This window comes from Pagrus major, chromosome 12, assembly GCF_040436345.1.
Source record: "Pagrus major chromosome 12, Pma_NU_1.0".
In the NCBI taxonomy this organism is placed as follows: Eukaryota; Metazoa; Chordata; class Actinopteri; order Spariformes; family Sparidae; genus Pagrus; species Pagrus major.
This window is the reverse complement of record NC_133226.1, coordinates 14,261,572-14,405,750: the sequence shown is the minus strand read 5'-3', so window position 1 is coordinate 14,405,750 and position 144,179 is coordinate 14,261,572. Positions and strand designations below refer to the sequence as shown.

The window sequence follows — 144,179 nt, the reverse complement described above, 5'->3', positions numbered from 1 at the left end:
TCCTGGCGAAGAGCGGGGTGAAAAATGAGGTGAAACTCAGCTAAATGGGTGAAATCATTGATACTACAGTGACAGGCTCTTGAGGCTTTCCATTTCTTTTTCTGCTTCTATTGTCACGCACTGATTCGTTTACAGGAACAGACAATCGTAGTGATTTCTGTCACTGAATGCCTCTGCCGCCAATTCTATTTGCACAAGACCTCCAAGCTCAATTGGCTGGAAAGCTGCAAACAAGGGCAGATTAGTGTCAATGGTGACAGGAGACACCATATAAAGTAGAGCCACAAACGCTGACCGACAGCACTGACATTTGGCCCTGTGTGTCAGGGCCTTCATGCAAAGATTGAGATGGAGCCACGTATAAACAAGTAATTTTAAATTTCAGAAGAAATTCATGACTGCATCAAATTTAAAAATCCTTAAATTTGCCTGAATTTAAAAGTAGCAACTGCTCTCCAATTCATGGCAATTCATTAAAATAGCACAGAGCATCAGAAAACGTATGACTCGTTCTCTAGTCCTGCTTGGACTAGAATAAAAATCAATCAATTTTTGAGACAACAGGAATGCATCAGGGTAGGCACGTTATTTTCATTGAATAAGACTGAATGTCCTCTCGTGGGCCAGCGAGTTGGGTGTGTTGATGTTTAACTGGCAAAATACTCAAGAAGACAAACATGAAAATGTAGATCTCACACTGAAGTATTGTGTGATAAATTTGCTGCACAGCACCTTTTTCGAGGTTGGGTGTGTGGATTAGTTTAAACATCAAAAGATGATTCATTTTCCATGGCTGATATCAATCAAACATGAAGGTGTATCTCCAGCTAAATGAATCTAAATCCCTGTCCATCAAAAACACATCACATACCTTAATTTCCTACTTCCATAACTGATTTTGCAACAACACAATCTTTGGCACCCAACCTAATTATCTGACTGAATAAACTCATCAGAAATGTTTTGAAATGCAACATTAAACACAGAGATGAGGAAAACTACTTGGTAAATATGTACTTTTTCCAGAGTGAAGGAGTTGCTAGAGACGCCGGTCGACTGGACAGACTGGTGAGGAGAGCTGGCTAAGTAGTGGGCACAGAGCTGGACTCTCTGGTGACAGTGGCAGAAAGAAGGACCCTGGACATACTGCTGTCCATACTGGACAACACCCACCACCCTCTGCACAACACCTTCACCGGGCAGAGGAGTGTGTTCAGTGGCAGACTGCTGTCCCAGTCCAGCTCCACCAACAGACTCAAAAACTCTTTCGTCCCCCTGGCCATCAGACTGTACAACAGCTCTCAGTAAAGGCAGGGAGGACAATAGATAATAGACAATGGACAATTTCTACCTCTATTTGCACATCCATTTGCACTGTTTTACTTCCATTTGCACTCCACTCCATTTGCACTGTTTACTGTTTGCACTGTATACTGTAGCTACTGTTAATTTTAATTTTATATATTATATATGTGTGATGTATGTTTTGTATGCTACTAGACACTTGAATTTCCCTTGGGATAAATAAAGTATCTATCTATCTATCTATCTATCTAGATGACATCATTGTGCTAAACTGAAAAGGCTGAAATGACTTTTCTGAGTAATAGCTTTCAGGGATTTTGGCCACCACAGAACTTGCTGTGGCAGTAATGCTATAGCCTTTCCATCAAAACCCATTATAAATTAGTAAAGGTCCTTGTTGCTCCTTTATGTAAAAAACAGTAACAATAAAAAACCATTGGGAATGCTTGTTCAAGAGACCTGTGATTTTATGACTACTGGATGGACCACTTACATTTTGTCTACTTTTCTTTTGTGTGTGTGCTTGTGATACATATGTTTTAATTAGAGTAGAATACAAAAAGCAATAATGTATATAACTACAAAGCAAGGAATTTCTGTATGTAGGTCATATCTCGAGAACCGTTCATCCGATTTACTTCACACTTGGCAAGTGTGTTGCAAGGAGGCGTCAAGTAGTAAACCTAGTATTGATTTTAGAGCAATTTGGACTCATGACACGAACAATAAACAGCAAACAATAAACAGAGAACACTTCTTTGTGTTCTCAGTTTTCTTGTTGGCGGCATGGTTTCAGTGCTCTGGCTTCATGGCTCTGCAGACTGAAGCTGGGCTTGAACGAGATCTCTCTCATGTGATCTCATGGCGAAACAGATGTAAACGAAATGGACTTTAGCGTGGTGCAACAACTTGCTGTGGTGACGCGTTGCAGTCAAACAAAGACAAAACGATTCTGAATGAGTGGGGAGACAGTCAACACAGGCTTTTTATTCTTCTGCAGGAAATGAAAGTGAGATTTTAAGTTTTTTTTATCAACAGTGGTATGCTAGCTAACGTTAGCCTCAAGTGCTAGAATGTTTATCATTGCTTGGCAGCACTGTCAGCTGCTCTGGGATGCCTCTCTCATTGGTTCTGCTGGTCCATACAGATGTGATCAAGCATGTTTGATATTACTGGGGACGATAAGTCAGAGCAGTTCAGAGGCTTTAGACTGGATCTATGAAACCCTCCCATAACTTGACATTACTGTGCCGAACATTCGTACCGATCAAGGACCCAGACCAGATTTCTCCTCTGAGAAATCACAAATAAATCACAGACGAATCAATCAGCCCCTTTTGACCAGCATGTTTTGAACGGGCGCTGCACTAGTGTTTTTTCATGCAACACTGCACAGCACCTGTCAGCAGGTGAAAGCATAGCTGGCTGAAATAAACAACTGCCTGGTTTGCAATGCAGACTCTGTAAAAACAACAAACAAGTAATGCAATAATCACCTACCCACAAACATTTTAAGAGGTGAAGTCAACCACACCACAACACAGCCACAGCAGCTGGTCAAAACACACATGCACGCACACACACACACACACACACACACACACACACACACACACACAGGAACGCTCAGCACTCACAATCACGCTTTCAGATTTGGCCACCCAGCACTCATCTAGCTAATAAAGGTTTTGGTTCACAGCCCAGAGAGGGGCTGGGTTTGAGGGGCTGTACAGAGTAAACAGAGCTTTAAAAACAATAACAAGTCACTTGTGAAAGATTCTGAGTTTGCAGCGGCTCTGTGGACCAATAAACTTTGTATTAGCAGGTGACTTTACTAGGACCTTAGGGGAAATGTGTGGAGGTGTTCGCTTGTGGAATACAACAGGGATCAAGCGGTCTGGTGTCATCAACCCAGGGCGAACGACAAACACATTTGCACACACAGGTGAATGCACAGTCATTGACACGCAGGTTTACACTCATCATTTTTATTTTTATTGATTTTTACCCCAAAAAAATGCACTGTAATTTTGACCTGGATTTTATCTTCTGATGACTTAAATGTTGTGTTTCTGTTCAGTCTGTGAATCTTCAGTTATGAAAAATGGCATTTGCCACAACGTAATGCAATCTCATCCAGCAACACGATACGTGTAGATTAGTTTGTAATGTAAACAGTTTGTTTCTGTGGAGGGAAAAAAATGGTAGTGGTGATATTCAAGTTTGAAAATCATGTCTGATAGTTTTATAAATCACACAGCAGTGTTCTGACATCTGGTGAGCTGTACAATTATTCAATGCATCAGTAAGACACCTCTTTCTGGATCGTATTTGAGCAACGACAATACAACCGCTTAAGGTTATTCAACAGTAAAAACAGAAAAAAAGAAAATTCATATATTATTTTTTTATAATCCCACCTGAATTTTTGTATTATTGAAATAACACATTTACACATTTTGGGTAAATCTCATTTAAAGCCAATCTCTTCATGTTTTGGTTGAGCAATGACAGACACGCTTCCTGCATAGTTAAATTGAGGTTTACAGTGAACAATCTAGACGTGGATGGTGCCGTTTTACTACAGCCATTGCACTGCACAATCAGTGATTTTGTGATTTTGATATTTTAAATAAAAGCTGTTAACCATGACTTTTTAAAATAAAAATTTGAATAATGAGTCCTCCATCTGCTGTACTGTACATAGCAAGTCCATCAAAGAGTATAACTTGCATAGGAACACAACCCATCAAGCCTAATTGTAAACTACTGATGTTGAAGTTTGTTGTCCACTGAATCCTTTAGTGATGAGTTACCAGGTTCAAATTTCTTGTCGCTGTAATTTTACTGGAGAGAAGTTTAGAAATACTGCATGTGGCCTCACCTTTGCTTATCATTTTTCAATCTATGGTGTTAATAAAAAAATGCTTCCACACATTGCTTGGTGGATGACTGGTCTCATGATCATCTGTTTAGCACAGGTTATGTTGCTTGTTTTCTCCTCTGCATTAATGAAGAAGACAATAGCATTAGAGCCAGAATGATATATTGGTTGGCCAATACTGTTGGCCGATATTGGCATAACACAGAAATAGCGATATCGGCATTATGCTGTGATTTAAACTATTAAATTTTGAGTGAAGTTTAGTGTTTCAGTTCACTGATGTCATTTTAGACAACTAAGTTTATTGTTAAACTGTAAAATATCCTGCCTAGATTACATATTTTATAAGTGTTGATAACCACAATAGAGGGATCACTGCAAATAATGTGTTTATATTGGCTGATATATCAATCTATGAATGTTTTACTCCCTACTGTCGGCATTAGCCCCAAAGAATTGCACATCAGTCGGGCTCTTAATAGCATAGTTCACCTAGAGAAAACAGGGAGCGCAATAAATGATAATAAAAGTACATTTTCCAAGCACTCCCAGATGGAGTACCTCTGCCTGTTGCTCAAACGCGGTGACTTTTAGAATTTCATATTATCTTAACCGATCAAATATTTTTTCCCACGTTTGAACGGTATTATAAATAAAAAATGATAGCTCTAATACACACACACACACACACACACACACACACACACTAACATACTCTTGAACACACAGAGCCATGTTCTGTTCCACTGAAGCTCAGGTCACCCCGCCTTACCACTGTCTCCGCAGACCGGGGGGGAGAGATGAAATAATGTTCACACTGACAAAGAAAAAACACACTCTCCTTCCAAAGAATGAGCAGGGAAAACAGGCGAGCGGCGCAGCTAGTGAGGTGGAAAAGTATTCCTCACAAAGAATCAGCACAAAAGGCCAGGCACACTAGAGACTGTGAGATGTGGCCACAAAACCCTGGCTCTGAAAACCACACAAAAAACAATAACTGCGACCTTTGGAGGCTAGAAAAAAAAAAAATCAGCTCCAAATGTGTTTTAATGCAAAGTAGTAAAATTAGAATGTCTGACTAGAAATATCTGCTGTCTTTTGCCTAATCCAAGAGAGCAGTGCCAATATTAATACACCTCTTAGGACACGGAGGCAATGTTATTTCATCTGGATATTGAGTATCTGTGTGTTTGCGTGTGAGCAAAATTACATCTAGGAATGGCCAAAATGACCCCGAAAAGCCAAGTTTAAAAACCGCACACACAATGGAATCTGTACTATGTTTGTTTTGTTTTGTTTAATTTCAGACCCCCAGTATGAGGGCTGACAGGACGGCGAAACGGGAGCTGAACGAGGGCCAGACACAGCCAGGAATGAGACCAAAAAGTACTCACTCACACCTTCCTAAGCCACTGCCGAGGTGCACTTTATCTGTCATATTTGCAGCCATCTTGAAACCATCTCTCAGCAGAGCTTTTCCACAACAGAACATTGAACCGAGGCCGGGTCTACACTAATGAAGGTCGTTTCAGGGTCTCCTTGTGGTACCTTGTACTGTAGAAGTGATAACATTTACACAAGAGACTGTTTTTGAAGAGCCATTAATCAACTAGTTAGCATTACACAACCAAAGAAACTGCTATATCATTTGAATTCTTTTAATAAATTGAATAAAATGTTAAAATTTGTTGCAAAAGTTGCGTCATATGGTGTTAAAAATGTGTAAACAATTAAAACACAAGTATGAAGTACACATGGAGAAAAGAGGGCTCAGCTCAGTTATGTCCAATGCAATGTCATGAACAACCTCAGAAGAGATTTTTCACGGCAAGTCATAGCAGGAGAAAGCATGTGGAATTGATGATAACATTAAAAATAGGCTGCATTCCATTTATGTGAGCTAGTTTTCAAGGTCCTGGTATTATGTATGCGGGCATACTGGAACACTTAATGGGACTAAGAAATCGTTAACACAATGTTTCACCTGTGCTCCTGATATGACAAAGCAAAAGGTCTACTGATCGTTAGTTTGTGGGTTACAACTTATAACTAGTGGACAGAAGCCATGGGTTTGGATATGTGTGGCTTCTCTCTAATGTATTCATTGCTACTTCATTCTCCATCTTCTGATATAAAACTGCAATCCATTTGTACTCACAAATCAGAAAAAAATGACTTCAGACACTGAAAAGTGAAAACTGCCATACATCAGTTTGCTGCAGGAGTCCATGTTTGGCCAAGCAGATTCACTGGGACGCATTTGGATTACAAGTCTGGAATACTAAATCAGAAGGAAAGGACTTCCAACAAATCTATTCACTGTTTTATGGGGTGCTGCTGTCGGCATTTCTAGAAATTAAGATGTTCATGTATTTTCGCCACTACCGATCCAGAAAGTAGATCTCTCTCATGAGCCTCTCATCTGTGCGATATGCGAAAGCAGCTTTCTCAGCCTGCACACAGACATACAGCCAGGAACCACAACACATATCCCACACAGAAACTGAGAAACCCCCATTTAGTTTCTATCACTATGAAATCTGCAGATTAATGGGAGAAATTACCAGTGGGGAGCACAGCCATGGAGAGGGTTAAACAAAGGGAGATGCCTGTTTTTAATTCAGACATATTTTACTTAAGGAAACTCTGACTGCAATGTTGCTTGGCCTTCAAGGGACTAGAATACAGTTTTAGGATGATAATTGGAATAAATTCTACCTGTAATCATGAGAAATGCTTTCAATAATCATACTGGATCCAGGCACACAACATTTTAATGAACCGCTCTTCAATGATTTTAGCATCTAACCCTTCAAGTATGGATATTTGGTTATAATCTGGATTTTGTTGAACTCATGTGGAGACATATTTACAAAACAATACTTGTTTTTTGGCCTTTATTCTTTCAGTTCTTGAAGTGATTCAGCTTGTAAATGTGCATCTGTTTTGGTCCTCGAGGGTAACGAGCTAATGCAAACAACTTTGATATAATTTCAGGAAATAACCCCAAAAGTTCTCAGGGTTTCTTCAGGGACAGAGCTATACAAACAATGCTGATTTTGATTTTATTTGACGATATGAGCCGTGGTTACTGATGGGAGAGCAGAAATCATCTGTGCTTCTCCACATCCAAACAGACAGGCAGGTAATTTTAGACCCTGGGAGAACAAATTGGCCTGTTTCACCCACTCAAGTCAATCAAGAGAGTGAGGGGGTAGGGAAAGCGAGACAGACAGACAGAGAGAGGGCAAAACATTGAACAAGACAAAAGGAAGAGGATAACAGAGATAGAAAGATGACTGTCTTAAAGAGAAAATCATAGAAAATGGATAAATCCTGGACAAATGGTGAAGGAAACAAATAAAAAGAAGGGGATAAGACAGAGAATAGGAAATCTGTTTCCCCATCCTCCCACTGGTGGTCCATGTTCCCACTGTTCCCTCTCTTGATTTAATTGCCCGGGTAGGAGTGAGATCAGAGCAGCAGTTCGGCACTAAGCTTCCATCAGACTTGAGAAACAACAACAAATAAGAAATTAAAGAGATGAGAGAGCAAGAAAAAAAAACAGACGAGAGAGGACAAGAAGTAGAAACCAGTGAGGCATGATGAAAAGGCACATAAAAGCACACATTTAGAAAACAAAGAGGAAGACTGAGTGCAAAAAAAATGTGAGAGGAAGAAAAGGGAGGGACAGAGGAAAAGCAGAAACACGGAGAGCTGGTGGTCCATTTCCTTGTTTTCGGCTATATTTAATTACCCAAGTAGGAGTAAGTTCAGTAGATCAGTAGATCAGCAGTAGGAGTAGCAGGCCTTCATCAAAGCAGCAGTCACTGCTTATTAGAATATTATTACAGAACAGCAGCAGCCAGCCAGTGGGCTGATTACTGACTGGGTCCAATGGGAGGCCTCATTTGACTGGAATGTACGGAGGTTGAAATGGAGAACAGGGATAAACACAGAAATACCATTTATAGACCAGACGTTTTGATATTCTTATATAAAAACTTTGTGTCCACAGGAGGGAGGCATTCTTTTTCATTATCCTGTACAGTGGGTTTTTAATGCCTTTCATTGATCTCTTGAACTTGATCTTTCGCCTCCAGAGATTTTGTGAAAAATGTATTTAAACAAAAAAAATAATCCAGCAGCAACAATCTGTAAACCATCTTCCCAGTTATTAAAGATATAATATGTAACATTTCTGCATGAAATCTATATAAACGGCTCAATCTGTGTTGTATATTTTGTTGAGTTGTGCACTTATATTATCCAAAATGTTTAAAAATTATTTTTTTAAATCTGTAATTCTTTATAAGGTAACATTTCATTGCATTTTCATTTGGCCACCTGTCACTATAACTTTTGGGAGTTGTAGAGAGGACGTCTGCAAATGAGACTAATCATAATATGAATACAACTTAATAATATACCTCGTCCATGAATATTTTCACCTGAGTTATGTAGATAAATTTTCACTGGCAGTGGAGGTTGTTATACAGTTAAGACAACAACTCCCATTATCCAACGTGAACTATGTCTTCTGTTTTGTTTTTTACTCAGAGACCCCTCAGTGGCAGAAATTACATACTGTGCGTTTAAACTTATTGATGATAATCCCACCACATCTCATACCTAAACAACAGGATAGGGTGATTGTCAGTGTCTCCCAAAACAACATGATTGTTGCAGCGCAACAGCTACACATGTACTGGACCTTCGGCGTACATTCGCAGTTTGGTCAGGTTTTGGCAAGTACATTATTTGGATAAGGTTATGCAAGAAAAATACTTGGTTAGGTCTGGTAAAAAACATCAAGGCTTGGGATGTAATCCCCAGGTTACTTCTGTAAATTCCATAAGAAACATACCTACGTTTCCCAAGTAACCAACATTACATCACTACTTTAATAAGTCAAAATAAGTCACAGTTGGTTTCACACTGGGCACAAAAAGCAGCCTGCTGAATTAAAATCTTCTCTTTGTTTGACCCATCCAATGTCCCCGACCCCCTCTCTATATGGAGTTGTTGCTCTTAATAATACTTCTCCTGACTTCCCCTTTACTTCTGTAATAATTGACCAGCTGCTAGAGATCACCGCCAAAAAACAAATTTTTGTTTGTTAGGTCGTAATGACCTGCTTAATAGTTTTTCTGAGGAGGGCAGGATCAATAATCCTTAAGACAATTAGGCGGTTAATCAAAGGAATATTGTGTTGTTTGTGATGTAGCTGATAGGTGATTTCACATCAGATTTTATAACTTTAGAAGAAATTTATGACAGATTCAAATACTTAGAAGAAATATCACAAAATATAAATGTTGCAAAAACAACTGCAAGAAGTCACAGTTTTTACAATGACCAAATTTGTATGCAATTCATTCATTATGGAAGTTGTTCAAGTTAGGATGACTGCGTGGAAGGTCACAAGCTGGGACGGAGTAAATGTAACTTTATGAGCAATGTGGTAAATATGCATCTTTCTGATTAATTTACATTCATCAAATGTTTTGAAACCATTGCCAAAAGTATTGCATTGCTGAGAAGACAATTTCAAGTCTATTTTATTTACATAGCCCAAAATCTAAAATCACATTGCCTTAGGAGGTTTAACAGTCTGTACAGAGTATGACACCCTTGGTTCTTAGCCCCTTGATTCGAGTAAGGAAAAGATCCCCATATTTGAACACACCTGTGTTAAAATCCTGCTTTGTCAGTTGCAATAATCTAAATGTGTACAAGGGCAATAAAAGAAAAATGTCCAAACTCAAAGTCAAATATCTTTAAACTTTAGTGAGACATTGGAGCCTGAAGAGTAGGGAGAGCAAAATACTGACTCGATCTAGGAATACCAATTCTAGGATGAAACCCAAGTAGAACAGCATGCTGGGTAATTAGCATTACCTAAAGGAGTTCAGATCACATCTCCTCCTCCAATCAAGACAGACAGTGATCTCAGGTTGATTGGTTGGTTGACTGGGTGAAATTAGGCAAAACGATGCCTTTTATTTATCCTCAGATTTGATACAGCTGGTTGATACGGACTCACGCACACAAACACAAGGTAGCACGCAAGCCTCTCCAACACACACCAACACATCAACGTCCCTCCAAACTTACGCACACACAGAAACATACACACACCTAGTGTGGTCCAACCAACGACCACCATGACTGAATGAGACACAAACACACAAACCACAAGTATCCAGTCGTTCCTGACTAAGAAAATATTCATGTTTGATTTGGTGGATTGCATAACATGAATAAACAAGTAAATTCACTTCTACATATTGATACTGTACACATGTATTAATGCTTTAGTTTTTGTAAAAATGTAATGAGAATGTTGCTGACAAAGGCTACTTTAAGCGTCAACTTTCTTTTAAATCTACAGAATGCTTCATAAAACTTGGACCAAACCAGAATATTATAACCACTACATATGACAAATTGCAAAGAGATTTAAAAATATCCCTTTAAACCAACAGCAGCTTTTTCATGATTCTGTTTTTGTTCACTTTTTTTGTTCTGGTCTTCAGATACTTGAGTCAAACAACTGTCTGAAGTTGGATAGCTGCGATTTGGTATGTTTGCACTAATATAACTTGGATCACAAGTTCCCATCACTGCCAAAAACCACAACTGTGTCAGCCAGGGTGGTGTTGAAGAATCATGTCTGGGATTTCTGAAGTCCTGGGTTTAATCTCTGCAAATAATACAATGAAGCACACATTACAAAATGACTTAAATGCATAGCTTCTAATAAAATGTCTCATTAAATCTATCACCCCCCTTTTTTTCTTTCTTTATTCATTTCATACAGAAACGAAGAGCATCAACATCTACCCAATACAAGGAGACAGAGTAAGTACGTGTGTGTGTACAGCATGTATGTGTGTAAAGTACAGGCATAGAGTGAGTCAAGGTTGGCCTAATTGGAGGTTGTTTGTATGTCTGGGAGAATGTGTAAATGATGGAGGTAAGAAGAAAATTAAGGCAGGGGAGGGAGCAGGTGGCCTCCTTCATCTGGACCACAGCTGTACACAGCATGACTCACACACTCCTACCTTGACCAGAAGACACACACATGCGCGCGCGCGCACACACACACACACACACACACGAACACACTAAGTATATGCGTTCGTTTGTTCAACCACACATTTGTGACAACACTAAAATGCCTTGGGTACCTAAAAGCAGACTACAAGGACCTTCATGTTACCCACTGATGCATGCCTTGATGTTGCAGACAACATGTTAAATTAATAATTTAATTACAAAAATAAATATTTTTTTGTAAGTTTTTATATTTTGCTACATAATTTCTCATTATAAAAACAACAACAACAACAACAGCAACAGTCGGGTGAATCATGGCTGGAGTGAGGGTTTCTGGGAGCTTTCAGGATTACAGGATTTCTGGGTGGGAGGCTCCCTGCTGTCGGGATATTCAGGGATTCATGTGCATTTTTTGGGGGCTTCAGCTTATCACTCGGATTGTTGGGGCTGGAGGGGGTGGTGTAGCGTTCCGGATGGTTGGAGGTGTTTTCAATGGTGGTCTCAGATGTTTTTGACCCTACAATATGTAGTTTTATTCATGAATTTTTTATAAGAGAGTGTTTCCTCAGTTCTTGGCGTTCCTGTTTTATATTGCTTGCTTGGGTGTTTGTGTTACTTAAAGCTATATGATGACTGCTATTAAAAAAAAAGACATGTATAGCAACCTGGCCAAAAAATATCACAATTACAATTAAATAGGGCACAAAATTGGCACTTGTAAAGTGTCAACTGCGGGGTAAATATTGGGCTTGGCGGGAAAGTAAATTAAGGTCACCATCCAGGTCACTATAGATATATAGTGAATAATATAGAATGTAAGAATATAGAATATAATAATATAGAATATAATATAAGAATATATAAGTCAATATAGAATCACAGCATAGGGCAAGGTTTACATTGCTGTGTTGTTTTGTGTGTCCTGACTGGGACAAATATGAGCCTCACTGTCCACCTTACCTATTGAGACATCAGTAAATCCAATCAAAACAGCTTACTACTATTAGAAGCTTTCTACACAATGCCTGTCTATGTTTTTGCCATAAAAAACATCTGCGTTTGATGTTATTAGAAATGTGGCGAAGCATTCCCGGTGCAAAGCCACCAAAAATAAAACATGAAGACATGAGTCACAGAGGTCGGCGTTTTTGAAAGAGGTGGTGTCTGAACAACGCAGGCGACCAGAGATTCTGGCTTAAATATGAAGCTTAAAACCACAGTATGTATGAGCAAGGATCACAGTGAGTGAGGGTTTAAGGACATGTGTGACAAGTCTTGTCTGATGATGAAGTCTAGGAACAGTATGATGTAAAGTGCAATAATGTGATTCATTGATTGTGTTTTTTATTGAAAAAAAGTTTCAAAAGTTGTATATTTGATGTTATCTATTCATAATTGTCTCTTTAAAGTGATGCTTAAGATGACTAGTTATACTTGAGGTTCTTATCTTTAATCAAATTTAGGATGCAGTTTTATGGCCAGTAAAAAATATTTTTAGCGGGTTAATTTTCCCAGTTAACCCTAATTTTGGACCCTGCCACTAGCGTTGAGTTCTTAATTGGCATAAGGTCCTCATCTGCCATGCCTATAGTTGTAACTCACGTTGCAGTACACATCACCATGTTCACTCCAGAAAGTCAAACAGTGCACTTAAGCAAGTTGATCATTAATCTCAACAGTAGTTGGGAAAACAGTCAAAACACACCACAAATATTTGCACAGTGTATAAAATACTTGATTCAGGTCAATTCTGAAAGTAAAAACGGCTTCCATTTTTCTGCATGGGTCATTTTGTTTTATTCACTTTTACAGTCAGGCTTTGCAGGCTGCTGGCAGCTCTGTTTTCTCCTCATTCTGGGGTTCACCTATGGGCTACAGGTTATTTTGCTGTGTGTGTGTGTGTGTGTGTGTGTGTGTGTGTGTGTGTGTGTGTGTCTGTGTATATGTATGTGTGAAGGGGACAGGAGGGTGCTTGCCCTTCAGGGCGTAGTTAAGGTCCTTTGGAGCTCGAGCTTTTTTTCCCTCTCATTTCACTTTGATTCCTGGAACACTTAACTTTGCACATGCATAAGCACACACACGTGCAGACACGCACGCATGCACACACACACACGCACACACGCACACACACACACACTTAACTAGACATGGTGGCTTAACCAACAAGTTGGGCAACAGCTCAAACACTGCATTCAATTAAACTGGCAAGTGATAAACTCACTTTGTTCCCCGTCTCCCTCTAAATCACTGGGAACTACGTGAATGCTTTGATTTGACTCAAAATTGCAGCATGACTAAATCAAGAAGGCATACATGTATAAAATTCTTAATTTCATGGTGAAATTATTCATGTGCCAAAGTGCCAATGGTCAGCTGTTGCAGGAGCAGTGTAGGCTGTGACACGGTTATTAGGAGGTTATTAGAGGAACTGTAAAACCCTCAGCACCTAATTTCTGCCATTTGCACGAAAAAACTTACTCCTTATTGGAGTTGCAACCCAGGATTATCTTAATACCAAGATATGATACTCAAATTCTTACTCCACGTGACTTGCACGCCCGAGGAGATCATTATCTTTGATGTCCATTGCAGATACACATCCATAAAAGTCCAGAAATCCACAATCTAGTAATAGTTGTCTGTACATCAATGGGAACTTTCAAACAGGAGCTGCTATAAGCTAATTCAGCATACTTTTGACGGTGACAATTTGACGAAATATAAATGAATATAGACTAAAAATAGTGAGCTGAAGTCAAAGTCTGCAACTAACTCACTGCCTCCTTGGCAAAATTATACTTCCTATTAAATCCCCCAAAACTGTGGAAAATTAGGCCATGAGTATACCCAAATAGAAGTAACACAAAGAATAATAACCAGAGTGACAAATGGCATTAGCATTAGTTTCTTTATGTTGCAATGTTAATATTGTTTTGGACATGACAAGAGGGAAGAGCAGTGTCAGACTTTCAAAACCCCTGAGTCAGGATATTGGTTGGGGTAAAGATTAGGGTAATTCCTTGATATTAGTCAGTAAGATGTAAGTCAATGCAATAACTTCAATAGCTTGCTAAACTAACATGTGTGTTGAATTTTTGGAGTAAAATAGGGCAGTGCACTCCAGACCTCCACTGAAGATTCCTTTCCTTGTCCTTGTAGACATTTTGTCTACTTTTTTACAGTCTTACTTTTCGACATTCTTCATGGCTTGTTGAGATTCCATGTCTTGGATTGTGGTTTCCCCTTTTCCATGATGGTTATTTGACTGAACCTTGGCATTGCTCATAATCAGAATTCTTAACATGCCCCTTTCATGGTTGGAGCATTGGAGAATGATTGTATTTTCCATTGTTACTGCGAGCCAATGAATGCTTTTTTTTAACTTGGTGTCCATTTTTCTGAGTAAGGGCATGATTTTCATCACTCATTCAATTTAAATTACTTAATTTTAATTTGCACTAATAGAGACCCCATTAGTCATCTTATTGAAAACGTGATAACATAGATCTCGAGAGAAACTTGATAACCTTATTTACAAACATCACACTGATTGGCCCGATAGATATGCTATAATCAAAAGGCAAAACGTGGTCATACATGCTGGGCCGCTGATCTGATGAAACTTACAGGGATGCTGCATCTTGTAAGTCATTGGCCACAGGATGAAAAGCACAACATGTTTACTTGCTTAACCAGGAAATTTGTAAAACAAACAGAACAGATAAAAACTGTAGGGCAACATATATGAACAAAAGAGCATGCGTATAAGAGCATAATATAGACTTGGCAGCCAAACACTTGATCCAGGCCTGGATATAGTCAAGTTACAAACTGTGACATTAAGTAACACATACAGGCCAGAACAGAAACAGCACCATAAGGAATGTAAAGATGAGGAACAATGAGCCACCCTTCTCTAAATGTCACTCACATTAGTCTTGGATAAAAGGTAACGCCACAAATACAATTAGTATGTTTTCCTCCTTTTAAGGGAAAAAGCAAGTGTTCCTAATTGCTACTACATAACAGATTCAACGTTTAGCCATGGAGAAGAGACCCTAACTCTGAAGAGCTATGTGTTTGTTTTGGGACAGCAATCTCAAGAAAATTCACTAGAATCTATCGAGCTGGAAAAACTGCATCAATCAGCAAACTCTGCAGAACACTTTTATTGAAGAGATGCCTCTTAAATATGCCAAACCCCATAAGAATTACTGAAACCAGGTATTCAAAAATATAAAATTAAAGTGGCAACAGACAAACTTCCCCCCTTCTAGATTTCCAAGTGGTATTATTGTTGGCACTTTTGTTGCAAAGACAACATTTTCCTCAGACTCACAAATAATAGTAAAATATTCAATTATTTAGTCTTCAATGATGTGAAAACAGACAAAAATGGTGCCAGGCTGCCAACCCGACTGGATGCCCAATTAACCTCCCTTTACCCGCACAAGATTTTGTGCCAGATTGCAGACAGAATTGCAGCAAGAAAGCGAGGTTTATAGGGAACTGATCTGCCGATGGCTTCATTATTTTATAGTCATTACATTGTGCAATCACCATTTACTGTACTTCAAAATAATATATTAAAGCAAAAGACTTGTCTACTGCCAGTGCTAAGTCTGGATGCACAGGTGCAGTACCAGAGGCTTTTTGCTGTCTGCAGAGTTTTATCCAGTACTATGACAGGATTTATGGGGTCCAACATGAAGAGTGTGAATGTGTGTGTGAGCAAACAGCAGCAGAAGTAGATAATCAGGCTTGAATTCACCCTGTAACCCGACTCCAGTACTAATATCTAAACATTTAAATGCTGGTTCCCGGCAAATCTTGCTGAAACCAACATTGTGCAAAGAAAAACAAAAACAGACTTAACTTGAAAGTAGTGAAGAAATAATTTGTTTGTGTTTTACTTAATCTCAAGGCTGAATCCTGCACAGACCTTTCTTTTGTTAATGGAAGTCACTGTAATCATTATCATTTTAAAGTATAAACATGATTACATCTCCAACATTTTAATCACGGCAAATGACACGGAGAGACAGACTTCATTCAGGGCTTGGTATCAGGTTGTGTATTAGCAGCAGTCACCTCCTTTCTGCCATTATTCACTTCTCAGAATAGTAAAGGTAATCTGCCTGAAATCAGTGTTACAGACAGTTTTATCAATATTGATATAATCTCAAACTAAACACCAATGCTGGAATGGAAAGTTTTCCCCTTTCAGCCTCCTTCTATCCTTTTGCTTCTTCAAAATAACACTGATCGAGTACTACATCATGTGTCTTTTCTATAGTGGGAGGACTACAGTATTCATTTGTTTAGTTTTTCAGTTTTCATCATTGTTTCTGCCACCTGCCTTTTCCTTGTCACCTCTTTTTCCACCACACCATCTCTTTTTCCCCACTTCCTCCTCAGTTATGTCACTCCTTTCTCTCCACATGTCCCACTCCTACTTCCCTCTCTAATTTTTGTCTTTTACCACATTTCCATCTTCCCTCTCCGCCTCCCTTCCAATATCTCTCCCACGCATCCTTTCCTCCATCACTCCCACAGACCCATCAGTGCTTTTCTGAGTCCAGGCTTGTATATCCATTAGTCAGTGTTATCTTCATGTCAACAGTTCCTCTCAAATATTTACAATAGTCCCCGGTGGGAAGACATCGAGCCAGGGGTGGGATGATTCACCCTTTTGTTAATACAATCACCCCAAAGTAACTGCGTACCACTCAGAAACACATGAATGTGAGTAATGGGCACAAAGTGTCCCAAAACATGTTTGGTACACTGAAGCACTTGACCTTTCAGAACAGGTTTTATAATGTAAATCGCAGACGGAAGAGATCAAGATGGAAAGTAGCAGAAAAGTGATCAGCACCTGTGTGTGCATGTCTATGATTGAACTTACAGTGGATGTATTTCAACTATGGTTAATAATAAATGCTCAGTCTGACATTTTCTCATAATCATCATCATTAAAATCCATAAAATACTGATGGGCAAAAACTTTTCAACTTAAAATCTTTACAGTAGGTATTACAGACAAACTGCACTGTATATTTACTGACAAATAACTTCAATGTGACAAGCAGATCCAACAGTAATCTGGGATTTTATAAGTCAAAAAAGCATGGGAGTCACCATTATGCTCATTTTGCCTTGAATGCTTGCAGTCTTTGTATTGTATGCAACTTTATAAATCATAAAATATACATATATCTAAACATATAAATATATATTGAATTTTGGTACTTGGACTTATCCAGCATTCAACATCAAATCACAGAAAAGTTTAAGAAAAAGAAATTGCGTAACATTTAACGAATTCAGAGAATCATTCATCATCCGGACAGATCTTTGGAAGACTGAGTGACATCACTATTCTCTTTTAGGGCAAGATTGATGACTGCATTTACCCTCAATTTAACCACAAGTGAGGCAGTAGCAGTAGCTGACGCAAGAACACAAAACTAAACATACACTTTGAAACATATACCAGCAGTGGCAGTAGGCCACCCCAGGTTAACCACAGATACGTTGCACGTGTACACGCCCCAACACTTCCATTCAGGGACACCCGCTGAAACGTTTACAAAAGGCGCGAAAATAACACAACATTTCAAATGTACATACAAAAGGTACACGTGTCACCCAAGCAAATGTCAGCTTGTGCTTACACATGTATACACACAGAGGCAAACACATACACATAAAAGCAATGAAAATATATATTCAGAGTGAGTCACCAGTAAACTCTGATAGATAAACAGAGCTGTTGGAGGCAGCGAGGTTTATTTTACATTTCTTTCCCTCTTCTTCTCCTTGTGGTGTCTCTTTTGGCCCATCTTTAACTGTGACCTCCTGCTGTATTTGTTTTAGAGTTGGGACTTTGTAGGGCTGTTCAGGGAAACACACGCACACGGATGGACACACACATCCATTCACACAACATAGACATTGCTTAATGGGAAGAGGAAATGTAGTAACACAGTCTGACTCTTTATCGTCAGATATCAGATATTAAATCAGAGGTCAACTGGTGCTTGAACTTGATGGACTTGTTTTCTCAGAAATGGTAAATTCTGTCAGTCTGTTAAGCAAATACAACCATGTGATCAGAGGTGGGGAAAAACTATTAAAGAATTACAAAAACAAAATTATCCTTTTTTAAATGATCTTTTAAACTCTTCTGTAGGAATAAGATTGTATTCACCAACTAATTAAGAATCCAATATGGATACACGTATAGATATAGGTTTGCAGCAAACAAGAAATGGTAAAGAAGGAAAAATGTAATTACATCCAGACAGATGAATGTTAAAAGTCATTTTGTTATGTTACTGTCATCATGAAGTCATAGGTTCAGTTTTGATGAGGATGATGATGATGCACCTTCCTGGGTAGTCTTTCAACCCAAGCTGCACTGGTAGTTAACCTTATACTTCCATAGACTACAGAATAATCAAGGAACACCCACACATTAGCGTGCACCCACCTACACACACACACACACGCACATTCTGCCGGCCTGGTGATGAGCTGGCATGCATAGCAATCCACGTGCAGGCCGGGTTGTGAGGGGTAATGTTTCAAAACACACCGCCAATGCTACTCAGGAACAAAGACAGTACTCTTAGACACAGACACACACAGACACACACACACACACACACACACACAGATGCTTATCCACATCTGCACTGGAAAGAGGTGAAAAAACCTTCAAATTCCAGGTGTGTGAAAAAATTGGAATAAACATCCTGAACTAATGTGAGTAGATCATGGAAAATTATTTGGCAGCAAATATCATCAGTCTTGATTATTGGTTATTAGACTTCATTGATTGTCCTAATTGTTACAAATGGCTAAATGCATTTTGTAAACAAAAAGTTTTGAAATATTTACACATGCATGTGAAACAGTGTACAGTATAACAAAGACCTCATCTTATATTTCACTACTAATTTAGATCAGAAATTGTGTTGGCATGGAGGTTTTATAATCAATGTAGTTTGACTCAGTCAGACTTGATACTCTACAGTATGATCACATACAGTCGAACATCATGTTCCTGTTTGTTACGCAAGTTCAGAACCTGTCTGAAAATATCTTGTTTTTGGAGAGACAGACTAGACTCACCTGCCAAAATCAAAGTAGTAACTAGGGCTGGGACAAAATGTCAATATGGGATTATACCATATTTCTTTCTCACATGATACAATTATCAATACACTGGTACCAATGAATATGAATATTTTTGTATTAAATGGTGCTGCACTACAGTTTCTCTTGCCAATTTCACCCACTAGTATCACTACTTCATGACTCCGTGTGGTGAGGTTCATCAAATTAGTGGTCCGTCTTCAGCTTTTTACAAGATTAATGACACAAACAAAATCAATAAAGACTGCCTGATACGCAAGAATTGTCAGATGATAGTAAAGTGACGTACAGGGGCAACACAACGAACACACAAGCCACCCAAAATCGTCATCATCCTGATCTCGTCGTGGAGGTGGGTAAATTGGGAAGCTAAGCAATTGTTTCATCTTAGTTTTTTTCAAATTCTGTGAAACTGACACCACAATGCAGTGAATAAATACATGATTCCTACTTTTGTCTTTATAGGGGATTTTTTTCTTCTTCACTTACACAGATATTGTGATTTATTGTTAGATTGTCTTACAATATATACATTTCTGCAGAATCACTGTATTGTGATACTACTATCGGGCAGCGTATCATGAATCCTATCGTAAGTTACTCTGTTATTCCCACTCCTTGTAGAAACACATATTGATTCTGTTTTGGGGTGGATTTTTCTCTTAGTACTCATAACCCTCGGCTTGAGTGTTGTGACTTTTGGAGTTTAGCTCTAAATGTCTATCTGCCTTCCCTGTGACAGAATATATCTGTCTACATACTGTTTTACTCACTTTCCATGTGTTTCTTTAATTTGTTATAAATGTGCATTGTGGGTGGTTTTGCATGCAGACGATGTTGAATGCAAGCGTGACCACTTCCGCATCTGGTTTCAAACATTCAATAGCTGTTTTTGTAAAATCTGATTTCTGTGCTTGAAAAGAAAGTGTAACTGTTCAAGAATTATCTTAAGACCAACAAGAACTGATTGTGGTCTCTGGGTTCAGTTTATCATCAAGAAAGACACTGAGGAGAATTCCATGACTAAGTGCAGATTTTATCAGGCACTCAGACAAACCACACTCAAAATCAGAGACAAATGCACACCCATTGTGCTAAAACAATATCCCATCTCTAAGGATCAACTCGAAAGGCTGGAAAAAATAAGAACAGAATTTTCAGGCTGAAAGCTTTAGATTTTCTCACCATACAAAAACAGAAATATTAAGGTTCTAATTGATTTGATTATTATTAATTATTGACGATGATACCGATGACGTTGTAGCAGCTAACGTTGATGCTCCATCTTAAGCAAGCTTCTTTTGTGTGAGGGGTTAAATTGAACACTGCTTTGTATTGAAGTCCTCTCAGAGTTCAGCATGGTGTACATGGTGTTCTTTGTTCTCAATCACTAACCAAAACAAGCTTTCTTCTAACCAGACACACTATCTTACACACTTATTCTTTGAATATGCTGTACTGAATCAATGTTATACTTAAATTGTGCAAAGAAATAAAGGACAGAGCTTGTTTATTCTATTATACTTCATCTTAACTCTCCACAGCTCATTTTCAGCCTGACCTCTGTGCTTTCCCTGCAACAGCTGAGGAACATCTCATGCACATGCACACACACACACACACACACACACACGCCCACACGCACACACACACACACACACACACACACACACACACACACACACAATTATAAACCCACTCACACACTTTAAAAACACACTTTGGTAGATCATGCTGTCTTTCTAACATTTCTCATTCTGGTGTGTTCTCCTGGCAGACTGAGGTGTGTTGCTGCAGTGTGTGGGCCTGGCTGCACAAACACGTCACAGTTTCACAAATAAACCTCTAAATTAAAGTTTTATTACCATCCCAAGAGGTGACTCATCGTGCTGTCACACTAACGAGGGGTTCCCCTACTTCTATTCCATTTTTTCCCCCTCTCTGTTTATTTCTCTGTACTGGTGTGTCTCTCTTTAAGCCTTCCTATCCATTAGTCATCATCTTCACCATCATTTAATCTTTCAGTACCACACAATGTACCAATGGTTTAGATATGTCAAAAAACCTGGTGTGATGCCTGTCCTCACCAGAAAACAACAGCATTGGTCATTTGATGACACACTTACTCAACCTGTGTTTACTTTTTCCTGTCAAGTGACATCCAGTGGTCGTGTAAAGAATGACTGTCCTATCAAGTAGCAAAAGCAAAAGAAACCAGGGTTTTCCCTGCATAGAGAATTATTGCTGAGACACATATTCTGCGTACAGTAAACTGCACGTGTGCGTGGCGGAATATCTTACTTTTCAATTCGGCATGTAAACAGGTCAGAGCATACACACGGCCGGCATGAGCAACGTGGCTCACACACGTCTCATGCGAGGCCACAGCTGCACCTCATCCACAGATTGGGAGTCTTGCTTATTTTTTCGAGACACATGCGCAATTCTCTTTTTCTTCCTCTCCCGAATGGAGAATCAAGTCATAATCTTTTATCATTTTATCAAAAGGCAATCTCCACAGGCCTGGCAGCAGTGCAGTGTGTATGGACAAATGCATGTGTGAGCCACAGCAGTTCAGTAAAGCAGCAGTCACGCACCGCTCACACAGGATGTGTCTCAGCCCTTACAAGGGAAGCACCTCCCTCAAATTTTGTGTTACCTCCAGCTCTAAAAAACTCTCACAGGTGTCTTTGTAGAATACTATGTGGATTTTTTCATTTGTAACTGCAGAATTATGTAGTGGGCATGGCATGGAGCTGTATCACAAGCTACAAGATTTTAAGACTGTACGTTATTGAGCTTGGCAGCTTTTTGAAGTCACTCGTGAGGATATTCATGATCATCCTGATTTACGATTATTCCAGTGATGGAAATTCACAATGATCGCGATCTGCAATTAAATCCTGTATTGTCCCATCCTTATGTGTGTTTCCTGCTCATGCAGCGGAATTAAGAATCCCTGATACAGCATTTAGCAATGACAAAAAAGTTATGAAAATGAATACGTGAAGGACAGCTACACTGAGTATAAGTGCAAACATGACAACAAAATGAGTATCAAAATGAAAACAATAAGCTTTGTTGTAAAGATTGGGGAATGATCAAAAAAAGAACAATGCAAGAGACTGACTGGCTTGTATTTGCTGCTGGGCACATTTACAAACAAGCCTGAAAACATGTGCAAGGCACAGCATCTCTCCTGCGTGATTGATGTAGAAATTAGTGTCTCGTCTGGCACCATGCAACCGCTGTTATTTTTCTCTGCATGTAATCTGTTCATTGTGCCGAAGTCTGACATATATTATTCATGTCTGCTCAGCTGGCAGGGCACTGACTGGTCTCTGTTATTAATGTCTGTTTGCAGTCAGTCTGAACTGTCATACAATATTTATTTTTACATTGTTGTTGTCTGTTACCACAATGTAGTGTGATAGTTAATAGTGGGGCATGTCACATTTAAATGATAAAGTCTGCAAACCAACTTAAAGCACAGTCAATAGATAAGCTGATGTGACGTCTTTGAAATTGCAGCCTTCATAACCTTAGTTTTTCATGGCTGCTACCGTCTAGGCATCTCTCCTCCTCAAGCAGTATCACATGTCTTCAGGGTTTCCAATAAAAGGTTACAGTTAACCCCCTTTTGCATTTTTTTGTGGCAGTAAACAAAACTTCACAGGGAGAGATGTACAAAACAGAGCCATGATGCCAAAATAAAATCTCAATCTCTACGGAGCAGAGCTCAGAGTGGCATATTTGCTGTCAGCACTTTCCAATACTCTCACTTAACACAATAAATCCCAGATGGTAATTATGTTTTTTGCTGATTAAAGTATGTGAGACATGGACCGAATGGTAACAAAAGAGACTCAGACAAATTGAAGCACTGTGCAATAAACTTACAAATGTTTCTTTGACATCATTATCTTCTCCGTGTGATTATGTTACCTATCAACACATAAATCTACACAGTATGTGTGAGAATGACTCATCAGTCAGAATGGAGGTGGCCAATCGCTCTTTGTGTCTCTTCCACAAATTCAAGAAGGTAAAACAGAACCCTGTACTGTCTCTTTTCATCACTCTGTTGTGGCATGCAATTGTCCATCCCTCACACATAGACATGAAACAACCACAACAAGTGCTTTTCAGTACTCAAAAACACCAGAATGATATGGCTAGAGTAATAATGTGATTTTAACAGAAAATTCCACTAATGCCACCATCATCATCATCAACAACAACAGCAACCCACATTATGATAATATTTCAGACATCGCCAAGACGCTTCCTCAAGCTCATCATGGCTATTAATTACTCATTGTAATTAATAGTATTGTTATTAATACTATTAATTACACCTGTCTTTTTACTGTAATGTCGTGTCAAAATGACAGCCAAGTAAAAGGGCCTTTCCTTGGGTAGCCATGTTTTCATTAAACAGCAGGAGTTGGGGCACTGGTATGTATTTAGAGCAACAAAATGAGAGGTTGTTGTTGCATGCTAGAGACTTCCCTGTTTCTAATTTTAAGTAAAACACCAATATCAGTCCAAAATATCAGCAAGCCGGCACATCAGTCTCTCCCTGGCTAACAAACAGGTTTCATCAGATACCCACTCAGACTGTGTGATCAAACACTTTATGCGAGCCACTGATCACTGAATGGGCCACCATACAGCTGGGGAACGTTCAAAGACTCTCAGGTAGGTAGGCAAGTAAGGTATGCTGGCTGCGGTTGTTTCCCTCTCATCTAAACACCCAAACAGACACACACATACACCTGTGGACGCACACACACACACAATCGGCACATTCCTTCTATGACATAGTGCTGCCCAAACAAGGGGCTCAGGTGTTTCTCCCTTTGTAGTTTCACAAACACTAAGAAAGAGACAGAAAGTGAGTGAGACAGAAAGAGAAAGGGAGGAGAGAGATATGATGTTTTTCTTTTTTCTGCCTTGGCTGTGAAATCCCATCCCTTTCATTCCCTATTTCATTGTGTCAGACGCTCTTTTGTGTGCGTGGCTGATGAGGCCCCCTTGACACTGAAGAGGTTATGCAGCTGATACCCGACTCCCATTGAAGACGCTGTTCTCTCAAACACAAACACGCACACATTGACTATCTTCCTTTCTTTCTGTTTCTTACACACTATCCTCCATCTCTCAATTTCTTCCTTTCTTCTTTGTTCCCCAAGTCTTTTAGTCACCTCTCTGCCATCCTAACACAGATATGCAGGTCAAACCACAAAAAGATACTACAGAAGAAGTGTCTGAAAACACTTACATCACCACAGAGAGGGGGAAAGGGAGGGATAGAGGAGTGGAAGTATGGAGAGAGAGATATTCGGTCTCCTCTCATCTCCAATCTGCTACCATCTGTTTGCATCATTTCTTCTCTTTACCTATGAGTGATATCGCGGTGTGGAAAGTTTTCTTGACTAGACCATACTTCTTGTCATTGCCATGTAAAGTCAAGTAAGATTTGCCAACAACTCCCCCTCATACCAATCAGAGAGAGGACACCATACTAGGTCAGATCCCGAGGGATTCAAGCTCCACTAAGGCCTTCTTTTTGGTTGTTTCTTTGGTGACTCCCACAAAAAGCCTCTGGAGTTCCCCCTTTGATAAAAGACACCTGACAGACCAAAGTGGCCACCGTGTCACAAGATAAGTCTGGTCGTGTTTTTACTTTGCTGGGCTGGGATAGTGGTGTGTGTGTGTGTGTGTGTGTGTGTGTGTGTGTGTGTGTGTGTGTGTGTGTGTGTGTGTACGTAAATACAAGCATGATTTCAACTCTTGAAACATTGAACAGCTGGGCCCGTATACCCTCTCTACCCTTCTCCTTCTCACCAACCACTGGCAAAATATGAGATGATAAATTCCTGATTCAGAAAACATTTTATTTTTATGTAGAGATCTAATTAATTTGAGATCTTTTCGAATATTATTTCTTACTCATCTGAACATCCCCCCAAAAATATTGAAATGTGAAAAAAAAAAACAACCTAGGACAGGATGTCAAAAGTTTGACGATGACTAATGCATACGTAGCGGCCATATAACTGTTAAAATATGGAGTGTTAAAGTCAATGGCAATAAGTCTGTGTATAATTAGAAGGAAACATGTTTGTTTTAACTCTGCCAAAACAAGGCACTCATGATGAGAACTTTATGTTATCTGCAATATAAATAAAGCTGTTTTGGGTTATTCAGAGCATGATGTAAAATGCATTCCTCTAAAAATGAGATTATGGGATTATTAATGTGCATAGTATTGTTTGTAAATGGCATGCCAAAGGGCTTTGATCAGAGACTAGCTTTTACAAGCTAGTCTCTGATTTGTGTACCGCCATCTCCTGCAGATGCAACTGCAAACTGATTTCATCCACATTTTGTATGACTCAGCCAGCAGTCAAACTATTGTACATCAGTCATAATTTTCACTACCTGCTGTTGGCAATGATAATCTTAAAACCTGAATTTTAGTTGATCAAATGTTTTGGCTGAACTGAAAAAAGGCGAGGATTAATAGTAAAAGTAGTTGTAGTAGTAACAATACAGCTGTAGTGGTCCTATCTGTTTGGCAGCACCTGAAGTTGCCTGGCATCCTTCAAAATCCGTATTCATCATATAGTATATGTTTTATATGTCATCCTGGTTGTCGATTGGTTATTTTACCATGTTGGTCTATTCTGGAAACAGAACATCTACGACATGTCAGTCCTGGAAGGGGAACCCCATTTCCGTTGCTCTTCCTTAAGTTTCCTTCTTGACTTCACTTCATTTGGTAGTGACAATTGAGATAGTGGTAGCAGTAATAGCACAGTGATAGTAGTAGTTAACATACAACAGAAGGCGCAGTAGTGGTGGTTGTCCTCGCTGTGATTTTAGTGATAGTAATCAAGATTTGTCTTCACAATGTAGCCTGTCCTTCCTAGAAGAGTTATAAAAGGGTTCTACCAGAGTTTCATGTGAATGAACCCTTAAAGGAGCCCCAGGGAACCTTTTCATTTTCAAGGTGCACTGTCCTCGACTGCCCTGCTGCAAATGTAAATGCATTCTGTCGCCAAGTCCATATACTAGAACTGTAGGATTAGACTTAATCCACAGCCGGCAAAAAAGGCCATAAAAGGTTTGAAAGTAAGCATTAAGTGAACCTTCTCAAAGTGTCATGTGATTGAGGTCATTTCTGGAAACAAAAAGAAGACGAGTTTACTGTGCAATATACAGTCTCTTGTTGATAGAACAGAGGCATTTTGCCATGGACTGCTGGAACAGCTCTGACAATGTATGTGTGTCTGTGTAAGCATGTGTAACTATGATACAGCATGTGATTGTGCAGAGCCTTGGCAGTCCGGAAGGACCACAGCAGCATTTACTGAGCCTATTTGTCACTTTCCATACACACACAAGAACATTCACAGAACTTTAAAACCGCTGCACTGTTAACTACTACCATCACTGTACCACAGCAACCCTATTCACCAGTCAGCAACCAACCTTCATACAAGAAATTAGTCTTAAAAAATGATCATTTTTAAATTATTATTATTATTTATCATCTATACTTGGGGTTTGCAAGAGAGAAAATAATTACAGCATCCTAATAGACAAAATGATCAGAACCAGAGAAGACCATAGCTTAGAACAGAAAGGATAACAACAAGAAGAATAACAGCATTATATGCTATTGACTACTTTGATACATTAATTGACATGTGGATTGCAAATAAGTAATATGTATTCTCTCTCAAGAGAGACACTCTCCAACGTGTGGGCAAAACAAATACATACATTGAAAGGCACAACAGTTGCACAGCAGACATATTTTCAAGGATTTCCATCCCAGTGTTTGTGTCACAGTGAGGCTACATCCGCTTCAGAAGCAGTTTGCAGTGGGATTTCCCCCTTCATTAGCATACGTTGGGTTTCCTAACCATTCAGCGTAAATACAATTTGTTTCTTTTTGCATGTCTTTTTGCCCCTGCAACTCTCGCCTACCCACAAGACAATAACAAACTGATGCTAAGTGGTCTGAGAAGATGTTTCAATAAACATCTCGTTTCTCTGTACTTTGTGATGTCTCCGCATTAATGACACACATGCACAAACATACAGATGAAGAAACACACACACACGCACACACTGAAACCACTCTAAATGACTCCTGCCTTACTTCAGAGAAAACCCCATCCCCTCACTACTGACGACTACATTAACCACCCCCTCACCTCTTTTCACCCCCTCTTCTCTCTTCCTTCCATCCCAATCTCTCAACAATTTACATCCAAAGGTTGAGAAACAGCTGGACAATAAAAGCGTCTTAAAAGGACACACTCCCACAATGTTTATGTAAGCCAGCCCTGAGCAGCATTGAAATTGAACAGTAAAGAGGCCAGTTGTGTTGCTCACTGGCCAGGTTAGTGCGTCTACATTTATCTCTGGCTGTCACAGCCAAAACGACTTCAGGACAGTCTGGAGCACACACTCTGTATGTTTGTGTGTGTCCACGGGACGATGTATCCAAGAGGCCTGGGTCTGGGGGCTTTTAAGATACCGCACAATAACACAGTTACTCCAAACAAGCCGTTAGGGCGATCAGATTAGACATTAAGGGAGGGAACACGCTAGAGATCAAGGATGAAAGAGATTCCCCTCGTTAAGAGGTCCACCATTCTTACAACAGACTGATGATACGCCATCACTCTACCTGTACATATTACAAGACCAGTGCTACTTTGGCTCTGATGCAGCCAGCTCTGTGTCTGTAATCGCACTCAATGTCTCGCCCATATCACTATCTGATTGGTCACATGTCATGATTAAAAGCTTATCAACAGTAAATAATCTGCATCGGCAAAGTAGCTAATAACTAAAGTTATCCAACACCTCCAAAAGGTATTGAGCAGAAACTAAAAAGTATAGCAGAAAAAGAAAATACTCAAGCACAGGTACCAGAGAATTGTACTTAAAGTACTTCACTGATAGAAAGATGGCCCCTTGAATAAACTTGGCTGTCTAGACACTAACATTTTTTAAATTGGTGCAACATGACCAGAGAAAACCGAGAAAATGGGCTGTGGTATTCCCTTTTGTACTGGACCAATAAACACTGGGTGATGTACTGCGAATTGGGCAGTGCTTGGTTTTGGCTAGGAGTCCGTTTTGAAATAGGAAACAGTAAAGCAGCCGGCAAGTATAAAACAATATCGTATTGCAGTGTGACAGTACGCTAAAATATGTTTCTGAAAACATTTTAAACAGATAAATAGACAATGAACAGGATTGATCAGCACTGCCTTATTTTAAAGTTTGATCTGAGTTTTTTCAGCCACTGTTTTCACAGTAGAGAAGCAATATGGTGGCAACTTCTGATTCACAATTTTTCTCTATTGTAGCTAAATAGTATGCTAAAATATGTTTGTGGAAGCATTTCAGGCGGGAAACATGCAGTGTGGTAACAGAATATTGGTTAATAGTTTATCAGCGCTGCCCAGTTTAGACAGTTTGATCGGAGTTTGGTGAGATGCACCTCAATCGATACGAGAGAGAGAAAGACCCAACTATACCCTTTGTGTCTGTAGATGCACGCTTACAAAGTACAGAACAAACATCTGAAGTTAGTACAGCAGTCATACAGATGCCAGATGACATGTTTTGGCAGACTTTTGCTAAAAAAAGTGGGGGGCTCTGGGTGCAGGCAACATGGAGAGAAGTTTGTCATTGCTCATTTGCGCATACCACTAAAATTAAAGTGATACCAAGCTGGTCGAAAATTTGCTAAGTTCCCGTTAAAGTATGGTACTTGGTTAAATTCAATCACTAGTTATTCTAAATATTGACACTGAGATTGACATTCTCACTGCAAATGTACAGTATGTCAGTTCAAATATCAGCTATCATTCTCCATAATTGGTAATAATCTGTATCAGCCCTGAAAAAAAACATATCGTCTGTCCCACACCAGCTACAAACCTCTCTAATCACAGTTTCATCGGTACGCCTTTCAACAAGGATTACTTCATGTGCACAAAACGTATTGTCTGAAACACACACACGAACACACATACAAACAAAGACACACACACACACACAGTTGTGGGTTTGGAGTTGCAGATAATTTTGAGGGCTGCGGGGTCTGAGGTTGGCGCTCATCACACGATCAAACACACTGCAGACACTCGAGCCTGTCTGTGTAGCATTCATTTAAAATGTGTTTCCTGAACTAACAGTGCTAGACACAGTGTGGTTTCCTATAGTGGTGAGTGAGGAGAAGATGAGATGTTGCTGTGGCATTCAAACAATATTTGCCAACACTTCCAGGGGATTTAAGGGGAAGTTATATCAGCCAACTCACAGGGAACACATTTTAATGTGAATTCAGATTATGTATAGAGTTGATATTCAGCGTCTTTGCTATGTCATCACTATCCACAAACAGCAGATACTGAAGGGTGACAACAGTGAACTCTTCCTTGCATTCAGCTCATTACCAACACAGCGCCTTCAGATATTGCAAGAAATATATTATCAAGTGAACTGAGATGGAAACAATTTAAATCCAACTATCCACCTGTTATGCAGCATCAGACCAAGACACATAGCAAATCACTGTCTTAGACCAGATGATCTCTGATTGAAATTTTATGACATTAGCATATAAACAGATTACCAACAATGAACTGACACAAAGTGCTCCACGGAATGGACTGAATGAAGTGTAGCAGTAAACAACAGAAACAAGTAAATTAATTTCTTCAAAAGTTAAAAGTTTTCACCCATGCTAGGCTGAATATTGAATATCTTGGCGAAAATTAAGGTGAAAAGGGCTGAATTCAGTAAACAGTCCAGGGACGAAATTATGTGAAAGTTAAGTGTGAAAAAGTAAAATTCCAGCCATGTTTAGCTAGCTACATCCCTAAAGCCACACTGAGCTAAAAAGAAACCGCCCAAACAACAAGGCCAAAAACAATTAGGCATATAAAATGTATAACACTCAAACATTATTGGTATTTGTGAAATAATAACAATCAAAAGAAAACCCTTAATCCAATACAAATTAAATTAATCGACATTGGCGACATGAGCAGCAAACAGAAGACGAGTAAAATAGTAAACACAATGTTAGCACCATCTAAAAACAGCAGTAGCTTTAAATTAGCAGAGGATAGCTTAATTTACCTGAAGTGAAGGAGGGTCATCTCAGCTAGCAAATAAACCCTTTTCTGAAGAGTAGCTTTAGTGTTTAGAAAAAACACTTCGCACCTGACGCCATAAACTGTCACACAAAGCGATAAAAACCCGGGTTAGCATCTTCGTCATGCTACATGAGCTGCTGCAGTAGCAACAGTGGCGCAGTTTCACAGCGGAGTAATTAATCAATGCGCAATGAAGAGGGCGCGCGGAGCAATGGCGGACTAAATTCACCACCTTTTGGCAACAAGGAAGGCGAGATATGTTGCAGCCAGTACAATATATCTTATCATTCATTTTATTGACATCACTGGGTTTGTTTCTCCTTTTTGCGAAAACATCAAATCAGCAAAAGAAGAGGAAAAAACCCGTGTTACATGATAAGCAACACATTTTTACAACATTAGGCTGCTGTAAGCACATATAGGGTTAGGGTTGGCCTATATTTACTCCTGTATTATACTTATCAGTGGTCTAAAAAGTACCCAAAAGTCATACTCGAGTAAAAGTAACTGTATCGTGTGAAAATATTACGTAAGTAAAGTGAAGTCATTCAAATGATCTGTGGGCTACACGAGTGAAAGCATCTGATGTTATTCTTAAAGAATCTTAAAGTATCTGATAATAAACTTACTTGAGTATCAAAAGTAATTTACTCACAGAAAATGTAGTAAGGCCTGGCTGATTATCGTATCCAAAATCCGAACCTAACCCTCCAAAATGTAGTGGAGTGGAGGAATAAAGTAGCAGAAAATGGAAATACTCAAGTAAACTACAGGTACCTCAAAATTGTACTTAAGTACAGTACTTGAGTAAATGTAGCCTACATGGCTACATGTCATAAATGGTACCACTACATTCAAGAAGTAAATAGTTTGAGGGTTAATATTTGACTTACAAAATATAAAAAAAACCTAAAATTTGAGACATCAGATTGTTATACATAGACAGTATAAAATGAATCCAGCTCCACCAACTACAACATTAAATTATTGTAGTATTGATTATAAAAATCCAGCAACATAATATAATAATATAAGACGCTGGTTTACCAACTGGGCAAATCCCCTGACCCTCAGGGGGACAAAGTGAGGGTGGACACCACTGAACCTGTCTTGGTCAATGTCTAAATTCAATGTCAAAGGGGGACATTCTGCATAATTAGTACTTTTTTGGGAAACTTTATTAAATTGCTGACAACACATCTGTACCTAAACGGCTTATTTTCATTTTGTGATATTTCATCTTGTGAATGATACAAACACTTCAACTACATATTTCCTTCTCACACATGTGCGTGCTCACTTTACCTTATCAAACATAAAATCCACAAAGTGCGTGTCATCATCAAATAGATTGCAAAGCAAAACACAATCACGTCATAAATAATTAAATACCAAATTGCATGCAAGACCCGGCAAAACATACAATGCATTTTGATGGGAGTTTTTTTCCTCAGGGAGGAAAGACTCTCCCTGTAGAGAGGAGGGATGGAGGCTTATTGTGGCTGGAACATGGTGGCTATCCCTCAGTGCTCTGTGTAAATACTGGCAGTGTGACAATAGACCAGCTTGAGCTGAGGCGGCTGTCACCTCAGCACTTATCAGACCATGGACCTTCATGCTGTCTCTACCTCACACACACACACACACACCATAAAGTCACACATAACCTTTACCTCTCCACGTGCAAATTTCACAAGAAATAAAGATCTGCTTGAGATAAATTGGATGAAAATGAAGAATTTACTTCTACTCACATTTGAGGGTAATAATTTCGTGAGATGATGCTTTAAACATGATGGTGATTTGTCATTCTGTTATCACTATCTGTACATCTCGCCTGTGCTGTGGGAGTGACAGTTCTCCTCAGATCTCCTGCAGCCTGAGAGCAGATAACAGCCTGTCTGAGTGCTACTTGTTACAGGATGAAGCCACCCTCATCGCGCACACATGCGATCCCTGTCCTCATAAATCTATCTCTGGTCTAATCTACTCCATCTCTATAGGCACCACTCCCCTCCTAAGTACCTCCAGTTCTCTCCCTGCTGATGAATAGCAATCAAGTGCAGCTTGTAGGTGAAAATGTTGCACGAACTGATATTTACATTTCATACATTATCACCACCCTCATGACGGACTCATGCGATCTCATTCTGTTGCACAGGGACACTTTGAGGTTTCAGAGGTGGCTACCTCAACCAGCGTGTGCATCTTCTCCCCCCACTTTCCCCCATCAAAGCAGAACAATTGTGTTCATCCCCACATTCATTATTGGAATAGAAGAGATGCGTGTTACAGGATGGTAAATAGAAACCACCTCCCAGCTGGCTTGAAGTTTTAGTATCTTTTTGCCAAACAATCCAAACAATGTTATACTTACGCTGTTATCTTGCACTCCTCAGCTGCATTTAATTACCTTTTGAGTGTGTTCATAATGTGGCAACAGCGAAATGGCGCTCTACAGCAGTTCCTACAGAAAACTTAGGGTTAGGGCCTTTCATTTTCTTTTTATGCCCCCACACAAGAAATAGCCATGGCCCATCTGTCCATCCAATTCCGGTGAACACGACAGGTAAGGAACACCTTGAAGGAATTTCTTCAAATCTGATTTTACACATAAAAGTGAGTTTACAGGTCTTGGGGAATACTACTGCATGTGAAAATAACATATAAAGTATTTTGTGACTCCAGAGGAAGCTGCATCTAATCTGATAAATCACCTTCAGTGATGACACTCAGTTGCTAAGTTGCATTGTGGGTACTGTATGCGCCAGGTTTTAAAAAGGAAGAAGCATGCGTAGAATAAAAAGCTAATATCTGCATCTGCTGTATTAATTTTGATAATTTGTTTTTAAACTGTGCATGTTTCTCACTGGAATAATTCATGTCAATATAATGATAACTTTGATTTTACTAAGGACTACATTTAAAACCTCTTAATACATTTCGTCTTCAATACTTAGTTTATTAGACGAGTCTGGACAGACATGGATGTAAACTGCATTAGACTGGTACGCAGAGGGATACAATGTGACGTTGTAATTTAAGTCCCTCTACAGTGGAAAAAAGTAATTTTTTCCTGGTTGATGCACCTGATATACTGGCATCTTTTAAACCTCATCTTTGCAGCATCTTGCTTTGAAAGCTCACCTATCGAAGACTGATTTAGCTCACTTTTGCTTACTAAAGCTGGGCAATATGACTTTAAAATGATATTGCAACATTTTTAGTCTATCTCACATTAAACGATACATTTCTTTATTTTTCAATAATCTCAAATGCACTTCATAAATGCTCGGACGAGGCAGTAAAATCAATATCACGATATTTTTAACCAAATACCTGAATATCAAGATTGCAACAATATTGTTGTGATGAGCATTAGTATTTTAACAAAATATACACGCAATAGGATTTTTTAATAAACAATCATCAGTAATGTGGATATTATGTTTAATTCAGTAAAGGCAAGTATCTGGTAAGTTCAGAAAAATACATCATATAGGGAATCCAGTTGCACCTTTAAGAGTGTTTCAGGGAAGGAATGACAGCCTCAGGCAAACATCTAGTGTAAATACAGGTTTATTAGGGATGAAAATGTTCCATGATAAACAAAAGGGGGGAAAAAAACATTCACAGTACATTTCATCTCCCTACACGGTGCATTGAAACACTGTACAACTTCAAACCCCCATTGTTGCTCTGCACAAAAAGCTTCTTTACAGAAAAAAGATAAGGGCACAGGGGGGCATATTGGCCATTGTAAAATTAGATTTTCCATCTTTCTTAGTATGATCAGTACCTATACAATAGGAAAAAATGGCAAGAATCTACCAATATTAAGCAGGCATCTCATTCTTATAGTCCCGAAAGACTGCGGTTGTTTGACATGTATGAATAATAACTCGTCATGAGCAGTAATGACCATCTGCAGCTCTTCACTTGCATAACATACAGTAAACTAGCCAGCAGCTAACTGAGGTCTGATAGTTAAAACACAATGAACACAAAACATGAGGCAGCATGAGACACATGAGCGCTTACTGGTTGAATTTATGTGTGTTGGGTGGAAAATGACTGGTCCGTTACAGGTGATTGGTCAGATGAAGGTCATATGGAAAGTTATTGGTCGTTTTATGGAGAGGTAGGATAGTTGTCATGGTCAACGAATCAGGTCCCAGGATGAAACAACAATAACTTACGTCTTATAGCACTGACTTAGTTATTAAAATATCAAAGGTGACCTATCACCTCATGAAGTATTGTTCCTCAAACCGTGTACCAACACTCATTACCAATTCATTTAATGTATCATGACCTTAAACACTCAGAGGAAGAAATAAAACGATGGCAGCAACCCAACCTTAGCCAAAGCAATTCAAAGTTGATGACATGACGTTCTGGTGTTTAAAGTTTTGGTTGGGTCAGCTGTGTGAAGACAGGTGTAGAGTCGGAGCTACTGCTATAATGTCAATGATCTTTCAAGAATTACTCATGTGGTTATACAACAACCACTCAAATCTATATTTGTGCCGTTTAATCTATCCAGATTGAGTGCAAAAGGGGACGGTTTGGCACAAGTTAAGGTTTATGGCAGATGCTGGGCTTTAAGAAAAGACAATATCAATTTAGAAATGCACACTTGGTAATAAAGTTGAAAAATTCATGTTTTCTGAAATGTGGCAACAAATGAATTAACTGCATCGTTGCTTTAGATTCTTTACACAAAATCAGTTTAACATCTGGCCCTACTTTACAAACAGTGAGCCTTCATTTCCCTCCAGAGCAATAATGAGGACACACATACTGGAGTGGATGAGCCACGTTCACTTACAAAAATACCCTTCTTTACCATAAAGGCCGGTGGCTAGCATCACATGTACTGTAATATCAGAACCACACAGGATGATGAGACACACCTGGTGCAAAAACATCATAAAATCCATTCAGCTATCAGAGCAACAAGAGTGTTTTTATGTAGGAGGAGTACTAGCGTTACAGGACAGCTGTGGTCCTGTACTTAAAAGCTCAGAGACATTTGGTTTATTGCATTAAAGGCTTGATAGACGAGGTTTGAATGGATTTGTATCTGTTTTTGGATCAGTGTGTGATTGCTGCACTAGAGGCAAAGGCGGAGGTCACAAGACACACTCAAGTTAAAAGAGAAAAAAAAGCAAATAGCATGACTAGATTTCAATAACAGGCTATGGCTTCTAAAATGTAATCACGTTGACATTTTCTAGGATTCTCATTATGACTGGACCCAATACAAAAATCTCTCAATTCAGTAAAAAACTGGAACTGAATGAACTTTACAAAAATGTTGCACTATTCTGCTTTTTTTCTTTTTTAACTTGTACAGAAATATAAGGTGTGACATTAGCATTTAGAGGAAATCCATCAAAGGGAACATCAATTAATCTTACTATAATAAAAGCAAACTCTGGAGAAAAAAGGGGGAGGCAACAGTCTTTACAGTTTGGGAAAAACATTAGTGCTCTCATACCTCTTCCTCTGGCGGGTTTACCTTCATATATCTCTGCTTTTGTTCCTTTTTAATTCCAATTCATCTATCGTTTTCTTTCAACTATTGACTATTTCTTAAATTGTTGTAACAGTGAGATTTAAAATATCTAACATCTTAATGCATCTATACTTCTGATTGTTGTTTTTTTACATTAATATAAGTGTCTACAATGAAGACGACACTGTCAGATGCTCTCCAAATTACAGACCACATATGCGCGTGGCTGACTTACCCTTCCTTTCACATCTAGAAATACAAGATGTGTCAAAGAGAAAACAAATCTGTGCTTAATTACATCGGGGTGGGAGCACTATTAGAAAACTACAGTATCTGCACTGCTTGGCTCTAACTGCACAAGTGTATTTTTTACAAACCATTTCTTTTATCTATAGATGTCAGGAAGGGTGTGCCAAAAAGTGATCATCTTTGCTCAATTGGCTGTGTCACAATTGGACAAAGAGGATCTTAATGCTGAAATATCTTTGATATCTTTCTCTTCATCTTCTACCTCCACGTGTGCTCTAAGTGGAGGTCTCTGCTGGCCTCAGAGCCTCAAGTCTTACTGGCTCTGGCTCTCGCGGACCTTTGCTTGCAGGGCGTCGCAGGTCTTCTTGGCGTCACCTAGCAACATAGCAGTGTTGGGCTTGTAGAAGATGGGGTTGTCGACAGCTGCGTAGCCCACACCCAGGGAACGTTTCATCACAACCACCTAGAAAGGGAGGAGATACAGTCACATTTATGCGCACATAAAACCTCTAATTGGACGATCGCAGATGACAATACTTCAGAAAAGGCTTTTTAAAGAATTTTGGAGAAATGTAAATTACAGAAAAAACTGAAAGTTAATGCTGATAGAGAAAAATAACCAGAAATAATGACAATTAGTTCAATAATGATGTATTTCACATAGGTTTGACTTGAGCAAAACTCTAAAATTAGTGTATGTAGAATCAGTATATGTTTGTGTGTGTTCTCACATGACTCATGCATGCATTATTGGATACTTATGAATGACCACTTACTGTAAAAAGCATTTATGCAATCTTTTCTTTGTGTATTTTTTATCTGTGCACCTGTATGTGTCTGTATAAGTGTGTGGTAAAGTAGAATGTCTTCTTTGATTTCCCAGGGGGGAATCTAGCGGGAGCGCTGTATAAATCCCAGATCTCGGAGCTGTGCCAGTGGGATGCTCTGAATGTCGTCATTCCACCAGCGACACAGTCCCCGCTAATGGGATCAGGATGGGACTGCACCTGGAACTCTGTGTATGCAAGCCTGAGTGCATGTGTGTGTCCATGAATGCCATTATGCATTTCTTTATGTGTGAGGAGGCCCTTCTACGGGTGTGGACTTTCAGCGATAAAAAGTGCTCCAGTTGTTGTAAAATCTTCCAGTCCTCTTTATCTTTTTGGGCTTCAGGACAACCTCATTATTACACATACATGCACCAGATGTCTCACCTGCTTAGACTTCCAGACCTCCAGCACGGGCATACCAGCAATGATAGAGTTAGGATCTTCCTGGGCGGCTGAGTTCACAGTGTCATTGGCACCGATCACCAGGGTCAGGTCCGTCTCTGATTGAACACACCACAAATTGAAAATTAGAAAACACGTCCAGGTCATTTTACCTCTTAATTTTTTTAAGGGTTTATAAGTTTCAGCCTTTGTCTCAACGACGTTGTACCTTATCCAATCTTTTGTCTATCAACTTACAGCCTATTTTGTCACACACACGTCAAGCCTGAAAACAACAGTGCCACCAATCATTTGAGTACTTCAACAACATGCCAAATCATATTTATCATTATGTTTATGCTGCTTTTGAGGATCGGAGATATGGCATAGTGGCATAGTTAAGGCTCAATAGTCGGAGACTGTGCATGACACAATTGGAGACGATGGCAGCAGTATTGTGGGGAAAGTTTTAAAAAATAGGTTTTTGAGAAAAATATGGGTGGCAGAAATTTCAACATGATGAGAGGGGACGGAACTATATGGAAAAAGTTAGCTTGACTTGAGTTTTTTTTTTTTTTTTAAAGTCTCCCTACCAGCACCTCTAAAGTTCACTATTTAACATGTAACACCTTGTTTGTATAATCTGTACAAAAATGCAAGTGTTAAAATGACAAGTTTATGCTAAGCTAACATTCTACTAGCTATAGTAATATTTAGCATACAAACATGAGAGTGAATGATCTTTTTCTTCAACTCTCTGCAAGAAAGTAAATCATTCTAACTCCTAAATTCCTCTAAAAAACAGCAGCTAAATCAAACATATTGGGTCACAATAAGTCTGGAAGAATCAGTTACCTGACTGGTACAGTGTATGCAAGGCAGAAAGGACTGGATCTTACCAGGGAAGTCATCATTAATCTCTTCCATTTCCAGGACAATATCATACGGGACACCAGCTTCAGCCAACAGCACATTGAGCTGACCAGGCATACGGCCAGCCACCGGGTGAATACCAAACCTGTGGGAACAAAATTTAATGAGTCCTTTAGAACAGTCCCTCCTCTATAGACCTGGTTATTGACCACCATTAACTATTACCTTACTTTATTAACTGAGAGAGAAAGATGTGAAAAAGGGAAAGAGGGTCAAAATAAATGGAAAACAAGACGACCTCTGGGGTCGTAACAATGGATAATTTGAACAAGTGTAGTTGATAGACGTTTATGATTATAGTCTGGCTACATAAACACTTCCTACTGCAATCGTCCACCATGTATTATCTGTCCAGTGTGTGCACGTGTGTACATAGCTCTCAAAATGAATTAGCCATGTCATGTAATCAGAGGAGAAAATTAACAGCAGCCACTGAATCCTGGTGGCTGTCTCACTCTCTCTCCATTACTTTGCCATGTGCCCGACCACCATTTATAGATTTATTTCCTATTTGTTTGGCAAGGTTGGAAGGATACAGAGTGCAGACGGCCTGTCTGTTCTGGGATCTATTAGTGACTGTGGCTGCCGATTGAAAAAGTCAGTTTCTGCCCTTCACGTGATCCTATACAGTCTACCCAGGCAGATATAAGTAGCATGAAGACAAATGACAAATAAGGAGTATGTATTTGAATAATGAAACAAAGAAAAAGAGAAAATATGAGAGAAAGACATCAGGGTGAAGGAGTTTTTTTTCTGACCACCCACTTTCCTCTAATCAAGCACAAATGCTCTAAGTAGCAGCAGCTGCAACAGCCAGGATCAAACGACTGAGGCGGGACAATTACACACAAGCTTCCGCTGTACCTTGTCCTTCCTCTCCTCTTTCACATTTCTCTTTTCTCATTCATTCCTTGCATACAAGTCACTTCCTACCCGTCCTATCCCATCTTCTTGTCATCAAAGCCAAAACTCTTTTCTGCATCTTGTATCGTTTCCTTTCCTTCCCTTCCCTCCTTAAACTACACGAACAACCATCTACTCTGTCTATATCTAGCTACATGAATGCATAACCCTATATCTATATCCATCCCTAAGTATTAATCATAACTATTGATGAATGTGTTGTACTGCTTTTTTCAACTCTCAGTCATTTTCAGAGTTCAATTAATGTAACTTAATGTAAATGAGTTTGTTTTATTGTTCCGTTACCTGACTGATTTTCCAGCCTCTTGGAGCATTTTCACCAGCTCAGCGATGGGGTACTGGGCCTTTGCAGCACAGAGTCCATAACCTGGAAGACATTTTAAAACAACAACAGGTAAGAATAGAATTTGTTTGTAAAAATGTATAAAAGAAGAAATTAATGATTGTCTGTAACTTTAATTGCGTCATCTTGTTCATGGCTGCCTTCATGTCTCTAAATAGATGCTTTTAATCCTGTATTCATTAATTCAATATGAAACATTTTGGTAACACATAAATATTAAATTATGTTACTTGGCTTTTAGTAGAAAGCTGGGACAGTATGTTTTTTTTCCTCCAAGCCTCGGACCTCTTTCATGTTTAATAATGCTGGTGTGTGGCACTTGATTTTTATCACACATCACACACAAACACATGTCAAACGGTCCAGTGGTGTTTACGAGCCTTGTCACAACAAGCAGTCAGAAACTGTCTTGTTACAACACACCAATCAAAATGACATGGTTTCAACTCAACTCAAAAAAACCAAAAAACCAAAACACTCAAAAAAACATGGTTTGAAGCTCAACGATTTAATGGTTTTCACTGTTTTTTCCCCTCTCCGTCATCACAATTCCTTCATTCCTTGTGCTTCCACTATTCTCTCTGGAGTTTCTCCTATAAGAAAAACAAGTGGACCCAGACTATGTGCAGATGGGCCAGACAAAGCCAGGAAAACACTTATGTTTATCAGGCAGAGTCTTAACCGTTTCCACAGATGTCAATCAGGCAAAGTGACTGTGACGGCTCCAATTAAGGAAAATGGCCAAAATGGAAACAAGGGGACCAACTGAGAGCCGAAGCTGGGTAACAATACCAGTCTGACTAATGACTACTCTGGTTAGAGTAAAGAATTATACATTTGGGTATTACGTGTTCTGAAACTGATGTAATTAGGAAAAGATTACCTGTATGACATTGAGACCAAGTGTGTATCTTTAATGTCCTGGTTTAGAGGCTTTCTGATGCCATGCCTGGGATATTCATAAGATGACTTTGACAAGTTCTATTTTAATGTGTTTCTACTTATTCGGCTCCTCATATTTCACTGGTTTATGTTTTCCTATGAATCTTCAAAAAATGTCTGGCATTTTATTATTGGTCTTGTCTTGGTGTGGTATTGTTTGTAGACCATTTTGAGAAAAAGGCTAAAAAGAAAAATAATAATTTTTCATTTCCGTTCATTTTTCCCACTCCTTCCAACTCAACATTTCTTTGGCCTGTTTTGCAGCTTTTGTGTAAGTCTTACAAGAGCAAGAAAAAAAATTTGACCTACATTGGATGTTACTCCATGGATTGCTTATTTTTCACTTCTTCCCAATCATGTGACCACTTTAAGTTTGCAATTCTTGTAAATTGCAGAGGTTTTCCTCTGAAGAGTTGGTTTTTGTATATAGGCACTCAGCACTGTGACTGGAATCACCAATTTGCAGGCTGGATGCCTTTAGTCTGTGTTTACCTGTACCCACGTGAGTAAAACAACTTAGTGGAACTGTGACTAGTTCACCACAGTCTGGCAAGAGGACAAAAAAGTCACTGGGCCACACAGTGACGATGATTTTAGGGCAAAGGCAGCGAGGACCTTCGTCATGGTCCAAGTGGGAGGTTCAGACGTGTATTTAAAGTCTCATACTGAAAACATGTGAAAAGAAGAAAAGCATGAAGCTGGAACAAAGGTTGGACCCCACGCTCTAACCCCGAAAAAGGAACTAGAAGCCAATTTTGAACGTAGTACTTGAATTGTCAACAAAAAGCCAGCATACCCTCATTCCATCTAATTTTCCCTTGACCTTGCATATATACGCTGCACTGTAGAATGTCTATTTACCAGGGACTGACGACCACACAGAAACCCAAGACTGTGTATGTGTGTGCGTGTGTGGCCACTCTACCATGACTTGTCAATTAGCCTAGCAAAATGGTGATGTAACATGGGTCAAGAGAAGGTTAAATAAACAGAACACAGACTTTGCTAATGCTGGAAAAAAAAAAGACTGGCAAAGTCAAAGTACCATGTTTTTCCACTCACATTCAAGACCTCTGAAGTGTGTGTAGGGCTGTGTGTGTTTTACCTGGAGTGATGATTATATTGTGGGCCTCTTTAATCATGTCGACGGTCTGATCCACGTTGACCTCTGTGTGTGTGCCCGTGATCTCCATGGGCTTTCCTGTGCCGGTGGAGGACGTGCCGTAGCCTCCCAAGATCACGTTAGCCAGGGAACGATTCATGGCCTGACAGGGTGAGAGAGAGATTTTGTATTTCCTTTTTTACCGTTGCTTTACCTTCTGCTTTCACCTCATTGTCTTGAATTGAATGAGATGAAATTTGAAAGGGATATTTCCTCAAAATTTTTGTCAGAACAGTTGCTCTGCTATGGTAAAGTTAGAGTCCCTCCTGGTGGTCAGGAGAGGAACAACCACATAAAACATCAAATGCTTCACTTCAGGATTTATTTAGAATTTGAATTCTTTAAACGGAGACTCACCACACACATAATATATGACAGGATTGCTCCAGATGACCCGATGAGAGCTCCAACGATGGTCAGCAGGTTGTTGTTGAGCAGGAAGCCCTCAGCACAGAGCGCCCAGCCTGAGTAACTGTTCAGCACGGTGATAACCACTGGCATGTCAGCGCCTCCGATGGCTGCTGTCAAGGTTACACCCTGAAAGGTTAGAAGAAGAGTTAAGAGTTAATTAAGTGGCTTAATACAGGAAGATGAAGAAGCAGAAGAAGTAGAGGCAGAAGAGGCAAGAGAAGAAGAGGAAGCAGCAGAAGAAGCAGACGAAGAACAAGAAGCAGCAGAGGAGGAAGAGGAAAGTAAAGGATAGGTAAAGAAAATTTCAAAAAGGTTATAAAGTATTAACAAATTCTCCTTCCATAACTGAAACTAGCATGCTTAGTGATGCACTTGTTGAACCTAACTTAAGAGAAAACTTCACCCAGCTTCACTCACATTTTTCACAATCAAATCAACTCGTTCTCTGTCCCTCCATCATCTGTACACTTTCTGTTTAACAAGGGCCAACTGTAGTTATCAAAGCAGCAGCAAGGTCCAGGGGTGTGTGTTGACTTTCTTTCAAAGCGCACAGGTGCACATCATCAGGTTGCACTCGTTGAAATACTGTAGTTTCATTTCTAAGATCGTGTGCGATTGAACACACACACATGCACAGTAGATGATACATTATACTGTACTCTAGAGACTGATTACAGACCAATTCATTTATAACTGAAAATGAAATGATATCCATCTCACTTCTCTAGGGATGCACTGGAAATGTTCTCTCTTGGACTGAGTCCACCTGCTGATTTTCCCAGCAACACATGGAAATGTGCAAAATGAGCGAAAAAGTTGTAACATGTCACTGTAAAAATATTTCTTCTTTTTACAGTAATTACATTAGTGTGCTCTCTGCCTGATTCACCTGATTCTAACCTGTTTTCAGAAGCTGTAAAAGTTTTTTTTTAACATCAGTAGAGAAGTGAAAAAGCAGACCCCAGTAATATAATCAGCCGTACCATGACAGCGGACAGAGCAGAGACAGATCCGAGACAGGTGATGCCTGTGAGGTAACTGGGATCCAGCATGTAGGGAATCATCCCACCAACACTGGCTGCCATAAGACTGGCGTTCAGAGCATGACGACCAGGGAGCATCAGGGGAGCACTGTTCAGAACACCTGGATGGAGAGAAGAGTTAGAGAGAGAGAAACTTCAAATAAACACTTGTATTAATTTATCATTCAGCTGTGAACTTGTCTAAGATACAAATCAAAACAGCACAAAAAGCTTCTTTAACTATTAAACGTAGCATCTATCATTTATTCAGCAGTCACTGCTTGAGATTTGTCATTAACTGAATGTCACGTTCATGCATAATTTGCCCTTGTGAAACACTTGCAGCCTATATGGAAAGTACAGTGAGGCTGCCCAGGACCGGTGCCAGCACATGAACCTGATGAACCCTTCTCCCCCCCCCCCTCTTTTCCCCCCTCACAGCAGGCAGAAGTGGGTATGAAGCATCAGACCTTCTCTTGTTGATAACTAGAGCGCTGCCAAACTGACACATCTGTCTGCAGAAATCTTAAAAACGATACGTTTAATCCCGTTTTCAAGATCCACATTCACAAAAAGATTATCTTTCTGTTTTTACTAATATTGTATTTCTTTTGTTTGATCTGTACAGAACAAAATGTAAAAGCAAGTCTTGCCGTTTGATCCTGCTTCCATTTTCAATGCTAATAATGCTTTAATGCTAATGCGAGTAAAAGTCTTAGAGTATCTAATATTTCATGTATCAAAAGTACAAATAAAAACATAAAACATATATTTACATGTACATATATACCAATTACTATGGGGCGACCGATTATCAGCCTGGCTAATGAAAACAAAATGTAGTGAAGTGGAAGTAGCAGAAAATGGAAATTCTCAAGTTAAGTACAAGTACCTCAAAACTGTACATGAGTAAGTGTACTTACATTACATTCCATAACTGATCATGTAAAATAACATCTATAAAGAGTCAAATATCAAACACACAGCGGGCTATAGAATTATAATTACATAATAATAATTATAGATTGTTGTTGCTGTTTGCAGTTTTCTACTATCTGTTTTTCTACCTGTCATCAGCTGTGTGGGGTGAATGTCCTTCATAATACCATGACAGCATTAATTCAAGTTCTGTCTGTACATCAGCATACTGGGAGGTATACTAAGCATATACGACTTTGCTTCACCTTGCAGTTTGCCATATGCCACCAAAGAGCCGCTGAAAGTGATTCCACCGATGTAGGTGCCGATGTATGCGACAATCTTGGTGAGGTTGGCCGCAGGGTCGGTGGCGAAATGGGGGTACTCGACCATGTATTCGGCCACGCAGGTGAGCACAGCAGCAAGACCCACCAAGCTGTGGAAGGCAGCCACCAGCTGGGGCAAGTCAGTGATCTGGATTTTCTTAGCAATGGCCAGGCCTAAAGAAAAGAGTTAGGAGATAACAAATAAATAAAGTGCAATGGCCCTGAAGGACCCGTACACAAATAACATGCAAATTACAAGCATGTGCACACGCACTGCTGGGAAGTAGGTCTTCTGAGGATACAGGTGCTGCTGATGAGGCCTGTTTGGGGAAATTCCATGTTTGTGAGTGTGTCTAAACTTTGTGTGTGTGCACTCCAGGAAGTTTTGCAACGTTACTGTATCTGGAAATGTGCGCCATTATCTGTGTGGGTAGTTTAGTCTGTGCTTCGGCTTTGTTACTGGAACAATTAGCATTTAAAATGATCAAACTGTCCCGCACGAGCGAGAGAAGATGAGTAATACATGATGCTGACCATTTCAACAGACCTCCTGGGTCTGGCGGGGAATTAGTCATGCTGCGTTTGATGAAAACATCACAGAGTCTCTGCGTTCTGCACACCTGCTGCTAAATCTGGCCAAGCTTGGAATACATGCACACACACACACACAAATAATGCAAAAACCATGTCTATTAATTTACACCGGCTGCAACACATTGCTGCAAGTATTTTTCACTGACTTACCGGCAGTGCCACCTACAGCCATGGCGGCGCTCATCTGTGCCAGAAGCTCAGGACTCGGCTTCAGGGCACCCAGAGTGGCAGCAACGCCCCCGGCGACTCCTATCATACCCAAAGTGTTACCCAGGCGGGCTGTTTTCTGGTTGGAAAGGCCAGCCAGGGCACCGACACAGAACAGGCCAGAGCCCAAGTACATAATCTGGTGAGAGAAAGAGACAGAACGGAAAAAATGGGGTTATGGACAAGGATTGAGGGACCACAGGATGAGAAATAAGACCAAATGATTTACTTGGAAGCTCCTCCACAACATCTGGGCAAACAAAGAATACATTTAGAGGATGATTAGCTGACTTTTATAAAGTCGTGGGCTGTTCTGCACCATTTCTGAGGGAAAGTTTTGGTAGGAAACCACAAATATAATCTTGAACTGTGTGCACTTTATAAACATCCTCACACCTGTTCAATGTTGTATCCAGCCTGCAGAGCAGCAGCGTAGCCTCCCACAAAGACTCCACTAGGAAGCAGGTAAAGGTAATTATACTCTGGAGGATCAGTGGGACGCTTGAACATGTCCAACATCTTCTTCGTCACAAGGAAACCACCTGGGTGAGACAGAAAAGTGAGTACACCTATACTGACAGTGGCACAAAGTTAGGGTTAAAAGTTTCTTTATTAGTATACAAAAAACCCTCATGATAAAAAGGTGCAAGAGAGCAGAAAAGAAAGTAAAAGGTAGAATTGTTGAGGCACCTGAAATACATGAAAAATATCTATATTTAGACGACAGGTGTTTTTTAGGCCAATAGCTAAAAACAGTTGCCAAACCCAATAACCAATGTTAGGAATTTAATAGGTCTACTTCATGTCAGTGTAAATATTTCAAGTAGAAAACCTCAAAAGTGTCAAAGCAGGACCAGACGGTGTCTCACTGCTTTACAGGAGGAGATCACATTACTGAGTGTGTGTCTCCCTTTTTCCCCTCTGGCATGATTGTAGCCACGTGCACACACGTGCACAACCATACATACGAGGGTGAATCAGAGGCTAGCACCTGTTTCTTTCCAGATCATGTAATTTTAGTCGCAGACTGTTAAAACATATAATAATAATACTAATGTGGCTAATATTATTGCAGAACAATCTGAGTCAATATATTAATATGGAAGAATGTTCTCATATTTACACAACGCCAGTATCCACTCATTTTTTTGTCTCTTTTTTTTTTTACCCTTAATGAATATGTTAACACTTTATTTTAAAGCTTGCAAAAACAGCAGCCTATCAGCAAAACTGGCAAAATCACAAAGCCTATAATAAGACGACCTACAGCCAAGCTAGCAGCTCTGTGACCAAGGACGTTATATTAAATCTGGACACAGTGTTGGAGGCAGATCCCCATTCATTCCTATGAAACAGCTCGACTTCCTGGGTATGAAAATACCCGGATCTTCCGTGTTATGTGGCCCATAGAGCGTGCGCACTGGAGACTTCTGCCGCATGAGCCGGCTAACTTCCAGTTTAGCACCTGGATAACTTGAAAGGAGATAAAATAATTTAATCATGAAGCTCTTCTAGACTTTTTAAATTTTATTGGACCGAATGACTCAAATTCTGACAGTGAAACGAGTAGTTTTGCGGTGGTTGTGACGCTCAAAAAAATTTATCCACCGTTTTACAGACACTGCTTTCACAATGTAAGCTTATGGGAAAAAGTCTTTTTGGGCCGCAGTTCACATCACGTGATGTTGTAATTACACGGTTTGTCCACTACGAAAACTGGCTTCGAAGCCTGTCGCTCTTCCTGGGGGCTCGTCTGTGACACTGATGCTAAAGTCATGACCTGTCCGACTCTGTCTCTGATTGGCTGTTACTTATTGCCTTCATTGTTTGGGTTGGATAGGTAAAGACATGAGGTGTGAGATGGGTTAGGCCTAGTCCACACGACACAGGTATTTTTGGTAAAATTCTCCGTACATAGTAAAACACCTGAAAACGAATATCACATGGCCATTTACATACATAGGGCATGGGTGTGCCGTAGTAAACAGGAATGAGATTGTATTCTCTGGTTGGTTGCTTAGCTACAGGAAATGCTGTGAATGAGGCCAAACACACCGTTGACATGTGTATGGAAGGCCAAAACGCAGAAAAAAAGTGCTGAAGCTATTCAATGTGCTACTGCTGACTAGCTGATTAGCTGTTTAGCCTACAGACTGACTAGCAATGCAACCAGCCAATGTTTGATTGGTAGCAGTTTAAACATTTTAAATGAAATGATTTGGTTGGTTACAAAAAAAGACATTTTCATTCTATAAAGACAGGAACTAATGGCTTTTTTATGCACACTTTTTTTCCCAAAGTAGAGCACAGGACGTGATTTACATGCTGAAGCAGACAAAAAAACAAAAAAAAACATGCAATAACAGAAAAATATGGAATCTGATGAGACCTGGTTGCACACTAAGATTCAGATTGTGAGAAACTGAACATATTAAGCTCAAGATATTCAACAGAGCGTGAAGACAAGGAGGAAACAAGAAGCTACGCCTAGGGACCTGTTCCTCCAAACAGACACACAAGCTGAACAATGCCAGGGTCTGCTTTATTGGAGCTAAATTTCACTATTGTGTTTTGACCCTTTCCATGGAATGAATATTTCTCTTCCCAGGGGTTTATGGGTAATGTGGTAAACCGCTTAAAAATGTGCGTGTGGAACCGAACCCATGGAGAACATCAAAAATGAAATTAAACAACCGGTAAGGAACTAGGTAGGTCTATAAAGGGCTGTGGTATTTTAGCATGCTTTCGTTTAGGGAAATCTGAAAGACTAATAGGGGGTTTGTAACGCCACAGAGCCTAGAGGGCCAAGGATTTGTGGCAGGATTCACAGTCTCGTCTTGAACTTCAAAACCTTGTGGTGTCCTACATCACTCGCACATAAAAATCAAAGAAGCTTTTGGTGCATTTTTAACAAACAGGCTGAACTGCTCCAATGTGCAAGTGAACTGTTATTTTACTTGCATCAAAGTCTCCCCTGGTGTGTAGCTGTGAGCTAATAGGAGAAATTAGAACAAATTCATGGCCCGGCGCTGGAGGAACACTCTGTTTCCCAGGACTATTACAGAGTGATGAGTATTGTAATGGCTCTGGGAACACTTTGTCATTTTAATGGGAATTATTTAGGCTAATAGCAGCAGTGAATGTGTGTGGTCTGTGGTGTGAGCAGGTGGGTTAGACAGGGCAGCTGCGAAACTTGGGCTTCGAAAGATTGTTATTGTACAATCAATGTAAAACACTTCAATCTTCAGCCTGAGTTGATATTTTATTGGCTAAAGGTTGCTGTGACTGGCAGGGATCACTGTGAGGTGTCTATGTGCAGGTGACTCACCAGCGATGTTGACCGAGGAGATGAAGGCAGCCAGCAGAGCCAGTGTCTCAGCAGTATTGTTTGGGGTATAGCCACCTCCCATCAGGGACAGACCACCCACAGCCGTCAGACCTGCACGACAGGGATATCTTAGTACCTCCACTTTCATAATTCATTATACATTGAAAACTTGACAACAGAATGCACATTTTGTAGTTGTCTTCTTTAACTCAGAATACTCAGTTTGCTTCCCAAATTGGAAAAAAGACAGAAATAGAAAGATCTGGAGATAAATAAATGAAAAAGAGGAGAGAGAAACAGAGGGAGTGTGTGTTTACCAAAAGAGGCTCAGGAAACCTTGATAACATCAGCCCTATAATGACTTACAGGCAGTAAGAGGCTGTTCACACTTGGTATCAACATGCGTCCTGAATAAGTGGACTGCTCTAAATACAGTTGGGGACATCCCCAAGACACATTGAGGATGCATTTGAGATCTGATCACTTCTCTGCCAATGTTCACAACACACCGTCTGTTTCAACTAACCATCAAACTAGTAACTGCAATATCCCCAGACTCCCTTAACAAATCGCCTGATTTTAAGAGTTGCTGAGTGATGTGGAAACTTAACCTTTTCGAAACAGCTACAACAAATTCAAAATTACTCATGGCTTCTTGTAAATTCTGCGTTAAATGCAAATCATCAAGTTATTTCTTTCCTTGTGCAATGTATCAGTTTGTCGTAACAGCACGGTACCAGCCTCTCTGCTTTTGTGTCCAAAGGATGTCTAACCTCCCAAAATTTAGCAGTTGTTTGAACTGATTTCATAATTTACATTATATTTATGTATTTGATTGACGATAAACAAATTTTAAAAAGTGTGAACTGCCAGACTTGTAATCGTATCACTCAGGACAGATGTTAATACCAGGTCTGAATTCCTTCTGACATGCAATACACAGCACCCTGGGAGCCTGCAGTCACACAATACTACCAGGTAGAAAGAGTGTGAATGCGTTTAATGCTTAAAATCAATAGTGTTGCACTGAATTTTCAAATGAGGTAAACAAGTTTGACCTTCTCTCACTAGTCCCTTCCCCCCCAACAAAGTCAGCTTTATAATCATGTGTGTCTAACAGCTCCAGGACAGCTCATAAACAAAGGAAGTTTCAGAACGCTGCCAAAAATCATTTCACAACTTCGACTATGTAAATAGAAGCTAATTTAAAATTTCCACTGTGACTAATAAGGCAAAACCAGCAGGAATCACGGGTAATTATTCTCATGAGCATATACAAAGGAAGGAATTCACTGGGATATCAAGCTTTCCAAACATTTGTAGTTTAGTTTGTAGCATGAAAACACCTGAAATTGTGTCAGGATGGCACTTATCAGCTATTTTCTTCCACTGACTATGAAGCATGCTTTGCTCTTATTACCAAGTTGACGCTTTCAAATACATTCATTGTTTATTGTCTCACCCCCAATTTTCGTTTTCTTTATTTAGTAACCAACAACCTGTTTGTAAATGCCTTTTTTGTAAAAGATAAGTAAATTTCCTGAAAAGGACAAAAGAAAAAAAGAGTCCTTTATTATTGGATGTCTCCCATACCAAGTCTGAGACTTAGATTTACCTAAACATTAATTAAATAGGTATGGATCTGACACTTTTAAATAATTGGTGTATCCTCGTTAATATGGCACACTTAATTTTTTACGAGCCACTCGATCCAAAGAAGGTATAGTTACACCATTAAGATGATCAAAGGCAAAGCCAGGCCACCACAGCTGAGAGATTAGCCAGAAAGAAAGCCAGCAGGCATCAGTGGACACACGCACACACCGACTATGACACATACATGTTTACTAGGTGGGCCAATGTCTCGTTGGTGTGTCTCTGTAACAAATATCAGCCACCAGGCTACAGGCGGACTGTGACAGTGAATCAGTGCTCTCAAGTAGATTAAAGCATTTCTATCAGACAGCAGGTATAAAGCCACTGGATGACCCACCAGTCAGAGTCACCACTGCTTGTAACAGTATAATCTGTGTCCCTCACTCAAACCCTAAATTCCAATATGATTCCCTAATGTCTGAGTGATTGTGTGACTTTACGACGCCTGGCACAACAACAACAGAATTCTGTTGGTCTCACTGTTTCCATAACCGCAGTCAGTGGCAGAAATAAAAAAAAAAGGGTAATAAAGGCCAAATATGAAGGGAAAATACCTGGACAGTGACAGCAAAGGAGAGGGCGACTGATGGAGAGAAGAAAGGAAAACCTTCAAGTGAACTTAAACGTGTATTAATTTTCTTTCTTTTTAATTTGTGGTCTCAAATTCTACTGATCTCGATGCGATTTCCTGAACTTGTGCCTTTTAGACTGATCCTGTTAAAAAATATGAAAAACTTTTTGTGTGAAATTCAAGAAGACAGAAAAGAAGGCAGAAAATTGAAAGGCACAGAGTGAGCGGATCAACAAAGATGGTGTGAAGATGGGAATGTGAAAATAGGGCCTAGGTGTTAGTAATAAAGTTTTTAAAGGAAGTAAAAACTCTCTCAGTTGTTACACTGCTGGGCTCCGCTGTGTGCAAGAATAAATGAGCAACGGACTTCCCTGACCCTCAAAGATCACCGACGGTGTGTTACTTCCTACCCCAGAGGGATCAAAGCAGTCAGAACACACACATGCACTTACCTCTCTAACCTCTTAACCCCTCTGTGTTAAGCTGCAGTCGACAATAAGGACACAATCTTCAAAGTTTTTATTTGGACTCAGACCTGCAGGACTGATGTGTGATGTGTTTGATCCTTTAGCTAGGTTTTTATTTTACGTCTCATTTTCATATTTTATTTAGATGCTCTATGAGTGCACTATGAATTTAGTGCTGTTTTGTTATATTATTGTGTTGTGTCCTTGACATGATGATGTGATATGATGGTCTAATTTGATCCCAACTGACATATATGGCAAAACAGAACATAATGCAGAAAAGATGTGCGGTGTAATCTATGATTATTAGATTCCCCATGATGTATACCGTTTCAGTAACATTTTGGAAAACAAAATTTATTGTTAAGTGTAAAATATCCTGCCTTCATTACATATCTTTATCACAAGAGTTATGATCCCTCAAATATCAATATCGCAGTTTTTTTACTCCTTAATTTTGGTATTGGCCCCAAAAATAGTGCATTGGTAGGACTGTATATAAAAAAAGGGCATTGCATTACACTGAAAGGTGTCTGTAAAATTTTGCCCCCTCCTCAGAATGATGCATTCATGTGCAATCGTTGAGAAAAAGGATGAACTTGCTCACCACAGAAGACGCACTCAACACAACTAACCTGAAATGGCGTTGGTGACAGACATGAGTGGAGAGTGCAGAGCAGGAGTGACTCCCCACACTGTGTGGTATCCAACGATGCCAGCCAGACCAAAGGTGGTGACGATCTGGGTGAAGGCGGCGTTAGGAGCGCTAAGACCCAGACCCAGCAGGGTGGCAGCGCCTGAAACAGAGAGAGAAATACAGTTACAGAAATAAACCGAGCTACTGCTACAACTAGAGAGAGCTTTAGCAATACTGTTTAAATAATCTGTATTTGAGATAATCAATAATTAGAGTAGAGTACATTTAGTACCAGTATTTGTTATTTCAATACATAGGTCTCCAACCTTTTCAGCTTATGACCTCATAACACAGAAGGTAACATCTGCTTGTAACCCCTTGGCCCAGTTTGAACATGCCAATGAATTGTGAGCAATTAAGCTGAAGAGCAGACATTAAACTAAATATTTCACTGAGAAAAGCCAGCTTTAAAAAAAAACAAAGCCTATGAAATGTGTTTTCTTCTCTTTTCTACCCTGTTTTCTTTAGTATAAATGAGTTTGGATATAGTAGATTTCCCCAAGTCTCCGTTCACTTGGTTGACTGCAAGATGTGGTAGGCACTCGGCCACCCATGTTGTCCTTATTTCCTGTTGTAGGCATAGTTAGCAGTCAAAGAGCAATTTGTCTGGTTACATTTGCAAGACTGGTGGCATGTATCAAACTTTTTTTTCCAGACAAACTGCTGGCGCAAAAAAGTTATCTATGTCAATAACAGTCAATCTAAAATTATTTAAAAAACTACATTACATGCCACGCTAATAAGCATGTAACCAGGTCAAAGCAACATCTCGCTGTGTGGTAGTGTTAAGTAGGAAACTACTGGAGCACCTAAACAATGTGTGAACCACATTAACTGCGTGTGGTGCACTCACACACAGCGCTGTGTCGCACCATGGGAACCACTCGCTCCAGCACTACTTCAAACACCCAACTCAGCGTGACTCTGTCTTTACAATGCACACTTCCTGACACTAACAGGGTGTCTGTGTGTGTGTCACTTCTCGCCTCCTGTGCACATTCCTGTGACCTGAAAAGGTGATTATTAACCTGTCCTTCACCTTATGGCAGACCTCAACCACCCTTCACACCTAATGTGGAAAATTAATGTCAATAAAGGGCACATTTCTCAGATAAAGTAGCTTCCTGGTTTCTCTACATAACCAGAAGATCTGATTTTAAATTTTAAATGGCACTTTTAGTTTTAACTTCAACAACTAACCTCCGGTGTACAAGCTAGCAGTGGTGAGTGTAGCCTTGAAGGGGGAGATCTGGGAAGCCTTCTCCTTCGCCAGTTCCTGGACAGACTTTGGTTTAGGAGGAGCTGCAACGGGCACATTGTTGGGCTGAGGAGCAGGGAAAAGGTTCTTTCCATTCTGGAGGGGACAGAGAATGGTATGATGTGAAAGGGTAGAAGGATGGAAAAAAAAAGAACAAACTCTTTAAATCAATCTTTCCTAACCATCATTCGAACTGCTGAGCTTGTGGTTATCTACACCTCACAGAGAAGAGAGGAACGGCTGCAAAAAGTGGTGGAAATGAGAGTAATTGTCAGTTAGATCAAGAATATCAAATGACACTTATTAGGAGCTGATTTGATCTCTGACTTTATTCCCTGATCTCATTGCCTGACGGTGTACAGTGACCTCTGCTGTGAAACATTAGACCATGCTGTCAAGATCAAAGTAAGTAAACTAATGATCAGAAGGTACAGTAGGTAAGATCTCTTATTTCAGCGTCATTTATGAGATGTCTGACCATTCCTGCGATCAGATATCAGTCCAATTACTATTTGTTTACTTCAACAAATGAACACAGCTTGACTGAGACTGATTACTGTAAAAATAATCACCCCAGAACATGACAGGGATCTATTACTCATGACTTAATGATGTAGCTCCACCTTATTGAATAAAAACAAAGATACTGATCTTCTCCTAGATACTAACAACTAACAACTCCCATTGCTTCCTTGCACACTCACTAATGATGCTTTGCTTCTATAATTGACAACAAAGTCTGACCAATACTACAGAACTAATATCCATATTCAGTTTTTTGATAAGAATCCCTTTAAGTTTTTTTCTTGCATTACTGTGACCAAAATCTGATCTGAGTAGAATATGTGACAGTTGAAAAATCAACTTCTGCGATGTATTTAAATTCATGCACAAGTAAAGAAATCTCAATGCAGAAAATTTGATCACAGCTCAAGGATCAAGAACACAAAAAGAAATTGATTGTTTAGGATTTCTATGCGTTTCAAGCTCGTTTATATTGTGCGTCCCAAAAATACTTGACATTTTTATTTTGGGGTAGCGTTAGAGGTTTTTGTTTATTGCAGGGGTGTTACTCCATTGGCCTACAGTAAAGATGCTCTAAATAGACAGAGTAAGACTATAGTGTGTCCTTAGGGTGACATCTAGTGACTGGGAAAGGGACCTGCAGCCACTTTGAATGTCATTCTACATGACTGCCTGGATCCTCAGCTGTACACATACTGTACAGTATATGCATGTTTGTTGGGCTGCTGGCCACCTGAGACCTCATACCTGCATCACAACAGATCCTCTCACAACGTGGTCCATGGTTCCGTAGTCAAACGCGTCCTTAACGTCGAGGTAAAAGTTCTCCTTGTCAGGGCTGATGGCCCGCACCAACTTAGTGATGTTGTTTGAGTACAGAGTGCTGGACTGTGTCGGCAAACGGCTGGGAAGGTCTGTGAAGCCAATGTGGGTCACTCCCTAAAGAAGAAAAGGCAGATAAGTTTTGTGATATTACAATAAATTGGAAAGGAAGTAACTTTTGGGTATGGTATGTATGAACAGTATGTGCACTGACCCTGTATACTGACAGCTCTCCAGGTACTGTGGTCTCAATGTTTCCTCCAGCCTCTGCAGCCAAGTCCACCACCACTGACCCGTCTTTCATGCTCTCTATCATTGGTTTGGTGATCAGGATGGGTGCCCGCCTGCCTACAATGTGACAGTGACAGACCTTTAAACTAAAACATAAACATGACAGCTGCTGTGCATGGACACACAATGTACAAAAGCTAAGAAACTAACAGAGCAATGGATCAAATCTGAAGCTGTTATAAAACATGTTCTGGTACACTCTGGTAAAGTTATTTTTAATGTTCAATATTACGTAACTTGTCCTTTTCATTTCTAAGTTTGCTGTCTACATGCCCAGAACGCATGTCTCACGTTGTGATATTCCACATATATACAGTCTGTGTGTACATTGTGCACAGGTCTGTGTTTCTGTGCATACCAGGGATAAGAGCAGTGCTGATGACAATGTCCACGTCCTGACACTGTTTGGCAAACAGCTTCATCTCCTCCTCTATGAACTCCTTTGACATTTCCTTGGCGTAGCCACCCTGGCCCTCTCCTGACTCCTTAAGGTTCACCTCCAGCGGCTCTGCGCCCAAAGATTTAAACTGCTCCAAAGCTGCAGCTCTGGCAGAGGAGGGAGAGGTGATTTCTCAGTCAGGCAGAGGGAAAATATCTCTGACAGAACATAAGAACTTTTTAATGCTTCATTAGTCTCCGTGTTTACTGGGCACTCTCTTCACACCATATTGAGTTACCGCTAATGCAAACAGAAATGAACATTTCCTACAGCTGCTGCTCCTTCATATTTAAAGCATCAGCAACAAAACAAGTCCTTTTTTCTGAACGTCTGCTCAAATAGAATCTTTCAAAGCCAGGATTCATTTCATTCACAATTCAGATGCACAGTATAATATCAAAAACAAACCTGGTATCAAATCCTCTGACAATGGCTCCCATGGCCCTGGCAGAACCAGCTGCTGCCAATCCAGCCACACCACCTCCAATGATCAAAACCTATTCACATACACATGAAACAGTGATTGAGCATGTTAAAACTGGCATACACACATTAACACTTGTGATTATACATATATACTTTTACAAAAAATAAGCGCTAACCACAGAATCACACACACTCATACTACACACCTTTGCAGGTGGCACTTTCCCAGCTGCTGTGATCTGTCCAGTGAAAAACCGACCAAAGCTGTTTGCTGCCAGCACAACTGCCTTGTACCTGGAATGGTGGAGAGGAAAATAACACAGGAAATGATACAGAAACTGAACAGTCAGTCAATTTTGATATAATACTGATGAATGATATAGAAGATTCAGAACATTATGTGAATGGAGTTCCTGGCTTAAAACATGAATGTGTAGATTGTAGTTGAAAAGATCACGAACAGCTGGAAAAATATGGAAAAGGGACAAAGGAAGGGATGAATGTCTGAGAGCTAGACTACATTGCTTTGATAATGGCTGGAAGCTAAATTGCCCTGCTGGCTTGAATTTGTATGAAGAAAAAAAGGAGTATGTTGGAGTTGGAAAATAAAAAGAGTGCAGCCCTAGCTTCCAGCATTCACAGCAAATACAAGTTGTGTTTACATTGTCAATGCTACGTTGACTTGAAGACATAGTCATGTTGACGAACAAACCTGAGAAACATCTTTTTCTAAAAATAACAGCTGATATTACTGTGTGAGAACAAAAGCAAAAGCTAGCAACCAAGTTTCCTGGCTTGCTAACTAGCTAAAGTTGGACATATTTTAAGATACAAAGTTCACCCAACTATAGCTGCATTGTTGTGTTTTCTACATTGCAAAAGGCATTTTACAAACACCCTTGTACATACCCTGCAATGTTTGCCATGGAGCTCAATGCATCAAAACCCTGGGCGATGGTGACTCGGGGCACCTGATCCATAGCCAGGACAGTTGCCTTCTTCTGGGACAGCAAGTCCATCAGCTCTGGATTCTGAGCCGGGTAGATGAAGCTGATTAAAGTGGCTGCGTCCTTCATCAAGTCCACCTCGTGGACGCCCAAATCAGGGTTGAAAACGGGAGCGCGGACCTGGAAGCAGAGAAATTGTTTTGAAAACGGTAAGGATGGGGGGGAAATCAAAATATGCAACTAAAAGCTGCACGTGTAAAGGTTGTTTTATTCATCCTGCTTTTCATTTTACTCAATTCTCATTCCTCTCCATTTGTCAACTTTTAAGACCATGTCCTAAATGGAGACATATTTGACAGTTAATTGTCATTTGGTCAGGGAACGCTAGTTCTTTCCCACTTTTTTAAAGCTACATTCATTCTCCCTCTTTTTCTTGCATTTAACAATGCAAAACACAGATCAAGTGACAAAAGCTGCCTATGTCTTCAAAAACACTGATGGCACATCATGTAAATGTCTTTGTTTTCTCTCTGCCATCCATTTGTCATTACTTCTTCTACCTTAACCAGCCTTTCAGAAAAGAAGACATTCAGTTGTTTGATTCATCCAACCACTTTATTTACCTCCACCTCCCACTGTCTGGCCTTGATGAACTATTAATCTATCTACTTCTCATTCCCCCTTCCACACTCCACTTAAATCTTACCTTGACAACCACATCAGAGGCCAAGACATCTTTAACATCTTTGATTGTTGCTCCAGCCTGGGCGTACTGCTCATCTGGGAACTTGGAAGGCTCTCCGGCTCCTGACTCCACGATGACATTGAAGCCCTGCTTGATGAGTGCCTGGACACCAGCGGGAGAAAGCGCCACACGACGTTCATTCTGGAAAATTTCTTTGGGTACACCGACTGTGAGCTGTTTGTATGGAATACCTGCAGAGGCTTAGAGAAACAATACGGGAGATAAGTGACAACTGTAAGATTAAGTCTTTATGTTCAATGTTTCACATTAGAAGGGCCACTCAACAAGCTGCTTATTTAACTCTTCCTTCACATTTCTTTCTGAAGTTATTGTATTTTACTTTACAATCATGATGTACTGTCTGTATTCCCTTTCTTTTTACTCATCAATTATGTTTTTCTTCATGTGAAATAAAATAAAAAATAATGATAACAATTGTATTCATGCCAGGCTGACGAACAGTGGTTTCTGGCCTTGTTTCAACCTATTTTATGCCAATGGCTTGTATGACCAACAGGCTATCAAACCAAAGCACTGTTGACACCATTTGGTTGTTATTTCACAAAATTATTTTTACAATATTTCACAGCATATTTTAACAAAATACAAACTATAACACATATATAAGCGAAATGTGCACAGTATGTATATGGGTTTGTGCATGTGTGTATCTTGTTCTGGTCCAAAACAATAGAAAGGATACTTAACAGTTATTTTGCTGATTGAGTGGAACATTGTAACTATTGCAGCTTTTCTCTATTTCATGATTAAGGACACAGGAGATAATGTGAGGAAATGGTTCATTATAAAAAGACCACAATAGCACAAAACCCAATACTATACTATGGCATGCAGATCTTTTCTCTGCAGCTTCAAGGAGAAATAACACTGTGTTTACCATAAATACTGTACTGTATGTTATGCAATAGCCTTTTCGGGAGAAGGACTGTAGGACAGTATCTTGTAACAACACTATGAGTCTATAGTCATGCTATTGGCTCTGTGAAGCTGTACTAAAAACAAAAAACAGCTGAGGCTGATGGGAATGTCTTTCGTTTTCCAGCTATTTGGTCCGCAACCAAAGTAATAGCCAAAAGGGACATTTCACGACACCTTGTGACAATTCACATGGTAGATATGAATAGATATCACTGGATAATTTTAAACTTTAATACTTTGATACTGCCCTTGGCACAAGAAGAAAAGTAATGAGATCACAAAAGTCATTAGGGATTTATCATTTGAGGACCATAAAATTCCGTCCAAAGTTTAATGGCAATCCATCCTATAATTATCAAGATATTACAGTCTTGACCAAAGTTTAACTAACCGACAGGCAGCAAGAAAATACTCCAATTCATTGCCAATCTCGTCTTTATTTAAAGTTAGATAGTAAGATACAGACACAACATTGATTTCAATCTAAAAGCAGAAAGCTTTCCTTTGTTGTCCATGATTGTTGCTTTGCAAAGACAAAGACAAAGACACTGACTTATTATTGTGTGTCTTTCAGTTGCTCTTAAGTGTCCAAGCAACAGGCAGGTCACATGTTGCTCCTATGGAAAATTCCACTGCAGCTCTTTCTCTCTCTATACATAAACACAAGATCACAAGGGCTGCCTTTCCTCTCACCCTGCTGTGCTGTGCTGTCCGCCAACAACTGTTGTTTTACCAAAAGCTCCACAGCCAATATACTGGCTGCCAGCTATTTGATTAAATTTAATTTTAATAAAGCAAGAGGCACCACATGCCACTGTATGTGCTGTAGGTCCCATTCTGCCAACACATTTAGCAGTCAGGTACCAATAAAGAGATTAGAGTCAGACAGCTGGGCAGTCTATCCCACGGCTATCATGTTACTGGGCAAAAAAGGTTTAGATTAAGTTCAGATTGGGCAGACACCAGCGGATAGATCCACCATATCACTAAAAAATAGTATTAAATGCAGCAGCAGCAAACAAGCATTATATCTTGTGTTTTGAGTCTAGATTCTCACAGGAGAGATTATAACATGATAACCTATAAACCTCAATACTTAGATTAAAGATTAAAGTGAGTGTGTGAGCAGAGAAAACAAGGACTTTAAGCAGTAAAAAATTGCAAACAATGCAGGAAATTAAAATATCTTTAAAATTCAGCTTTGAACACTATTATTAGAGAAAACACACAATGTCTCAACGTAATTCATTTCAATGAGGGTACTGTACTGTGTTGAAACAGAGTGGCACAAAGCATTCTCACTGTGGTAACTTTACAGAGTTGTAAAATCTTTCCTAACAGTATTATAAACCAGTGTGCAGTGTTTTTGATTCTGATAACCTTTCAGACTCCTGGATGTGTGACTCAGCTCTGCCTTCCTGGATTGTATTTTTGTCTCACCAACGCCTGAAGAAACACACCCCCAGCAACACACTCATGGTTCCCTATTTTCAGTTCAAATACCCAGTGATGGTGCTGTGTCAGCCCTTTTTGACACAGTGTGAAAAGAGACAGATAGAGGACACTTCTGTGCTCAAATGACACTGTATTGTCTTTAACTAATTTATTGTGCAGTAACTTCTTTTATACTGCACTGTTTTTTCTGTTTTCAACCTTATTTCCTATAACTCTTGGTATAATTTCTTTGTATGCAACATGGCATGTCCAGTACATCTAAATTGGTACTAACTGTGAGAATCCCAATAACAGTCTCTTCATAAAGCAGAGTCATTCTGTCCATGTCAGTCATGAATCCAGTCTTATATGAACACACTGCCTTGGCCTATACTGTACCTCTATAGGCTCCCAGAGGTCAAAGCATGACCACATCTATATGAACTATGTGTGATGTGCTCCTCTACTTGTCTGCGACCCTGTCATCTGACACTTGTGTCTCCAGAATAGACTCAACCAGCTGTTGCTGGAGCTAGCTGAACTGCACGGATGTCACCGTGAACCAGGTCAAAAGCACCCCCAATCATGAACCATGAATCCTGCACAGTCGGACATGAAGCACCTCCAACCAGCTGGTACCGGCTTTCACAGTACACACACCTTCTGGTTACTGATACAGAGACCAGGCATGAAAATGGAGAATACATCCTACATGTGACCTTGGGAATGAAAACAACTGCAGGTAGCTGCACTGACCTCTAGAATATACCTTTAAGAAGAGTTAAAGGAAAAGCTACAGCATGGGGTTAAAGGATATCCTCCGTTTGATTTGATGTATCTCTGTTTTGCCAAAATAAGGGATTATCTTCTTCATAAAAATACCAATGACTTTAAAAAGGAATAGGCATGCAAAAAAAACAAAACAAGAATGAATGAATGGGTCGCGCTCTGAAGGACAAGGGTATAAATAGCATACTTGTCTGTCCATTCTAATGCTGGTTAGTAAGACTTTGCTGAAAGCATATCCTCCATCAGTGTTGTTTAATGAGTAACTTTGCACCTGCCATACTGTACCTGATGCACAAGTACATGAGAATGCACACAGAAGCTACAGGTGGCATTGCTTTCATGTTGCCATCAGTAGTAAAAGGTCCATTTGCAGCTCCTGTTTGCATGGTTGAACATACAGTGACATCCTAAAAATAAATGAGTTGTCTAATGTGCAGTCTTAATAGTAGTTGTTCCTAAGTGGTAACTGTCAGCAAGATGGGCAATTTAAAAAGAACAACAAATCATTCCTACATATGGTAACTGTACAAGGTAGTAGCAGTTGCTAATTTCATTAGCTAATAGCTTGCCAACCAATGCGGGCACACTGTCAAAAGATCCAATGTCCAAAACCTGACACACTATCAAAATATTTATGTTTGGAACAACTTTATTTGCAGAAAGATGGCTGGACAAGATTTCAAAGTCGCTGAGACACTGGAGGAGTGCTACCATCACAGCCTTTTGTCACAGTGGACATCTTTCATTACTACTGAAACCTCTTGGTCAAACTTCATTGCAACAACATTGTGTTGCTTCTTCTGAAGGTCTGGTCCTTGCAGCCAGGTTTCCACATCTCCTTAAATATCATATTCAAGGACCTTACAATGACTTCCCAGGCCCTATTCCCTTAAAATTAAGGACCTTAACACAGTATAGTTTCAGACACGGGTCAAGATTCATTACTGTTACAACAATTAGAATATTTTGAGCACTTTCAATCACCCATGTCTATATTTATGTCTAGACACGGACATGGACCATGAAGGTCTTTTTTCAAAGACCTTCAAGGCCTTGGTTTTTCCACTCAAATTTCCACACTTTCAGGAAACCATGGGAACCCTGTTTCCAGAAACTAGAAAATCTCAGTTATCATGCATTGTCTAAATTGTAATAACATTAATATCCTGACCATTTGTAAACAGAATATTAAATTATCATTTGCACCAACTGTTGCATTCATTGTTTTCTGTATATCGTTCTATTAAGTTTACCCAAGATATCACATTATGTGTATTGTGTCTTACCTGGACTGGCACATCGTCCAAGAGCTTGATTGGTCCTGAAAAAGCGAATGCATGTCGATTTGAGAGCATTGCTGCTCTGCAGCTTCATACAGGAAACCCCGCTGAACACAGGGGCTGAGCAGCTGGCCGCCACAACACGAAGGAGGCTCGCCATGGTGCACACACACCCAACACTCACACACCAGGAGGAGCTCAATAGGACAGGCAGCACCCCTCCTGGGAAGAGACGGGAGGGGGATTATGGGTAAAGAAGGATAACAGGTGAAAGTGAGTGAGAGGGAAATATACACACATTTGAAGTCGTGCCCACAAGTTCCACAGAAATATGTCCTACCCTGCTCTTTTGTAGATCAAACACACACTTGTGACCTTGTTGAAGCTTATACAACAGGTCACAGTCATTGAGACAACACTTTCCTATATGTACCAACACATATTATGACTGTCCGAGCACCATTACGAATCTGTCCTTGATCTTTGTTGATATACAAACATTTTTTTTTCATTTTCTGCAAGGATAATTTCGGAGAGAAAGAAAAATGTCATTTAAAAATCTCTGTTAATAAAAGTGTGACCATGTCTTTAAATTGCAGCCCTCTGAGTGACTCTGAGGCAGTAAACAGAAAGAGGGGCAGCATGTTTACTTTAAAAGGGAGATAATGAACTGGGATAGACTGGGACAGCTGGGCTGGTGTAGTAGGGTTTAAACTAGAATTGACTGGCATTTAACTCCTATCTGCCGCACTGTGTGCACAGTAAGGACACTGTTTCAGTCAAAAGATCAAAACCACATTTTGTTTTGAAAGTCAAACTGGAATTAAAAGTTAAATTAAAAAATGCATTAATTTGTTAATCACCAGAAAATGTATTTATATCATTGTAAATGGACTATTCTTGGGTTTTGCACCGTAGATTTAACAATTAAGGGACTTCCTTTTACAGTCAGTATAAGTAATTGCCCAAAAGCCCAATTAAAAAGACATATCAGGGTAATAAAAAAAAGGTAAAAACGATAAACTTAACTATATAATATGAAAATAACTGTGTCCCTGTTACATCACTAAAGGACAACTGACCCATTTGGGAGACTTTACCATAGTTCAGACAAAGAATCAATAAATCTAATCAATTTCACACAATCAAAGCACAAAGCATTAACATACTGCAAGCATACCAAAACATACATTAGGTTAAGTCTGTAAGCAGTGTGTTTGAAGGAAGGTTATCAGTAATGTCTGATTTTTTTAATTTGTCAATTAATCATTTATCAGAAAATAGTACAACACTTCCATTTAAATTTCGCTAAGTCCAGTATACCATCAAAGAAAACATGGAAACAAATCAAATCTTTACATCTGAGAAACTGGAAACTAATCAACCATTATATGACTTTCGGCACTATTTGACAGACTATTGATGACCTATTTTCACTTAACAAGCTGTCTGTAGACAGACAGCGTGTTGTGTTCAGGGACTCTTCTGTCATATCAAAAAACTCAAACTACCACGTCACCAAAAAAACTGTTGAATCACACACACACTCTGTTAAGATTTTTTTCTGATATTAAAACTCAACGTTAGCTCATAAAAACCACGTTATGGATGAACAAGACATTAAACTGCAGACGTGCGTTGCTTTGTCCTGGATGTCCCAGGTTAAACCCGGGTCAGGACGGCTCTCGTAAACCTCAGAGCTAACGGCATCGTTTATGACCCAATAAGTCACCAATAAATCAACGTTTAAATCAATGGCGTGAACTGTCTCACAACTGTGTGTCATCCACAAGAAGCTGAAGCTAAATGTGTTTTTGTGAGGCCACCGCTCAGTGCACTTTCACTATGAGTCAGACCTCAGCAGTGTTAATCCAGGCGGGCAGCTCTTCTCTCTTTTTGTCTCCGCTCCCTGCAAAAACACAGCGGGGGCTCAATGCTAACATGAGCTAAGCTAGCGCGCTAGCAGGCGGCTAACGCACATCTGTTTCGTGCATGAAGGCGACGTATGACTCAAAAATACCACACACACACACGCACAGAAATGCAAACCGAAACAAATGCATGCTGAAAAGTGAGAGTGGAAAAGTTAGCGGAACATAACTCGACTGACCTTTGTAAATGGTCCGGGCTCTGTGCTGCACAGGCGAACTCTGATAACCCGGAAGATGTCCGGAACAGCGGCCGGCAGGAATATTACTGGATCATATGAGACGCATCATATCCGACTTATGACTTTTGATGTGTTGTCACTGAAGAGGCAGGACGAAACCATAAAAAGTGCACACGTCTCTGTCTCAGCAACAGTTACCTCAGCGTTTTTTCATAAATGACAGTAACATTAATGTCCATATTTTGCATTATGATCCGGTTTTATCAGCTTAATTTAGGGACAGGTTTGGTTAAAAACGTTTTGTTGGAAGCATACGCATGCTTAATTTCTTGACAGACAAAACACAAATACACACATATATAAATATAGTTATAAAGATATGAATAAATGAGCACATTTACGTGTCATCTAATATTTCACAAATGGCGTCCCCAAACTTAATTTGCAGCTCTGTATGCTGCCACTGAGGGGCGCTCTTTCACCATTTTATATTTAGCACTGCACTGGGGGTTTAAAATGTGGTCTTCTTTTCTATCTTTTACCTGTTTATTCAGGATTAATTGCAGATTTAAAAAAAAAAACTGTTTTATACATGGATTATATGTCATGTATGGCTGAATACAGTCCTGTTCTGGCGGCATGTGGCAAAAATTGGTTGGTGGGCCCCTATTAATCCTGTGATTCCTCCCTCAATGTGAGATACTACCAGGCCCCAAGTTTGTACACAAGTTGATGTCAAAATGTGCAGCATCCATCCATCCATTATCTGTAGTAGTTACAGGGAACTGGAGTCTATACCACTTCTATAGCAAAGGCCCTGAACAGGTTAAAAGGGCATTAGAAATGCAACAAAGAGGGAGACCACACAAAGGCAAACATGTTAAATAATATTTTGTTTAATCGAATTCAACCAAATCTAAAGCAAATCTAAATGAACACAATGAAACTAAAACACTGCTGGTTGGGAGCACAGGAGACAGAGAGCACAAGAGGGAGATATCCAGCCCTCTCATAGCAGGTGCAGCAATCAGAGGAAGTTACTTCAGGTGCGGCTCACTCTCCTGACGCCCCGCCACTCAGTAACAGGTAAAAACACAAGTAATCATGAACAGAGTGGGAGGAGTCATCATAATAGATCAACTTACATAACAACAAACATAACAACTAGCTACATTATTTCTTGGCGATATACCAGAGACCCATGTCCCGTGCATAAAATATAATATATATTTTGCTATATTTATTCATTCTATTCACTTTTCAGCATTGTTTTAGCCTCATAATGGTACACACAATCTCTCCATTTTGTAATAACAGCAGTACTCTATTCATTGTGGACCAAAGCATTATAGAATTTGATGCGATCGAGTGCACTATTTCATTTATTTCCTTCTTGTTAGATTATTCTACTATAATGTACCCATGATCTGTTTTGTTACTGTAGGTACCCTGAAGGTAATTATCATCTAGCAACCTTCTAGCAATGACACAGCTGTTCAAACATGTGATGCATGACTCACAATTTCACATTGTGTCATGACTTCATTGTCATCCAATTTCCTTTCATTTTACTTTCATTGCTCCTGAAAATGAGAAACTGCTAATCTGGTATGATGAACTCAGTAAATCATTATCACAGCAGAATTATATTCAGGTTTCTGAGTCAAAATACTAGTAAAGTATTAGGTCACTGTCATGGAGCTTATTCTCTTCTCTCCAGCACTGTTACACTAGGAAATGGTTGCTGATCTCTCTACAACAGCACATGTATTTGTCTTGTTCCTCCAGTGTTAATGTGCTAACAGTGCTGGTTCGGCTTCCTTGTAAATCTTTGTTAATGAAAAACTAGCAGTAAGTTACAGCCTGTGTTGGAGCAATAGTGTCTTTGTCTGTCATTTATTCTCTCGGTACCAGTGCCTCATTGACCTACATTTACATTGCATATAGTATATATACTGCGCTTTCTCCTTGTCCCATATACTGATCATCTGGTTCTCTTTATCAGGCTCAGAGAGTGGAATGCATTGTTGCTACGCCTGGATCTCATTTCAGCGTTTCACCATAAAAATAGCTCATCTAATTGGCTTTGTTTGTACATCTTTCTGTCTTCATGTCTTCTTCCTCAGTGATATTAAAAGCAACACGTGTTATTTCTAGGTCAGGTCAGAAACAGGTGGACATACATTTCTGATTGTAATGTCCCTTAAAAGTCAATAATAATATCATCTTTTGCTGTCCTAGAACCCAGAGCTTTGGTCATTTAAATGTTCAACTGGATTGATTTTCATTACTGCTATTACTAAACTCTGTAAATCTGGATGGATGAGGCTGTGGTCAGATTTATAGTTATATTTGGCCTGGTTTATGAAGCCTTGTGGTCTTTGGATTCCTGATGGGAACTGTTCATCAAAGAAGTGTGGTTGTGTTTTAACTTGTGGAGCATTTATGGGGCAGTAGTGGGAGGGATGAAATACTTTTTCCTTGGCAGAACGTGTTTAGGGTCAACTCGCCTGTGGGCACATTTGTCTCAGATTCACAACTTTGAACCAGTGTGAACTTTTCTAGTTTGCAGCGTCTGTTAGCCTGTCTGCGTTATTTATGGCTGCTGCCATTTGCCTTCAATCAAAAGCTTGAACTCCTGTTGAACAAATGGCTTTTGGCTGAAATGCTGTACCACTATCCTACCACTTCCAATCTGTCACTCAGTCAACGCTGTTTGTTTTTTTTCTATATGTGTGAAGCAGCCTGCAATAATTTGTGATCAATGTCTTAACAATGGATGGTGACAGATGTTAAAATCAAAACTGTCAAATGCAATCTGTAAGTAATTTGACATTTTACTGATCCTGGATAGGGATATTGTCTCTTCACTTGCACAGCTCTAAAGGACATTAGAGGTCAGCATCAGCAGGTAGGGATTTAGTCTCTCGACCAAAAGCACAATAGGACACCACCCTACTGACCTGATAATGTTATGTAATGAAACAATGAGTGTGTTTTTGCATGCGTCCGTGAATTCATGCACGTGGGTGCATTGGCCTCCATGTGCATATAAAACTCTGTATTAGGAGAGGACATCAAAACAGTCAGCTGTGAGACAAAGCAGCAACACACACATACACAAAGAGAGAGATAGATAGAGAGAGATAGAGAGAGAGAGAGAGAGAGTGTGTGTGTGTGTCAGAGAGAGAGAGAGAGAGAGAGAAACAAAGAGATTTTTCAGCCAGAAAATGCTTTGAAGTCACAGAAAATTCCAGGAGTTTCCTGTTAACGAGCCTGGGCTATAATGTGAACCAGGAGTGTGTGTGGAGTGTGTGTGTACAGGGAGAGGGAGGTCTCTCCAGTCAGTCTCTCTCTGCTGGTGAGAGAGGTTAACATCACTGCAGGCTTTGCTGTCCTTTTAAGATTCACGTCAGATTTGGTCCACCTGTTCTTAAGGATACAGAACCCGTCAGCCTTAAATGGGGTTTTGAATGTGGATTAAAATTATGGATGTTTCTCAGCTGGGAGTTTTTTGAGAGCTTTTAAACTCTTGAATCACTTTTGAACAGCTGCTGAATCCATATCGTCTGCTTCGGATGCAACACGGCTGCCTAAGAGTGATGAACACAAATGCAGAGGAGGATCTGTGAGCTTCTAACTTTCCACTGATCAACAAACCAACCACTCCACCGTGTCAGTGAGGATGTTTCACATCTGTAACTCACGCTGGCCTCTGCTGTTGTTTGCCACCCTGTGGAGCCTCAGCTACCCGAGTTTGCTCACCGCCTGGCCGGGCATCGGCTATAGCAAGCCCAAAGATCAGCTGGACCCTAACGTGAGGGACTGGGGAGACTATTCAGACCTCCCTCCAGGAATTGAGCAAGGGTTGGGGTTGGATGTAGACGGAGAACATGGAGGCAACAGAGGAGTCGAAGAGCCCTCATCAAGCCTGGCTCCGGAGCTGGATTTCCTGGCAGACTTTGCAGGCAAGACAATTGAGCCAATCAGCTGATGTGTCTATTTGTCTGTCTGCTTACTGACAGTAAACAACCCTTCTCCCTTCCAGGTAAAAAGCGACTGTGGGTGATAACAGCGCCATCACACAATGACCACTACCTGCGTATGATGGAGAAACAGCTGGAAGACATGGAGCAGGTACTGTGTATACAGATATATACACCATATTGATTTAGAAGATTTTATCAGATTTGTTTTATTTAATTTCACTCTCTTTCCATCTTTTCTGGTGTCTTCCTCAGAAAGGACTGAACTGCCGTCTAGCAGAAAGAGACACATTCATCATCACCATCATCCAGAACGCCATGATGGAAGGTCGAATCCAGAAAACAACTTTTCAAGGAGATGCTATAGTAGAGAGCCTTGACCCTGACACAGTTACCAAACTGCTGCACTATCTGGAGCTTACCAGCCAGGTAGGTAATATCCCGGGAAGATATAAACAAGTTGCAGCCTATTTTTATTACTTTGAATTTAAATTTTTCTAAAAATGTCAGTTTTTCCTCTGTGGGTACCTCTGCTTCACTTGTAGTTGTCTTATTACACCTGTTGTTTCAGGAGCAAGGTTTCACCACGCTGGTCATGAAGAAGAACCTTCGCGTCAGTGAGCGCTTCCCGTTTCCGGTCCGTGTTGAGGCGATTTTGGAGGTCATTGATCAGTTCCCCATGAGGAAGCTGGAGAAGATGACCAGAAAAGGATCTCAGCTGAGGTTATACTGTACCACCAAGTTCATTCAGTCCACTTTCAATTCAAAGTGGTGTTTTTCGTAGGAAGACCAATCAAAATATCAAAGAATACGAAAATAAAACTATAAACAATTAGCTGTATTCTACATTGCTATGTGTGCATAATTGGGTATAATACAGGTATAAAATTACATGTCAAGGCAAGCTATTTTTAGCCATGCTAGCAGCTAGGGCTGCAATCTAACCTGCCCATTATTTTACTCATTTAATCTAAAATAATCTTCTCAATCTCTATCTGTCTAATCTCATATTGCTTATTTAGTTCAACCAACAGTTCAAAACCCAAAGACTCTTCATTTACTGTCATAAATGACAAAGAAAAGCAGCAAATCCTTACAATTAAAAAGCTCGACCCAGAAAAAGATTTTTATTTTTGCTTGAAAAACATGAACACATCAAAATAGTCGATTAACTTTCTTTCAATTAACTAATCTATTAACCGTCTAATTGTTGGTCCGTGGGTCCGTCAGTCCACCACTCTGATCCAGACTGAAATACACCTTCTTAGCACCAGCATGTTAGCATTGTCATTGTAAGCATTGTAGCATTTAGCTCATAGCATCACTGTTGCAGCCTCACAGAGCAGCTAGTGTGGTTAAAGACCTTCTTATAACAAATTTGCCACATAGGGCTTCGTAATCCAAATCTAATTTGGAAAATATGGTCCAGTATCAGAGATTATGGGCTCCAGTCTTGCTCCGGCATCACCTTTCATTGTAGTCTTCTATAAAAGCTTGCTCTTGCACCCATGAGTTGTGCAAAACCAGGAAATCAAGTAATATTTCATGCTGCTTGATGTTCTGTATCCAGGTGTAAAACCACTAAAAAGAAGGTTGCGGTGACAAGGAAAAAGATGAAGAAGAAGATGGTGCTGAGCCCTCAGAGACGAGGGAATGTGACTTCTGTTGTGGCCTTGCAAAGAAAACCTCCCGTGGACAAAAAAGCTGCCCTGAAGAGTAAGATCCAGGATATCTTAAGTGGACGGTCGAGGTTTGTTATCCGTAAGGAGCCTGCAATTGGGTCCACAAGGGGAAGGGAGTCGAACAGTGGTGGTCGGGCCACTTCAAACGGACGTGAAAAGGTGCACACAGCTCCATCTGTGTCAAAGAACAACGAAGAAGTAAAGAAAGACAGGTGCAGTCTTCATATTATTGTAAATAACGTAGATGTGTGGAACGTTGATGTTTGATTGATTTCACTGAAAGCTTGCTTAGATTCTGTGTTCCCATCTGGCATATCATGCCTCCTCATCCCCTTACACCAGAGGAAGATGTGCTTTTTTTAGTGCTGGACCAACATCAAAGTCATTTTTTTCTATTCTGCTGCAGGGCTGACTACACTGTGGAAGAAGGAAAGAAAAGACACGGAGGGAAAAACAGTGAAGTTGGAAAAGGGGTGAATGTAAAGGAGGATACACAAGAAAAACAGAGCTCTAAGAGAAAGGGGAAAGGGAAGAAAGGGAAGAAAGGGAAAGGAAGAGGGAAGAAGTCCAACAGAGAGGCCAGTGAGAAGGATAAAACAGCCCTGAAGGCGTTTCTGGACAGTTTCAAGGGCTCAAGAAGGTTAATGGTGAGAAGTTTCTCTTTTGTCTTTGTCTTTCTTTCACAGTGGCATCCACATTACTAATGCAAAAACACTGGACTTCTAAGAAAACTCTGCACCTTATCAGTATCCTATCATCTATTAGGAGTGATGTATCTGTTTGTGTTGTACTAGTTGATTTCGACGCCCAGCAAAGATGCAACCCTGTACATGCAGCAGACAGAGGAGAACAAGAAGCAACACTGTGACCTCGCTATCAGGAAGATCACGGTTGCGACCATTGTGGGTGCTGGACGTGACGCTGTGCTCACGTTGCAACACCACCAGCTTGGTAGGAAGTGTTTGTACATTGTCTGTGTGTATGAATATTTGCATCTTAAACATTTGGTTAGGTTCCCTCCAAGGGTGGAACAGAGTAACTGGATAATCTCTTGCAGGTATTATTGATTTATTTATAGATACGCTGTCGGAATATTCTGAAGCTAAAAGAGTAACACGTTGTATTTTTTTACCGAAGCGTGACAAAAGGCAAATGTGCTGCTTCCATCTTTGCAGCATCAGCAAACATTTGCTGCACTGTAATGTACAACAGTCTGTAACTGTGTTGTGTTGAGTATACATGCTGTAGATACTTCTGTCCTCAGGCAGCAGCTGAACAGCAGCTGTTTTAATGGGAAAAAACACTAAGAGACTACAGCCATGCTCGAGGCTGTATTTAACTAAAACCACAGTGGTCATTTGAGCACGTAAGCACATTTGTTCATTAGCAGTAAACACGAACTACTGCTGTAGCTGATGGTACGGTCAAGTCATAAACTCAAAAATAATGTCCTTACAGGTTTAAAAATTGCTCAGAGGTGACTTGACTTTATATCATGTGTGTTTCAGAGTCAGAGCCTCCTCTCAGCGACCAATCAGAACATCTCTCAGACTCAGGTTTGATCTCTCTCTTGAGATCAGAGCTCAGCCTGTCGTCCTCTGACCTCTTTTCCATGACCGTCACGGACTACGACATCAAGCCCAATGTAAGACATTTGTTTTTGCTCTTACTCACGTTCACACCTGGAAACACTCCAGTTAACAGCTGCTAAGAGTGATGGGAACCATATTTACCCCAGATTTTAAGACAGTGAAGGAGTCAAATAGGCAATATTTCTGTCAGACTTTTATGACAAAGCTCACTTATTTGTCTTAAAGAATTTTACATTATTTTGTAAGAGATTTACATGTGTTTTTGTTCTCACAAGCTTTGTCAGGAACTGTTGCTGATGTGGGCTTACAATTTAAAGAGCATTTGAAATGTAATGCCATGTAATATAGGAACAGAAATACCCTTGATATGACTTGACTTGTTACCCTGTGCATTTTATTGCCTAATTAGCTTTTATCTTTCTCCCAGAGAGTCTTTGAGGCTCCTCCATCAAGTCCTGCTCTGTTCGAGTACATTGACAACTTTCCCTCAAGGCGCTCAGAAAAAGAAAAAGAAAGGAAGAGTCCTCCAGTCTGCTCCAAAAACAATCAACAGCCTGAAGCTGAGAACTCACTGCTCAGGTAGAGTAGGCTATTATAATCCAGTGCTCACTTAGTTTACTAATACTACATAGAGATAAGCAGCATCAGGAGCCTCTTCAGAAATATACATTTTTTTCTTTTTCTCACTTTGAATGTTCTTCCGACTGGTACAGTTTACGCAGTCTTCTGGAGTACATGCTCTCTGTCTTTGATGGATAGTAGTTGTAACAGTAACTTTGTGTTTTATTTCTTCATAGATATTACACAACATGTGCCTTAACACATTATGTCTGAATAAAAGGCATGAGCTTGACTGACTCATACCACAACCTTCAAACTTACTTCACTGTTTTTATTGCTGTTCAGATTCATGTCTAAGAGGAGACTGCTGCTCATCTCTGCTCCCTCTGAGGACGACTACTCCTTCCAACAGCAGCTCTCTGCTCTCAATGGACAGGAGTGTCACCTGGGTCAGTACACACTACACGCTCGTCTACTGAACAATACCACATCTGTCTGCTCTCTTTGGTGCAATATGGAAATATACCAGGCAGGTTTCCATCCTGACCTTCAGGCTTAGGAAAGTTCCAAGCCAACACTGTCACTGACTTATTTGTACTATAATATATTTTTATTCATACGATTATATTCACATCCGACACAGGTCTTTGTTACTCACATTTAGCCTGTAACCATTTTTTGGGTCTCTCCTCAGGTATTCGCCACTTTGCCATGTTAAAGCTGATTGGAGTTGGACACAAAGCATCAGGAACTGTTGAGCTATTTCCACTAAATGGTGAGTCACACTCATGTCAGGAAGTGCAGGTGCATGGGATGGTTGTAGATACAGGAACTTGGGTTTTTTTCTTTTTTTTTTTACAATTTGTGCATATCATTATAAATATATGGAAACATGTCCAAAACTTTAGAATCCTAGTTTTAACTGTGTTTGTCAGGAGTCCAACTTGTCTTTTTAAATCCCATTCTGTGTTTTGCACTTAGTTTTCCTGCTATTCTTCTTCCAGGTCGTAGTCAGAGTGAGGTCGAGCCGTTATCACGCGACATGGTCAACAACCTGAGAGAACAGCTGAAGATCAGTAAGGACTATTTCAGCATGCTTGTTGTGGGGAAAGACGGCGACGTGAAGGCGTGGTTCCCGTCACCCATGTGGTCCCTGGATAGCATCTACGACCTGGTGGACTCCATGGAGCTCCGCTTCCAGGAGGAGAAGCTGCAGAAGAGACTGGGGATCCACTGCCCTGAGGACAGGGGGAGAGGAGGCGGCGAGGGGGGGCATTATGGAGGCTATGATGATGGGGGGGCCGAGGAGACGTACTTGTATCACCAATCGGAGGAATGATGAGAAAGAAGGAGGAAGAAGGAAAATCCTTGAGATGACACAGCAGATACATGAACACATGGATTATTACGCATAAACAAAGACCTCATAAACTCTTCAGGACTCACAGGATTCAATTTATAAAATCTAAAGAGATGTTACATCTATTGGACACCACGATAATAAGCTGAATATTTTATGTTTGCAAGTAATAATAAAAGTCTAAATCAGAGCAAATGTGCACCATTCAATTGTTTGCTTTTTAGAAAAGTCTGTGCTCCGTTATTATTTGCTGATTACAATTTCGGTGAAAGAGGAAGAGAGACCACCCAAGGTTGAGCAGATTGCACTTTTTGGCAACACTTCTGTCGAGTCCTTTTCAAACACATTCAGTGTGTCAAGTACACAAACGGAAATGTTGTGATGCGGAAATTGAATTGGGGAACAAATGTCAAGGAGCTACAGTCTCCAGACACCTCAGGGTCAGTAAAACAGATAGTTGAATGATGCTGGACGCCTCAGGAAATTCTTTTATAACAGTTCTTAAAAAAAAAAAAAAAAGCATCTGCAAAGGCTTTTTATAGTTGTTGAAAAAAGAACACATAACATCTGTGTACCAAACAACTGTACTAGATCTTCTGTAGACACTTTAATTTCACTGTCCAACCAGGAAAGGCTTGGTTTTCTACAGTTGCCACGAGAACACATGAAAATGCCACAAAAATCTAATTTTATAATGAGGACGGAACAACTGAGGTCCTGCACAGTTTTTAGTCAAATTCAGTGCTTTATTTTTATTGCATATATAATTTAAGACCCCGAGAATGTTGAAACAATTTACATGATTGAAAAGATAGGCAGTTCTAGCAAAATGAACTGAAAAAGATTTCAGGTGGGATTCAATGCATTTCCCCCCAACGGCCCCAAATGTGACATTCTTTCATCATACAATTTACCTTGGTTTATTTCCCGCCAGCGGCAACCACCACAGAAACATATCTTCCTCCAACCATTTGTCATTAAACTTCCCCACTAAACATCCCTAGCTTGTTAGCTAGCTAGCAATGATAACACAAAACCAGATGCAAAAGTCTGTAGCTAGTGAACGTAACGTAAATGTCACATTAAACTTCTATTAATGACCTTTTAGGCGCAGGAATTCTTTCTTTTCCAATTCTGGATGCTGACACTGAAGCAAAGCTTGCCAAATCAGGCCACCACAGGATGAATGCTGCTGACCTTGCTTATTCCTTGCGGTTACACCCCGCCTTTCCGAAACCCCGCTGTTCCGAAAATAGACTTCCATTCTTCGTAATGGCGTGGTTTCCCATTTTTTCTAAAGACCCCGCTATTCCGAAAAGGTTATTGGGGAACCCCTGACCCTAACCCTAACCATAACCCTATTGGGAAGTAATTGGAACTTGAAAGTCGGATTCGGAACAGCGGTGTGTCGGAGTGGGAGTGTTTCGGAATGGAAGGCCGTCCCCATTCCTTGCACTGCCAAACGGTTGACATTTTTGTCTCTCTGCAAAACATCTCAATGAATGTACCGACTGCCATGAAATTTGGGACAGACATTAATGTACCGATCAGGAAGGATCTTAATGACTTTGGTGACCTCTGACTCTCTGTTAAATGACATCACCCTCGATTTTAATTTGTTAAACACTTTATGACCAAATATTCCCCAAAGAGCCACAGCTGCACTTTGGGTCAGAACTAATTAGCAAGTGTTAGCATGCTAACACTCAAAACTAAGATGATGAACATTGTAAACATTTCACCTGCTTAATATATGCACGCTGTCATTGTGAACATGCTGCTATGCCTGCATTAGCATTTCGCTTAAAGAACCGCTATGCTAAAGTAGAGCCTCACAGAGCTGCTAGCATGGCTGTAGACTGTTCTGCAGTAAATGTGCTGATTCTTTACTGAAGTGTCTGTTGTGGTTCTTTCTTGATATTGCTGTTACTTTTAGCCATGTGACACTTTTTTTCTTCACCTTCTTTTCAATCACCTTCTCATATTTGCAGTGTTTATTATGGTTGCTAAGGGTGCAAAGTCTCAACATAGTTTCTCTGTTGATCCATGTGAGTGAGCATCAATTGTTGCGCACAGGAAAGTGCAGGGAGTTTGCCAGGGATAGGCAAATCCATGAGATGAAAACACACAGATAACAGAGGCTGTGAGACTCACACTCACACAAAACACCCATACTACTAAGAGAGGAAGTAGTCTGCTTATGTCACAGACTGAACTGGCGAATACATCCCCCCACTTAAAAACACGGACTCACGCACCCAATGCTTTGTCACACTCTTTCACTATCTCTCGGGACCTTTCTCTCTCCGGCGACAACAGGAACTCACGCAGATACACTGAACAAACGCCACTTTATACACCAACCGCTCGGACATAGCAGAGGCAGCCGGGGGTGTTGTCTTCAATATGGTGAGTATTACTTAACTGGCAACTAAAACTGATGAAAATTACGCCGGAGGAATGAAAGAATGCTGCTATTGTAAATCTTTGTTATTAGTGTTTTATACTTATGAGCATAAGGCTTTGAATGGATATTGTGAGTAGTTCTTTGTAACAACACTGTCAAACATGATTGTTTTTACATAATTTATGTGAAGATTCATTCTTGTACACATGAATTTGACTAGTTATTATTTTATAATGTTTAAGACCCATGAGATTGTTATTATTTAATTCTATGATTGATATTCAAGGCATTTTATGCAACATTTCTTCACATAAATTACGTAAAAACAGGTGTTGTAACAACTGTTGCTCACAGCAAGAAGGTTCTGGGTTTGAACCTGCCAGGTGGCAGGGACTTAAAATAATACAAAATATATTTTAGAGAAGAAAAAAGAAACTGTGCCCCACACTCCGTGTCATTCTGCTCTTTGCTCCTTCTCCAGTTTCCTTTCTTTCTTTTTTAAACATTTGCATGTTCTCCCTTTGTCAGTGTGGGTTTCCTTTGGGTGCTCCTGCTTCCTTCCAGGTTAACTTGTGACTCAAAAATGTCAGTAGGGGTGAATGTGAGTGTAAATAGTGTTTATATCTGTGTCAGCCATGTGATGACCTGGTGACCCGTCCAGGGTAAACCACGTCGCCCGTCCCTGCGGATAATGAATGCATTTTTTAGCCATTCTGTGTCACATTTCTTCACATAAATTGTGTCAAAAAAGTCACCACTTTTTTTAGGTTTTTTGTCAACTAGATTGTGCAACAACGTTGCCGTCCACTTTTCATCACACTGGAAATAGAAATCATGGTTCCTCTTTACCAGCAGATCTCTTTCTTTTCTCAGTCTCATCAGGTCATTTAACTCTAGACATCAGCATTTTTATTTATATGCAGCAACAGGGAAACTAGCTAGGTAAAACCAAACCTTCAGCAGTTGATGTGTTTGTGGTCTACATAGCAATGTTCTGACTTCTCCCCATGAATTTCCACATTAAAAGTGACACTGCACTAAAACAACACTAAACTCATCTAAGTCTACCCAGAATGTGTCAGTTGCGAGTTTATTGGGTACAACTGGCTGAAACACATGCAGCTTGTACAACAACCCTGCAATAAATCCTACCTTCATGAAGGTTATAATGTTTGAAACTGTGTTAAGTGAACTTTATAGTCATTTTGGCTGTCTGAATGGCCTTAGTTTGTGGTCCTGTTCAGCTGTGTCGTGTTATTCTGAGAGCAGTTTTCAGGATTCGACAGAATTTGTAGGTTTTTACAAAATTGCAATTGCAAAAACATTTACAGAAGTAGTACTTGCAACTGTCTGGTGCAGAACATATTGGGTAATTTTTAGTTTGCTGCGGTTGAGAAACAGAAGCATGGTGGGGGAACTTTCCTCAGTTTCTTTACCCCTGATTTCATATTCAGACGCTTCGTGTTAACACGCTTCGTTATGCCCCCACTGCAAGATGCTACTGGCACGAATAAAGTGACACTCCACCCAAAACCTTACTTTTGAACATCAAATACGGAACCTCAGATGGCTTGAGAGGTAGTTGGTAAAAAGTAAAAGTTGCCAGTTGCTTTCTCAATGAAGAGAGCAGCTGGCTTAATTGCTGCTAACTTGACAAACTGGGCTAGAGTATTTACTCAACAAATGATGTTTGATGATTCAACTGGTGACGCAGTGGGTTAAAAAGTATAAAATCTTACAAACCCAATCCGCCAACATTATCCATTTCTCCACTGTCCATTTACATGCCAAGTATGCTATTTAGCTAAACTATGACCGAATAAGTTGCCTCTGGGTTACATTAATGCCCCCATAAATCTCAGAAGCTCAAACTAAAGCAGATTTAGCCATATCTTGGATGTTCGATGTATTGGGAGATGACTGGACAAGTCTGTGGATGATTAGATTGAGTTGTTTAATCTTGCTGGACTGTGGATTTTTTTGTGAAGGTCGACAGTCTAAAGGATGTGACTTTATGCACACTCTGGAGTGCTTTGTCTAAGTGCTGCTCCCCGCTCCGCTGACAGAGAGCAACAGTACGGAGTCTGCTAACATAAACAACTGACTTGCAGCACAACACAGAAGTTCCACAGAGCCCCTTTAAGGCTTCAAAAGATCATTGTTTGATCATCTTTTTCCAATATTTAACCAAAACCATAATCTTTCCCACAACTTCCTTGCAGTACCACAGAACTTTCATCTTAAACACTACAGTATAAGCCAAAAACAATTAGCAGCGTATAAACATACTTTTTTGAGTGACAGGTGTCAAAAGAAGACAAGAATCTGGAATCTCTATTCAACTTATTTGTACAGATTCAAAAGCTCACTGAGAGACCATACTATGTGTGATATCAGGCTATACAAATACGCTTGACTCGGCTTTTTCACTATCACAAACATCATACTGAGATCATTCTAGTCACACGCAGTCACATCTTTTCTGTACTGGTGACTGCATGGCTTGGTGTTTATACAATAATTAACTGGGTGTTACTGTGAGAAATACAAATTAGATCTGATATTCACTGTACTTCCCATTTAGCTTTATACATTTGTACTTTTCGTTGTACAGGTTCTTATCTCCACTTCCTGGTACAGTATAGTGCCACTGACTCCAGTTAAACCAGCCTCATTAAAATAGGTGTGGCTGCTACTTGGTCACTCCATTGTGACACAGCTGCATGATACTGGATCCTATCGGCTATTTTGGACACATTATGGATGTAACTTGGAGAAACTGATGCAGCTCTCCCAACATTTGGTGCTCACAGGACAGACTTTCAGAATCCAGATGTTTGAATGGGTTATCCACTCACGTTATAGCAAAAGCATCACTGCAGAGTTATTTCTATAGACTTGTCAGTGTAATAAAAAAAACAAATCGGCAATACAATATAAACCATTTTGTTGTCTAATTCAACCTCAAAACAGGCCTACTGTAAACTCACTTCTTCAACAAAAAACACTTCACAAAAGTACCTTTTGTTTACCTACACTGGTGAATATGCATAAAGTTTATAATTAACCTGTGTGTCTATAAAAAAAGATAAGCTAATACAAAGTCAATACAAATGTGGTCTGAGCTCTTCACATACTCGCTACCTGCAATGACTGTATGTTAGTTGATTGCTCAGTAGTAAATGTTTTCACTCCTGTACTCATGAATTTGGTTCCCAGTTCTCAACTCCGGAGGCAACATTACCCAAATAACTGCCATAGTTTCAATATAATAGAAAAGAGCTTTTCATTTGATAAATGAAGGGAACTCTGTTAGCCAGAATACGGGACTTTTGCTTGCTTATGGTGCTTTAAAAACTCTTGTGTTTCTGAATCTGAGACAGTGACTCCCCTTCGAGTTACCCTAATGCAGGAAATAGCGTACCACTGTGGTCACCGCAACTCTGAGGGGGCACACCACTTTATTGTGTCGTCTGGTGGGTGCCATTTATGTTTTCTTCCCTGCGTTTTTCGCAGCCACTGTAAAGGAGGATGAGGGGAGTGATACCTAGTTGGTCGCAATCTGCATCATCAATGCTAGATGCCACTAAATCCTCCACACAGGAACTTTAAGTGATGAAATCATTTCTGTCATATATTAGTATAACGGGAGGGTCCTGTTTTGTGCAGTCTTGTAGGTGATGAGTATTTACCTCCTGTCAAAACCAAAGACAAACACAGAAGAAAATTGATGTATTTTGTTATTTTATGATTGCGGCTAATTTGGCGTAAACACCAGCCCTGGGTGGTTCAAACATTTTGCTGTAAATAACAAACACACAGAGAACTGGCAACTTTCTGTTCCTTCGTGAACTTTTAAGTCTGTCTAGTGAAGGTTGCATCTTTTTTCATTTAATTCCTCTTTTTTCTTTTATCCAGTAGTTTCTGTTTCTGTTTTAGGACTAGAAATCATTTTATATTCCTGCATGCACATCCTTATTTTATTTTCAATTGCGTTTTTGAATTCTGGTGATTCACTCTCCTTCTGGTTGTCTTCTGTTCTTTCCAGGACAACAAAGCTGACGTGAAGGCCATGCTGGCTCGCTTCCAGGCAGGTGGGGCTAGCACTGACGAGTCTTCTTCCACACCACCGGTTGGACGCATCAAACAAACCTTGCACCCTACCCTCTCCTCTGGCCCGGCCATACAGTCAAAGAAACCTGTTTTGGAGAGCCTCTCAGGCAGTGCGATACATGTTCCTCCTAAACCAAATTTCCTGAAAAATACAGTATCGGCTAAAAGTGACACAGAGGCCCATGAACCGAACAAAACCAAGGCTATGGCCAACAGGTTTGCAAACACCCAGGAGGACACAAACACCAACAGCAAACCATTCATTGGTAATAAACTTCAAACACCCTTGAAGCCATCCATTTCACATGCTCCTAGCCCTGGACAAAAGCCATCGTTTTCACATGCTCCTGGCCATGGACAAAAGCCTCCTTTCAACAAACCCTCCCTTAGCTCCACCCTGTCAGACTCCAAACCCACCTTTCCTAAACCCTCTCCAGCAGTCACCTCCAAACCCAGCTGGGTGAAAGAAGACAGCAGCGGGGGTCCAACTGGCTCCACACCACCCAGATTACCTCCTTTACAACAAAAACCGAGCAGCAGCATTTTGAAGTTACGTCTGCAAAACGAAGATATGCCAGGAGCCAACATGGACACAGCTAACAAACCTTCACTTCCGGTGAGCTCTGCTTTTAAGCCCACCCCCAACTTCAAGAATGCTCACAATATGTTCAACATGGAGAAGGACAAGTCTGAGCAATCAGATAGTGGCGTGAAAGCAGACGAAGCCAACAGACCGCCCCTCACTGCGACAAACTCCGTCCCTCCTCCCAAACCACTAGCCAGTAAAAAGCCTAGCTTGAAGAAGCCGCCAAAGCCTTCTCCTCAGGCCAGCAGCGTGAATGGTGATGCCACTTCGGGCCCCAAACGTAACCCCCTCCCCAACATTTTAGCTTTGGGCCCTGCTCCTGCCAAGCCCAACAGACCCCCTAAAGTCAACCTGGAGAACTTTAAAAGAGGTGCTGAGGGCTCTGATGGTAAGTTGGACCTGGATTACCAGGTTTGCTTTGTACTGACGCAATAAACTAAGAAACACTAGTGATTGTGGGAAGATGCAACCAACAATCCAGTGAGTGAATATACATCAGTATTTACACAGATGAAATCCGTTGTCAGTATGGAGCGATGCATTGTAGAGTTACTTGTATTTCACGGTGTAGTCAAAGGCACCACCAAAATAATAACGGTTTACTGTAACGCTCTCAAAGATGTGGTATCACACTTATAGGGTCCCAAATAAACTCAAGCAAGCCTTCTTCATTTAGATGTGACAGCAACTGCCCAATTTTACACATGCAGGCTGTAAAGAGCTCTGTTAAAGCTTTTTTGTCAGCGTTGTGTTGTGTTTTTTTGGAGGTTCCTATATTAATATTGCTGGATTGAATCTTGTGAACAGTCACAGAGGGAGGAACGAGTTGCTTCATGAATAATGAAGTTTGGGCCCTGAAATTGAAATGACTTGAATCTAAAAAAAATTTTAATTGATTAATTAACTGAACTTCAGAAGTTACAGTACAACTGCAACACATTTGAAGTTAGAGACACTAAATCCTCTTCCAGTGATGGTGTCTATGTAATTTGTGATGACTACATTAAAGACATGTCCTCCATGTCCGCCTTTTTGTTTAAGGGAATTTGGGGGTTTTAACAACCTAAAAAGGCTGATTCAGATTATAATCTTTGCGGCAGAGTCAGGTACAGTTTTAATAAAATATTCAGAAAATCTTAGTCTTTTCTGTCTAACTCTAAGTTAGTTTAAATTCATGGCTACAGTGTAGGTTACGGACTAATCTGTGATCTTTTGAATCATTGTTCTCAGGTCTCTAGCGCAAAAGAGATATTGACTTTAACCAATGTAACTAATTAAATACAGTGGGGGAAACTCAGGTAAATGTTTATTAAAAAAATCAAAGCATACATTTTATTGCTTTTTCAGTAACCAACAAGTCGAACAAATGACTTTAATTGCTGTGATCAGATGGGAAATGGTGGGTGAGACAGAGAAGGGGCGTTTAGGGTAATTCTGGGACACACATGTGGCCCCACATACCACAGTACTTCAGCTATATTTGGCTGCATGTACGTCATTTGTTTTCAATATGCAACAGTGCCCAATAAGTATGCAACCAACAAAGCAAATCGAGCACTGCAAAATATGTCCTTCCAAATAAACAAGCAGCAACATTTGGAGATAATCAACACTATCTTTAAGCTAAACCAGGCCCTTGCTGTCAAGAGGATTAAATGACAGAGGGCAGCAAACAGTTGGCAGTCTGATAAAGAAGGGGTTCCTCTTATTCTGTTTTCTAAAGTGCATTTCCTCTCTATCACTAGCCGCGTACTTTGGGCAGACTTTGTGAAAGCCACTCAGAGGTGTGAAAAGACTTGCTCCACAAGTGTGTGTAGTTTCAGTGTGAAGGCCGCAATGTGTGCCATCCAGTTTACTTTGGTTATCTGACCAGTGCAAACAGCTTTTGTTCGTTCCAATTATTTTAAGATGCGTTTATGCTGCAGATTAATTTGCATTTGTTACATTCTGTACAAATTTAGTGCGAGTTAAACAGAACTGTATAGTCGCTCACAGCTTATGATAAGAGACCAAAGTCACAGAAACACATTTAGTTCCTCTATTTACCCCTGCCAAGTTCCCTGTCCAGTTTCCCTCTTTCCCTCCCCCTTCGCTCTTCGCTCTGACAGCTGAGTTTGTTTCACCACATGGGGAAGTAAGTTCCAGCAAACAGGGATAGTTTCGAGTGCGAAGCCTTTGGACACATACCTGAATTGATTTCCAGTCAGGGGTGAAGATTGACTGTTGGCTACATGAGCAAACACTGGAAGACAGAAGACTGAAAATAACAGCTCTGATGTTGCCGATACTTCTTTGGTTTCTGCAAACTTCTACCACAGCCTGTGGCTTTCTCAGGAGCCTGTTACCTATTCAAGCCTTGAATAGACTGCATATTTTTTCTCATTATTATGCACCATGCTTCATTTAAGGATTTAGGATTTCCTTTAATACATGATTAGGTTTTGTTTTCTCAGTGAATCACTTGTGATTGGTCTTTTAGAGGGGTAAATTGTTATGGTTAGTTGGGCTCCTGAGCAGTGGTGGAATGCAAGTACATTTACTCAAGTACTTGTACTAGGGTATTTCCATTTTGGCTACTTTATACCTCTACTCTACATCATTTCTGAGGCACATATTCTACTTTTTTTCTCCACTAGTAACTATCCTACAGAAGACGATTAGGGCCACATATGAAAAATGTATTTGAATTCTGACATCAAAGGTGCAATTTGTAAGAATTTTAGTGTGAACAACTAATATTTATGATGTTATGACATCTGTGTATTGTGTTATTGTGAGATATCTACTCAAGTTAGCATGCTAACCAGCTAGCCCAGGCCTGTCTGGTCCAAAGCTACTGTACTAATGGTGTAAACACTAACGCTAATTGTATTTGACAGGTGGCCAATTCTTACATATTGCATCTTTAATGTCAGAATGTCAACATTTTTCTAAGACTTCAGAGTTTATAGTTAAAACTTTTCACTCTTTAACACCATGTGTGTTTTTGTTTCAGGTCCTAGCACCTTTAAGAAACCCATCATCCCAACTCCTCTGGCCTCTCACCCCAGTAACCTTAGCAACCACATGCCCCCGAGTCAACCCCCTCAGCCTGCACTTCCTAGTCTGCCCCCGAGACACCCTGGAACCATGTGAGTCACAAACACACTCACTGCACAAATGATTTATACTGTATGTTTTATGGAAAACTTAAAATCCTGAATTTGCTTTTCAGGATCCCGCAAGAAGACTTCTACGATGATGTTGATGAATTCAGCAGTGCTCCTCCACCTCTACCACCATCCGCAGGTTTACTAACGATCACTTTTTGATTAAATGTGATGAGTCATCTTGCATGTTGCAAGAGTTTTTGCACCACAGGAAGAGAGAAGAGGACCATGTGATGCTGAACTTTGTACCATATTTACAAATAAGACAACACAAATAACTCTGTATATCTTAAAATGACTCTGTATATCTTGGCAGTGTATGGTCTGTTTGTTGTTTGCTAAATCTATCGATAGCTGTCTAGACAGTCTAGTTTGATACATGTACATGTTGTTCTACATAATACAGAAAAAACAAGAGATAACATTTTTGAGCAGCTCTCTGTGATGTTAGTAAAACACTACAAATAGTCCGATCTGAAGTGTGAGTCAGATCACGAACATTGCTTTTCCAAAAGGATAAAATTCTCTTGTAATGTTGATTTATTGTTTTTCTCCTTAGGTCACCCGAGTCAGAGGGCAAAGGTGAGACATGCTGAATCACTTACATTAATACAGATTTACATGTGCACATGCAGGCACATACTCAGATAAGAGCATACATGTGTGCTCATCGAGACACTAGAGGTGTTCAGTACACTCCTTTCATTCATGTCTTCTTTGGCCCAGGAGGAAAGTGACGATGATGACGGAGAGACGTACGAGGATCTTGATGAAAGATGGTGAGAGATTGTTCTTTGTTAAACTTTTACTTGTTTATCCCACTACTCACTGATTCTGTCCTGTCTTCAAGTCCAATTTAGATACCAAATTGTTTGTGTACGTTTGTGTATGTATGGACTAGTGGAGTGTTTTGCTCTATATTTATTTATATGCATGTCTAATACTGTGTCTTTACAGTGTATTCTTCAATAATTTCAAAATACAATTTAATTTTTTAATCGATTATTTGATTTAATATACAATTAATACATATATATCTGCACAGAGACTAAAGCAAGACTCTAGTATTTGTTTGAACCTCAATTCTCTGTTTACAATACTAATACTGCTCTCTGCTGGTTGTTTTGCAACACTACAAGAGGTCATTCATTCTCACTTGGATGTACTTTCAATTGATAAAAATAGAGAAGCAGAAGAACAACTGAGATCACTTTTTTTTATAAGTCCTGTATCGTGATGTGCTGCAAATTGGTTTAGGCTAAGATACTGCTATATTTACCATTATTAAAAATCTAAATAAATAAATACTCTTACTGCCCAATAGTCAAATAGTAAAAAGTGTCTGGTATACTGCCACGGAGTAAGCTGCCTCTTGTAAATGCTTTTATTTATCAATCAAATCTCTCACAACTTAGAATTTACTTTCTTAATTCAAACTTTCTGGTGCTCTTTCTCTGTCTTGCTTTCAAAAGGGAAGCGGCTGAACAAAAAGACAAAATTAAAGACGACAAGGAGGAGAAAAAACGACTGGAGGCTGAGAAGAAGGAGCAGAAGGAACGTGAGAAGAAGGAACAAGATGCCAGAAAGAAATTCAAAGTGAGTGAAGTAGACTGAAACTCTCAGCTTAACCAGCTACGACACCTCGAAGGAGTAGATTGAAATTTGGGAACACGCTTCTTCACTTTTTTGCCGAAAGGAAGATGAGACAATCAATACCACTCTTTGTTTTTTAGCTTTGTCTAAATATATAAAAAAAAATATGTAGAGCTCATTAATTAGCATGTTATAGCCTATTTGTTTGATCTTTTTTAAGATTTTGGTTTACCGGAAGTGTGTTTTTCCAGTCTTAATGCTAAGCTTAGCTAAGCTAAACTAAGCTAAACATCTCCTGGCACATGAGTAATTCTTAACTCCTTAAATTCTTAATTCCTAAATGATTCAGGAACAGGTGAATATCCCAGACTTTGTGACAACTACATGTATAACACTATTGTCAGAAGCCTCTTACATCCATTACATCGTTATATACAGCGCATTTGCACATATGAATAGACTTCATCTACATCTACATGTTTTTGTAGCTCTAGAAAAAAGTGACAAATATCTTGTTCTGTTAAAATTATGTCATAAATATTATTTTTTGTATGTGTGTGTTTTCATGTGTGTGTTAGTTGGTTGGCCCCCTGGAGACCATCCACCAAGGGAAGGCTCGTGTGGATTGCCGAGGCAGTAAGACTGACCTTGCTCTGAAGCAGGGAGACAGCCTAGACATCATCCGTGTCCAAGGCAACCCAGAGGGGAAATGGCTGGGACGGACGCAGGATGGATCCAGTAAGCTCACATCTTTAGCCCCCATTTGATTGGCTTATACTTGTCCTCCTTCACCTTGCTTACATCTGTAAATGCATGATAAGACTTAAATTACACCTTTCAACCTCATTTTTTGTTTCATTTATTAGATTTTTTCTTTGATGTTTGTTTCTAACAGTTGGTTATGTGAAGACAACTTCAGTGGAAATTGACTTCAACACACTGAAGAATCGTAAAGCTCAGCAGGCATACGACCCTGAGGTATACGATGACATCGATGTGGCCTCCTCCGATAGCAGGTACCAAAAATCTCTAATTATACAATCTGTTAGTTACCTTTCTCGGGATAGTTGGATAAACAGATTGATACCTGTTTGTTCAATAAAAACCTACAGTCAGATGCTGGTTAGCTTAGCTTAGCACAAGGAATGGAAACAAAGGGAAACAGCTAGCTTTCCTCTGTCAAAAAGGTAGGGAAAAAAAACAGCCCTGATGCTCAATAATTTACAGGTTATATCTTCTATATGTGGTGAAAACTGTTGGATTGTTTAACTCATGTCACACTTCTCCAGTCTATGACAAATTAAAGTTAACTAAATGTTTTAATGTCCATATCAAACTCTTCTCTTTCTACAGTGGGATCAAAGGACTAGGAGGTATGCTTAAAAGTTTTAAAAAATTGTAACTAATTTCATTATATTCAGTTACAATCTTGGATTCAGTCAATGTCAAGATAGTTTTACTGCGATAAAACATGTGACCAATTACATAAAGCATTTGCTTTTGTCCTGCAGTTGTATTACCTCCGCTACCAGGAGAGGGAGGAGAAATATATGATGATGTTGTTGATCCAAACCTGGAAGTCAGGTGGGAACTGATTAATTTATTTACAACATGGGTAGATGGGGAATTAAAAGTTTCAGTACAACATGCTTGAACTCTTTTAAAAAAAACAATACACATTGAATTTGAAAGTCAAATACAAGGGAAATATTCCAAAATTAAACACAAAAGAAATGCAGATCTTTTCATCCTTGGTTGGCTCTTTAGTCCCTTGGACCCTTCTCCTACGAAGCCTCGTGGCTTCATGCGGATGTTTGACCGGACCAGACGTCCTGCCAGCACTAAAGTGTAAAATACACTCAGTAGTAAGACTGACCACAGATCTACTGTCCACTGTTTTTAATCCCTAACCTTTAGCCGTCCTCGCCTCACATCAAATCAACCACGTCACGTCTTACTGAATCACACTGAGGGATGTTAATTCGCAATTTGAAATCTAAGTGTTGTTTCCTGTGGTTGCAATCAGTGCGGCTGGTTAACTGTGTTTTTTAATCTCTAATCTTTAATCTAATCCAGTCATTTGCATGTCTGTAACTGTATGGCTGTTAAGTGTTGAAAATCAAGGCATCCGCTGCTAACACTGTCAAAAGCAACAAGTATACTAATTAAAATATTGTGTTGTAATTCATGAATGTGATTATTAATTGGGCTGAATCATTGGCTTGAATAGTATTAACCTACTTTTAATTGATAATATAAGTTATGTTACATTTTAAAATAATTTTTCTTCTGTTGTGCCAGAGTGCCTCCACCCAGCCAGTTTAATGCAGACGGGAATTCAGGTACCACTTACTGTGAAAATACGACCATGTTTTGAATGGATTTTAATGAAAAAAGATACTTAATTCTGAATATTTGTCCTTCCTTGGATTTTCTTGTATCTTATCTGTCAAAAACAAGGCGAAGTGTGCTTTGAATATCCATACTGACTACTGGAAAACATTCTCTTTTATAAATGAATGTTGAAGTCTATTTTTGTGCCCCCTCTGAATGCATGTTTATGTCAGGTATCACAGTTTCAATTTCACATCACTGACTTCTCCCATGTACTACCCCAGATCATCCAGCAATTGATGAGGAAATCTACGATGATGTTGATTCTCAAAATGTGCCTCCTCTTCCTCCCCTCAGCAGGTACAATTACATCAACCTTAAAACATGATAACCTGACAATAATTCTCAACCATTCAGAAACACAATTTGCAGTGACTAAAGAACCATTAAATATTTCACACAGTTTTTGTTTCAGTTTGTGTTGGTTATGTTTTTGCTTTTTGTTGTTGTATTTTGCTCTCCAGCCTTCCAACTTTTAAAGGCAAAAACAAGACGGAAGAGATGGACCCAAAAAAACAGAAGAAGCTTGAGAAAGAGGAGAAGGAATTCAGGAAAAAGTTTAAAGTTTGTCTCTCCATTATGTCTTTTAGCATGTTTACAGCTCTATAGTGCTAAAAACCTGTTGCTCCCTTATTTAAATGAAACAATATCAAAAATATTTTTTTTCCAAATTCATTAAAATATTATGTATAAAGCTACACTTTCTTAAAATGACTTTTTTTGTGCAGTCAAGAATGTGAAATCAATATTTTTCCATATTCACATGATGTAATTTTCACTCTCTCTCAGTATGACGGGGAGATACAGACGTTGTATCAGGTGACCATTGTCCCGACACTTACTAATAAGAAGTGGAGTGGGAAAGAGCTTCCAGTCAAAGCAGGAGAAACCCTTGACGTGATTGTTAAAGCCGTGGATAACAAACTGGTCTGTCGAAACGAGGAGGGCAAGTGTGAGTGTCTGCTGCTTGATATTAAGACAATTAATCAACACGTTTTTGTATTCATTGCACCACAACATCGGACCGTCCATCCATCTAACATCTGTCCGTATTTTACAGTTGGTTATGTTTCGACCAGCCACATTGCTACGGAGTAAGTTCCACAAGCATTTACACATTTATACGCACATTCACACAGACTATAAAGAGAGATTTAACAATATGCTGTCGGTACTGATCATTTGGTTCTTGTTCACAGTGATGGTGATATCTACGATGATATTGGTGATGGTATGTTATTCCAGTTAATCTTTTGTCCTTCATGTAAATATATCATTTGTGAATATCGACATGTTGGACCTAAATCACGATTCGTAATAGAAATGATCTTTTTAATTAATGTTATATTTTCTTTCAGATTGCATCTATGACAACGATTGAGAAACATCCTGCACTGAGTACATTTTTACACTGATATTGTTCATGTTATTTATTTTGTTTACTGATGATACACAGTACATTGGGAGTTGCTTATGGTTGACCTAATATTTAGACTCAATTCTCATTTCATTTTCACTTCATTATTTATCAATCAAAATTAGAATTGCTAAATAAATTGGACATGTGGGCGATGATTTCATCAGGCTAGTTTAAATTCCATTGAACAATGTCATCTTATTAAATTTTGATTCTTCTCTTACTTGCAATATCTCGAAGTGGGAAACATTTGTTTAAACAACAGTATTTGCATATTTCTGTTTTTATGTTTTTTCTTCATTTTTTGCCTCTTTTGGACTGCCTTTAGAAACTTCAAAGCACTCTATTTACATGTAAGCTTCTACTATGTTTTGCAATTTTATAAGACTAGCTCCATGTTTGAATGAAAGTTGTAAACATTACCGGCTATTCTGTTTTTAATTAATGTCCATGATATGATACCATACATACTGTATACTCCATTGCTATGTGCTAAATTCCTCCTAAGCTAACTCTGGTGCCGCTAAAATACTGTACATACATTTATGACATAAATTCATACAATTTTGGAGTAAAAGGATGTGTTTGATCTTTTGTTCTGTTGTTAAAGTAAGAGCCTATCTGCTATAGAGAGAGTGCCCCAGTTCCATGAGTATATCTCACAATAACAACGAGCGCAGGTGTGATCAAAATCAACTAGGGATGCAAATTTTAAGCAGTTTTCCTCATTGATAATCGGCTGCTTTATCGATCAATTATCGGTTAATCATTAATGATATATGAATTACATTGGACCTTTTTCCATTAGAAAACTGTTTGAACCACTGACATGGTCTGTGTTTAATGTAAAATCAGAGATGGTTACATCAAAAGTTAAAAGAACAGATAAAGTGAAACCAAGTTACTGACTTCATTATTGATTACCACTTGACTGTTGGTTAATATATTTTTAATCGGTTAAATTCTTAACGGCAATTAATCGATTAATCATTAACATCTCTAATTTCAACTGGCTTTTCAAGTGAAGGAATGAGCAGCAAAATCATGAGCTTCTCAGTGCAATTTAAGAGCCAGAAGGGACGCAGTAACATCAACAGTAACATCTAGTGGCAACCATCAGGAACTGCAATCTTTCACCACTGGATTTGGATTTCAAGTTCCATTTTTGCAGTCAGTCAGATGAGGCTATGTCATTGTCAGGTTATTGATACAATAGGCTCCTATAGAGACTGGAATAAAACCTTAGAATAATGTTTGGTACATCCACCCAACTGTTACCAAATGAAACTTTTACTTGTACTATTCGATTGGTTGGTCAGCACTAAATTTATCAGAAAATATTTTGATAATCAATAATCTTTTGAAAATTAAAAACATTTTCCAAATACCAGGCTTTTCCATATGAATATCTTTTTGGTTTTGGATTGCTAGATGGACAAAATAACGTGAAGTTGGGAAACTGCGATGGACATTTTCTTCCTCTTTACTGTCGTTAGATGCAGCTGTGCTTGTATCCACTTGAGGTGGTGCCACAGTGCAGGTTGAAGGTGGGAAAGTATTACCAAATAAACATTACATGAATGAATTCAGGAGTGCCATTAAGTGAGGAAAATGGTAAATGCATAAGGGGCCCTGAAACATGCTCATGATTATACTTATTTATTGTGTTTGAGCTGTTTAAAGGCCAGTCAAACTTTCTAGTTTGGCATTTTAATGCCAAGTATGAACATGAATTTTGGATGGAGTATTATTGACTCTCTTGCTTAAATATTTAGCAATATTACCCATATTTGAGTAATATGATACTGGATATTGATATATATATATAGCCGGCCCAATTCTTTTATCTGGCTACACTCAGTTAATGTATACGTACCAACAGTTATGAACAATGTATACATATATACGTACATATACATTTTATGTATCTGTTTGGCTAATTGTACATTTATTTGCTAACTATGTTCAGGCTTCATTACCTTGTGAGGCTGGTGAGTCCTCTCTGAAATGTCTGTTGCTTTAGTCCATTGTTAACTGTGAACACGACAGAAAGGAATAAAAATGACAAAGAAATGATTCAGGAAACTGCGGTTGTCTGACTGTAAAATGGTGCTAACGTTTCTTTAACCAGACTAACTTTCCTCTCATATCAATAAAAAAATAAAAATACAAAAAACGACTTCCGCTCTGGACCGGAAGTCACTTCCTCGCTTCACAATGGTTCCTCCAGTCGCAGTGTCGCCGCTCATCAAGGTAATAACACATATTTATTGTCTCTAAATATAAATATTGGTAATGAATTAATTAAATTGAACGAAAGCAATTAATTATAAAATGCCAGCCTTTCTCTTGGCGAAAATGCCGCCTAGCAGTTGTTCTAGTTACGTTAGCATGTTAGCTAGCTAATGTTTGCTAGCACTGCAGTGACATTGAAAGGCTGCACAGGTGAACCATACTCTGAAAGACTGCTGTAAAATCTGAAGCATCTTCCTTACATGCCTCATTCAAAGTCGGTGTTCATCATTAGTAGATGGTGGGCTGCAATGACTCCAGTATGTCATTTTAGTCAACAGCTAAATATGATAGTTAGCGTTAAGGGTCAGAGGAAACGTGAACTTCGCCCCTGTCCCTGTCACGGCTAATGTGGCTAACGTAAGTGAGTGTGCTCGTGTCCAGCGTTATTTTGTTAAACAGTGACTACAGTCTGGGTTTGATACAGACAGAACCGTACAAAAAAATCATAAAGGTCAAAATGGTGGTTGTCTGTTAGCTAAAGTGAGCAGGCTAGTGTTTTAAAAGTGACAGACACATCAATGAAGTGGAACCTTGCTGACATGTGTTGCTGAGTTGTTTCAATAGTAAACACACTTAAATCACTTTTATTTCAGACTGCCAGGTGGTCTGCCCTCCTGCTCGGCGTCTTCTATGGCAAACAGAGGTTTGGTAAGTCTACGCATGCGCCACAGATCTGTCAGTATCCACATTTCAAGGGCTTTTAGATGTATCCACCCTAGTCAAGTTACTTTATAGTACAGCAGGCAGTAAATTATTAGATTAATGAAGACTTGATGCCATTTAGCTGCCTCTGTTTCATTCCTACTTTTCTGACTTACTAGCCATTGTTAATGTTGTAAGTAACACCTGTGCTTTTCCTACAAAAGCAAGTCAAAATGTCTCCAATGAGTCATGACAAAGGCTATTATGAAGTTGCAGTGCTGTAATGCAACTCGCACTACAGTGAGACCCTTCTTTTATATTACAGACCCTTGTTCAGGGTCAATACATTTAGCATGTAATATGGTATTTATCAAGATTAAGTTTATTTGCATGTTGAACGGTAAGGAAATGCACTGAATGTGACTGACGGGAAACGGGCAACTTCCTGGTCCCACTCTTGCTGGCATGGATGGATGGATAGAATGACACCAGTTTTTATTCGCGCATCTATAGATGGAGGCTTATTAATTAATATATTTGACCTCTGTTCTGCTACTCTGCCACACGCTTGAAAAGCCTCATATAGGTTTTCAAGTCCAATAAACATAAGCCCAATTCAGACAAATGATTTGCAACTTGATTAAACCGTTTAGAGGCCCGGTCTGATATATAAACTGTACATCAATGTATATAAGTGTACTATAAATCTTCTTATTTCTATCTGTAAGGTGGGTGCAAGATACTTTTGCAATGTTTAGTATTTGTTCTGAAATATTGACTGGTTGTTATTCTTGTCTAGATTACCTAAAGCCCATTGCTGAGGAGGAGAGGAAGGTTGAGGAAGCAGAGAAGGCAGCCAGAGAGGAGCAGGAGCGCATCTACAAACAACTGTCAGAAGGTAACACAGGACCACACACTCTTTGTCCCTGTCTCTCTAGCTACTTGTCACACAAACACTGCTTTTGTTTCTGTTTATTCTCATGAGACACCACACATTTCAGAATTATATCCACAAAGTTACTTACATGTTGTTCCTTCTTGTTCTCTGTCCTCTCTACAGCAAATTCTGACACCATCCTCAAATGAAGCATCTCCGGATCTGAGTCATTATGTTCCAAACTTAATAAACAGGAAAAATATTTTTCATGTAATCAGTGTTCTTGTGTCATTTGTGTTTTTGTTTTTTTTTAATTTTTTATTTGTGTTAAACTTAATCCTACAATCTTAAAGAACATCAAACTGATTGATATCTAATCAAGAATGTCTTTACAACAACACAAGCGATAACTGCAGAGACAGAACACACTGTAGTACACATATTTTGTGAGAACAGGTGTGTGTTGTGTATCTGTCCTTCAGTAGGAGATGAGCCTGGGGGAAGAGCATGGTTGTAATCCTGGCCTAGTTTAGCTGCAATCCCAGGATTGGGGTCAGGGACCAGTAGTAGAAAGTGCAGTGTGGACAGAAGTGTTACCTCAATACTCTTGTGTTGTATAATATTATCACCTTGATTATGAAACTCTACATTATAGCATTATGTGGTACATGCTATTGCATTATAATTGTGATTGGTAAGTGACTGCAGGAAATTTTAATACATTTCATGTTGCAATATATGACTCACTCACAAAATGTGTCTTTAATTTTAATAATTAAAGATAGTGATATGTCTTTAAAAGTAAATATACCCAAGTGGTATGAAGTTAAACATTTTACTTTGTAAGGAAGTTTCAGTAATTCACTCAGTTACCTCATAAAAATACATTTGCTTTATTTGGGTTTTCATTGTACACATGAAGAGGCAAGCTTTAACAATCTGACCATAAATTAAAATAAAAAGTCTATTTGAAAATGTTAATGGTACATCCAGAGCATATTTAAGTACATGTATTGCTTAATGTTACGTGGTCATCGCTGATTAACCCACTCATTCCCATGTGTGAAGTACTTGTACAACATTACATTGAGGCAAGCATGATAAAAACCATTCTCAATTATTTAAGGGCATAAGAAATAACTTGACGACTCATTTGCAAGTGCTTACAAATCACTAATTTCACTACTTTAAAAAATAAGCATCTATATTTCAACTATAAAAATATTTTTTATATATTTACAGACAGGAAGTAAATATGTACAAGTCATTACAAGAAGTTGTTCTTTCGGGCTGTCTCAAACAGCTTCATTGTGTGTCTGCAGAAGTTGTTATTGCAGACTAGTAGTCCATAAACTGTAACAACAGTTCTGGTTTGTGGCGTTTTCCTGTTACCCACATTCAAATTTGTGTTAGTATGTGTGTTTTATCTCACATCAAACCACTGTTTTCACTGGCCTCAGAACTATGGTCAGTTCTCGGGTGGTGCACTAGGGCTGACCCCTGCTCTTATATAGGATGGTTCCACATGATGGCAGAGGATAAATTCCCCATCAGAGATTAATGAGTGATTGTTTCTTGCAGCAGTTGAAGAGAGGTGGTTACTCCTGCTTCCGTGCTTCAAAAATATTGACATTACTATTGCGATCCAATGATTCAGTTCATAATAAAGTTAATGTTATCTGGAACCAACTAATTTTCCAAGGTAGTACGAGTTGTAATTGTATATTCATAAAATATGAGAACTTTCTCAGCTACTCTCTCAGATGTATGTACAGTGTGAAGGCATCATGAGGAAGCAACTACAGGCTTGTCTGCAGACAGCAAAGTGAAATTTCTATGCAATCGCCTTTATATTTATTTAAATTAACGTATGACTTTATAATATGCATCTTTTATAATAGCAGCCTTGAGCTATAGCAGTCATCTACCCTAGGCTCTCTGCAATCAAGGTAAACAGACTCTCAGTTGTAAATGGTAAGTGACTGGAAGGAGTAAACATGAAATTATTTTTAAAATATTGGAATATATGTACACTAGTTTAATACCCATTGTCTGCATTTACATTTTGAAACCTTAAATGAATGTTATATTAATGCATAATATACAGCATGTTTGAAAACAGAGCTCCAAACAAGATATACAGACTACAGTGACTACAGTATGTATGTAAGTTTTATCTTCTCAAAGAAACTGAACTGACAAAAAGAAATATAAAAGTTTGTCCCACAACAAAGACACACACATACCATATTTCCATCTGAACTACTATTAATCCTCAAAATATTAGGAAACTAGTCCTATATGAGGTTTAGTAAAAACCTGAGATTCAAAAATCATAAATCAATGCTCTTCTTAGTAAGGATTCTCTTCTTGTTCAGGTGTTTTCTGATCTGAACCAGTTTTTCTGAAGGAATACTACAGATCTGTGCATTTACTCATGTATCTGTCCTCCTGACCTTATTGCAATGTTTTTTTTTTTTATCTTGGCAGTGATACTGACTGTCTGTGGTGCTCAGGTAACTCTGAATTCAGTCTCTCATGAGCTGTACATGTGCACTCCCATCATGTGCACAGCTTTTCGATCTATTAGCACACAGAGCAGGTCTTGGAGCCTGAGCCTCCACCGCCTGTGTTGTTTGTAGTAGCTGAAGGACAAAGACACATCAAACAAATGAGTCAACATACTTGTAGATCATGTGGTTGATGATTCTTTCTTGAGAGTCACAAAATGGCATGCAATGGCACAAATGGCTCTAATACCTAGCAAACATTCATTGCAGCTCTTGTGTGATAAGAATCACTGTACCTTTTGCAGCTGTGGCTGCCTCTTTAGCAGCCTTCTCTTCCTCGAGGACTTTCAGTGTAGCCTCGTACTCTTCTTTTTTAGCATTCCACTCCTTCCTGTTATTTAGGATGCCATCCAGCATGGGCGTAATTTGTGGGTGGAAGCGAGAAAACTCCTGGGAAGAAAAGAGTCAAAGACAAATTACATTTAAGAAAAAGATTGCAAAGATGAAAACAGCCGTTTAGGTTCGGGGGTTTGTTCAGATTTGTTGGTGCTCCAATGAAAATAATTGAGTGGATGTACTTTATGTACAAAGGTTGATGTACGTAAACTGTCAAGAACTGAGTTCACCAGTCACAATGCATTATTAAATTAAACATTACCTTGTAGACAAACGTGCAGACAAAGTCGATGAAACCACACTGTAACTTTGGAAGATCTGCTGCCTTTTTCCTGTCCATCATGGGCTGGGGGGAGGGACAGGAAGTATTTTAGCCACTCAAAAACATCATATAAACATCCAGGAAATCAGCTGTAATGGAAATCCGATTTGTTCTACACATGCGCATAGACCACTTGCATCGTAGGGTTGCATTTTCAGACTTGCATAGAACAAATAGGATTTCCAGTACAGGCTGGGCACTGACACACTGACTCTGAAGTCATCTGCACAATCATGTTTCTGTTACTCGAAGAGAGCCCAATGACTGAGGACAACACCTGTAATGAGAGTCACTTCAACCAGTAGCTGTAGGTCGGTCAAAGCAAGTCAAATTTAACGGCTGATTGTTTTATCAGTGTCTACGCCCTTTGTTGCTGTATATATTGACAATGCTAATAACTGATCTATCGTTTCAGTGAATGCAGAACATTCCCAACAATTGTTTCACACTCTTCCACTGATCTACAGGTGGCAGTAACATGCCAAAAAACACGGTAATCGACCAGCAAAAGGCAGCAAAGTACAAGATGAAGCTCATATGACGTAGGTATGTTGGGTTTTAGTTTGTTTCTCCATGCATCTCAAATTGACTTCAATACAGCTGACACAACAGTCTGGCTCCAAAGCAAGATTCAATGAGGTAAAGACCCTTCCTTCTTTTTAAGAAGTATTAACTACAGCAGTTTGTGCACTCACAATAGGCTGCTGCTCCAGTACTGTCCTCTCCAGGTCACCCTGCTCCCAAAACTCTGCTGCTACGGACAAAGCAACCTGAAAGATGCACACACAAACACACAAAAACACAAACACACACAGTCACTTGTGGAAAAGCAGTCAACACTCAGTTAGTCACTAATTTATTACAATTGAGAGATTTTCTTCTCACCTTGCTCTGCACCTCCCAAGGCTTGGTGATAGCTGACAAGTCACATGCGGTCATCATCATAGCCCTGAAGTCAAAAAGATTTAGAAGATCAGAGAAGTGTAACAGAACAAAGAACTACATACGTGCTCGTTGTACTCACATGACGATTTCTTTTCTGGTTGTTTCTAGAGACATGAAGTCAACCCACTTCTTCTCATCCTCATAGGTGTGTGAAAGGTCCACGATCTTCTGGAACATGGTTCTCTTCCTGACAAGGCACAACAAGAATAATTATTTGACTGTTTTTCATTCTGTCTTGTTACACTGCAGAGAAAGAGCATAAACAAGTAGAGTGAGTCAACGAGAGACTGTGCTGACTTGAAATAAAGAGCCAGGTCAGTGGCGATGATGGCGATGTCCATGAGATGAATCACATGGTCGACCTGTCGCCTGTGAAGGTTCTGGTAGATGTTCAGTGACTGCGGGTGAGATGAGAGGAGAGAGATGGGCATCAGTCCATCAGAGTTAGTAACTTGAGGATTAATATGAGATTTCAGTCATTTCTCCAGTTCACCTCCTCTTTCTCACCTCGTCAGCCAAGAGGAACTTCCCAAACTCCAGATGGTGTCGCTCCAAGATGGAGGAGCCATGTAGCTTGGCCAGAGGGTTGCCAGACCTGTTGGGCGTAAATAAAATTCCTCAGATGTGAACAGAATTAACCAGGAGGTAACAACAACCATTATTTTCAAGTATAAGGCTTCTGCATTGACAAGAGTATGACTATGATACGAAAGTGTGAGCATGTTTCGACCAATTTACTACATATTGTCCCTCACATTCAAAACTCTTTCATATGGCTTTCAAGTTTGGTAACCTGTTTTCTTACAGGTATCCACGGAATAAAAGGAACCTGAAACTTGCGTGAAATCGCTAATTCACCACAGTGAACAGGTAGATCTTTTGAAAAGCGTTCACATTTAGTTTGACTTACATTCATATAAAAAAGCAATTTCATGAGGAAAAAATGTAACGCTGCGTAAAATAAAAGCAGACATTCACTGACGTGCACTGTCAAAGAAATCTCATCGCGTTGCGTTAAAAAATCAATGGAAGCTAATAGTACCTTGTTGGGTATGAAAACCAAACTCAGATATATAAAACTCAGAGATAGAAAACACTTATGAGGCGAGTACAATGCACTACATCCCACTGCAACATTAAAGGGGACATATTATGCCCATTTTCAGGTTCACAATTTTATTTTAGGTTACTACTAGAATAGGATTACATGCTTTAATGCTAAAAAACACATCAGTTTTCTAATACCATCCAGCACTGCAGCACTGTATTCCCCCCTCTGTCTGAAACGCTCTGTTTTAGCTCCTGTCTCTTTAAGGTGCCCCCTTCTGAATACCCAGTCTGCTCTGATTGGTCAGCTTGCACAGACCTGAGCTAGCACTGCTAACAACAACAGAGCATGTCCCAGATATGTGCCGAACGTGCTGCTAGGCATAAATTATGCAAATGTGTGACATGGTGACGCAGTGTGATGTCATGAAGTCATGGAATTAAAGGCGGGACAACTGACGAGGCGTTTCAGGAGCAGTGTTTTCTGTGGGAGAGAGGAGCTTCTGTTGGTGCTGACTTTGACCTTTCTAACTTTCAAGATGTTTTTTATCACTTACTTGACTTGATACAAGTTGTTGGTCCCTCTGTGATCAATATCATGGAGGAAGCCAGCAGTTATCATGGCCATGACCTCCAAATCAGTGTAGTATCGCTTCAGCATTCCCGTCTGAGCACACAGAGATGCACACAAAGTGGTCAAAACAAGGGAAAAGAAGGGGAACATAATAGTGCCACCGGAAATTTGAATAGCTTCTGTTGCAAAAAGCGTACAAAACACTATAAGAGCGAAATACCGTTAAGAGTGTAAACATGGTCTGTCCCACGTTGAAGCCGTGGCGCCAGTTGTGATAGGTGATTCTTCTGTAGCCTTTACTGACCGAGTACATGAACCGAACCAGCACCTGACAGCAGAGAACTGATTAATAGATATACACAGAGACAATAATGTAGAATATTGTTGTGTTTGTTTTGGATGTCTAGATCACCTCTTGAGGGACCTGGAACTTCTTTACCACCCCGACCTCGTAGTACATCTGGATCCCGCACCTCACCAGGTCCATCTCTGTGCAGTTAAAGTCTGAGAAGCGAAACTCGTAGATCTCAAACTTCTTAATCAGCGGAGGTAGGTCTTTTTTCTAGGAGGGCAATGAACAGAACAAAAGCAAAATAAGATTAAACAAAATACATATTCATGGAGCACGTATTCTTGGAGCTGGCAGACGGACAGTTCTGCTTGGATCTAAGAAAATCTGACAAATTGTTTGTCTTGTAGCTAAAATTTCTATACTCCCAAATATTGGAATTACTTGATATTTTCTTATTTAAAGATTAGATGCAACTAAAGGGGCTATTTTAATGTCTGGACACTAAATTACCAGAATTTCTAGGAGCTCCTCTTCTTCACACTCTCTTGGTTCACAGCCATAGACCTCTCTGGTGTTCTGGGAAAGATGAGATGAATTCACCAAATTACATGTACAAGTACTGAGGTAGTTATAGGTAGATAAACCTCCCACATAGTGAAACTTCATACATTTGAAAACAAAGTGTGAAACATGGATTCTGTGCCATTTGGGTTGCCCTGTGGTGGGCCGATGGATAGCCTAGTTTGAGTTGGAAAAATCTTTATTTCAAACAACGAGGACACAGTACTGACCAGGACATTCTGAATCTCATCATCACGACACTTGACGTGGTAGAGCACCATGTCTTGAGCGATGTCTTTCCGATTCTCCAGCTTGTTCATCTTGTCGTAAGTGTCCGTGTTCAAAACTGACCAGCCCAGGAACTGAGTCAAAGCCTGAGAAACAGGAATCAGGATGAGAAGTGAAATGCTTGGTAGACTTCTCTCAACCACGTCATACCAACATGAATTGTATCATAGCTTCTGATTTCAAAAGCCGTGGGTGTCATTGAGCATATAGTCTATATTGTAGAACATACTATACCTCCATGAGCTGCTCGTCCTGATCATCAAAAGGCTTTCCATCTTTTCTGTTGTAAAAAGTGGCCACACCGACTATCTCTTCTTTTTTGTTGACAATTGGCAGCGACAGAATATTTTTAATGGTCCACCCACTGTTGTCGAGCGGCTCAGTCTGCAGCATCAGAACAAACAAGTAGAAACATGTGATACTGTATGAACATCTCTCTTATGGATATCCCTGGGCTGGTTTTTCCTTTCAGCTGAGTTTCACTTTCTCACCTGAAACTGAAACGTCTCATCAGCAGCTGCATTCATAATGTTACAAATCTGAGGAGCAGAAATAAAAACAGAATCATTAGGGTGGAAAACGTGCAAGTCCAATAATCTGGTCCTAACTGATTCAACAGTTTGTAGAGTGAATATAGTGAAAAGAAACATACTAAACCGCTCTCTGCAACATAAGTAGGCAGGCCGCTACTCAAGGCCCAATGATCTGGAGTTGGATTGCTGTGTGACAGAAAAGTTAAAGACATGAGCACGGATTGTGTCCAAACTGGTATTCAAAAATTCAAAATTCAGACTGAGGCAAGCCGTCAAATGAAAAACATTTACTCACGGTATAACTTTGATGTCTTCTTTTCCGTGCAATATATAATCAATCACTTTGTAGAAAATTACCTCCTGGAGAGAGATCGGATTTAAAACATTTTTAGAAAGACGAGCAAGGGCAACATCAAATATGTATATATCTACTACCAAGCAGATTGTTGACAATAACATTAGATCAGTGAAATAAGGTGGCGTACCCTGCCATCAGGAGTGACAGGGCCAGAGTAAGGTGCCTGCTCTCCCATCAACACCGGCCAGATATCAAAGAACTCCTGGAAGAAGAGAGACACAAACATGTCAGCACATGGAGATAAATGCATTCAAACAAGAGATGGTGATACTGCAGGCGAAGACACAGAAAGACACAGTACCTTCTCCTTTGTCATGTCTAGTAAACCCACGGAGTAGCGGTCACAGTTAAGGTAGGCTCGGACTGTGTACAAGGCTTTGTGAAACTGTCGCTCAATGTCTGTCAGCTCTTCAAATACCTTGTTGGCAGACCACAGCAGCAGCTGGGAGACAAAACACACATACAGCAGTCATGTCAAGCATTCAGATTCTTTTTTGATCAAATATGTAGAATGAAAAGCCAAAGGTCTATCAAAACATGCAGGTTAATGTCCCTCACCTGTCCTTTACGTGTCTCACAGTTGTGCAGGTAACTCAGGTGGAAGATCTTCAAGTTCAGAGTGGCAATTTTCAGATACTTTAAAAAAAGCTAAATGGACAAACAAGAGAGGAGAAAGCAATATGAAAACATGATATGACAGTGAAGAATAATGTGCATGTTGGGAGTAGAGTCAAAACAATCTGTGTTAACAGACTAATCGACTGACTATACAAAGTAAATCAAGGCAAAGCACTCTCAAAAGTGTGCAAATCAGCTACATGACTCAAAACTTAACTTCAGATTAATGATCGGCATTATTTTTGAGAACAGACCTTCTTCATACATTAAAACTTTTTCTAAATTCTTCTGTCTCCACTCCACTTTCTCTTTTCTCTTCCCCTTGGTTTCTACTGTTATCTGTTTGTATTAGATTCTTTTCATGGCTGGGCTTTTAAAAATTAAGCAAGAGTGATCTTAGATGAATTAGACTGTTTAAAACCAGAGTTCACTTTTTCATGTCTGATAAAAGGCTATCATTCTAGCCCTGTTGAATGTTTTTATTGGGTTAATCTAAAGGTAATGACGTCATTCAGGAAGATGACAACCCTGACACATACAACTACAATGTAAAAAGACAGTAAAAGCTTTTAAAAACTGTTTATATACTATAGGGTATACTATAGAGAATGGCTTATTCCCTGTCAGTACTTATGACAGTGACATACATTGTCTGATAGTTATGTGCTGTTAATTAAGTCTTTAACCTGCTGTGGATGAAGTCCACAGCTGACCCGACCACCTCGAGCTTATTTCCATTTGAAGCTTAGTTTATTCCTAAGTGGGATCACGTTCTCATACGAGACGGATTAATGAGCTGACGTATAGTGAACACACACACTGGTCCCACTCGTATGGACCGTAATAATCTACCACTCAACTCAAAGGGAATTCCCCACAACTATAGTGAAACACTTATGTCAGATGTATCTTAGACGTAAAAGTCAAAAACTGACAAAGATTCTGTTCAGTAGTTAAAGAAACTATGATTGAATGATGATTGCTTTGTCTGTGTTTGCTTTGTGCATCAGTGCCTGTGTGGACTCACATCTTCATCCTCAGCAGTGAAATGTGGTCCTGTGGTCTTGTTCAGAGCCATGATCACAGCCACCATGTCTTTGCCGTTGAGGATGGGCGCTGCCAGAACATTTCGGGTCTGGAAGTCTGTGAGTTCATCGACGAAGGAGCTGAAGTGCTGGCTCTAAAAGACAGAAAATAGTATTTGCGAACACACCCTTGCACACAGATCAGCAATTTATATACTATAACTGAGTACATTTGAAGACATTTTTCATTTTAGTATAACAGTAATGATTTAATTTATTTACAAGAGGTCAGTGGTGTTCCTAATCTTGATATTTTCATGAAATATCGCCTCGTGGTTGTGGGCTTCTGACAACAACTGTCTTTAGAAAAATACTTGTTATCACTATACCTAATTTTGCAAGGAAACAGAATCAGACACACGTTGGAGGAATTAAGTTTTTTACATGATTTACAAAAGCAAACTGTTCCGTAATCACTGGATCAGCCAGCTGTTTTCCACTGCTTGATTATTTGCGTTTTCATCATGAAACTACAGTACTTGCACTAAAATGGGCACAATATATATTTAGTTGAATAACTTAAGTTGAAAACTTGAACTTCTCTGAACACATTTTATAGAGGTGTGTGAAGTAAACTAGTTTTGATCTGTTTTAGATTCCTGCTGACTGCTGACTAAATGCCAGAGGCGTCTAATCCACAGCTCGAGCAGAGGCTGATGGGATCTGGAAATAAATGGATTATGTCTGACAAGGAGCTTTACACCCTCACTTGGTCACGTATAGATATGTGCTATCAACTCTTCTTTTACTTGTCTACCACCACCGCAGCGTTTAGGCATTATGTCATTTCTGAAAACATACAGGTTCAGTAAATACATTAAGTATCATCCAAACTTGTTCGCTGTTGAGTTCGATATAAAAATAAGGCAAAATATTGTTTAGTTTTTAACTCCATAAACAGGAGTGAGTGACACAAACTATGCTTTAAACCTTGGCTGTCCAATACAATGCTTTTACACCAGTGTGTTAATGATAACTACCTCATAAATTAAAGCTTCATACATTAAAAAAATATGAATTTTCTTGAAATGTTGCCTCTAAGTACTTTAATTACATGTAAATTCTCCGAATTGAATGTAAAGTGTCGCATTTAATGCAAAGTTTTTTCTATCAAGTTGAGTCAATGTATAAAAAATTAAATAAAATGACTTTGTTTGATTTAATTAAATGAATGCGGACTGTAATAAACCTTATGCGTCAAAATCACAAATCCCATTGCCTCAGTGGGCTTTACAATCTGCACAGTGAATGACATCCTCTGTTCTTAGACCTTTAATTAGAATATGGAAAAACCATTTACAAAAAAAGAGATTATTCTGTCTGCTGTAATAAATCAGTTTATACACATTGACTCAACATGATACAAAGACTTTGCATTAAATGTGACACTTTATATTGAACTTGTGATAGAATTAGATGGAAAATTTACATGGAATTAAAAACACTTAAAGTCACTATTCTCAAATCAGTTAGCCTTATTGCATTTGTCAAATGTGAACTGTCAACACTTGGCAACATGCTACTTTAAGCCTTGACATACATCTGTTTCACCGGGATTACTTTAGGGGAAAAGCCAGTTATCTTTTTGATTGTCATTTGTCATTAAGTTGGTGTTAACATCCAACAACAATTTCAAAATTCCCCCAAATTGTCTGTTGGAACCAGATATACTGTATTTAAGGGGACTGACATCGGCTGAGTCATATTTAATTAATGGGTTGAGTGAAAATCTTACGTCACTCTTACTAGCTACAAAGATGTTCAGAAACAGGCTTGCTTTCTATGAGATTAACATTTAATTGTAAAGAAGATAAACATTGACTTATTCATTAAAACCACCATGTGAGGGACTGCAGCACCACCTGGTGGTGGTATCCTAAACAACACTGTGACAGGCAGCCGTACAGATGTGCTCAACATCTGCATCCAGCTATAGAGCTTCATCATTCTAAGCCTGGGATTACTCTTCATTAGTGTATGTTTCTCCTTGCTTACCTGTGTGACATCTTTCACATTGACATGCTTCTTGGTCAGGGCCACATTGCCGACGATTCCCAAGTCCAGTGGGTAGACGATCTCAGAGTCTGGTGGCACCACACAGTCGTCCAGCTCTGCCTCTGTGTTGACATTGAAGAGCCTTGTGGCGAGCTCTCCGACGCCGTTCCGCTGCCGGTACATGAACAAGCTGCAACGGTCGGCGTGGATGAGCGCACTGATCCTCTTCAGGATCTTGAAGACCACCTTTTCCATGTTGATGTTCTCCTGCATGTCTTTGATTAGTTCATACATGATTTGGCTTTCTTCAAACTTGAAAAAGAGAGATAGTTTGGTTTCAGTAAAGAAGATGAGGACCTTCATTACAAATGCAGAAATTTGCCAAAGGTTATAGTGTACATAGATGCTCTTTTTTTCCTAAATAAGAGGCAGTGAAATAATAACATTTACCTGACTGAGCTCCTGGAACTGGCTGATGTCGAGCTGTTTCTCTGGGAGTCCTGACACCTTCGATATGGAGGCAGGGTTCATCTTCTTGGCAAAGTACTGATTAGCAAATGCAGGGTTCCCTTTGAGGAACTTTTCCACGTCTTCCTTTTGCACACCCATGGTTCCTTCTTCCTCCTGTGCTCCCAAATGCTCCTGTCTTCTCCCTCTTCAGCTCAGTGATGGAGCTCCCACTCAGTCCAACACTGCTCTCTATAACGAGCTGCCCCCAACTTGTCAAAATAGAAAAAGAAAAAGAATTGGCAAAAAACAGCGACCAATTTCCCAGTTTATCCCCTGAAAAAAAAAGAAAATCTTACCCAGGTGTTACACACAAAGTGGGTAAACAGAAGTGGACACATTCAAATGTAGGTGAAAAAATAATCCCTCCTGGGATGAGTGGACTGAGTGAGGGAAAGCCCTGAGGAGAAGGCAGAGGGCTGAATCCAAACAATCCTTCTGTCATCAGCAGATAGTGCTGAAGGTTAGCAGGGATCTGCCTATGCTAAACTTGTCAGCTGATCATCTAGTTACTGATATGTGGGCCAAATGATCCAGGCTGCAACACCTGTAGAACAGCGCGTATGGTTTCTTCTACATATATTTGATATGCTTCCTTAGAAATTAAGTAATTTTATATTTATATACGTTTCTTAGTCTTAAATAAAAAGCATGCAGAGCCCCTCAAAACTAAAAATAGAACATAAATAAATCTATTCTTCAAATATCAATCACAAAATAAAAACAATATGATAAATCTAAACAATCTTGGCTCGGTTACTAGCCACTGAATACAACAATCAAGAATCTAATTATTACACTTGTTAGATGTGTAATAAAAATAGAAGGTTTTGTGTAAAGCATCAAAATGTAGTAAACTCCTGGTATTATGATACATTTCCTGTTTAATATATTAAAAAAAATACAGACATTTATGACATATAATATGCCCTGTATTTTTTAGGTCAACATGTCTTTTTCATGTTATTTGTAAGGTTGGTATGTGTTGTCTACAGAACACTGTTTCTGTGCAGGTCTACCTGTACAAGCTCTTTAAGTCCTTATTAAACAAGGCCTCCTCTGGCATAAGCCCTATTTAGTTAGGACACTAGCTGATTATCTCAGCACCCCAACTCTCCGTCTTTCTCCTCATGCAACCTTTAACACAGTCTCCCCGCAGCTCCTTTTTGAGTTTTCCACAGCAACCGCTGTCATTATCATATTTAAAAGACTGAGAGCGCTGATTGATTAAAGCCAGCTAGAGCCCAGACACTACTTTAACATTCATGAGACTGTGAGCAACAAGCACACACAGATGCAAAGTGGAAAAAGAGACAGAAAGTTAATCCTGTCATTCAGAACAGAGAGGACCTGTCTATAATAAGGTTTCATAAACACCTTAAACAAAAGGTCAAATAGATAATCTGCTTCTACTATGATAGATTACAGCAGGTCCAAAGTGTGTGTGTGTGTGTGTGTGTGTGTGTGTGTGTGTGTACAACAAAGAATGAGTGTGGTGGTGATTGTGGTTGGACAGTTTGATTAGAATATCACACACATACATATAGAAATATAGTATATAATGTTTGATACATTTAACATAAATGTATTTGTATAAATGTGTAACACAAACTATACATATAGAGTGTGCATAGAATATTACGTGCACATATGAAAAAATCATGATATGTATTCTTTTGATATAAAAGAACATTTTTACTATCTTATTATCCTATTATCTTCACATACATGCATTACATATATACTGTTAACATGTATGGCCGCAACATATAATGCTATATAAATATTCAACATATAGATGTTTTTTGTATATGTACATACATACTTACTCTTGGCATGTCATATATGTTATATATCTATATCTCCATATATCCAAGGATTTATGTCTGTAACAATCATATATTGCATTATAGGAAGCATTTATGACAGCATCGCTCTTCAGGGTCACACTATATAAATACATTCCATTTACCATTTGATATAGGGGCTTATATGTCATGTATTACATTTACGTATGGGCCTGTTGTGTTCTTTTAAATCATTAGGATTAGTTCAGGTTTAGACACAGCAGGCTAAAGTTGATCTATTTTTGCAATTGTTATTTTTACTATAGCTTAACTCAGAGGTCTAAATCTTCAACAGTTTCATATATCAATATAAAATGTCAGCCAGGCTCAGTGAGGCCTTACAAGCAGTAGTGTGCTAACATGCTCACAATCACAATGCTAACAGGCTAATAATAGGCAATGTTTACAAGGATTACCATCTTATTTTACCGTGTTAGCATGCTAACATTTGCTAGCACTATGCACAGCTGAGGTCATTTAGGTATTTGTTCATAACACAAAGTATTGGACAAATTAACATTTCAGCTGGTCATGGCACCAGAAGGAAGAGACGGAAGATCACCAACGTTATTAGAATAAATAAAAGTTGTTAAGACTGGACGATAGACAGAGAAGACATTGCCATACTTGAAAAGGACCAACTTATTAATGTTATTCAATCATTTACTGTGCACATTTTGCAATTGCAAACAAGTGCCATAATCTGAAAAAAACATTCTGAAACTATCTTCAGATATTTATCACACTGTCACTAGGATGGACCCAAGCACAGGACACAGACACCGGCATCAGATGAGTTAAGGAAGATTTATTAAAGGGAAACTGGAAATGGAGATGGAGAGGCGGGGAGCTGAGATGGGCAGAGGGAATGAGGAGAAAGTGTGAAGGCTGGAAAGTTGCGGGCAGACAGACGGGCGAGCAGGGAGACTGGCAGATGGGTGCTGATCCTGACACAAAGGATTAAATCACTAAAGCAAAAACTAGGATGTCCTGAAACTATGACTACCACAATGATCTGGCCACAAGTGGGCGTATACTGATATACTGATATACTGCCAAGCTTATGAGCTGAGCTGTTGTGCCTCATCAGAAGGGATCCAGGAGCCAGACACACAAACACAACAGTGACAGAGGAAGATTTATCTCAGCTTTGCCTCCACGAGCCTCATTTCCTTTAGACACTACTTTGGACACTCGCACTCGACTATTTTGAAATAAAGGTTTACAGCATCTAGATGAAAAACATTTGAACTAAAGTAGGCATATTAACTTCCATTATTTGTATTATTAACTGTATCACAGTCCAAAATATTTTTCTTATCCAATATTTGTATACCATAATCTCCCTGTTATGTTTGCAAATGTTTAAAATCTACTTAAATAGCTCACTAACACTAACTGCTGAAACCTCATTCACCTTTGACTAAACCTTGATTTTTGTCCCCGTTTTACTTACAATGGAATTACATTCAGGAATTTAATCAGGGCCATTGTAGAAATAAGTACACTGACCAGTAACTGTTTCTACTTGCAGTGCTGACATTCAACACAAGATGGCAGCAGACCCTTATTTTGGCACCAGCACTCATTGAGGCACTCACACTGCTGCTCCACCAATGCAGGTGTTCTGTAATATTTTGCTTGATTAGATTGATTGATCGATTCTCAGGACTGTGTTGGTGTTCACAGAATACATGATCCTGGTAGTTTATTATGTTTGGCTTTTATTTTGACTGAATAAAGAACTGCACTGCAACAATGGCGCTTTGTTGGTGCCTTAAATCACCAGGGCCCCCTGTCAAAGAAACAATTTGACATGATAGATGTATAATGTTAAGAATCTATGTAAATGTTTAGAATAAGCACACAAGGTTATAGATATGTTCAAATAAATGCAAAATGAAATAAAATAAAAACATTTTCATACATCACCATAAAAAGAATAACTCACCAAGTCACATATCGGCAGTTTTGTATGTTCCCATATTAACCTCCACATTTAAATGAATATAATTACATTAAGAACTCTAGATATAAAAAGGTGTATAGTAAGTCTATTTTTGTCGATGATCTATTTCAGGACATACAAGCAGGATTATAGTACTGAGCAGCACAGTCAGTGGAAAGAATAGATCTGTCTGGCTTAGTTGGCTGATCCGTCTGTATCGTCACAGAGAAGACAGTTTACTATTATTGTCAGTGTGGGATGAGTCTGCAATCAGTAACTCTTTTATTTTGTACATCAAAGCAACAAATAAAATAAGCTGAGCGATTGAAATTGAGCAAAGATAAATGCATAATAGAAGAGCAAAGAGGACTTTGATGTTATTACATGATATATTATGCTAGCAGTAATCTCAGGTGACCGGGGTTAATCCAGGAAATGAAAGTTCATTAGTTCACTGCAGACCATGTGAGAGAGTGTTTGTGTGCAGGTACATAACAACACTCATGCATGCAAAGTTCATATATTTCTCACTTCTCCCTTTCACATGACAGTAAGTTGCCGATTTGATCTTTTGTTCGGTTAAAGCCTTCTCAAACATTGAATTAGAAGTGTATATAAGCCCTTATCTAACCGTATTATCAGTGTTGATGTTATTATAAGTGGATCATCCCGTTATTTGGACATTTTGGACTTGATTGCAGGCTACTTCTTAAAGGATTACACACTGATTGCTCAATCAAAAGAAGACATAACCACGAGGGAGCCCAATTCTCTTCAATCTATCAACTTTAGCATGTGTGTTTTTGTACATGTGTGTGTGCATATAATGTAATACATTTGCATTTACAATAATAAAACAAGGTTTTAACTAGTCATGTAAGGTAGTATTTATTTATTCATTGTGGCCCTCTGTGTAAATGCAGTCCTGCTATGTTTCGGCTTTGAGCAACCTGTAGATGTAGTGAACTAACAGCTGTATGTAAGATGACATCTGTAATAGATGCAGTTTACCATGTTATAGAAAAGTTTCAATGTCTTGTGCATGTGATGTCAACTGTAACTGTAATTCTGCCTGCTTATGAAATATTTCAAATAATTGTCTGTGTACTGCACTACTCCCAGTCCTTGTATTGGTGAACTCTCCGAAGTATGCAAGGATCTGAGGGGATTAATATCTCGCTCAGTGTATGTATAGTTCGTTATATAACTTAGTATAAACTGTAGTGCAAATCCAAAGTGAGTACTACATTTAAGATCAAAGATCAATGGGAACACTTAGCATTTGGATTTTTTTTTTTCTTTTTACATTTATTTGTTTATTTTTTAATTAAAGCTTTTCCAATTAAAGAAGTTAAATGGACAAGTTGCATCTTTTCCTTAAAATTCTAACGGGCAGTGACTTTAACCAAAAACTCTTTCTGAACAGAGCTTTTTTCCATGTGTAATATTTGTGAAACGGAAACTTTGTGTTTACAAGTTGCTTTTTAGGGCATACAAAATGCTTTTGTTCATCAGCCAGACATCAGAGCGCAAAGATCAAAAGTGGCTGTGTTTACCCTATAGGCCATTGATAGAACATGTACCCTATGGCATAGTAAGGTAATGATTTATATTAGGGTCCTTGTTTTTGTGTTTGTTAAGTATTTGGTAAAAATTAATTAGGCCCTTATAGAATGCATATTAACATGAATAATAAGTGTTAATTATGAAGTGTTAATGATAGCATAATAACCATGTTTATTGTAAGATTAAAGAGATGTTAGTTAGCACTTATTAATAGTTTAGATGCCAAAGAGCGTGAATAAAAGCCAACTTACCTTTTATTGTTAAACCCCTTTTGATGCGTTATTAAGATTAATACATACTTTATTATGCATTTATAAGTAGTTAACTATGCTTTTAGCAGCTTTTGGATCTAATGCAACAACAATGACTTATTAAGCTTAATAAATTCTTCATTATGCACTTATTACATTTTATTTATTTTTTTAAAATATTACAAGAAATGCAGCACGCGCTCCAGCCTGGAATCAAACTTGTGCCACGAGGATTTAGCTTTGGTACATGTGAAATGCTGACTAGCAGGTGAGCTTCGACTCTAAAGACCTTATTACCAATTAACTAATGCTAATTAGTAGGACCTTACTATAAAGCGTTGCCAAGGGATTTTTTGGGCTCTAATTGTTATTCTTTGTGCTAATAGGGGCTGTCAGCTGAAAGAACATAAACAATCTTTTTTTTTTTTCTTTTGAGAAATGTTTTGCTGTCTTTGCAGATTCATTCTATGTTGTCTCAGACGGCATTTTCCTCTAAGTCACTAAAGATTCACTTAGCAACACTGATGGCATGAGACTTATTAATGGCCATGTGTTTTGGCCATGTTTTTTCAATTATTAGTACTTAAAAAAGCCAGTTGAGTAAACTCAAAATCATTTCCTGTTTGGTCTGTTTATGTGTTTGCACCTGCGTCCGCTCACATATCCATGAGCCTGTATTATTGTGCTTCCAGTCAGTTACATAAAGGTCTTATTGTTTGTTGGTAACTCTTGGGCAGGTTTGAACATTGAAGCCAGATTACGGTAAGGATTTCTACCCAACAGGATTACCTCTAGATTTAAGCACCTTATTTAGTTCCAAGCAATGAAAATTAGCCATAAGCTCATCTGCTGAGTGTGTATATAAAGGCCGCCTCACACTCAGAAGCCAATCTGATCGAACACCACAGACGGTTGTAGAATCTTAATCACTGTTGCTTCTGTGAACCAAAACAGGTAAGAGAGGCTGAAATTTGACTGATTTTAAGATAATTTACCATCTAGTTTCATGTTTGGGGAATACTTTGAATTAATGCTGAAACAATCAGCAAAATCTTTTGAGATTATGGTCTGTGAAGGATGGAAACTTTCTGCTCTGTCGGCTGTAACTGCTGAAATAAGGACTTGATAATCATGTAACTGTATAATGTGATGTTACAGTTTCAAGATGGACTTTTTATAGATATTTTGACACACAAATAGATTTTTTAGACTGCGTTGTGTTGCTCCAGCACAGGTATTATATAGTGCTGATAGCATATACAAGAGATCAGGAGTTGTTGGATTATTTTGTGCTGTGTCACGTAATGATACTATTATATTTAAATGTTCTAGCCCTAATATAACTTATATGTATGTTCATTTCAGAATGGGATCCTGTAAGCTGGCCCTGCTGCTGGTCTTTGTGGCCTGTGTAGAACGTTGTCTGTCCGCCTCCTGTGTCGTCGACAGCTTCACAGTCAAAGAGGACTTTGACCCCAAGAGGGTGAGTGAATTGAAACACACAAACAAGCATGCACGTTGTGAAAAAATAAGAAAACAAGAAAGTAAAATAACTTCCGACTTTATGCTTTTCATTGCAGTATTCAGGAAAGTGGTACGCACTGCAGAAGAAAGACCCAGAGGGCCTGTTCCTGCAGGACAACATCTCAGCTGAGTACACCATCGATGATGACGGCTCCATGACCGCCTCCTCCAAGGGTCGTGTCACTCTGTTTGGGTAAGTCAGAAGGCCAACAAGGGACTTTTTGTACTCTCAGGGATGATAGACTTGATTTTCAAAGGGTCAGTTTGGTCACAAAGACCTTCTTCACTCCCGAGGGCAGCTCAAATATTCTGTTACCAGGGTCAGCAGTTGAAAAAGGTGCTCAGGTTCTGCTCGTGGTCCACCTGCAGATTTATGACAGAAACAGGTGTAAGCACATTCTGAACAGCATTAGCTACAAGCCGGGTTTTCCCTGGATTATGGAGGATTAGGAAGAGGTGTTTTTTTTACACAGGAATGTGGGCTTGAATGCACTTTTACAAACATCTTAAAAGTTCCTGCAATTGCAAGAATGAAATATAGCCAATATTAGCCAAAAGATTCACAATTTGTTTCTCATTTTTCACTTTGATGCTCATATGTTGTTGCAGCTTCTGGGTTGTGTGTGCTGACATGGCCGCCCAGTACTCCGTCCCTGACCCCACCACCCCCGGCAAGATGTTCATGAACTACCAGGGACTGGCCAGCTACCTGTCCAGTGGAGGTCAGTCGTGCACACATACTGTACCCACCTCACACATATCACCTCCTTCCTCCTCACACAGACTAACATCTTCATTTCTCTCTAACCAGGCGACAACTATTGGGTGATCGACACCGACTACGACAACTACGCCATCACCTATGCCTGCCGCACCCTGAAGGAAGACGGCAGCTGCGAGGACGGCTACGCCCTCATCTTCTCCAGGAACCCCCGTGGCCTGCCTCCAGCCATCCAGCGCGTCGTCCGTCAGAAGCAGGAGGACATCTGCATGGCCGGAGAGTTTCAGCCCGTCCTGCAGTCCGGAGCCTGCTAAAGAGAAAGAGGGAGTAAAGAGAGCTGAGAGAGTCTGAGGGGTGCAGAAGAGTGAGAAGACAGAAGGTGTGCATGTGAGGGTGATAATGTGCAGTAAATGGACAGATACAAAGAGTAAAAAAAAATGATTGAGAAGAGGAAAAACATTAGATGACAGTGAAACCTTTCCTCCATTTATCGCTTTGTGTCCATCCATTGTTTGTCCAATGAAAATGTCCCTGTTCCTGTGGTGTTTTAAGTGAATGAAAGATAAAATAAAACATATTTTTCTAAACAAATACCACTGGAATGTTGTCCCTTTTGTGCCACGTGTATTTGTTCATGTACACAAATCACTTAGTAGTCAGAAAACAAAGGATAAAGCTGTTTGAAGCATAAAAACACAAAAACTCAAGCAGCTCAGGCTTGAAAACATGTTGCACTTTGGCCATGTAAGTCGCTGTGATCCCTGCTGAGCTCAGGAGAATGCAGCCAAACCCAACACAATACGCACTGAGCAGTAATGGGCTTACTGGTGGTCTGATGTTCAGAGACTGTAGTCCTATTATACTAACTCAATTAGCAAGCTTCAGGGCTCAGGATCACATCAGGAGCTCCCTGAAGCCACGCGTTGCTTGGATTTCAAAGTTGACTGGCAAGGTTAGAAAAAACACCACTCTGATGCCCAAGTGGTCCTGATTGGGTTTCATTTTTTTATGTTACATCACTAAAGAGGTAAAATGCAGTCAACTTCAAGGAAATGCTAACTGACAGAGAGGCAGAAGGACAGATGGAGGCTGCTTGTTTCTATTGCTGGGGTTTAATCCTGCTCATGTTATGCAACAAGCTGGAAGATAATGGTGCTAAAGCCAATAATGGTGGCACAACACACTTAATAAATACAAAACACCTGATGTCCTGGATTACTTCATGGAGGACAGTCAGCAATCCAGCCTATTTTTAAATTCTCTTTTTTTTTATGTCAATCTAGAAATCCACATTTCCAATAAGCAATTTATTGTCTCTTATACACTTTTCTTTTTCCTTTTCAATGTGACAGTTTGAATTAAATACAGGAGGAAATCATAGAGGACAGTGTAATAATATTTTTATTGTACTTCGATCATTAAACTTCATTGTGACTCAAGAAATCAACTTTTTCTACAATTTTCCTAAACTTAGATTATTTGAATGCTGCCTTTAGAAGCTTTGTTCTGTCTCGGTACATTATTATACAGCACAAAAACAATACAGAAAGAAATGCATTGGAAACGCATTGAATCAAGTTACTCTTTGCAGTGTTTATCACCTCCGTCACGGAGGCTATGTGTTTGCTTGTGTCATTTGTTGGTTGGTTGGTTTGTGAGCAGGATTACACAAAAACTACAAAACGGATTTCCACGAAACTTGGATGGAGGATGGGTCTCAGCCCAGAATAGACCCCATTAACTTTTGGTGTGGATACAGATAAAAAAGAAGGATCCAGAAATGTTTTTTTTTTTGACATTTTTGTTGATTCCTCAGGGAATAACACATGGATCTTGAAAAAACAGGTGTATTTAGGTGGCTGGTATCTATGAGTGAGTACAATCTGATGTGTATCCAAATAAATATTTGCATCCAGCGAATTTAATTATGTTTTATCTGACATTGGATTAGACTTGATTGAATCAAAGGGGACTATTGGGCCTTGGCGGAGGTATACGTGCTAGTCAGTGCCATTCTAGTAGACTTATTTTTTCAAGATGTCAAATGATGAAAAACTTTTAAACCCATACTGGAACAGTACAATGCAAGAGTCTCCAGTGCCAGTGTTTTATAACACAGAAGCGTACTAGACTGATTGATTTGCCCTAAAAATCAGCAGTGTCACACCACGTTCTGTTATTTTATTTTATTTTTAAGCATCTCACTATTCATAGTTTACTAAGGACAGAGTTAGTTAGTAAGTACGATATAAAACTCCCTTCTTATTCTATGTTCTGCACCATGGTTAAAAGTCTTAAAATAAAAAATATAAAAATAACTTTGCTTTGCTCAGCTTTATTTGGATCCCAGTTGTAAATTTGGAATGCCAGACAGGGGATTGTGGGTAATCTCTGTGATGATGACACTGGTTGGCGGGACAGTGCAGGAGGCCAAAGCTTCAGTCACGCTGCCCGTAAACTAGCTAAGCTCTGATTGGATCAGCTGTTTGAACTCACTGTATCATGTCGCTGCATCCAGCCAGAAATAACCAGCTCTGTGGCAGAATGGACTTTACTGTTCAAAACTATCTATCTTATATAAAAATTGTACATTGTACAACCTTTAAAGAATGAATTGGATATGACTTACAAGATCTGTCCACTAGAGTGCAGTAAAACAGCATCAATACTTGCTTTGCTTCTGCTTCAGCAGTCAGAGATTCAATCCACCAGAGACAGAGAGTGATCACATCACTAACAATAAACGATACATATAAAGGGTGGATGTCTTCACAGAGCGTAAGGCAAGATGTCAAAATGCTTCCAGTTTCTGTTATTTAGCTGAACTTTATCTCCAAGAAATTTAGATAACAAATGAATAAGTAAATGAACCTTATTTCTGGGCGACAGGGTTGGAAAAGTTGATAAATTGACACCACGGCAGCCAAACAAAGGGACTGATTCATCAGTGTCCAGTCAGTCATAATAGAAGTTTGACTTCTGTGGCACTGAAAGATAACTGGTGCTATTGTGTGTGTAATTGTGGGCTCAGGGTGGGGATGAGATTTGATCTGACTGAAGGGATTTTTGTCGTATAGCCTGTGACAGTTTTCTTGCCCGATGATCCTGTTGTGCTGTATTTGGGTGGTTTAGAATACACTGGACAAATGCATTGTACTTACAAGGTCTTCTTCTTTGTGTATTTCTTTTTCTTTGTGGTTTAAAGTCACATGACCTGCCAGGTGATTTCTAGGGTTCAGGTTCTTGTAAGGTGTGTTTTTTGTTTCATGTCTAAAGGGCCTGAAACGTCACATGATGGTTATAAATGTTCTTGGGAGCATTATCTATCTATTAGTGTGCGTGCGTATACATTGAACTGAACTGAACTGATGAATGAACTGATGAACAATAATACATGTTGGACCAAACGATTGTGGCTCATAATTGCCAGCAACGCTTGTTATTGCTGTTTCAATGTGTACCAAGGTATCTAAATCTAATAGGTATGTATGTACAAATGAATGATCTAATGTGAAGTATCGGCCTTCAAGACATATTTCTAATACCAAGAGAATTGTATGCTAAGTGGGTGAGACGATTCAGTCTGCTCCTAGTGCAGTTTTCCTTGTTTCAGGAAAAGGGTGAGTGCATCTCTTGCTATAAAACAAGTTGAGATGGAAAAGAAAAACTTGTTGTTTTTTCAAATGTTTGAATGAAGTTTTAGGAGTTAAAATTTGTTTTTGCAGTGCTGCTAGCTGTCCAAAAACTGGCCCAGGTTTTAAAAGGTGTTGAATGCTGTTAATCCTACAGAACAAAGACACATTTTATATCATGGGTTCACTCTCATTCACTTACATTATAGAAATACTTTCCACTTGAGGGGAATTGTGTCCTCATGGGGTTAGAGGGGATTTTCTTTGTCTAAAACAGACACCTTCCCATTACATATCAGCAGTCAGCTGCTTAGAGGGGTTAATGTGCGAGGCATTAAAATAATGAAATAATGAAATGCTGTTGATACGGGGTGAACTACTGTTATTATGATCACAGGAACAGTGTGAGACATTTATCAGACTTTCTGTTATCTGTTTTGCCAAATGTCTACCTGTTGACATGCTCACTAAATGTGTTGACCTGCTGTCTCTCTTTTTTTACTCCTTCCGACTCACCTGACTTTCTTTCTCAGGTTTTATGACTCTTTGAGTCGTCCGACTGGGAATCTGCCGGAGGGGCCTTGACAAATCTGTCTGCATGCTCTGTAAACAGGATGTGCCGTTAGTTACAATTTCAGGGGCGGCACAACAAGAGGCTCATGAGGATAACCTGAGGCTGGAGTAACCTGAGGCTCAAAACAACAATTTTGGAAATTGTAAACCACCTGAAAATGTTGGCATGATTGTAAAATGTCTACTCATAAACAGCATAATTAATGTGGAGATACGGTGGAGTCACCATTGCATAGTAAGGTCAAAAGGTCATGACCTTAAATTATAGGGTTGATGGAAGTCACAGTGGGGTTGTTATATGTGCTCAGGCAGGACTTGGTTATTAAGGGATCAGGTGATACAATACAGTCACATTTTTTCCTCTGAAGTGTAACAAGGGGGAAAACCCCCCCTAAAATTACTCACAATGGAGTTACGTCACTTTATTTGTGTGTCTTCTAGCTTCGAACTCACAGATAAGCCCGTGTATACAAAACAAATATATGGACAACAGAATGGCAGTCATCCTTCATCATTTGTCTCTGAAATCTCCGTTGCATGTCCCAACACTTACACACATATTGTGTGCCTCTGAACGATTTTATTTTATGTCGTATATTCTGTGGCGATGCTGATGAAGATGTTTGAAGAAAAGCTCTGCCGACACTGTCTTAGTTGTATAACAAATTTATTACAATAAGTTCAGTATCGTAAACAAGTAACACGTTACTTGGAGAGTCTCCAGCCGAATAATGAGAACTCTCCCGAAGACATGCAGACAGCTCCTTATATACCGAGCTTGTTTTGGTCAAAGACTAAATTACCACACATGATCCACATCAAAGAGGGTCAGATAAGAAGAGAGGCCTCTTCACCTCTGACCCAGGACTTCCATGACTCTGTTAAACTTTAACATTTTATACCTGTTACCTTGAATCATTAACCTCTTACCCCTGACCAAATCATCTCAAGGTCAGGGAGGCCCCAACAGCAACTAACATTTCAATATGTTTTCCAAATACTCATATTAATATGCTGCATATAACAGCAGACACCTCATATTCCCCCCTTCGGGACTAGTCAGAGTCCCGATAAACAGAATATGAACAAACATGTGCACTTTGGTGTCAAGAATGATAATTCCTCCAAACATAATCTTAACAATACAACAATTTTTAATGGAGTGTGAAAGCGAAAAACCTGTCTGGCAGCTATCTTTCCTGAAATGTCCCTCAAACAATCTAGACAGGAAAATTATTTCACGGCCCCTCTGCCCAGGCGGCCACATATAGTACTCCAACCCAATTAAAAGAGGAATGTTACTCAGTCCATATAATGATATAATGTTAAGCAAATACATATGGAAACCTCAGCAAATAAATTCAAAAACATGTCCACTTTTAGGCTGGTCGACCCATCGCACCTTCCAATGGACCTGTCCCTGCCTATCCCCAATGTCACTAAGGACCGAAAAAGAAAGAAAAAACTGAGGTCCCAACATATTAGCCCCATAAAGAATCAAATCAAACATGATAAATTGTACAGATCACCATGCAAAAATAATATTTCATACATACAATACATATATATGTTATTACATTTTTCATTTGTCATTTTTATTCTTTATTCTTTATTTTTCTAAACACCAGAACTTGTCAACTTGTAGTTCCTCTGCAACGTCGATTCCCAACGTAGTGGTGATGACATGTTTACTCTGAACCTTTTCACAACGTCTTTGTTCAGAGTCTTTCATCCATTTTGATTGTCCTTATTGTACTTTCTGAATCCCTCTAACAGCTTGGGATCCTTGAATCATCAACCGCCCTCATAGCGGTCATCCCCCAATGTTGTTCTAAGGGAAAAAAGAAAACACCAACCAGTATCTTTTGTGGAAATAACATGCAATTCAAATCATTGAATACACTTCTAAAATAAATGTTAAAACTATAAGTATATTAGACGTGGTTAAAATGGATATTTCTCCACCAGTTCACCTTCCATCACTACTTCCTCATCCTTGTCCGAATTAGTCCTCTCTAATAATGGCATCTGAACCTGATCTCCTGGCATCACTACACCAACCCATCTCAATATCAAAGCCTTCGCAAAAGTCAACAGCAACGTGCAAAAACAAAACATCACACCTAATGATAAAAGTACTGCTATCATAATTTAAACTAGCACTGCTCCTACTGGCCCTAATTTCTCTTGCGACCAAATATTTGCAAAGCCCTGTAAGGTGTAAGTAATGTTATCAATATGATCTGCCAAAAATGTCACTCCATACCATGGAAACAATCCTATTCCCCCCTTTTCTCCTATGCTTGTTCTCCAATGGTAGGACTCCAGATTATGAAATTGTGCTAATTCTCTTTTATTCCTACTTCCAGAAGTAACATTAGATTGAACCTCATCAGATGCTTCTCCCTTCTGGACAGCAAAAACCTCATATAGAAGTTTCAGTGTTGCCATATAGCAACACCCTGTCCACCCATATGGTAGAAATAAATAAGCATTTTCACCACAAATCCACCAAATATCCCTAAAATTGCCTATAGTCACATTTCCAGGCAAAACTTGATGTTCTACCATCAAAGTTCTACTTGGCTTACGTTTTGACACTTGAAAAGTCACTTCATATAACTTATTCACATCCTTTTCATCACACTTTCCTAAATCCATCATGTAACCATCACACTTGGACATTCCCATAAACATTCCAGACCCCTTATTATTCTCATTTGAGCAATATTCCTCTGAACCGTCTCAGATGAATTTACAACCTCCTCTTCCTCTCTTTGCAACCTTCTCTTTACAACCTTCTCTTCCTCCATCTCCTTACTACTATTCACACTAATCCCCATCTCTAACATAAACTTCCGACTTTCATTTACCATCTCTTTAACTTTCAAGGATACTTTATCAAGTGTCTGTGTCACATTCACCAATTTCCTAGGCGTCAATGTTGGCACCAAGGTAGTACTCTGATATGAAACGTTAACATTCTTTGTTGGTTTCAAATTTAAAATAGCAGTCTCCATCTGTGTGTTATTTACCCTTGCAATGGTTACTTCAACAAGTCTCAGGTTTGTTATCATAAGTCTCACCTTACGAGTTATGTAACCTCCAATCCAAGAGTGACTAAATGAAACAAATTTAAACTCTGGCTCTCGATAAGTACACATATACTCCCCTTCATCTTCCCATGCAAGATTACGCACGGCAAGTGAACAATCACCCACATCTTTCTTATACCTTATGTCATTGTACAATAAGTACTTCCTTTTTCCTTTGCCTGTCAGAAACATATGTAGATATTCTTTTGTGCAAACTAGCCATGTATGCAACATCTCATTTCATCTTCAAAAGGGCCAAACTTGGTCCCTTTCCACTAGTACGCAAACAAGGTGTTGGCATCCGTCTTCCCGTGGCCAACTCATGCAGTGTCATATGCAAATCACGCAATTCACTTGAACGACATATCATCAAAGCCAATGGAAGTGCTGCTACCCAATTTATACCTGTGTGCTGACAAATTTTAAGAATACGATTTTTCAAGACTCCATTCATTTTCTCACATATTCCTTGGCTTTGTGGATGATAGACTGCACCAAAACGCTGTTTAATTCCTAATTTTTGCAAAATCAATTTTACTGTCTTGTCAACGAACTCTTTCCCATTGTCTGAGGATATCCGATCTGGAAGCCCCCACCTGCTTATGACCTCTCTACACAAAAACTTGGCAAATGACTGAGTGTCCTTCCGCTTGGTTGGACAAGCTTCAGGCCATCGTGAAAATCGATCTACCACAACCAACATGTACCTCTTTCCTTCAACTGGTCTGATCATGTCAACATAGTCCACAACTAACTCACGCATAGGACCCCTTGGAGTCGGAATGTGACCAGTTGGAACTATCATACCCCTCCGAACATTGTTTTTCAGGCAGATTGTGCACCTGCCTATGACATAGTCAATCTGTTCAAGCAAACACGGTGCCCAAAAACCATATTCCTTCGTGATCTTTCTCCTAACTTCCCCCCTTGCAACATGAGCTAACCCATGTGCCTCCTGTATCATTAGACCTAACAGGTCTGGAGGAGCTATTATCAGCCCCTCATGATTTCTCCAAAGACCTGTAGAATCCTGGGTGGCACCTCTGTCTTTCCACAACTGTTTATCAATCTCAGGGGCAGCATCCTGCATTAAAATCACATCTCTAAGTGTGATTCTATCCTCCAAATCCACTTCATGAGTAACCAACAAAACTTTGCCCACTCTATCTGCTCCTGTGACTGCTTTCGCCACTTCATCAGCTGCTTTATTACCTTGTGTGACTCTTGACATATCTGCTCTATGTGCTGCACACTTAGCTATCGCTATCTCCTTAGGCTTCATCCTAGCATGCAGCAACTTCATTATTTGAGCGTGATGTTGTATTGGAGAACCATTGGTTTTCTTAAACCCTCGGCTCTTCCACACTGATCCAAACAGATGACACACATTGTGAGTGTAAGCAGAGTCTGTATAAATTGTCACTCGCTTACCTTCTGCTAACAAACATGCTTCAGTTAGCCCCACTAGTTCTGCAAGCTGTGCAGATGCAGGCTGCGGTATTACTTCAGCCTTCTCCACAACAAAACCCTTTGCTTGAGCTTTTACAATAGCATATCCCACACTCAACTTATCTCCCACACGATAACAAGATCCATCCGTCCAATACTCCAAGTCTGCCTCACGCAATGCGAGGGCTTGTAAGTCTGATCTAAGCCTTGAGTATTTCTCTGCTTCTCGAACACAATCATGCGGTTCACCATCCTCTGGAGTTGGCAAATTTTCAGCTGGATTCACTGTAGCACATCTTGCTAAAGTGACATCTTCCTGCTCTAGAAGCCTATGATAGTCTCTAAGCCTTGGCATGGTCAATGTATATTTGCCATAGTTCAGAAGTTTTCTAAGACTATGATGAGTAAGAAATGTCACCAGATACCCCATTATGACAGATAATGCCTTATACAGCCTGTTTCTTGTCCTTCTTCTTATTGTCCACCAGTTGTATTTGATTAAGTTTTCTGAGGGTTTCTTGGTCCTGCTCCTTCTGATCATGTTCCTTTTTCCTGTATAGCTCCACTTGATGTGCTATATGATCTGTATAAACACCTTTAGCCATACTTCCTAGACCAACTACCTCCGCCAACTTGCTCATCACTGGCAGAGGCAGTCCCTTCTGTATTTTGGCTCTTAGGATTGACTGCTCCATTTGATTCAAGTCCGGGTCATTTCCTGTAACATTTCTCCATGTTTGATGAGCTCTTGACACATAGGCTCTTGGGTTCTCCTCCTGTCCTAGTGGCTCAATAAAGATATTATCAGGATGTACATTTGTCGGAAATGTTTCTCTCAGTGCTCTCCACATTCGACCTCTATGTGCAGCAAACAGTTCTGAATCATTCACTGCAGTCCCCGCATATCGGTCGAGTCCTGCTTTCTGTAGAATTTCATCCATACCTGTGACCCCAAGAAGGCTAGCCAACAGTTTCTTGATATCTCCCATGGCAATGTGTGTTCCTACTGTGATTTCTTCCAGCTTTGAAATCCAAGGATATGCTCCATCCTGCAGAGTAGGTAACTTCTCAAGTATGTCTGACATATCTGTGCTCTGCCAGGGTTTATACTCCAAACTCTGTCCTCGGATAATGACTGGACAGATTTTTTCAATCTCCTTCTTTTTTCTTGAGCGCAGTGCATATCTCATAGCTGGTTTGGAGGAGCTCTTCTTCTGTAACTCTTTTTGCTGTATGTACAGTTCCTCCAATTGTTCTTCCAACGCTTTTCGGCGATCAGGGCTGGGAGTTCTATCCAAGCACGAAACGCATTCCTCTATGCTTCTTTCGATGTCTCTTACAGCTCTCTGTCTGTCCTCATCCATGGTACTGGATGTCCCCAGATATAATCTTCTCGAAGCCGAAGCACCTCTACTCTCCCAGTCTTCATCACTGTCTCCATCCTCACTTTCACTGGAGCCATCATCTCCTAAGTCCTTTTTCCTCGATGTCTTGTCCCCTTTCTTTTCCGCTCTAGCCAGTATCCGCCTGACTGCAGGGTCATAGCCGCCCAAGTTTTCCTCCGAGTCACTCTGATCAGTGTTGTCTCCAAAACTCTTCTTCCTGATCTTCAATCCTCCTTTTGTTTCCCGTCGAGTTGTTTTCTTCTTACTTTTTGAACTTGGATACATCTTTATTGTAGTTTCAGCTTGTCCAGATTCAATTATCTGATCGTCTTCATCAAGAATCCGATAGTTACCCTCTTGACTAATCACTGGGAGCTGAGGATAAAGTTCCTGGAATTCCACTTTCTTCTTGTAAGGTGGAGGTTTCTTCACTAAGTTCATATGTGAGAAAGGTGAATTAACTTCAGCCATTAGTTTCTCTGTTTCTTTAGCCATTTTTCCCATTTCTTCCATGCTTTCTTCTTGTTTCTCCTTCGCAGCCTTTGTCCACTTCTGTCCCTCATTTTCAAACAACTGGAGCATCGCAAGTTCAATTTGTCTCTTTTCTCTACGTTTCTTTCCCTTTTTCCCTCTTTTTTGTTCAGCTTTATATGTAGATACAAGCACCTGCAGTTTTTTAATTACATCCGGATTAAAGGTCCCTTCCACTGGCCAGGGTTGATCTATCTCTGGCCAACGGTGGTACCATTTTGCTGAGAACCGTGGGATCTCTTTTACTAATGGATTATTGTTTTGAACGACATCAAGAGGCGTGATTACTTTTGAAGTTTTATCATCCTTCCTTAACATTTTAGCTGCTTTATGTTGCTTTTTCATACAGTTAACTTAATTAATCAATCAGTAAATCAATCAATCAGCCAGTAAGTATAAGTGAGGTTAATCACTTGAAATAGAATCACTTAAAATTATTAATTTATTTATTTTACTTATTTATTCAGCTTATTTGTGAATCACTATTTTTTGCCACAGTCAATAAACCAAAGAAATTAATTTGCCAACTTTAAGGGACCCCAGAGGATCTATTAGTATGATAAGAAATTACAATACCAAACCACACAATGTCAATCTAACCCCCAAAGGTCAATCAGATTACGATAACAATGTCCCAGAATGTCAGAAAATCCAACCATATATAAATTCCCTAAAATCAAACACTTTCCCCAAGGATCAACTATCACTGGCTGCTATTATTTGAAACAAGACAAGCATCCAAACTCACAACTATTCACCTCAAATTCTCAAAACAATCTCAAATTGAATCCACAACACTGTTCAGCTCGGAATAAACCATACACAAACAAGGAAACTCCACAATTGCAATCCACAACAAAATTTTAAACCCACCAATTGTACTCCATTAATTAATTAAATGTCTTAACTAGTCAGTCAGTTGCCAAGCTTCTTTTTGAGATAGCACATATAAACAGAATGTGCTGTTCCCCACTTCAAATTGAGAAAATACCCCAATATTAGCTCATAAATGTAAGCAATAGATATCAACTTCCAATGATCCTAAATGCTTATACAAACATATTTTCAAAGAGCAGGTATAAAAAGAGTTCGTGAACAAAAACAGTACTGGCCTTGTGCAGAGGTTTGTCTGAGTAGGAGTCTGACGTCACCGAATTGGTCCGCGTGACACACTGTTCAAGCTCCACCCGTCTCTCCGTGTCTCCCCCACAGATGCAAGGAACAAAGGAAACAAACAAGGATCAGATTTTTCTTTTCACAATTTAGTTCAATAATATTTTGCAACCCCCTTTTTCTTTTTTCTTTTGCCAGCACTTTGGATTATTTATAACAGATATTTTGCACTTTTAAGCATCAAACATTATTCCATATCATTCATCATCAACATAAAAACTCTCAATGCCTTAACCATCATAACTCACTCAGCACTCTTCATTCCTCTCTATCATATTTATCTTTTACACAGAGTTATATACTAATCTCTCCACTTCTCCTTATCTATCTTAAATACATCTTTTTCAGAAACTCATGACAAATTATTTAAATCTTATAGAAATGTCCTTAAAAAGGCTCATAAATTTTATTTATCAAATTAAATGTCTTCCGAAAAAGTTCATCAATCTTAAATCAAACTTATTAAATCTTCTCTAATCTTTTCCTATCTCCCTTTCCGGGGCTTATATTTTAACTCTTATTTTAATATCCTCCAATGAGGCTTATAAAATTTTAACAGATATATAACATCCCCGAAAAAGTTTATAAACCATAAACTTAATCCTAATGCATAATCTAAACACAACACTGGAATAGTAACCACATTTCTAAAACAAAGTATTCGTGCTCCAAGCACACACACTCATAGAGATACACAATTTCAGCCTGCAGCGCTGACGTCTCTCTCGACAGAGAGACAGAAAGAGGGAGAGAGGAGAGGGAGGAGGGAATTCCTCTCCTGCCTGCCAATACACTTAACTTTAACTTAAAAACACACAATATAACAAAACCAAGAACAAAATCACAATCAACAATCTATTCTAAAGACGACTCATTCATACTGTCCTATTTAAGCATGCTTTGCCGCTCCCTTATTCCTTTTTATTCCTTATATCTAAATTTTTGCTACCTTTGAAGTGTAGAATATCTGACAAAACGGCATCAGTCGTGGCTCGTCAGCCAGCGCCAGAGAGGGCATCTATCTACAAATATTTTCCCCTACACTTCCAGTTATTTACTTATAACCGACCTGAACTCACCTAATGTAATATTCAGGTTTTTGGCCCGTCCTAAACCGCCTCCCAGAGGGCTTTTATCCAAATCTGCGGCTTCCTTTAATCCTTATTTCTGGTTATACACCTGGTACCAGGTTTTCCCTTAAATTCCACTTATTCAACTTTCACGCAGCGGCTAATTTACACGTCTTACGGTTTAAGAAGCTTATGAGCTCTCTTCTTCATTAACCCCGCATAGTTTTTTAACTCACTTAACGTTACTCATTGTTAGGCTCCTTGCCTTTACCCTTTACACAAACATTTCCTTTCTACTTTTTATTCTTAGCTCTTACTCTACCATCACTCCCCCCTTACTGCGGTGGCCACAACGCAGTAAAACAATGGAGAGTAAGACAAATTTAAACGGAACTTCACCCGCAAACATCAACACAGCATGACACATATTCACCCACACAGAATCTTTCCGGTGCGAACGAAAACCAACACAGACAGGGACAGCTCCAGTCAAACCTCATCCCCCCCAAACAGCGAAACGGTGTAGGCTCACCTTGGATGAGAGGAGGAAAGCAGGGCTGCGTCCAGCTGCGCTGCAGCCACAAACACGTCCTGATTATTCGTGACGCCAAGTTATGTCGTATATTCTGTGGCGATGCTGATGAAGATGTTTGAAGAAAAGCTCTGCCGACACTGTCTTAGTTGTATAACAAATTTATTACAATAAGTTCAGTATCGTAAACAAGTAACACGTTACTTGGAGAGTCTCCAGCCGAATAATGAGAACTCTCCCGAAGACATGCAGACAGCTCCTTATATACCGAGCTTGTTTTGGTCAAAGACTAAATTACCACACATGATCCACATCAAAGAGGGTCAGATAAGAAGAGAGGCCTCTTCACCTCTGACCCAGGACTTCCATGACTCTGTTAAACTTTAACATTTTATACCTGTTACCTTGAATCATTAACCTCTTACCCCTGACCAAATCATCTCAAGGTCAGGGAGGCCCCAACAGCAACTAACATTTCAATATGTTTTCCAAATACTCATATTAATATGCTGCATATAACAGCAGACACCTCATTACAACCCAGTCTCATTACACGTAATTACAAGAGTTGTCGTCTGAAGCGTCCGTGATGAAAGACATGCAGTGAATCTCCTCTCTGATAAGAGACATTACCTCATACCTATAACTTCAATGACAACAGATGTGCTCTCACTCGTAATAACTGTGGGGAGGCTTCATGTGTTATTACCAGCACTAACTATAAAGCAAATGGTTCACCCACAGTAGATAAACAATTTAATGGACACAGATTATTTGTATAAAAAAGTGACTGTAGCCACTGCAGCCAAAAACTCAACTTTAAACTTTACATGGTTCATTACGGGAGATTCAATGTTATGTGTTCTTATGAGGGCTGGCTGACATGACTCTTTGGTGTCAGGGTTTACAGTTACACATACTGTCATGTAGGCCATAAAAAGACATATACACAAACGTTGAGAGGTCTGCCAAACTGCGCTGAGTTTCTTTTATGTTGCTTGGTGCCTCAAACAACATCGTGCTGCCAGGCGACTGCCCCAGCAGCAGAGGAGAAACATTCTGCATACTTGTTGCAGATGGAGAAAACATGTCTGAAAGAGTTGTTGATCCCAAGCTGGGAGCAAGAAAGCTGGCGCTATGCCGGCAAACAGGGCCGGCTCTAGCCCATTTGGTGCCCTAGGCAAGATTACTCCTGATAAACCTGATGTTTCCATAATGTAGGCTAGTTGTCAACAATTGATGAGGGTAGATGCTTTACCTTGCCACTTTTATTGTTGTTGTTGTTGTTATCGTTGTTGCAATGTGATTTTACACCGCATTGATCTATAAATAAAGTCATAATTCAGTATCCCTGTTTCAGTGATTTTATAACGAGGATTAGGAAATCAATGCAGAAAAGAATGCAGGAGTGTTTCCACGTCACATTAGATAGCAATCATATAACACATACTGAGAAATTAGTAAGTGCTATCAGAGGTGGGTAATAACGATTTACATTTACTTCATTACATTTACTTTAGTAACTTTTTGGATAACTTGTACTTTTAAGAGCATAATTATGAATACAATAATGCAGTATATATAGAACTGTAGGCTAACTGTAACGGATTGCCTTTACATTCTGCATTCTCTGTGTTTGCCAGGTGCATGTACAATGAATTTGGTCAATATCACTGTGTCACTGTGCAGTCACTTTTCGGCAGGGCCTGCCGAAAAGTGACTGCACCCTGTAACTCTGGATTGCAAGGAGTGATATTGACCAAATTCACTGTACATGCACCTGGTTTCCTCTACTATTAATGCTGAAAAGACAGAGAATGTAACCCCTCCCAATCCAGAGTTACAGGGTGCAGTCACTTTTCGGCAGGCCCTGCCGAAAAGTGACTGCACCCTGTAAGTCCTTATTGCAAGGAGTGATATTGACCAAATTCACTGTACATGCACCTGGTTTCCTCTACTAATAATGCTGAAAAGACAGAGAATGTAACCCCTCCCAATCCAGAGTTACAGGGTGCAGTCACTTTTCGGCAGGGCCTGCCGAAAAGTGACTGCACCCTGTAACTCTGGATTGCAAGGAGTGATATTGACCAAATTCACTGTACATGCACCTGGTTTCCTCTACTATTAATGCTGAAAAGACAGAGAATGTAACCCCTCCCAATCCAGAGTTACAGGGTGCAGTCACTTTTCGGCAGGCCCTGCCAAAAAGTGACTGCACCCTGTAAGTCCTTATTGCAAGGAGTGATATTGACCAAATTCACTGTACATGCACCTGGTTTCCTCTACTATTAATGCTGAAAAGACAGAGAATGTAACCCCTTCCAATCCAGAGTTACAGGGTGCAGTCGCTTTTCGGCAGGCCCTGCCGAAAAGTGACTGCACCCTGTAACTCTGGATTGCAAGGAGTGATATTGACCAAATTCACTGTACATGCACCTGGTTTCCTCTACTATTAATGCTGAAAAGACAGAGAATGTAACCCCTCCCAATCCAGAGTTACAGGGTGCAGTCACTTTTCGGCAGGGCCTGCCGAAAAGTGACTGCACCCTGTAAGTCCTTATTGCAAGGAGTGATATTGACCAAATTCACTGTACATGCACCTGGTTTCCTCTACTATTAATGCTGAAAAGACAGAGAATGTAACCCCTCCCAATCCAGAGTTATAGGGTGCAGTCACTTTTCGGCAGGCCCTGCCGAAAAGTGACTGCACCCTGTAACTCTGGATTGCAAGGAGTGATATTGACCAAATTCACTGTACATGCACCTGGTTTCCTCTACTATTAATGCTGAAAAGACAGAGAATGTAACCCCTCCCAATCCAGAGTTACAGGGTGCAGTCACTTTTCGGCAGGCCCTGCCGAAAAGTGACTGCACCCTGTAAGTCCTTATTGCAAGGAGTGATATTGACCAAATTCACTGTACATGCACCTGGTTTCCTCTACTATTAATGCTGAAAAGACAGAGAATGTAACCCCTCCCAATCCAGAGTTACAGGGTGCAGTCACTTTTCGGCAGGGCCTGCCGAAAAGTGACTGCACCCTGTAAGTCCTTATTGCAAGGAGTGATATTGACCAAATTCACTGTACATGCACCTGGTTTCCTCTACTATTAATGCTGAAAAGACAGAGAATGTAACCCCTCCCAATCCAGAGTTACAGGGTGCAGTCACTTTTCGGCAGGCCCTGCCGAAAAGTGACTTCACCCTGTAAGTCCTTATTGCAAGGAGTGATATTGACCAAATTCACTGTACATGCACCTGGTTTCCTCTACTATTAATGCTGAAAAGACAGAGAATGTAACCCCTCCCAATCCAGAGTTATAGGGTGCAGTCACTTTTCGGCAGGCCCTGCCAAAAAGTGACTGCACCCTGTAACTCTGGATTGCAAGGAGTGATATTGACCAAATTCACTGTACATGCACCTGGTTTCCTCTACCAATAATGCTGAAAAGACAGAGAATGTAACCCCTCCCAATCCAGAGTTATAGGGTGCAGTCACTTTTCGGCAGGCCCTGCCGAAAAGTGACTGCACCCTGTAAGTCCTTATTGCAAGGAGTGATATTGACCAAATTCACTGTACATGCACCTGGTTTCCTCTACTATTAATGCTGAAAAGACAGAGAATGTAACCCCTCCCAATCCAGACTTACAGGGTGCAGTCACTTTTCGGCAGGGCCTGCCGAAAAGTGACTGCACCCTGTAAGTCCTTATTGCAAGGAGTGATATTAACCAAATTCACTGTACATGCACCTGGTTTCCTCTACTATTAATGCTGAAAAGACAGAGAATGTAACCCCTCCCAATCCAGAGTTACAGGGTGCAGTCACTTTTCGGCAGGCCCTGCCGAAAAGTGACTGCACCCTGTAAGTCCTTATTGCAAGGAGTGATATTGACCAAATTCACTGTACATGCACCTGGTTTCCTCTACTATTAATGCTGAAAAGACAGAGAATGTAACCCCTCCCAATCCAGAGTTACAGGGTGCAGTCACTTTTCGGCAGGGCCTGCCGAAAAGTGACTGCACCCTGTAAGTCTTTATTGCAAGGAGTGATATTAACCAAATTCACTGTACATGCACCTGGTTTCCTCTACTATTAATGCTGAAAAGACAGAGAATGTAACCCCTCCCAATCCAGAGTTACAGGGTGCAGTCACTTTTCGGCAGGGCCTGCCGAAAAGTGGCAGGCCCCTGTAATTATGCTCTTAAAAGTAAAAGTTATCCAAAAAGTTACTTAAGTAAATGTAATGAAGTAAATGTAAATCGTTATTACCCACCTCTGATAGCACTTACTAATTTCTCAGTATGTGTTATACGATTGCTATCTAATGTGACGTGGAAACACTCCTGCATTCTTTTCTGCATTGATTTCCTAATCCTCGTTATAAAATCACTGAAACAGGGATACTGAATTATGACTTTATTTATAGATCAAAGCGGTGTAAAATCACATTGCAACAACGATAACAACAACAACAACAATAAAAGTGGCAAGGTAAAGCATCTACCCTCATCAATTGTTGACAACTAGCCTACATTATGGAAACATCAGGTTACTTTTTTCATCTGCGCCGTTCTTTTTCCGTAGCCTCTTCACTTGGGCTACAGGACTGCACAGTAAAAAAACATTTCTCTCGGTGCTGCGTCTGCCAGCTGACCCGTAGTAGACCTACGCCCACTTCCTCTGAACTGATGCGCTTTCCCGTCGGGGGCAGTCATTTTTCGGCAAGCAGTCTCCTCTCGGCACTACACCGGCCCTGCCGGCAAAGATAACAGATTAAACAATGATATTCCCCCAGTTGTGTCCTTCAACACCATTGCCGACCCATGCGCTAATCGCTGCAATAAACTGATCGCAAAATTGATCTTAATGAGGCCAAACTTTTCATGTTTTTATTGTTTTTAAGGCTCTTGGTAATGATGTTATTCCTGTGAATTTTTGCCACAGTTACAGTGCATCTCTAGGGGTCGCAACGTTGGTCTGTCAGACCGTCCAAACCAAAATATCTCAAATATAATGTAAAGATATTCATGATCCCCAGATGATGAATCTTATTGACGTTGGTGATCCCCTGACTTTTCGTACAAACCCCCAATTTTGACACTATCAGGTCAAAATTTCAGTTTGTCCACCAGATCAACAGAAGACTTCAGCAACATCCCAACACTGAGGAAACTGTACATTCACATCTGCTGATTTCAGTATTAAAGCTGTAAAATGATTCATCCGAGTGACGCAGAGATTTGAGACGTAGAGGTAGTAAGATGGAGTAAAGAAACTTTATTTTTGACAGAATACAAACACAAAAACAGCAAATACGATTAAATGATATCGTTGTAAAAGTACGTATTACATTTACTGAAGTAAAGTTTTCCACACTAAGAAATAAATATCTTGTTAAACTACACAGAATGTTATAAGTAAAACAGCGTAAGTATAACAATATAAGGTGGTTAATCAGTTGCTCTCACACAAACACAGACATTTCTTTATTCAAAAAGTGTAACTGACAGGTCAACGTTTCTCTGAAATCACAAAACATTCATAGTTGAGCAATATCCCCAAAATGTCCAATTCAAAGTAATATTTTCTCAGTTGTAAGAATAAATGATGCACCACACCTCGTGTAATATTCTGACACCAATCTTTTAATTTCCTCTCTGTCTCTCTCTGCACATCCTCGCGTCTTTCATCCTACCATCTATCTTCCCCTCCTCCGTCCCCTTTTTATTTCTTGGTCTCCTCGATCTGCTCCACCTCGCTGGATTCGTCCACCACTTTGCCGTTGACCATCGTCTGAGTCACCACCTTCACAATCTTCCGGGTGCGAACGTCAGGCTCCTCTGCACGGAGAGAGATGAAATGAAATGGGATGAGAAGGGATGAGGAGAGGGGAAAATTGAAATTATTTGTGATGAGATCAGAGAAACAGTAATATGAGTTTAGAGAAGATGAGATGAGTTTGATTTGGATAATTTGAGATTTACAGTGGTGAGATAGTAAGCTGCGATGGAAGATGAGATGGAAGAGGAAGAAAAGAGGAAAAAATTAAAACAGTTTTTATAAGGGATGAGATGCGATGGTGTGGAAGAGATGATTTGAGAGGAGAGGGATGAGGGAAAATATTAGAATCAGTGAGATAAAATTAGTCTTTTCAATCTAATATCTATTTATTGACATTTGTGTCATTTGTGAGGTGGAGCTAGGGAGGATATCCTAAATGGATCTGACTGAGAGCTCCAGCATACACAGTGGTAGCGACTTTTTACCCTAAAACGGGGTCATAATTAACAAAATGAACATCATATTATATTGAAGAAGACTTGAAACTAGTGATTGAGACCATAAACTCATTAGGAAACCATTTATTGAGGTGATAAATCAAGTCAAAAGTAAAGTTGTTTTCTCATAAACTGTCATGCAAGTGGACTTCTCTTTGGAGCCAGTATAGTGAGGCCCTTCTCTTCTCAGACCCAGAAGCCCCGTCCATATTTTCTACAGTAAGTGGTCTGTACAAACAGCTGCAACTGCTTAACTTTCCTGTCTCACGCAGGACCTCAATGTACATTTTCAAAACACCTTGCAGTGTGCTAATCCTGCAGCGTGACTCAGTGGGATTAACACACAGTTACAACATTGGGATAAATGTTTTCACACCCACCTTTGTTGCTATAGGAGCTGTTAGCCGTGTTTGCATTGTTTTGACGCTCATAAAACAATCGTTAGTCTTGGGCCTCATGGGTGTGTTTGTGAAAGAACATATGTCTGTCAGCCTCACTACGATGCAGTCCTTAATCCACATCTGAATCCATATAAGGTCTGCCTATTATGCGGCGGATGTTGAATAAACATTAGTGAACAGTTTGCTCAACTTATCTCCTTCATCATTACAGCTTTAGTCACTCTTAACCTCCCTGATGTGTCCTTCGGGATTGTGATAAGATGTATTTAACACGAATGAGTGAGCAGTACTTCACTCCTTACTAATGCACTGTTATATAATACCGTGCTTCAATGTGCAGTAGTGACTTTGCTTTCTTTTATCAGTTGAAAATGAAAAGCCAGGCACTCACTTTTTGGTGGAGGAGGAACTTCCTTGACTCTGAGGAGCAGAATGGAAACATGTTACAATCAGCTGCATTGACCTGAAAACATGATGAACCTTAAAGCAATAGTTCAGCATTTGGGGAAATAAACGTATTCGGCTAGCAGACAAATTTAAGCTAGTTACTGATTTTCTCATCTAACTCTCATCTGAGTCCAGTTTAGATGATGAAAGGTGTCTTGATTGATGCTTTACAAGTTTTAAACCGGAGGGAAAGTTATGGTTTATGACATCTTTATGAAGTGTCACCCCCGTTTGTTAAGATATTAACATTCTCACAAAAATGATAGCTGACATTCGGGAACACAATGAAAAGCCTACAACAAAGTTTAATGTGGTAATGGTGTATTCACATGTAAGCAGAAAAACAAGGGCCTTTAGCTGAGACATTGGTTGACAGTATTTACCACACTTGCTGGTACCTCTTAGCTGCAATGCTAATGTTGCTAGCTGTAGATCGCTACATTTCCAGTCTGTTACTATACAGTTCTGGAAATTCAGAAAAACAAGTAATTTATTTCTTGTCCATCTTTTGGTTGAAGCAGTGATCAACAAAGGTCAGTGCTTTTAAGGCTGTTTCCCCCCCGATAATGTCAATACACCTTATGAAACATGGGCAGCCAGACAGGTTTAAAACAAACCAACAGTTTAACCAAACTGTCTAAGCCACTTTGTTTGTAGGTACAACCAAAGGAGAGTGCACCTGTTCGTATTAATGCCTTATTTCACAGGAAAACTGGGTGTGCACAACTTTGATAACTCTGGTAGCTCAAAGTTGAACCAGGGAGTTGGTCTGTAAATATTTTAACATTTAGCAAATGTAACAATGTTATTATTACTGATCAGAATAATGGTCAAAGCTATGAAAATAAGACTCATATTGTAACAAACTAGAATTTCCCTTTAACCTCTGCATTAATCCCTTTTTAATCATCTAATTTCTTCCTGAGGGCAGTGAAAACTCACGTTTCCTCTCCCTCCAGCAGGCGCCTGTAGGTGGCGATCTCCATCTCCAGGTTCTGCTTGATGCGGAGCAGCTGCTCATAGTCGGTCTTGGTGCGCTGCATGTCCAGCCTGAGCTGGGAGAGGTCGTCCTCCAGCTGGCTCAGTTTGGCCTGCAGCCGCTCCATCTCACTAGAGTATTTCTGACCCGTCTCACCCAGGTTACCTTCCAGCCCTGCTATCTGAGGAGAGAAAAGAAAAAAATTATAAGAGAGCTCATCTGCCTATGCCACATACCTGGGTCTGATATTACCATTGTGTGCCTTTAATGTTGTGTGTAATCCTATCACTTTATCAGCTGAAGGATTGCTGACCTGGAACACTTGAATAATCCTTGTCCAATTCAAGAAATGTCCCTAAATTATTCATAATTCTGTAATTTTAAACATTTACCCATCATCTCAGTGTCTGTACTGTCTGTGTACTGTAATGTGATGCTTCAGGTTGGCCTGTATCAAAGGTTCTGGCTTTTCAACCTCCTCACATTACCTCACAAGGTGTTTGGCAGCAGAAATCAAACCTCAGCTTCTCCTGAATTACTTCCTAAATCATTATCAGCGAATACCTGTGAACTGACAAGGCTTTGACATCCAAAACAAACACTGGCTGCTCAAACAGGATTAGCCACCGCCACCTAACCACCGAAACTCACCCCCATACCATTTTGCAACTGAATCCAGAATGTCCTTGCCTGACTTAACATGAAAACATGTTTACTGTCATCACAGGATTATAAGAGAGAAAAACAAATAGACCTTTCCCAGATTTTCCCCAGACAGATGATACAGTTACATGCATATGCACAAATTAAAAAACTGATCAAACTGAGACTGAATCCGAACCTCTGTGAGGATTTTCTGTGTTGTTATTTGCCAAATCCCTCATAAAACTGCACTTCCATTGGCACAAAACCATAACTCATCTCAGCTTTGTCAAAAGGTAATACCCATAACAATATTTTAAAATCATTCTTGTAGTGTTTGCACAGCTCTATGTGCATTAGATCTTGTTTGCACAGCTCTAAATGCAGAAATACCACTTGCACGGTTATTTTTAGCTTAGACAGCAATTAAGCAAGTCCCCTCTGGCACCATTTTCTTTGTATGCTGACGAGGAAACACTTGTCACACTGATGATGATGTATGCTCTTCTGTTTCTTGGTGTGTCCATGTTGTTATTTTGCTCCTCAGGTGAAGTTGCTCACCTGTTTGTGCAGACTCTCCAGCTCCACCTCCAGGGTCTGCAGGAAGCGCTGCCTCTCCATCAGCTCGTTCTGAGATCCCCTCAGAGCCTCGTTGCTCTCCTTCACCTCGTTTTGCACAGTCTCCAGCTGGAGGAAAAGACATGAAAAATTAAAGAAATGCACGACCACATGAAATACATGTACTGACGGTGTGTTTCCCCTCACCCCTCAACTTTGATACAGTAGGATTAGACTATCACCAACCATTTAGATAATAGATTAATCATTTCAGTCAGTTTTCAAGCAAAAAACATTAAAAAACTTGCAAAACATTCTCTGCTGCGCTTCTCCTGTATGAGGATTTGCAATATTTCCTGAATAGGGTTTTGGACATTTCAAGATTTTGGCCTTTTAAAAAGTCAGGATGAGCATATATTTTTAGATATATCAAACACTAAACAACTTAACAGTTAATTGAAAAAATAATCAGCAGATTAATCGCTAATGAAAATAATTATCAGTGGCAGTCTTATTTCAATGAATTGGTAGATTAAGATAAATTCTCTGGTCATGAGAAAAGCACTGTAGTTCCTTCCCACACCTTCTTGCGATACCACTGTTCGGCCTGGTCCTTGTTCTTCTTGACAATCCCCTCATACTGGGAACGTAGGTCCGACAGAATGGTGCCCAGCTCCGGCCCGCTCACACCAGAGTCCACCTCCACGTTCACCTCATCTCTGGCAATACGAGACTTCATCTGCTCCAGTTCCTACAGAGCAGAAGAGATAAATATTATTATCGTGGCGGAGTGCTGAGGATGAACTGAAGAGTCCCCTAGCCTGATGAAAGAAGCTGCTCTGTAGTCTGTTGGTGCGGCAGCAAAACCAAGTTTACTTTGTTTCACCACTGTCATCTTTTGTCAGCAGGGACTGCCAGAAGCAACCACAGAAATGAAAGTTCCCTGTAGTAGCTTTAAGTCATTCCATTTGTGGGGATATACTTGTGTGTACGTGAGACATCCTACACCCCAGGGTGGCAGAGAGGATGTGAGGGCATCTTTATAATTTAAATGTTCTCCATCAATAGTTGATGGGGCCGAGCTCACATTACACTCACACAGACACACACACACGTTACGCTTCTGCTCTCGATTCATGCGAGCTCGCTGGATCTCTTTCACTCTCATTTCTCTGCAGTGTGCTTTAATGTAATTTTCTGGTCTTGGTATATATTAACACAATTTCCCAGCCTTTGTTGGACAAAAAAGTTCAATGATATTCTTTATTTTACGCCCACTTGTTGTAATCTTGATCAGGAGGTGGAGAAAGGAGAGAAAACAGTGTGAGCTAGTTTCCCAGCTAACCCTGACAGGTGTTACTTTTCCACTGTAGCGGGGGAAAGTCCTCGTTTTCAACATAAAGGACTGGCATAGATTTCATACTGTAGATGAGAGCAGACAGATAAGTCTTTACAGTGTTCAGTGAGTCAGTTTAAAAGAGCAAACCACTATCACACCACTTTCCAAGGAAAACCTTCCAAATAAGCAAATCATAAGAAAAATAAGAATAAGTTTACATGGGTGATATGCATGCACATTCATCATTTGATCAAAGTCATTCTCAATATCTTAATTTTTATCTTATCGTAAAATTGCGGCCACGAAACTTTAACTGACCTGAACACCAAATGTTCGGGTCAGTTCTTTGCACCACATCATTGTTGAGTTCTGTCAGTGGCCTCAAATATCGTTCATGAATTGGATCTGTGCAGCCTAATTCACATTTTGTAAGTATAAGAGATCAATCCTTTCTTTGGTGAGAGGCGGGGAGTTTATCTTATTTCTCATCCCCTCCAGAGGACAGAGGTCCGGAAGCCTCGGATCAGCTGATTGGACAGAAAGAGCAGGTTTGGGAAACCAGATCTACCTGCTCCTTTTGTGTGTAGTAACCAGAGGACCACCTCTACCTACCTCCCCCCCTCCCTACATGGCTTAGACCTCTTGAGTCGACCAAACTGGGTCAGCACGATATCAAACAACTTGCTGTTTGTGAGGGCAGGTTGGAGAATAACTGGAGGGGCCAAAATGAAAGGGAGACCATGCAAATGTCAAGTAATGGAGAAGGCAAAGTAAATGTGATAAAGACGGAGTGTTAAAAGGCCTGCATACCAACACTAGGAGAAAAGAAGTGCAAACAGACGTACCTCCTCATGGTTTTTCTTGAGGAAGTAAAGCTCTTCCTTCAGGCTGTCCAGATCTCCCCTCAGAGAGGCAATGATCTGCTCGTGGTCGGTTTTGGCCTTTTTCAGAGCGACACAGTCACGTTCCACAGACTGACACATCACCAGCTCTGTCTCCCACCTGGTAAAGTCCAAAGAATAAAATGGTAGAGAAAAGCAGACAAACAGAATACTTGATGCTTATTTACTTGTTTTTTAATTACAATAGAAGGTGCATCATAAAGTTAGAAGCCCAGATATGTCTGCAGATCGAAAGTAAACCTTTATATATGAAATAAGAAAATAGTTTGTCTTGATCTCAACAGTTGGGACTCACTCGATACAATATTGCACTAAAATGTGACAAAATGTAACACCTAAATATTAAATTAATACTGCCGTGATGTACTGCCATTTAGCTGATGTGGTAAAACTTTAATCAAGGGCATGAATTAAAATCTAAAATGATGATTCAAATAAAAAAAGAGAGAGAACAGACACCCATTTCATTTTTTAATCTTCACGCTGTAATCATTTACCACTCACTTGATTCTGAAGTCATCAGCAGCCAGTTTAGCATTATCGATCTCGAGCATGAGACGAGCATTTTCCAAGGTCCTCTTCCTCACCTGACAAATATGAACAAGAGGTAACAATATTGAAAAAGACATCAGGTCCTTCATTAAAGTCAGTCTTCACCCTGTAGTCTAACACATTCTTCTATGTAGTATTTTTTACTTTACAGGGGAATTATTAATGGTTACAAAAGACACATGAACAACTTGAATCCTTGCGCAATAAGGAAACACATTCCGACCTCATTAAACTGTAACTTTTCCTGTTTAGTTACAATAGTCAAAATAATCATTAACCTCACTCAGGCTCCGTTTGGTACAAGTTAACTCAAAGATGAAACATGAGTCAAATTCTGCCTCTGATGAATCTACTGATGCAGCGCCTGCTACAAGACACGACATGTCGACATTTGCATGAATGTTTTGTCTATGTAAAATAACCAGAGTCCTCATAACCTTGAGCTCTGTTGATTGACACATACAGTACAAAACTCCCCACATGCAGTCTGGCTGTTAATCTAGACCTGTCTGAATAATGTATGTGTCGTCATGTCTACCTCTTGCTCAACAGCATGAGCTTGAGCCATCATGGAGTCGAGGTCGTGACCTTTAGGAATGCGGTCGATCATCACCTGCTTAATCTTCATCTCCAGGTCAGCGTTGGAGCGTTCCAGCGTACGCACCTGGAGGTAGAAAAAAAGAGTTTAATTTTCAAAGTGCTTCAGTTTGCTACTAATAGTATCATTTACTTGTCTGCATGGAGCCAAATGGAGATACACCATTACCCATTTGGCTGCTGACCAACAGCTCAACAGTGCTGTTACTGTTTTATGTACCTTGTCCAGGTAGTTGGCCAGACGGTTATTGAGATTCTGCATGGCTTCCTTGTCATTGGTGCTGTTGCCGTGCACTCCATTAAGTTGCAGGCTTATTGGCCCGTTGAGATCCTGGCTGATAGAGGCTGAGCGGCTGAGCGGGATGGCGGCGGCGAAAGACACCGAAGCGCGGGAGCGAGCGCGGCCCGTGTCCATCAGAGAACGACTGGAAAAGGAGGGCTGGCGGTTCATGGAGAAACTCCTCACCGATATGCTGGAGGCCATGATGACGGGTGGCTGTAAGAGACACAAAACTGAAAATTAGACAATTGAGCAGCACTTTACAATAAAGCATATAGAAATGTGAGTAGGTACTAAGGAGCAAGTAAGGAATGAATCAGGAACAACTCGATCGTTAATGAATCGTTAGTCCTTAATGAATCGTTAATAAGTAATTCCTGAATAACTGTGATTCGGGGACTTTATAGTAGATGATGAGTAACTAACAAACAGACTGGGATATACTATATTAATGAATCTTGTACATTTAAGTAAAGTGAAACATATTACAGAGTAGTTACCAAGTAACTATGCCGAGTAACTAATGGTTAAGTCATTAGTATGATTAAGTAATTAGTATTTAATGAGTCTACTTGGTAACTACTCAATATTATGTTTCACTTTAATTAAAGGTACACAAAAATAGTAACTAATGATTAAGTAATCAGTAATTAATGAGTTGTTACTAGTTTGTGCCTCAGTAGTTTTTTCCGGATTTAGATTCACAGATATTTATGAACTAATCATTACCTATTATTCATTAATATTGTATATTCCAATTACCTATTGTTTTTGCAAATTCTGTAAAGATAAAATGGAGGCAAGATGTGAGGAGACAAACAGAACAATCACACATGCTACTTCTATCTCACCTCCTAAGGGTTCATTTCACTGAAGAGAGAGCGGATTGATGTTCAAATTGTCATAAGGCAATACGCTACTTCAAATGCCAGACTGTGTGACCTGTTTCAGTCATTTAAAGCAAGTGTTACATGAGATCTGGCTTTTTTGTGGCCCTCAAGCAAATGTGTTTTATTCCAGCATTTGGCAAGACTTATGCACAAGTAGGATCTTAAATTCAAGACCACTGGACACCCACTGAACATGTTTAAAATAGCCTTTAAATGAGTGTATGCACAGCTGGATGGCGGCTTTCTGCATCCAAGAGATGACTGACTTTATGGTCTGAGCCACTTCAGTCCGTCCATCTCAGCCCCATCCAAATACAACTTCAACATAAGTCAGTGTAAAATCAATATGTAAATGAGAATAGCTCAACCCAGGGTCACAAAAGAGCCTCTCACCAGGACTGAAGACTCTCTCATGTAGTCTATTACTATGATAATAAGATGCATTTTATATTCAAGTAGAGGACAAAACTGAGAAGTGGCTTCAAAAAATAGAAGCCTTCCTAAAGGTTTGGACTGCTTAAGATGTGGTTCAGTGTTATGAAATAATTGTTAAAGCTTTGTTCCTCAAATGAACTTTTTTCTTTCTTTCCTACGTTTTAAACCTTTTTGATATTAGGTTTAACAGGTGCTCACCTAGACTCAAGTTGGTGTATGGATGTCACACGCACAGGACAGTGTATCTTTGTCCGTGTGTCGTGTGTGTGTGTGTGTGTGTGTTCATGTGTTTGAGGTTTTTCGCGCAAGCTTGCTTTTGTGTGCGCCTGTAGATTAGCGGCCAAGGGAACCTCTCTGTCTCCCTGTCACTTGATCCTTGCAACACCGTTCCCACAACACTACAAAGGAGCCAGCAGGAAACAGGCGCTCCTTGTTCAGATGAAAGATAGAGCTTGGGAAAATGATCGGCAAAATATTCAGAGCGAATTCCAGTGACACAAGGAGACACTTTGTTCAGCAGGAAATCAACTTTCATTTCCTTCTTTTCTCTTTGGTAATCATCTTGCCATTAACTGACAAATACTTGCGATGACAACTTTGAATGAAAGTGAACAAGAAAATGAGATTAATTAGCTTGAGGCAGGTGGTAGAAGCCTTTTCTTCCATTTATAATCATAATTTAGATAAGTATGTATTTTCTTCATCATTTCAACTATTACACTTAATAAAAGAACAAAGTAGAACAGTTGGAAATTATTTAAATCATCAATTTTAATCAATGTAATTGCAGAAAAATAACAATTTCTTTGAAAAAAACAAACCCATCCTACTCACCAGGCTTTTTTTCTTCAGATAGGAGCACAGTGGGATCCAGAGGAGTGCAGCAGGCTCTGTGCTGCTGATGCTACAGGTGAGCTTATATGCAGGTGTGCAGGAAGAGGGAGGAGCTACTGTCGCTCTGAACACGAGGTGTGTTAACTGCACCTGTACAGTAGTGCTTGAGAAAAGTACTGTAGATGTGGATTTGAATATAGTCCCAATCTGTCAAAACAGAAAGATCACCAAACCTTTGGATATGTTCATTTCTTAAGATGTTCTGGTTTTGAGTAACTGGTTCTGATGTGATTCTGTTGTTTAGGTCAGTTAGGTCAGACGAGCCTTTCACTCTCTTCTTTGTGATCTAGTTTTCATGGGTACAACTAAACCATTAAAAATGATTGATTAGTAAGCAGAAACTCATGTAACCCGTGCTGTGTACAGTCTTGAATCCTGGCCAGTCATTTAGGATGACATTAATTTTTAAGACAACAGAAACAACAGAGCATTCATTTATTCATCTGGCTTGAACTTCTTTCTATCTTTCTTTTTTAAAAAACATAAAAATACTCTGCTCAGAATAGTGATTTGTTTTAAAGGGGCAGTTCATGACAGCATGGGGTGTACACATTAATGCTGTCATCCTCAGCTTAGCTGTAACTTTCCCTAGCTTAGATAGCCTCTTGTCAGTGAGTAAACACCCGCTTCCTTCTGCACAGTGATATGGTTGGTGTGTATAGTTCAGTAGAAGGAAATAGTTCCCACATGAAACTGCTCACAACAATCTCTGTGGATAATCTTGAGTGACCGGGTCATGATTTATGGAAACAGACATGGTTGTTGAGTTTTAAAAATGTATTTATTTATTTTATTTTTTTTGTGCTTTGAGCACCACAAGCTGAGTGCCATCTAGTTCCATTACATTCAAGAGAAGAAGGGAGCAGATATCTATGTATCCAAAACTCAGCAAATCACCAAGGCAAAGTAGATGAATAAATAGCACTGCAGACAAGAGGAAAAATATGTATCTTTGATTTTGGGCTGAAATGTCCCTTTAAGTTTCCACATTCCATATGCATCTCTCTATACTGTGAAGGACAAACAAGCAAACAAAGTCACAATAAGCAAAACATGTTTTTGAGCGGAGGCGGACTTTAAACAATGAGGGCAGAGCAAAAAGCTGTCGACAGAGTTAATGTGGTGAACATGTTTGCAAAGACCTTCCTATTTACACATCCAGCTGAGCATCATATCATTCATTATGACAATACAACATACTCTCACCAGACATTCTGTCAGTGATACTGACAGCACTCAGCTTCAATAAAGCGTGTTCTCTCATGTGTCTGTGCTATTAAATATCTCATTATCATTACCATCCCTTTACTGTTTGTGTGGGTGGAGCCCTGCTGCAGTCCTCTGGAGTCCTCCTGTCCTGCAGTCAGTCATCCTGCTGTAACCTGACCCTCCTTCTACCTGCTGAAGATAAAATATTTAGTCCCTCAGAGGAAGAAAACCAGCTGTGAAACAAACGGTGTGGGGTGTAAAGGCTTGATTCAAACAGGTCAGGCTGGATATCGCTTCTGACTGTATTTTACTCATGACAGTTTATATGCTGAAACACTACACTAAAGCTTAAATTGTGCAACCCGAAGCACTCTGAAAATAAAATTGTGACTGTGGGATGGTGTTGCTGTATTTGAGCTACGGGAAGTGTAACTAAAAGACATTGCTGCTGTCAATATTTACTTCTACATGCAAACACAGCACATACACAATAGGACTAATACTGTAGTTCCTCTCATTTTTCCCCTGACTTCATTTCTTGTGAACTTTGTCCATGCAAAGTCGCATAGAAACATAGAGGGACTGTGTGGGTGAAGCATGTGTTTCCCACATACAGTATTATCATATTCAAATTCATGTGAGATTAAAATATTCCTTTGCGTCTTCCAGCATTGCAAATGTCTCTATTTGCATTAGTTCCTGTGAGTTGTATTTTAGCAAAAAGTGAATACCTATGTCATTATGATAATAGTTTATGATATTTATTTGTCTTATTTACTCCAGAATCACTTGTGAACCTGCTGCTGGCTGCAGCATTTCTTACAAATCAGCTAAAATATCATCAAAATAATAAAACCACTACTTTGGCGCTCTAATATAGGCTTGTGTGCCACAAAGAAATAGTAAGCTGAGACTATAGTTTATATGTTTGGACTGCTGATGTGCTTACAGATATATTGTTGTGACTTAAAAAGTGAATCTCTTACTTTTTTATAATAAAGAATGATCATCAATTTGCAGAGCACGTCTCAAAACCAGCGTTTCAAATGTTATGAACAAAGTTAGAGGATTATACTCATCAATGTGCGGCATACTGAGCATAATAAAGTGTTAAGCGTATAAGAAGATTTAAAAAATGATTGATAGGCTCTGGGTCAGGGCTGCCCAAAGTTGGCCTGCCATAACATTCTGACAAAAAAATAAATAAATTCATTTTTAAAACATTATAAAACGAACAACTGTTTTACTTTATGTAGGGTAAAGTGCTCTTTAAATATGTAAGATTTATAATTATTGTGACACTTGCAGGACACGTGCAGAAGGCAGCCAATTAAGGGAACTTGGAATCTCAGTAATACTGAGGCCCTGAGGGGCAAGTGAAAAACCTTGCATTTTTTCAAAACATTTTTTCACCTGTTCTTAAGTTACATGATATGATCTTATGAAGTAGTATAAGTGGGTTACATGAGGGCATGGGAGAGAGAGAGCTCAAACATAAACAAAGATGTGTTTCATTAATGCAAATTCACCCAATCTTCACTGGTTAAAATGTTGCCAGTGCCCCCAATGCATTCTCCCATCAGACCTGGCATCATTCACCAGTTTAACAGCTGTAATCTACCTCCACTGTGTGGTGAAGGCTAGTAAATACAAGTGAAGTGCACAACAAAGTAGATACCGGCACTTCCCAAAAGA

The 144,179-nt window shown here is 39.6% G+C and overlaps 6 protein-coding genes across 8 annotated transcripts; 3 read left to right on the top strand and 3 right to left on the bottom strand.

Moving 5' to 3' along the window:
• Positions 1-34,173: 34,173 nt before the first annotated feature.
• On the bottom strand, positions 34,174-64,166 carry nnt (nicotinamide nucleotide transhydrogenase). Its single transcript, XM_073477460.1, has 22 exons — positions 64,100-64,166; positions 61,996-62,211; positions 57,509-57,747; positions 56,765-56,982; positions 56,062-56,149; positions 55,838-55,926; positions 55,349-55,536; positions 54,914-55,047; positions 54,625-54,816; positions 53,295-53,448; positions 52,033-52,194; positions 48,704-48,814; positions 45,772-45,917; positions 45,319-45,514; positions 44,515-44,748; positions 43,292-43,452; positions 42,255-42,434; positions 41,841-42,000; positions 39,736-39,817; positions 38,493-38,611; positions 37,597-37,712; positions 34,174-36,845 (listed from the first exon to the last, which is right to left on the bottom strand). Exons 2-22 carry the CDS (start codon positions 62,147-62,149, stop codon positions 36,696-36,698), a joined length of 3,273 nt encoding a protein of 1,090 aa, XP_073333561.1. The 5' UTR covers positions 62,150-62,211; positions 64,100-64,166; the 3' UTR covers positions 34,174-36,695.
• A 3,355-nt stretch (positions 64,167-67,521) lies between these two features.
• Positions 67,522-73,259, top strand: ccdc80l2 (coiled-coil domain containing 80 like 2). The gene is made up of 12 exons (XM_073478200.1): positions 67,522-68,067; positions 68,148-68,236; positions 68,341-68,514; positions 68,657-68,808; positions 69,656-69,979; positions 70,174-70,414; positions 70,562-70,718; positions 71,276-71,412; positions 71,787-71,938; positions 72,266-72,369; positions 72,615-72,695; positions 72,925-73,259. Exons 1-12 carry the CDS (start codon positions 67,785-67,787, stop codon positions 73,257-73,259), a joined length of 2,229 nt encoding a protein of 742 aa, XP_073334301.1. The 5' UTR covers positions 67,522-67,784.
• A 2,142-nt stretch (positions 73,260-75,401) lies between these two features.
• Positions 75,402-89,529, top strand: fyb1b (FYN binding protein 1 b). 3 transcript variants are annotated; one of them, XM_073477776.1, is made up of 19 exons: positions 75,402-75,689; positions 79,736-80,774; positions 83,382-83,517; positions 83,601-83,674; positions 84,095-84,117; positions 84,262-84,314; positions 85,008-85,131; positions 85,707-85,866; positions 86,024-86,144; positions 86,482-86,501; positions 86,640-86,712; positions 86,896-86,976; positions 87,430-87,470; positions 87,747-87,822; positions 87,987-88,086; positions 88,312-88,474; positions 88,583-88,616; positions 88,722-88,753; positions 88,881-89,529. In XM_073477776.1, the coding sequence occupies exons 1-19, from the start codon at positions 75,687-75,689 to the stop codon at positions 88,901-88,903; spliced, it is 2,376 nt and encodes a 791-aa protein (XP_073333877.1). In that variant the 5' UTR covers positions 75,402-75,686; the 3' UTR covers positions 88,904-89,529. The 3 variants fall into 3 exon arrangements, 2 of the variants coding, with proteins under 2 accessions (XP_073333877.1, XP_073333878.1); XM_073477777.1 differs by lacking the exon at positions 86,896-86,976 and having other exon boundaries at positions 75,539-75,689; XR_012179894.1 differs by lacking the exons at positions 87,987-88,086; positions 88,312-88,474; positions 88,583-88,616; positions 88,722-88,753; positions 88,881-89,529 and having other exon boundaries at positions 75,603-75,689; positions 86,896-86,993; positions 87,747-87,788.
• A 5,810-nt stretch (positions 89,530-95,339) lies between these two features.
• On the bottom strand, positions 95,340-104,886 carry pde6b (phosphodiesterase 6B, cGMP-specific, rod, beta). The gene is made up of 23 exons (XM_073478025.1): positions 104,728-104,886; positions 104,278-104,589; positions 102,225-102,377; positions 101,138-101,227; positions 100,881-101,021; positions 100,707-100,781; positions 100,517-100,581; positions 100,341-100,407; positions 100,180-100,227; positions 99,923-100,072; positions 99,631-99,774; positions 99,350-99,415; positions 98,960-99,109; positions 98,768-98,875; positions 98,531-98,640; positions 97,434-97,521; positions 97,224-97,324; positions 97,006-97,113; positions 96,867-96,930; positions 96,677-96,751; positions 95,922-96,005; positions 95,560-95,713; positions 95,340-95,398 (listed from the first exon to the last, which is right to left on the bottom strand). The coding sequence occupies exons 1-23, from the start codon at positions 104,884-104,886 to the stop codon at positions 95,340-95,342; spliced, it is 2,571 nt and encodes an 856-aa protein (XP_073334126.1).
• A 6,876-nt stretch (positions 104,887-111,762) lies between these two features.
• On the top strand, positions 111,763-112,955 carry rbp4l (retinol binding protein 4, like). Its single transcript, XM_073478358.1, has 4 exons — positions 111,763-111,879; positions 111,977-112,113; positions 112,530-112,642; positions 112,732-112,955. The coding sequence occupies exons 1-4, from the start codon at positions 111,763-111,765 to the stop codon at positions 112,953-112,955; spliced, it is 591 nt and encodes a 196-aa protein (XP_073334459.1).
• An 18,380-nt stretch (positions 112,956-131,335) lies between these two features.
• LOC141005915 (keratin, type I cytoskeletal 18) lies at positions 131,336-141,245 on the bottom strand. The gene is made up of 10 exons (XM_073477979.1): positions 141,216-141,245; positions 138,997-139,272; positions 138,718-138,843; positions 138,132-138,214; positions 137,571-137,727; positions 135,970-136,137; positions 135,390-135,515; positions 134,150-134,367; positions 133,152-133,180; positions 131,336-131,921 (listed from the first exon to the last, which is right to left on the bottom strand). Exons 2-10 carry the CDS (start codon positions 139,258-139,260, stop codon positions 131,806-131,808), a joined length of 1,287 nt encoding a protein of 428 aa, XP_073334080.1. The 5' UTR covers positions 139,261-139,272; positions 141,216-141,245; the 3' UTR covers positions 131,336-131,805.
• Positions 141,246-144,179: the final 2,934 nt, after the last annotated feature.

Bases quoted from the DNA above. Each gene is read 5' to 3' on its own strand.
- nnt (XM_073477460.1), bottom strand. From the start codon at position 62,149: ATGGCGAGCCTCCTTCGTGTTGTGGCGGCCAGCTGCTCAGCCCCTGTG. The intron at 52,195-53,294 runs GTTAGTTGTTGA...TCTCTGTTTCAG, and splicing joins TGCTAGCTTGTACACCGGAG to GCGCTGCCACCCTGCTGGGT. The intron at 44,749-45,318 runs GTAAGTCAGTGA...TCTTTTCTTTAG, and splicing joins GGCTGTAGGTGGCACTGCCG to GCCTGGCCATTGCTAAGAAA.
- ccdc80l2 (XM_073478200.1), top strand. From the start codon at position 67,785: ATGTTTCACATCTGTAACTCACGCTGGCCTCTGCTGTTGTTTGCCACC. The intron at 72,370-72,614 runs GTCAGTACACAC...GTCTCTCCTCAG, and splicing joins TGGACAGGAGTGTCACCTGG to GTATTCGCCACTTTGCCATG. The intron at 72,696-72,924 runs GTGAGTCACACT...TTCTTCTTCCAG, and splicing joins TGAGCTATTTCCACTAAATG to GTCGTAGTCAGAGTGAGGTC.
- fyb1b (XM_073477776.1), top strand. The intron at 83,518-83,600 runs GTGAGTCACAAA...TTTGCTTTTCAG, and splicing joins CCGAGACACCCTGGAACCAT to GATCCCGCAAGAAGACTTCT. The intron at 84,315-85,007 runs GTGAGAGATTGT...TGCTTTCAAAAG, and splicing joins GAGGATCTTGATGAAAGATG to GGAAGCGGCTGAACAAAAAG.
- pde6b (XM_073478025.1), bottom strand. From the start codon at position 104,886: ATGGGTGTGCAAAAGGAAGACGTGGAAAAGTTCCTCAAAGGGAACCCT. The intron at 101,228-102,224 runs GTGAGTCCACAC...TTGTCCATTTAG, and splicing joins TCACTGCTGAGGATGAAGAT to CTTTTTTTAAAGTATCTGAA. The intron at 100,073-100,179 runs GTGAGAAAGTGA...CTGATGCTGCAG, and splicing joins ATGAGACGTTTCAGTTTCAG to ACTGAGCCGCTCGACAACAG.
- rbp4l (XM_073478358.1), top strand. From the start codon at position 111,763: ATGGGATCCTGTAAGCTGGCCCTGCTGCTGGTCTTTGTGGCCTGTGTA. The intron at 111,880-111,976 runs GTGAGTGAATTG...TTTTCATTGCAG, and splicing joins AGGACTTTGACCCCAAGAGG to TATTCAGGAAAGTGGTACGC. The intron at 112,114-112,529 runs GTAAGTCAGAAG...ATGTTGTTGCAG, and splicing joins GGTCGTGTCACTCTGTTTGG to CTTCTGGGTTGTGTGTGCTG.
- LOC141005915 (XM_073477979.1), bottom strand. From the start codon at position 139,260: ATGGCCTCCAGCATATCGGTGAGGAGTTTCTCCATGAACCGCCAGCCC. The intron at 138,844-138,996 runs GTACATAAAACA...TTCTACCTCCAG, and splicing joins TGGCCAACTACCTGGACAAG to GTGCGTACGCTGGAACGCTC. The intron at 134,368-135,389 runs GTGAGCAACTTC...TTCTCTCCTCAG, and splicing joins TGGAGAGTCTGCACAAACAG to ATAGCAGGGCTGGAAGGTAA.